The 106,159-nt window shown below is 42.4% G+C and overlaps 2 protein-coding genes across 2 annotated transcripts; one reads left to right on the forward strand and one right to left on the reverse strand.

Annotated features, from left to right (window-relative positions):
- Positions 1–3,927: 3,927 nt before the first annotated feature.
- HIP1R (huntingtin interacting protein 1 related) lies at positions 3,928–86,833 on the forward strand. Its single transcript, XM_075273090.1, has 32 exons — positions 3,928–4,118; positions 33,852–33,915; positions 39,932–40,074; positions 40,358–40,414; positions 40,665–40,745; positions 41,828–41,904; positions 42,962–43,023; positions 44,505–44,645; positions 48,758–48,815; positions 50,697–50,772; positions 60,423–60,566; positions 60,936–60,997; positions 61,074–61,146; positions 64,255–64,438; positions 66,319–66,407; positions 67,896–68,012; positions 70,118–70,219; positions 70,885–71,079; positions 71,286–71,433; positions 72,708–72,794; positions 74,132–74,239; positions 74,368–74,504; positions 77,373–77,483; positions 77,837–77,895; positions 79,260–79,290; positions 80,788–80,850; positions 81,857–81,957; positions 82,120–82,225; positions 83,347–83,470; positions 83,552–83,613; positions 84,534–84,734; positions 85,311–86,833. The coding sequence occupies exons 1-32, from the start codon at positions 4,026–4,028 to the stop codon at positions 85,356–85,358; spliced, it is 3,204 nt and encodes a 1,067-aa protein (XP_075129191.1). The 5' UTR covers positions 3,928–4,025; the 3' UTR covers positions 85,359–86,833.
- Positions 86,834–89,003: 2,170 nt separating this feature from the next.
- VPS37B (VPS37B subunit of ESCRT-I) lies at positions 89,004–105,075 on the reverse strand. Its single transcript, XM_075273102.1, has 4 exons — positions 104,842–105,075; positions 95,956–96,127; positions 94,476–94,558; positions 89,004–91,656 (listed from the first exon to the last, which is right to left on the reverse strand). Exons 1-4 carry the CDS (start codon positions 104,944–104,946, stop codon positions 91,153–91,155), a joined length of 864 nt encoding a protein of 287 aa, XP_075129203.1. The 5' UTR covers positions 104,947–105,075; the 3' UTR covers positions 89,004–91,152.
- Between the last annotated feature and the right edge of the window lie 1,084 nt (positions 105,076–106,159).

A 106,159-nucleotide genomic window follows, 5' to 3' on the forward strand; every position in this document is an offset into this window, starting at 1 on the left:
TAGCCCGATGAAGTAGAGCTGAATGTGTGTGCTAAGCACACACATTCAGCACTGCTTCATCAAGCCAATACAATGCATTAGCCAGTGCTGATTGGCCAGAGTACGGAATTCGGCCAATCAGCGCTGGCCAATGCATTCTATTAGCCCGATGAAGTAGAGCTGAATGTGTGTGCTAAGCACACACATTCAGCACTGCTTCATCAAGCCAATACAATGCATTAGCCAGTGCTGATTGGCCAGAGTACGGAATTCGGCCAATCAGCGCTGGCTCTGCTGGAGGAGGCGGAGTCTAAGATCGCTCCACACCAGTCTCCATTCAGGTCCGACCTTAGACTCCGCCTCCTCCGGCAGAGCCAGCGCTGATTGGCCGAAGGCTGGCCAATGCATTCCTATGCGAATGCAGACTTAGCAGTGCTGAGTCAGTTTTGCTCAACTACACATCTGATGCACACTCGGCACTGCTACATCAGATGTAGCAATCTGATGTAGCAGAGCCGAGGGTGCACTAGAACCCCTGTGCAAACTCAGTTCACGCTAATAGAATGCATTGGCCAGCGCTGATTGGCCAATGCATTCTATTAGCCCGATGAAGTAGAGCTGAATGTGTGTGCTAAGCACACACATTCAGCACTGCTTCATCAAGCCAATACAATGCATTAGCCAGTGCTGATTGGCCAGAGTACGGAATTCGGCCAATCAGCGCTGGCCAATGCATTCTATTAGCCCGATGAAGTAGAGCTGAATGTGTGTGCTAAGCACACACATTCAGCACTGCTTCATCAAGCCAATACAATGCATTAGCCAGTGCTGATTGGCCAGAGTACGGAATTCGGCCAATCAGCGCTGGCTCTGCCGGAGGAGGCGGAGTCTAAGGTCGGACCTGAATGGAGACTGGTGTGGAGCGATCTTAGACTCCGCCTCCTCCAGCAGAGCCAGCGCTGATTGGTCGAGTTCCGTACTCTGGCCAATCAGCGCTGGCCAATGCATTCTATTAGCCCGATGAAGTAGAGCTGAATGTGTGTGCTTAGCACACACATTCAGCTCTACTTCATCAGGCTAATAGAATACATTGGCCAATCAGCGCTGGCCAATGCATTCTATTAGCTTGATGAAGCAGAGTGTGCACAAGGGTTCAAGCGCACCCTCGGCTCTGATGTAGCAGAGCTGAGGGTGCACAAGGGTTCAAGTGCACCCTCGGCTCTCCTACATCAGAGCCGAGGGTGCGCTTGAACCCTTGTGCAGCCTCGGCTCTGCTACATCAGAGCCGAGGGTGCGCTTGAACCCTTGTGCACACTCTGCTTCATCAAGCTAATAGAATGCATTGGCCAGCACTGATTGGCCAGAGTACGGAATTCGGCCAATCAGCGCTGGCCAATGCATCCCTATGGGAAAAAGTTTATCTCACAAAAATCACAATTACACACCCGATAGAGCCCCAAAAAGTTATTTTTAATAACATTCCCCCCTAAATAAAGGTTATCCCTAGCTATCCCTGCCTGTACAGCTATCCCTGTCTCATAGTCACAAAGTTCACATTCTCATATGACCCGGATTTGAAATCCACTATTCGTCTAAAATGGAGGTCACCTGATTTCGGCAGCCAATGACTTTTTCCAATTTTTTTCAATGCCCCCAGTGTCGTAGTTCCTGTCCCACCTCCCCTGCGCTGTTATTGGTGCAAAAAAGGCGCCAGGGAAGGTGGGAGGGGAATCGAATTTTGGCGCACTTTACCACGTGGTGTTCGATTCGATTCGAACATGGCGAACACCCTGATATCCGATCGAACATGTGTTCGATAGAACACTGTTCGCTCATCTCTAGTCTCTACCAGCTTTGTGCACCTAGAGACTGAGAGTTTTGCCCATTCTTCTTTGCAAAATAGCTCAAGATCAGCCAGATTGGATGGAGAGTGTCTGTGAACAGCAATTTTTATGTCTGGCCACAGATGCTCAATGGGATTTAGGTCTGGACTTTGACTGGGCCATTCTAACACATGAATAAGCTATGATGTAAACCATTCCACTGTAGCTCTGGCTGTATGTTTAGGGTCAACATGTGGAAGAAGGTGCTCTGGTCAGATGAGATCAAAGTTGAACTTCTTTGCCTACATGCAAAGTGCCATGTGTGGTGGAAAAGTAACACTGCTAATCCCCCGTGAACACAGCATATCCACTGTGAAACATGGAGGTGGCTGCATCATGCTGTGGGGAGGATTTTCTTCAGTAGGGACAGGGAAGCTGGTCATAGTTGATGAGAAGATGAATGGAGTTAAATACAGGGCAATTCTGGAAGAAAACCTGTTGGAGGCTACAAAGACTGGAGACTGGGAAGGAGATTTATCTTCCAACAAGACAATGACCCTAAACATACAGCCAGAGCTACACTGGAATGGTTTAGATCAAACAATATTCATGTGCTAGAATGAGCCAGTCAAAGTCCAGACGTAAATCCCATTGAGCATCTGTGGCAAGACCTGAAAATTGCTGTTCACAGACGCTCACCCTCCAATATGGCTGAGCTTGAGCTCTTTTGCAAAGAAGAATGGGCAAAAATCTCAGTCCCCAAGTGGACTCCCCGAACGGAATACTGAACGCAGATGTGAACCAGGGGTAAAATCTATGCCATTTCCCTGGGTAAAGGGGAGGGAATGAAAAACAACAAAAATAGGAAAAAACTGCTCCACCTAGTAATAATGAAAGGTCGCACGGACACTTACTCCAGACTGCAGTGGAGTTACGAAGGTGCAACAATGTGAAAAATATATCCAGCAAACCAAAAATTAAAATATAACTTTTCATTTATAAAAAATAAAAAGCTATGAGTAAGGGACAACAAAAGGAGTTCTGGAACGTGTAAGCTTTGTACCATACTCTTGTATCCTGGACGCACAATGTAAGAGTGACTTTTTATTTTTTTATAAATTAAGTAAAATTTATATTTAAATTTTTGGTTTGTTGGATACATTTTTCACAAGGGAGGGAATGAAGACTGACATACTGAACACAAGTCTTAAAGAGGACCTTTCATCAGATCGGGCACATGCAGTTCTATATACTGCTGGAAAGCTTACAGTCAGTCAGGTACGTCCTTCTCCACAGCAGCGCCTATCGCGCTGTGCTGTGTGAGCGGGGAGGAACACCCCTCTCTCTGCTCACACAGCTCGTCCATAGACGAGTATTATCAGGAGGGGAGGGGGCGTTCCTCCCCGCTCACACAGTACAGCGCAATAGGCACTGCTGGGCAGAAGGGCGTCCCTGGCTAAGTGTCAGAAACGCCCTTCTGACTGTATAGAGCTACGGTACCAGGACCGATAGCGCTTTACATCGGGCACAGATCGGGAAAGCCGATAGTGCGCTGAATTCAGTGCACTGTCAGCTTTCCAGCAGTATATAGCACTGCATGTGCCCGATCTGATGAAAGGTCCTCTTTAATAAAGTCCCCCATTAAGTGCAAGTTGCAGTAGAATAATGGACAACCACAGCCATCCATAGCATGTGATAAATGGAGATGTCCAGGCAGACACTGCAGTATGGTATGCAATGTATTCCTATGGGATTGCATCACTTAGGTCGTGTCCCATTCATTTTGCGATCACATGAAACCAATTGCATAGCATCTCCTGCATTGCTATCCCGTCTCCAGTTACTGTTGCAGCAGGTGCTATATCGTATATGAGATTTCATAGGTTAGCAGTCGCAGTGAGAAGCTTGCGATCTAGCAGTTGTGGCAGTGTATACAGCCCTGCAGTGTTAGTAGCCCCTCCGCTCACTCCACTCGCCGGACCCCAGCTTAGTAAATATTTGTGCAGGTGACAGCAGACTACCTCCGCTGCGTCATGACGTCACGGCACGTCTGGCTGGAGGTTTGATAGCTCCGCCCACTGCTGCTGCTGTAGTGCTGAGAGATCTTACCCAGCATTCTGCGGGGCAGCCGCTGGTCAGGTAGTAGGGCTTGCAGTGCGGACTAGGTGAGCGGACTCTGCTGGTTGGCAGCCGCCGCGAGGACGACACGGCCAGGTCTCCGCCATGAACACTATTAAGAACGTACCTGCCCGAGTGCTGAGCCGGCGCTCCGGACACGGCTTGGAGGCTGAGAGGGAGCAGTTCGACAAGAACCAGGTGAGACTTTGTGACTGGGAGTGCAGTGACAGATGGGTGTGTGACTGAAGGAGGGACGGCTCAGCGGGCAGTGCTGTATCCGCAGCTCGGCAGGTAGTTTGGAGGACTATGCGGAGCCTTACACTGGCTGGGATACAGTGCGACTAGTTCATGTATGGAGGGGGGCGCTAGAGAGGGAGCTGCAGCAGGTCATGTGACAGTGGAGTAGGGACGTCAGCTCTGCTACATCCTAAACCCTGAATGCCCCCGGCTGTATCTGCACCATCACCAAGAGGTGTTCTATCTCTGCTACATCTGTCCCTGGAGGTGACTACCACATGTATAAGAGGAGGGTCAGGATGTAAGGACACCAGTACACTTCCAGGTTGGTGCTGGTGTCCTCTGGTCCAGGCTTCACATCTGACTAATGAGAATGTCTTCATTGACTTCATGTTCTTCCTGTGTTTGTGAGGGTTTCCTCTGAGTTCTCCAGTTTTATCTAACATGTCTTCTCCCTTGGGGATTGGTGACAATTTATGTCTGCAAGGTGGTATATGTTGTTGTTATATGTGCAAAAAACTAGTTTTCTGCCAAAAGTTCTTTACTTGTGTCTGATAGGTGGTTTTTAACCTATTAAAAAGTGTTTTCTTAAAACTGAAGCAAATACTATGCTGACTGCTATAGGTCCTCCTCTTGTAACCCCTGGGGATACGCTGTGGTCGCTGCTGCAGGTACTATAGTATCTCACAAGATATCTTGTGTATATACGGTGGACCTTCAGATCAGTGGCTTCCCATGGAATATTTTTGATGAGGTTTTAATACCAAATATCATGCTGCTGTGATTGTATGTATGTGCACAATTCCAGCAGGGTTGGGTGTCTGCTGACTGTAGTGTTACAACACAATAGAAGAGATGTAGTAGCACGACAATGCAAACTAATGTTGCACGACAAGACTCCATTTAGCCGTAGCCTTAAGTGAAACTTCTGCAGTACTGTGTCTTTTTGGTTGTCCCACTGACTAGAATTGTCCAACTTGGGAAATCCTGGAGTGGGTAAAAACAAGATGCCATTTCTTCTTTCTCAGGATCAGTTGGGTTCCCAGCAGTGGGCATTTAACCGATAGTACAAGGATAGACTTTTTAAGTGATATGCCACCACTTTATCAGATTGGAATAGCATTTTAAGGCCGCATACAGCATAAATGCAGCATGTTGGTCGCTGGTGGAGAAGCTGGCAGCTAACTTGGTGTGATATTAAGTAATTTCCATCCATACCCTGCTTAAAAACTATTATATTGCAAGACACTTTGGACCAGTAAGCAGGTAAATTTCTTGCTCTAGGTTCGATGTGGTTGAAAACTGGCGTAGCTGCAGGGGTAAGACCAGTAAAATCAGTTTTCCATGGTCACATTATTGATGGTCTTTTGGTAAGAGATGCCTTCCATATCAGATCGTGGGGGTCTGACACTTAGCACACCCGGTGATCAGCTGTTTGAAGAGTCTGTATCCATCTACCTGCATGTTCTCTACTAAGTAGCAGTGGTGCAAGGTTATTGCAGTTTCATCCTAGTCACTTAAGACTGGACTACATTGTACTGCTAAGTAGATGGCATGTATTTAGACTCTTCTTTAAACATCTGATCAGCTTGGGTGCTGAGTCAGGCTCCTGCTGATCTAATATTAATGGCCGGTCCTTAAAATAGGCCATCAGTATTGTGTGTGTTCAGTTAAGTCCTCTACAAGGCCGAACCGACTTACATTTCTCATGTATTCTATTATATTTGGTAAGAGACTTCAATGCTAATGTACTATTTGCTATTCCATCAAGATATGATTTTCAAACACAGATTGGCCTCTTGTTCAGAGCTCAAGTCAATGCATGTTTGTATGTGATTGCGGGAATTGTGTAACTATTCTTTTTATAGATTTAATATTAATATGGGTTTGACTAGTACATAGCACTTAAATAACATTGCAATGGAGGACTCCGACTGGAGGGCATGTTATTTATGTCAGCGTTGCAACAGGAATCTTGTGTGTTGACAATACATTTTGCACAAAAATGTAGAAAGGCAGCTTATGTGAACAAAGACTTACATTCCCTTTTGTAAACCGCGCATGTGGAAAAATGTTCATGTCTGTGGTCGGGTAACTCCCTTATAATTAATACCTATTGCGTGAACAGAGCCTTAAAGAGGACCTGTCATGTGTATAGGCAATGAAAACATTCTTGGTTGGCTGGCTTCATGTGGGGTTGTGGAGTGTAGATGAGAAGTGTACATGTGCTTGGCTAGAACATAATGGAGAAAAGCCAACCCAGAAGATGGCAACATAAACGGGACATAGGCTCAAAAACATACAATAAATAGCTTCCATGTTTAGATGTAAATACTGTAACAATCAAATGCCCCATTAAAGAAAGGGGGGGGGGGGGGACCCTACACCTATTTGCTAGTTATCTGACTACTTGATGCTGGTGCGTTAAACCTGTCGGGTGATGTAAAAACAAAATCTGAATCTAAAGTGTGGCAAAAATGCAGTGACTTTGAAAAGCAAGAGAAGAACTTGAAAATATCATGTCTATGGAACGCATTTTGCGCTCTACCTGTATGCCTCCATTTTTTGGTGGATTATATGGGCCAGGTACTTAGTAAGAAATTTCATAAGAATCTTCAAAAAAAAATTGTCTCGAAGACACTTGTTAACCAATACTGTCAGGAAACTGTAATACCCTTAGGCCTCGTGTATGAAGCTGTATGTTCAGACAGGAAGGATATGGGGCCCCATGTGGCATAAACATCACAGTAAAAACTGTGGCATTTTACAGTCGCTGTGTAGTGGATGGGATTCTAGCAAATCACATCCCCACAGTGCGGTGTAATATTCACAGTGGACATGCTGCGATTTCCTAAAACGTTGTGGTTTTGGAAATCACAGCATGTCAACTATATCTATGGAAACGCTGTAGTTTTCTCAACAGGTATAATTGACGCTGAAAGTCTGCAGAGGAAAACTTTCTATGAAAAGCGTTGTGGGAAAAACCGTGTTGCACTGCTGCCCCCGCTTTTTTGCAGCGAGGCGCCATGTGGGCCCTTTGGCTAAGTGTGCATTTTCAGCAGAATCTGTTATGAAACTGTAAAAACTGCACCAAATTGTACTAATTTTACTCCATGATAGTTGTGGACTTTTCCTAGATTCTACCTGGTTCATTACAAAGGGTGCAGTCTGCATGGAAAATCCACAAAAAATTCCTTTCTATACCATAGGTCCACTCCTTATGCAGTTCATGTGGACGAGGCCTAGTAAATACTGCCGTGAATTTTGCGGATTTTCTGACCTTCTAAAAATCCACAGCATATTTGTTCCATGTGCCCAAACTGTAAATGTATAGTTGTGGAACGGAGTATTGATGCAGCTTCCAATGTACTGTAGGCTTTTCACTGAATTTTACTGCCTAAATCTATATAAAAATCCTTAAATACATCTTTATAAAAGTAATAATGTATATGATTACATTTATAAATATTGGTGGAAATTAGAAACACAGTTTTGTCACACTTGTGGCGTAAAATAGTTTCTTTTCACCAATTGGCTACTATCTAATACAATTTTTGACACCCTCTCAACTTTTCCGACAGCGTGGCATGGGCTGGGCCACTGCCCTGTGCCATATTCATTATTATCTACACACCACAAAAGTGACGTAAGTGAGTTTGTGCCTGGGTGTCTTGATGAACCCCCCCCCCCCCACACACACACACACCGCCACCATTATCACTGTTAGTCAAAAGTAACCACCTAATATTTGTTCACTTGCTATTGGACATTTTTCTACAGTCGAGAAAAGTATTCCAGGCTTTGGGGTGACTAAACAAAATGTCTGCTTCAGTATGATGCAATAAAATCTAGTATGTAAGTGACGCTAGGAGTCGAGGTGACGTCTAGGCAGCGTGTATTTGTACTACTACTCCACTGGAAACTTTAGGCTACTTTCAAGATTCTTTATCACTTGGGCTATTTCCATACACAATGTATCCCTTATACATTTTCTGCCGCCAAACAGTGGGTGGAAAATCTGCAGTGCGTACAATAATGTAACTTCAGAAATCAGACCCACGTGCTGTCAAAAAAACAAACAAAAAACTTTGTGCATATATACATTTTTATTTTTTTCAAACTTCACCATATACATTTTTATTTTTTTCAAACTTCACCATGTCAATTTCTCTTTCACTGTAGATTTTGCCTTTTACAGTGGTAATAAGATAAAATTCACAGCACCTTTTCCCTAGGCTGACTAATACATGCCACAATTTTAAGTTGCAGACCAATCCATTACAAAATCCACGTGTCTTACACGGCGATTACTTTGCAAATGGTGAATTCTCTAGCAGTTCCATAGGAAATCTGCATATAAAACATGATGATTATGTAATGTTTTGTTTTCTGTGAGTAAAAATTCTGGTTATCTGTATACAAATGGCACGTGACTATCTGGCCTCAGCAGTTATTTGTGTAGAGGCCAGTGAGTACCTGCAGCCATCACCTTATAACAAATGGAACCTCATCCGGGGGTGCTGACCCTGAGCAGAGGATCTGTAAGAGGAGTTACGTTTTTATTATATTTACCCTATAGTCCGTAGGCTTCCCAATTTATAATGGAGTTGGGCAATCCCTTTAAGATCATATTTAAGATCAGGTCCACAACATCTATTTTTTCATATTACATTTTATCTGTTGAAATCAACACTGTAGAAATAGCAAAAGGGGTACACAAATGAAAAAAACAGGTGATGTAGAAGTACAAGCATAGCAAAGATCACAGTAGGGGAAAGAAACCTTCTAGATAAGCATTGGTTGAATAAATATTTGCAGCTCTACTTTCATGCTTTTTATCTACATCACTTTTTTCCTTTTGGTTTCAGGAGGTTTAACTATAGCAAGATAAACTAGTGACAGAGATTTAAGGGCTAGTTCACACAGGGTTCTGCGTGAACACATTCCGATGAGATGCCGGTGCAGTGCACTGGCAACCCATCGCAGCTTTCCAATCTGGATTAGGCCCAAATAAATGGGCCTAGTCGGTGGGAGGTGTCGTGAGGCAGACACCGCGGCTGAGTCACCTGCAGAATCCGCCTGAAGAAAGGGCAGCTTGCTGCTTTTTTCTGTGAGCGGGAACAAATCCCTCACGGAAAAAGGAAATGACCGGCTCCGATTTATTTCAATGGGAGGCAGCAGGATTTTGACGCGTATTCCAAGTCAAAATCCTGACCATTTTGCCCTGTGTGAATTAGCCCTAAGGCCTCAATAATAACAAATTGATACTATCATTTTTTTAAATTCCAGTATTCCCAAAAACCAGCATAATGATGACATCTCTGGAAAAGTAAATTTTTTGTTCTGGTTTTGTTACCCACTTGCTAAATCAGTCCTGTGTCTCCTTGCCCTTTTTTTTTTTTTTTTTTTTTTTTCTGTAAGCTTTTAGTCCGAGTTTTCTGTAGCTTCTCTGCAGTTCATTTTCCTTAGCTTTTTTTTCTGTGGCTCACAAAGGCCTCACAATGTGGAAATGCAGTGTTTTCAGTCACTGGAAAATGCAAGTTTTAAAAACGCTGTGTTTTACAGTCCGAGCAAAGTGAAAGAGATTTCATTTATTGTTAAACATAAATGACAGGAATAAACTCACTGGTTTGAGTTTTAATTAAATTATCATGCATTATATCTGTGAAAAGGCTGCATTTATTTACACAGTGCTATAAAAAAAAAGTGTTTTTTGGTATCTTGTATTTTTCCTAAAATAGTTTTCCTCTGTATTTTGGCGACATTTAGCCTTAGCCCTGACTGCACCCTCTGAATAGCATCCTCAGTTTCACATCTCTGTGCATTGGTGTAATCCAGAAATTGAGGAGACGCTGAATTATTATTGCTGGAGTTGCAGAAGTTGTATCAGAGGTGGCTCACACTACTGTTGGTGGCAGTCAGTAGTGTCCATTGCTATTGTCTTACAAGATTCTAGCAACGGACACTAGCTGAACCATCGCAAATCTGTTGAAATTTCCATTAATTTCTATGGGATTTTATCTTGTCGGTTATACATCCATTCCATCACATGTCCATTTTTTTTGTTGGCAATCCTGCATGTAGGACTTTTGTGTCTGTTAAAAGAAAAGAAGCTAATGTGTTTTTTTTTTTTTGTTTTGTTTTATGGGTTTACCCTTTATAATGGAATCCAATGGTAGTGTGAACCCTGCCTTACGCCGGGGTCCCACGGGCTGGAAACGCTGCGATTTGCCCGTGGCGGAAACATAGTGGGAAAAATCGTGGCGTTTTACACTAATTGCAAAGTGGATGGGATTCATGCAAATCCCATGCATAATTTGTGATTAAAACCTCAGTGCAGACACGCTCAGATTTAAAAAACCAATACATTTTTGGAAATTGCAGTATGTCAATTATATCTACGGAAACGGCGGTGGCTTTCCCGTAGATATAATTGTAACAGTCCGCAGAAGAAAAGTCCTCAAACTTACAGTTCAGAGCGCTGTGAGAAGAACAGTGATGCGTTCCCGCCACGGTTTTTCCCGCAGCGCTTTATAGCTGCGAATCGTCCCGTGTGGCCTTAGCCTTAGGGGGTATTTGCATATTTTATTTATTTTTTATGTAGATTGTAAGCCCCATATAGGGATCACAATGTACATTTTTTTTCCTATCAGTATGTCTTTGTAGAATGGGAGGAAATCCACGCTACACGGGGAGAACATACAAACTCCTTGCAGATGTTGTTCCTGTCAGGACTCGAACCCAGGACTCCAGTGCTGCAAGCAGTGCTAACCACTGAGTCACCATGTTGCCCCTATTTACATATTTATTTTGTGCTTTAAGCAGTTGATGTTAGATTTTATTTAGGGCGCTAGAAAACCTCTTTCAGGCTGGGGCCCCACATTGTGGTGATTAAGCATTTTTGCTGCAGCTTAAACGTATTTAAAAAAAAAAAAAAAAAAAAAAAAAATTGTTTTTTACAGTACTTACAAAGTTATCGGGTTCTGGCTAATCCCATCAACACATTGCAGAAAAAAATCGCAGCATATCAGTTATACCTATGGAAATGCTAACGTTTTTCGTATAGGTAGGGAAAAAAGTTACATTTTCGCTGCGGTCTTTTCCACAGTGTTTTATTCGCTGTGTCTATGTGGGGCTTTATCCTAAATGACACTCTCTAATATGGCCTGCAGTTCCATGTGATAGTGTTACTGCTCTTCACACTGAGACCAGTACATTTACACCCCTGCATCATTCTATACTGTGATCATTTGGCTCTCATAATGCTCAGTTGACCCTTTCACTCCCAGGTCGGTGGAAAGTTTACCAGCTCATTGTAGTGGTATTTAATCATGAATGGAGGAGTAAAGTGTATGTAGTCACATCACATGTGCAGCATAGCAGTGGAGTTTGGTAAAGTCAGTGGTTTCCAGTAAAACTTACACAACTCATCCATCTAACAACCTCCTACGGCTGGTCATACACTGATGATGTGTGTCGGAAGAGACACTTATAAGGGCTGAGAGGTGAATCCAGTATACTGCCTTTACAGAAGCTCGAAGTCTAATGTCTCAGCATGGATTGACTTGACGGGTCCACTTTACATTTACACTAGGTATTACATTTCCCCAATGTGGGACTATTAAAGGATTATCTTATCATTTCTTATTACATTAGGGTAGATTGATGTTAAAAGACAGCACATTCACAGACAAGATGACCTGTTCCCTTATTCTTGCTGTCTGCGTACCATGAATTATCTATATTTTAATCGATCACAAAAGATCTATGCAAAGCATTGCACATGATTAGTTTGAGAGAGGCTGAAGATGCTTTGTTGCCACTTGTTTTTTAGGAAAGAGGGCATCTATGCCAAAATATAGTCAGTGATGTTGTTTCTTGCTCAGTGGTTAGCATTGGGGTCCTAGGTTTGAATCTAGCCAAGGGCTACACCTGCATGGAGTGTGTCTGTTCTCCCTGTCTTTCTGTGGTTTCCTCCAGGGGTAGTGTATCTGCTTAGTTAGGTTCTGGGGACTGTAGAGTTAGTATTCTCCTTATGGTTGCTACATGGTACATGACTGGGGTTTTGGAAGTGTGACACAATATGTTTTAGTAACATGTTAAACTGTTTTCATATTATCACCCTGTGAATGATCTCCTCCATGCTTCAGGGATGCATTGATGAGTGTTGTCATGTTGTGTGGTGCTCGTATTTGAAAGGAGTCTTACACCAGGAAGCTCAGTATCAAGCCTTCCATAGTGCATTATAGGGGGCGTTGTGCTGACCACCATCTCACCTTTAGATAGGCAAGTACACGGCACCATTTGCTTGCACAGATGCAGCCACTCCACGACAGCATCTCCCCCTTAGCAGAGGAGATGGAAAGGGGAAAATTCCACTATCACATAGTGTTTAGAGAGAGAGTCCCAGTAAGTTTAAGTCCCACTGACCCTGCACCACTTGTGAATGTAAATTAGGGTTACTAACCCTAACCATTTTACGAGATTCATCCAGAGTGAATCGGAAAAGATTCTCTGCAGAGTCTGAAAAATAAGACCTACCCCAAAAATAAGCCCTAGACCTTATTGGGAAAAAAATACAAGACCCTGTCTTATTTTCAGATAAACCAAGGTATGCGCATGAGGCTCATGTGCAGTGGGGGCTCTGTCTTCTGGCCAAATATATGATATATGTGGAAACTATATAATTTTATTTTTTTTTATTTCGTACTTTGCGGAACCCTCTAAGTGTTATTGGTCTTGATTTAATAGGTTTTTCGGGTTTGTTTCTTTAGCCCTGATTTGACCCATAGAGTGACTATGCTGATTCTTCTCTTCCAATTGAGAGGTAGGACTCTAAAAGTATGGCAGATGTCAAGAGTTGCTACAGAAAAAGTCAAGTTTGAACAGATGGTTTTCTGAAACAAATCTTCCATATGTAACCTACAATATGAGAATTGTATATTTGGGTGCAGCATTTGTCAACAGTTTTTCCTATGCTTGATAGCAAGAGCTAAAATTGTCCTCAAATATGTACTTTATAGGTGTGTATTTTACTGATATTTCTGAAGACTGAGGTTTGCCTTCTAAGAAACTCAAGAGTTGAACCATCGAGAATGCAGGTTCACTGCTCCATTCATCTAGAGCAGGGGTAGGCAACCTTTTTTGTTCGGCGTGCCGATTTAAATTAAAAAATCAAAGATGAGGTCCTCGGAGTGCCGGGCAATAATTGTAAAGCTGAGGACACCTACACTAAAGTCATATAGCACAAACCACAACATAGGGGTGCTGTCATACTGCGCTCCCAGCCACATGTGCTTACCACTATTTGCCTGGATACACATGTTCTTTTCCTTTAGAAGCAATGTAAGTACATGTGTAACCCACAATTAGTGGTAATGTATGTGACTGGGAGCAGAGTGAGGTCATACCTGTACCTGTATGCTCCATCCAGTCCTTGGCCGTTAGTAACTTCAGTTTTCTGTAAGGGAGCGTTCACACTACCGTCAGTGTCCAACAGCTAGTGTCCACTGCTAATGTCCGTTCAAAATCTTGTGCGGACATTAGCAGTGGACACTAGCTGTGTCCGTGACTTTTTGCATTGATTTAAACGGACATCGGGTGCGTTCTTTTACTGTCTGTGGGTGTCCTTAACTGTCCGTTCTCAAAGATGTCCGACTTTTCAAGAGGACAGCAAAACCCGACATGTAGGTTTTTGCTATCTGCTTGAAAAGTCAGACATCTTTGGGAACGGACACTTAAGGACACCCACGAACAGTAAACGAACGCACCCGATGTCCATTTAAATCAATGCAAAATGTCACAGACAGCTAGTGTCCGATACACATATATGTGTCTGTACTTTATCCACAGTTGTAGGTAAAGAGTCTGGTCATGTGCATTGCAGGTTACAACTCAATGTGCCTCATATTAATAGCAGTTAACCCCATCATGTCCATCACATTGTGTACACCCTGTGTACTTTACATAATTGACACGGATATGTGAGCCATATGGAGGTAATAAGTGAATATCTTCATTATATAGATCCTGTATTAGTACCTCCATATGTCTCACATATCAGTAACCCTTATGTGAGCAACACAGGGGTTAATGTGAGGGACATGATGGGGTTAACTGTTATTAATATGAGGCACATGGAGTTACTGAAACTAAAGTAATAACCCCAAATAAGATTAGTTAGTAACACACACCCCTCTCTCTCTCTCTCTCTCTCTCTCTCTCTCCCTCTCTCTCTCCCTCTCTCTCTCTCCCTCTCTCTCTCTCCCTCTCTCTCTCTCCCTCTCTCTCTCTCCCTCTCTCTCTCTCCCTCTCTCTCTCTCCCTCTCTCTCTCTCCCTCTCTCTCTCTCCCTCTCTCTCTCCCCCTCTCTCTCTCCCCCTCTCTCTCTCCCCCTCTCTCTCTCCCCCTCTCTCTCTCCCCCTCTCTCTCTCCCCCTCTCTCTCTCCCCCTCTCTCTCTCCCCCTCTCTCTCTCCCCCTCTCTCTCTCCCCCTCTCTCTCTCCCCCTCTCCTCTCCCCCTCTCCTCAAGATTATAGGACCGTGGAATAAAAAAAAAAAATGCACACCCGTATCATCCACATTCTCTGTGTGCTCCAAATTTGGTTCACTTAAGTTGTGCCATATATATCTATATATCATCACTATAATATTGAGGTTAAATGCAGCCATCTGAATCTGGACTGTATCCATGTGGAATCTTGACTTTCCATTAAATGCCCAGAAAACTCCTTATATAAGGCTGCGTTCAAATAACTGATAGCTCCAGATAAAAATCCACTCGTACAGATCCACTCCCAAATCACAAATCTAGAGCTTTACAAAGGGGAAACACAGTGGCTCAGTTGTTAGCATTGCAGCCTTGCAGCGCTGGAGTCCTGGGTTCTAATCCCACCAGGAACAACATCTGCAAGGAGCTTGTTTGTTCTTCCTGTGTTTGTGTAGATTTCCTCCCATTCTACAAACACATACTGATAGGGAAAAAAAAGTACATTGTAACCCCTATAGTGTTGGCCAAAAGTATTGGCACCCCTGCAATTCTGTCAGATAATACTCATTTTCTTCCAGAAAATGATTGCAAGCACAAATTCTTTTGTATTATTTTCATTTAATTTGTCTTCAATAGAAAACCACAAAAATAATTGTCAAAGAGCCAAATTGGATATAATTCCACACCAAACATAAAAAAGGTGGACGAAAGTATTGGCACTGTTTTAAAAATCATGTGATGCTGCTTTAATTTGTGTAATTAACAGCACCTGTTACTTACCTGAGGCACCTAACAGGTGGTGGCAATAACTCAATCACACTTGCAGCCAGTTGAAATGGATGAAAGTTGACTCAACCTCTGTCCTGTGTCCTTTTGTGTACCACATTGAGCATGGAGAAGAGAAAGAAGACCAAAGAACTGTCTGAGAACTTGAGAAGCAAAAATTGTGAGGAAGCATGAGCAATCTCAAGGCTACAAGTCCATCTCCAAAGACCTGAATGTTCCTGTGTCTACCGTGCGCAGTGTCATAAAGAAGTTTAAACCCCATGGCACTGTGGCTAACCTCCCTAGATGTGGACGGAAAAGAAAAATTGACGAGAGATTTCAATGTAAGATTGTACGGATGGTGGATAAAGAACCTCAACGAACATCCAAACAAGTTCAAGCTGCCCTGCAGTCTGAGGGTACAACAGTGTCAACCCGTACTATCTGTCGGCATCTGACTGAAAAGGGACATAAAAAAGCCGGGCTGGAGTTTGCCAAAACTTACCTGAGAAAGCCAAAAACGTTTTGTTCTCTGGTCAGATGAGACAAAAGTAGAGCTTTTTGGGAAAAGGCATCAACATAGAGTTTACAGGAAAAAAAAGAGGCCTTCAAAGAAAAGAACACGGTCCCTACAGTCAAACATGGCGGAGGTTCCCTGATGTTTTGGGGTTGCTTTGCTGCCTCTGGCACTGGACTGCTTGACCATGTGCATGGCATTATGACGTCTGAAGATCACCAACAAATTTTGCAGCATAATGTAGCGCCCATTGTGAGAAAGCTGGGTCTCCCTCAGAGGTCATGGGTCTTCCAGCAGGACAATGACCCAAAACACACTTCAAAAAGCACTAGAAAATGGTTTGAGAGAAAGCACTGGAGACTTCTAAAGTGGCCAGCAATGAGTCCAGACCTGAATCCCATAAACACCTGTATGGGGAGGAGAGATCTCTTGATGGCAGTTTGGAGAAGGCCCCCTTCAAATCTCAGCGACCTGGAGCAGTTTGCCAAATAAGAATGGTCTAAAATTCCAGCAGAGCATTGTAAAACACTCATTGATGGTTACCGGAAGCAGTTGTTCGCAGTTATTTTGTCTAAAGGTTGTGCTACCAAGTATTAGGCTGAGAGTGCCAATACTTTTGTCCGGCCCATTTTTGGGGTTTTGTGTAACATGATCAATTATTTGACTTTTTTTTTCATTCTCTATTGTGTTTTTTCATTGCAAGCAAAATAAATGAAGATATTAATACCAAAGAGTTTGTGCTTGCAATCATTTTCTGGAAGAACATGAGTATTATCTGACAGAATTGCAGGGGTGCCAATACTTTTGGCCAACATTGTATATGGGGCTCACAATCTACATTAAAAAAAAAAAAAAGCTTTACAGAGGTGATCTTTTTATGGGTACGTATACCAGCCTGCAGATGCCGTGCCTCTCCTCTGGAATGGGAGCCCAGTCTCCCCCTTTAGCTGTCAGTAACATTATAAACTTCAATCTGCATCATGGTGGTTTCTAAGCAAATTTGATAAAACATGGCCGCCCCTGGTGCATTTGCAGGCTGACTTGCATATCCATAAGAAAGATGATTCTGTGCATTGCCTCAGCAGTTTGTGGCCATAGAGGATTGTTTATGTTTCAGTTAAAGGGTTGTTCACCGCACCATTACTGGTAACGGAGACATTTTGGACTTTATGGACTTCCTTTAATGTGGGACATTTTGCTTATTGACATCAATTTCCCATCTGCACAGAGTCTGAGTTTCTTGATCTTCTGTGCAGTGATTTACTGTGAAACATCATTGCACACTTCCAAGGAATACCTAGCATTATGGCTAAGTGATGTGACCTGCAGGTGCACGGCTTGTACAGTTATCAGATTTGCCATGTAACACGTTGTGCACCTGTCGCATCACATGAGCAGGACTGATTCTTCTCCACTGGAAGTGACAGCCTTTGTGTATAGGTGCAAACAGAAATCTTTGAAAAGGAAGGGATTATTACAGAAAGATAGAAGAGTGTATTTGATTTTTTTTTTTTTTTTTTTTTTGTATGTGTGTGCATTGACCTTAATGGCTATTATTGTCTGTTTAGTGTTGGGACTAGGAGATAATCCAACCTGCCTTGTGTAGCAGGACCCCTGTCTACACTAGATGCATTGGAAGCCCTTGTGTATATTATTTGATCACTAAACACCACCACAATTTAAAAAAATGTATTAAACGATCTATGACTTTGTCTTGCCAAGTCCCTCTGTCCATGGGCTGGAAACTGAATATATTATCTAGGACTATTAGGACAGTAGTCTGAATGCTGCAGGGTATCATCTGTCGTCTTCTTACTGATGTGGTAATCTTATTTTGGCAAATTGCTCTTTATAAAGCAATGACTTTCCAGTTGGTTGGGGCTTTCTTATTGTGATTGCCAAATGCTGTCCATGAACCAGGTTTGCTTTCTTTTCAGTCTCACGTTTTTCAAGGACATTAAAGGTAATAATAAAATAACTAGTATTGCGCTAGCATTGGCCTTTCTGTTCTGATCCATTGGAAGACCAGAACAACTGATGGCTGGGACAGGACAATGTATAAGGATTGAATTGTGGAGTTTTCTGGAGACCGTGAAGGTTAAGTAATTATTGCCAGCGACGATTAGGCTTTGTTTATCCTCCGGAGGTGGATTGAGGTTGGTACACTATGCACTATGTGACTTGCTGTCCTTCCAGTGACTTTTATTTGTTGATAACCTGTGCTTCTGTCTACCATGTTTAAAGCTCGCCATGTATGTAACAATCAACCAGCTTAACATGGGTTAACTATTCATTATTACATTGGGATGTTTTTTTATTTCTTACATTTTCTTGGTCTTCATAGAGACAGCGTTGCTTATAGCTTGCAGCATTTTCTCCTTCTAAGGAATGATGCACATGGCATAGACGCTACACTTGAGGTCATGTAGAGGCAGCCTTAGTTTAGACAGCTGTCAGTCAAACGCTCACCCGACATCTATCTGTCTGGCCCGATTCCCACAAACTCTCCTGGCTGAGCGGTTCGTGTGTTCTGAACTGAAAGAGCCTGCCACAGGTTATCTCCCTGAGAGAATATCCAACTACCCGATCCTTATCTTCCTCAATGTCTGCTCTTGGTGGAGGACAGAAGAGACCCAGTGGTGCACTAGTGGCATGTCGCTAGAGATGCTTCACTTCTGTGCTGGTGTCAACATGTTGATAAATTCCCCTCACGGAGTGCATACTGTATATATAGGTTGCTATATTTATACCTATAATGGAAATATTTTGGGGAGTTGTTAAAATAATTATTCACTGTTTATATGAAAAACACAAATATTTGACATCAGGTGCCGAAAAGACTTAAGCCTATTTTGAGGTCTGAATATACAGAATGTGCAGGGATTGTTTCTTGCTGTGAGAATCTAAAGAAAGCTTGTAGTATGTGAATGGTGTGACGCACATCCAACTATTCCAGCTATTTAATACCTGCTTGCCTTGCACAGCATTAACTATTTTTATAGTATTGCTGTGTTCACTTGTTCTTATACATGATGCTGATTCACACATTTGGTTCTTCCTATCAAATGTCAAGTACCCGCAATCTATAAATGTGATTAATACTGAAGGGAAACTGACAAAACTTTCTTTTCCAATTGTACCCACCACTGCTTTTACACTCAGGTTAAGATTAATGCTGCAGAAAAGTCTGTAGAGTTTTCGTCTGTGCACTTTCTGCCTCCGTTATACCTATACAGAAAACGCCAGCATTTCCGTAGGTATAACGGACACATTGAGATTTTCAAAAACGCAACAGTCTTTTAGATCACAGCATTTCTGTTGCAAATTTTTTTGTGCAATGTGTGTATGGGATTAGCCAGAATCCCATCCATTTTACAGGTAATGTAAAATGCAGTGTTTTGTGCTGCAGCTAAACGCTGCATTTTCATAACATGGGGCCCCGGCCTAAGGGTCAATGCACACTGAGTTTTTCGGTAAGGATTTTGAGAACTGAATCCATGTCAGAATCCGCCTCCAAAAAAACGTCACCATAGAGTTCTATGTATTCCGCTAGCTTTTTTCCCCCCCGATAGTGGGAAAAAAAGCGACCTTTCTTCAGGCAGTTTCCGCCTGAAAGAAACAACGGGAGTTAATGGGAGGCGGAAAAACTGCTAGCTGTTAGAGATGAGCGAATAGTATTCGATCAATTATCTTGCTCCCATAGGAATGCGTGTAAGCGGCCAAACACCAAGGGGTTAAGCACAGTGAATATTCACTGCGCTGTGTTCGGCCACTGTGTGAACTTACCCTTAGATTCTACCAGTGCACAGATTGAGGCAATAAATTCAATTTACCTACCAGCAACAGCCTCCTATTCCACCCCTTCCTTCTCCATAGAGGTCTGTGTGTTAGGCTTAATACAAAGACGGAATCTTTTATGTAGAGTAGGAGAACGGCTTGATAAGATATTGCATTCACCAGTACTAGTTATTTATAACTAGAGGAATGCTTTAAAGCAGTAATTAAGCTGGAATGATTTCCTTGCATAATTTTTTTTTTTTGTAATTTAATATATGACATGCATTGAGATAGTCAGGACCTATAAGTATCTGGGTGTGCTCCTCAATAATAAACTAGACTGGGCTGATCACATGGATGCGCTGCACAGAAAGGGTCCTCAGGCTCTACCTGCTCAGGAGGCTGAGGGCCTTCAGGGTCCAGGGGCCACTTCTTAGGGCCTTTTTCAACTCTGTGGTTTCTTCAGTCATCTTTTTTGGTGTGGCCTGCTGGGGGAGCAGTATATCAACCAGGGACAGAAATAGACTTGACAGGCTGATCAGAAGGGCCAGCTCTGTCCTGGGGAGCCCCCTGGACCCAGTACAGGTGGTGGGTGACAGAAGGATACTGTCTGTGGTGACCTCCATGCGGGAGAACAAATCCCACCCCATGTATGAGACCTTGATGGGACTTGGCAGCACTGTAAGTGACCGTCTGCTTCCCCAAGTGTGAGAAGGAGCTATCGCAGGTCCTTCCTTCCAACCGCGACCAGGCTGTATAATCTACATCAGACCAAGCGAAGATCTATCTGCACAGAGAACTAATGATTATGATTGACGTCTTCCTTCTTTCTCTTCTGTTACTTATCTGCTATGGACTCCTAGTATATCTTCTCTTCTCTTAGCATATGTGTGCCTACGTCTGTATTATATTACCGTATTTTTCAGACTATAAGACGCACTGGACTATAAGACGCACCCAGGTTTTAGAGGAGAAAAATAGGGAAAAAAAATTTTCAGGCAAAAAATGGTAAAATATTTAATATATGGGAGTTGTAGTTTTGGAACAGCTGCAAGGCCACATTGACAGGTGACCCTGCAGCTGTACGGGGATGTATAGGGCGTTTTTTTTGTGGGGCCAGGTGTACTTTTTAGATATACCATTTTGGGAAATGTTTATTGCTTAGATCACCTTTTATTTAATTCAGAGGCAAAACAGAGAGAAAAACCCAGCAGTTTAGCACTTTTGATTTTGACGTTCACTGTACATAAAAATATTAGTAGACCGGGCATTTTCAGACACAGGGATACCTAATGTGTATGTTTCACAGTAATGTTATACTTTTATATGTATTCTAGGGAAAGGAGGTGAACTTTTATTTTATTTTTTATTATATTTTTTTTTAAGTGGTTTTTTTTTTTACTATTTTAATATCCCCCGCCTAGGGGGCTTGAACCTGCAATCATTTGATTGCAAGTCCCATAGACGGCAATACAGGTGTATTGCCGTCTATGCGAGATTCTATACATTACTATCGCGGAGGGTCATAGACCAGCCGCGATAGTAATATATATCTATGACAAGCCTGGGAGCCTTCATTAGCTCCCGGCTGTCATCGGAACAGGTCGGCTCCTGCGGCCTCGCCGTGCAGGAGCCGGCCTGCATCACTAAAGGTATGGGGCCGGTGGGGGGGGCTAACTGACTGCCGGGACCTGCGGAGGAGGAGCGGATTTGCAGCATGGCCGCGCTACTGTCACCGCTGGTTTTCTTCAGCGGCAGTAGCGCGGCAATCTGCAGGCCCCGGCATCTGCTGTAATAGACCGGCGGATGCTGGGGAGTGTCTTAGCTGCCGGGGCCTGCAGATTGTCACACTCCTGCCGCTGAAGAAAACCAGCGGTGGCAGTATCGCGGCAATCTGCAGGCCCCGGCAGCTAAGACACTCCCCGGCATCCGCCGGTCTATTACAGCAGATGCCGGGGACTGTCTTAGCTGCCGGGGCCTGCAGATTGCCGCGCTACTGCCGCTGAAGAAAACCAGCGGTGACAGTAGCGCGGCCATGCTGCAAACCCACTCCACATTCAGACTATAAGACGCACCCTCATTTTCCTCCGAAATTTGGGGGAAAAAAGTGCGTCTTATAGTCCGAAAAATATGGTACTTTGTATTATACTGTATCTGTATTACTATGCTGCTGTAACATGCTGAAATTTCCCCACTGTGGGACTATTAAAGGATTGTCTTGGTGGGTGCACAGCCCCAAATTGTTGTTCAGCAGTAGTATTCATTTATCAGAAATACATTAATTCTTCTTGATAAAAAACAAAGGAACACCAGTAGTTAGTTCAAACCTAACTCACTCAAATTGGGCTAAACAAAGCTGAGTCATACGTGGCCAAGGCATGCATCAGGCATATGTCCATTTTTGGTTAATGGCTAAGTTGTCCCAAGGTCACACCAGGGGAAGGCGTCTGGTCAATAGACAAGCGTCCCAGGTGCCTTTGTGGTGGTCTCTGAGGTTCTCACACTTTGAGAGTTAATGGAGTCATTAGTTGTGTACCACTTTGTATGGCTGTCCTTGGTGCACACACAATGGTGAATGTTTCTAGTCTCAAGTTGCATACAACAAATGATTCTAGTGGGGGGTGGGATGTCACTTTTGACCTGGAATGCTAAGGGTCATTTTCATGTTATTATATCTGTCCTCCACTGCCTTGTGTCTCTGGGCCAAATTCTCAGTGTAAGCTATCTGTGGCTGATCAAATATGTTACCAGTTACACAACTGTTCCTGAGATGAATGCACGGGTTTATGGTTTTATTACTTGCTGTAACTAGATATTCCTATTCTGTTGCACAGCCGACTTGTCTGGCGTGACATCTCCAGCACTTGTTTTGCTAGTACATGAAGCTCCGTTTATGAGCGCTGTTAGCAGGTAACTTAGCCTGGCATTTGTCACACTCCAAACTAGAAGGACTAGGTGGAAATAATTAACCCAAGAACTTGGTGCCTCTTTGATCACATAAAGGGGGTATCCAGCCCTAAATCAAGTTTTCATACTCTTGACCTATCCTGTGGACTGGGTCTGGAAGCTGCTAGTTGTCAAGTAGCATGTACAACACCACTCCTATTCAACAAATAGGAGCAGCTCTGCAGTTCTTCGAAGTAGCACTATGCAGTGGACAGAGCTGCTGCACCACACTTATTATCTGAATAGGAGTTGCACTGCACACCCCATGCCCATCCACTACCCCACAGAGGGTGCTGCAGCATCTGATGGGCCCTGACAGATTACATACTTATGACATATCCTCTGTGTTGTGTTATTACTAGAAATAAAAAGTTTGTTAGAAAGCTGTAATTTATTGAAATCTCCATTAAAACAGGTTTTCCGGTCAGGGGACATTTTTGATGCTGATGACCTGTCCTTAGGATATGGTAACTGGCACTGGAACATCCCATGATAAAATGGGGAGGAACTGCTTTTTTCCGGGTTCAGTTTCTCCTCTCACGGACTTCACTGGGAGCTGAGTTGCGGTATCACTATACAGGGCATGGGACCAGCTGCTTTTGCGCACTTTATAGTACATAGACCAGACACCGCTATAAATAGCTGATCCATTGTTTAAAAAAAAAAAAAAAAAACTTTTTTTTTTTTTTAAGCAGGCTGCTGCTATCATCTATGGGTACATTTATAGGGGCTTATGCTAGGTCAGTACTTGATGCTGGAAGGCAGTAGAGTAGATGGAGCAAACAATCAACTCTCAGTAAAGCGCTGCAGGAATAATTGTGATTCATTTCCGCTGTGGTTTTTCCTGCAGCTTTTTTCACTATGGCACGCTACGTGGGACCTTAACTTCAGGGAGCCCTTTAACAAAGAAGCAGTATGCCCTTTTATCTACATTCATATTTATTTTTTGTACACTAATATGATTCAAACATCATGTCATGAGCTGTTTATAGGGGCTCTATCATTGGGAAAAGTCATTTCTAAGTAAACATATACTTGTATAGCCTTTAGAAAGACTATACCACACATACCTTTTGTATGTTAATCCCCTCAGTGGTTTTTAAATGAGCCCGCTTTTATTCACATGTTAATTAGAGTCCAGCATGCACTGGAAGTCTCAGTGAGCACTGTCTATGTGCGTGAGAGCAGGGAAGGCTGATGAGTGACCAGCAGCAGCCTGTGCTGTACACATAGCAGACAGTGCTTGCTGAGAATTCCAGGTGTACACTGGAAGCTAATTAGCCTATGAATAAAAGCGGGCTCATTCAAAAACTACTGAGGGGATTAACATACAAAAGGTATGTGTGGAATAGCTTTTCTAAAGGCTATGCAAGTGTATGTTTACTTAAAAATAACTTTTCCCAATGATAGAGCCATTTTAAGTTGCGTATGGATTTATACCTGGACATGTTATATGATTTGTGCGCACAAAGTTCTGCTCCTTTGGAAAGAACAATTGATTCTTATCTTACTCCTATGTTACTCTTGCCTCACTTTATTCCCTTTCCTAGAGCAGGATTACAGCTGGAGGATAAGAGCGACCTCTGTGTGGGGAGTCTGCATCGTGCCATTGAATCAACATTCTCATCCCCATGGCCACATTCCTCTTTCCTGAGCTATGTTTGCACCTCTGTGTTTAGTTAGATCATGAACCATATTGTTAGTGCCAGCTGTAAACTACAAGGAACTGTAATGAGAAATTGCAAACTTTATTTTTGAGACAAGCCTAAATATTTCAACACACTTCTAATTTTGCTTGTGGTATTGGTACATTGGTGAGGGAATGTTTTCTTAGAAGCTGTGAAATGGCTTTACTTTAAGCAAATCCTGGTCACACAAAGGAAAGCTAAACTGTGTACAGACTTGGCTTTTTAGAAGTAGCTATAACCAGAGTTCTAGTTGTTTAGGACTCTAAGCTGAGAATGTAAATGAATAAAACACAAGCTAGGATGAATCTTTTCACAAAACAGATAGCTATAGATAGATCTACCATACTCCTTTATAAACATAATGCCTGCAGATTTAGCGTTTTCATCATGGCAGATTATTCATTTAAACAATGTATCAATAGTGTGTCAGGATTTTCTTTTTTGGAAGGTTATTTTTCAGGTTTACGTCAACTAAGTGTAAAGCATTTGTATATTGTCACAAACTCTTCCTGTGTACATATTTTGGCAAACCCCCAACCCACCAGGTGCACACCGTAATACAATCTATTGTGGTCTCTGAGGGAAGCCGAAAATAAGTTCCTGATGAGAGAGGATTGCCTAAACTGGATATACTTGTATCTATCTCCTAGATCCTACAGTTGAATAAACCATATATTGGGAGCAAGATGACAAGTGGCCAACAACTCCAAATTTGCTAGGATTGTTTGACATATTTCCAACCAATTTGTCCCAATGTTTTACTTATTTTTTTTTTTTTTTTTTTTTAAAGATTTAAGCAAAATGTCAATGAACTGAAAAGGCCAAACAAATATGGAGGCCGCTAACCAGCTCTGAAAGTGCAGTCATGACACTGTTTATTACTAGAGAATATACTCAATTGAATACCACATAGCTCCCAGCACCAGGGAAGGTGGGCGGGGCAGTAAAAATTTGAAGCCCCGGAAGTGTTTTTGCACCGGGAGCTATGTGGCCGAGGTATTTGATCAAGTATATTCGCTCATCTCTATTTATTACTTTATAAACTGAATCTGTCAAAGCAAAATAGCATATAAAGAAAGACACAGTAGGTTACAGGACTTATGGTAGGTTCTTCGTCCACATATGGGCGAATCACAAATATGGATGTGATCATCTATACAGCTGGGTGCTGACAGCTCAGAAATGTATGCACCTGGAAAACCGCTTGAGGAAAACTGTTTAATATTAGAAGTTGTCCGTAAAATACATTTTTCAGGAAATATTTATAATTTATATCCATGTCCCACATGGGGAGAAGATATATATTGCCTTCTTGGTCTAATGAACTCTGGACTGTCTTGCAAATTTTCTAGCTAGATCATTTTGTCCAGCACTTGCTTATTTTTACACTTTATAATTAAAATATATCTTTTGTGGGTATAAAGTAATAACCTATACTTTAAGACCATTTGTGGAATTGGTGGCCTGACCAGCAGGCTTGGCCACCTATATATACTCCGCTCAGCTAGCTCCTTTGTTACTTGATTCTGTTTCTGCTTTTTTTTCTTCAAGAAATGTTTCTAGGAAATCAACCTCAACAACCATTGTGATGTGTGTTTTTTTTTTTTTTTTTTTGTGTAACTCAAGGATAGTAAGTAATACAAACTGTAAAGCGCTGCAGAATATGGATAATGTAGTACATCTGCGCTATAGATGTACAGATTAATGAATAAATATATACCCTGCAAAGCGATTCATGAGCTGCTTTTGTTCTGAAACTGGTGCTTCTTCTAGTAAGTGGTAATAACAGTCCTTTATGGTGAAAAAGGCAGGGCTGTGGTCACTGTAGCCCAAACCGCAGTTTAGGGATCCTCTGTTATTCCACAGCTTGACTCCATCGTAAATGGTTGACCACCATGGTCAGATTGAAGTGGTACAGCTTCTCTAATTCAGGAATTAAAAAAAGTGGCCTAAGAAATTAAATGGGCAGCAAACTATGCATCTAGTTATACATTATTGATAATTGTATAATTTTCCACAGCCCTGGTAAAAAAAGACTCTCTATGCTGTGGTGGAAATCCATTGTGATTTTTCCCGCAGTGCTTTATACAGAAAGTCCGAAGAGATTTCTTACACAGATAAATTACATTTCCATAGATATGATTGACATGTTACAATTTCAAAGTCAATCATGTTTTTGTCAATTGTAACATGTCTGCTATGGATATTTTTCTGCAATGTATGGATCAGATTAACCAGAATCCCATCCACTTGGCAGGTACTACAAAGTTGTGGTATTTTATGCTATGTGGGGCCCTGCCCTTAGGCTTAAAGGGATATTCCCACGTCGCATACTCGCCAGTCTTCACTGCTGTAAAATCTTCTTTCTTCCTGGTTTCTTGCGTCATTTGGTGGGCGGGATTTCATGTGCAACCTGCCATTTAGGTCCGTCCCCAAATTAGCGGCAGCTCCGCCCTCCGCATAGCGTGATACTATGGGGCGGCTGAAGGGCCTGTGATGTCATCAAAGGTCCTCAAACAACACTATATGCACAATATTGGACTGTGAAGTACAGGCAGGAGCAACTCCATTCTGTGTTACATACAGAGACTGCCTGTCTCTGCCATAATGAACACAATTGAATTAGCTAGCCTGATAACTGGGAGAACAGAAGACGAGTTCAGAAATGAAAGCAGCTCCTCTCCCCTATCTGAGTGCAGAAAGGTCATGTGGTGCAGATACAGGAATAGCTAGAAACACAGGCTCGCTCCTGTGCACTTAGCCCCTCCTCCCTCCCCCCTGAGAGCAAGCAGATTCATCACTTGACTTTTGATCAAATTTTACTAATTCCTAATGGACACAAGTCTGGAGGGATCTGTAAATTTGGCCTGTGAAACAGTTTGTTCTATATATTTTTTTTTTTTTTTCCATTGGGTCGTTCACATGGACCATTAAAACAGTTGTGTGGTTAGGTCCATGTCCTGGGTGTTAATACAATAGTTGGCACTCAGCGGTTGAACCTTGTTATGTGAATAAGCCCTAAAGCATTCTCCACAATACAGTGTATAACTATAGGGCTCCAATGTACTGAGTGTTGGCCAGTAGTGTTGTATATCTGGAATCTCGATCTGCTCCATGGAAGGGATGTATGAACATGCATACACTGAGCGCACTGGATGCCTAATGATTTTAGTCAGCGCCGAGTCATTTTTTGGGAAAGTGGCTCCACGTGAGCTAATTTATTTTAGAGGATGGGGTGTTGGGAATGGCTTGTCCCTGGAGGATATGTGTGGTGAAATGAGGGTGTCCAAACCTGATAACCCTTTAAATCTTTGAGAAGGTCTTGAATGATTGTACTTATAATGTACGGTATATAAATCGGCACTATGATCAGTTTAACATGCAAGTTTTTATTTAATAAAAAAAGAAAAGTTTTTATTAATCAAAAACCTCTCTTGTACTCGGTCTCAGCTGTCTGGCGGAATAGCGTGCCTGCATGGCAAAATATTCGTTGCTTTTCAGCAGGTTACACGCAGGCAATGACAGTATTATGCCCAGTACAACACCACCTCTGTTCTGCTGTGCATTTGGCTGCACTGGGAGTCTCTGAACAAGCTCATTGAGATCCTGCACTGTAAATGTATACTACTGTTTGGTGACACTACTATTCTCTGTGTACTTTGACCTTTACAGAATGGATTCCCTTGATAATTCACTCTGCACACAAGCCCCAGTATTTCTCAGACAGATGTGGGCATTGTGCACTCTGCCTGCAGTCTTCAGGTGTCCTTTACTCCTGTCTATGTGCGTATACACCATATGAAAAACCTTTCTCAGATTTACTCAACCCTTGTTTTCAAAGTGTTACAAACTAAACAGATTTGTCATTCATTCATGGCCTAGGCAAGTCAGGTTTTCTCTGTATAATTCTATTTTATGTAAGGGCATATAAAAGCTAAATTGAGCAAAATTTGATTTATGGATTCCCCCCCCCCCCCCCTTTCACTTACAGATCTATATATAGTAATGTTGGTGTGCTTATGTCAGGCATATAGGTCTTCCCACATCCTATATGTAGTAATGTTCCAGGTGTCCATTGACTCAAACATGGCAGCCCCTGTCAACACACATTTTCTTTGTATATGTTTTGGGGCTATTTTTTTGTCTATTTTTATTTTGCTTACTTTTATATCGCAATCACATTCTGCAACATTGTACTGATATTGTAAGTAGGGATCACAAATTACATTGCTTATCAGCATGTCTTTAAAGTGTGGGGGGATTCAAGCAAGCATGGAGAGAATATACAGACTCCTTGCTGATGATGTCCCTGTCCCTAGCCTTGTTGGCTGCTCACTCAGTGAACCTTTCATCCGGTCTTTGATCATTCAATGCATTATGGGATTTGTCTGTCTGACTCTTGTTTTGTATGTGAGAACTACTGTTTTTTCCATATGTGTGATCTCCACCTATCAGACACGTGTGGGAAAAATAATTTAATATTCACTATATAGGACTTTCAGCAGTATCCTAGCTTGTTCCCAAGATGTGAATGTTTTCCTATTAAGGACATAGGTTATGGGGTGGGGGGATAAATATCTGATTGCTGAAGTGAGAGCGTTCAACTGCTGGGACCAAAAGCAACCATGAGACTTGGGGCCCACAACTTCGGAGTACACCATGTGCCTGGGACTGGTGAGACAGAAATCTCCATCAGTCCCATAGAAGTGAATAGATCAGTAGATAGGTGTGTGAATGCAATATACTCCGTCCCACATCAGATGCTGTCATCTTCAATGTTGTGGCTAAGGGAATACGTGCCACATTAAGTAAAGCCCTTAATTCACACCGTTCCCATCTGCACTGTTCACTTCTGATCCACTGTGTTGTCTCTGTTCCATTTCACTTGTCTGCTCTTGTGATGTCACCATGTTTTGTTTGTGCATCATTCAACCTCTTTAATGTAGCTATTCGTGTGGCAAAAGTCAGTAAAAACAGATTATGCTTTGAAAACCAGAAATACGGTAATTCAGGACATGGAATTGAAGGAAGCCAAAAAACTAGTTAAATAGTTTTTTTTTGGTTTTTTTGGGTTTTTTTTTTTTTTTTGCGAAATTCAGCTCTAAGCAAATAGTTTTTATTTCTGTATATATAATTTCCAGACTATTTCCAAGGCTGCTTGTAGTAGTCATCGGATACAGACACACCAGTACAGTACTGTGCCTTGTAACAAACCTGCATGTACGTCACATGAGCAGAATAAGATGGTCTGTTGGATTACAATAGCAAGTAAGCGTAAATTCACACTGAATTTTTATTTATTATGCTTGCTTGTATAGTGCCATTATATCTGCAGTATTTTACAGATATTGACAGTCACTGTCCCGTATAGGGCTCACAATCTACATTCCCTATCAGTGTGTCTTTGGAATGTGAGAGGAAACCGAATTACCTGTAGGAAACCCATGCAAACACAGGGAGAACATGTTCGCAGAATTTGTCCTTGGCAGGATTCGAACCCAGGACTCCAGCGCTGCAAGGCTGCAGTGCTAACCACTGAGCCACCCTGATGTAGACACTGTTTCCTCTTCATTTCAGTGGAAGGCAGATTCTTCTTTTTCTGCTAACTGGAAAAAATTAGTGGATGAAAAATTGTCCTTTTTGAGCTTCAGGTGGTTTCCACCAGAACATCCCATTGAAGAAAATGGGAGTAAGAAATCTTTGTCAATAGTAACACTTTCTGCAGCAGATTTTGCATGGTGGGCCTTGCCACAAAATCCACTATGTGAACCTTCCCTTACATGAGCATATCCTTCTCAAGAAGTGGTGGCGTATCTCCAGGACATGTCATCCCTTTTATGATTGGAAGAGGTCCTCTCACAATCTAAAAAATGAAGGGGCTGCTCTACTGCTTTGGCACATCACCTCCTTCACTGGCTTTCACTGTGCAGGGGAGCTCCCGTATACCTTCGTTCAAGTGAATGGTACTGTTCTGTGCACCGCTGGGTGGCTGGAGGCTTGGCGGCGCAGTGAGGCTGCGATTGTGGCCCCTTTATTTGCAGCATCAATTGGGGTTAAACAGGTTGGACTCCCCCCCCCCCCCCTCCCCCCACACACACTGTTCATAAAGTGATGGCATAACTTAGCAATATGATTTCACTTTATGTGATGAGAATACATAACCAGCCAGAAGAAGGACAATTTTCAAGGGTTAAGGATCTTTTCATTTTAGCTGAACGGTATTTTTGTTCCCTGAATTTTAATGAGTGGATGTTACAAAAGCTGTCTGTATGAAATGAGGTCAGGCCTGCTGTATCTGGCCACATCCTTTGTGTTCAGTAAGTTGTCAGTATTAAAAAGAAATATGGTTATTTAATGATCTCAAATGTTAAAGGAGGAAGAAAAGCAAATCCTAGCTGCTGGGAGAGTTACTGGCTGTCCTTGGGGAACAGATTAGGTGCCAACATGGGATTTTGTTGTGATGATATGCTACCTTTAAAGAGTGTGACACTAATATTCTCTTTAGTTCTTAATGTACGGTCAAAGTGTAGGTTCACTTCTTAGTAGGAACATTTCTATTCATCAGTAGAGCTGGGAAGCTGTAATGGAGTCTGCTGGTGGCTATATTGTCAGCCACGCCATAGGGCAGAAGACTGGATGCTGTACAAGGAGCTGGCAGTATTGTCCTGATGGCAGGGATATCTATTACCATCTTGTGGCATTGCTCCTGCCAATGAATGTAGTGAATACAATAATAGTACCCATTAGGTGCTGCTTGTATATTTAGTTTCCTCTTTCATATGTTATCTAAACTGTATTAATGTTGAGAAAATGTCTGCAACTAATGATTGGATTGTGGTGTAAATTGCATATTACGTAGTAAAGTCTATGCAAGCAAACCAGTTTTACTCTGCCTGGATTCAGCATTAGGTGTGGCTTCTACTGGTAATACTCACAATATATCCAATAATATATCCAATAATACTCACAATACTCTACAATTATGAAATACCCAAGAAAACAAGACGGATTGACCATCAGATGTGACTGTCATTCTTCTATCAGATGGATAAATACTGAATGTATGAGATCTTGGGCACAGACTCTCATTATTAATCATGCTACTCAGTTTTTGGATATTTTTAGATTATGTAAATCTTTTAATCACTTTAAGATTACTTACCTATGCAAATCTAAATCGACTTAACAGTTTGCTTTAAAGTAAAACAACATTCAAACAACTTTTAGATTTTTTTTTTTTTTTTTTTTTTAGCTTCACTTGTCATTAAAGGGGCTCTATCATTGGGAAAGTCATTTTTAAATAAGCACATAGCATAGAAAGGCTATTCCACACCTACCTTTTGTATGTAAATCTCCTCAGTAGTTTTTGAATGAGAATGGGTTTATTCATATGCTAATTAGGCTCCATCGAGCACAGGAAGTTGTCAGCCAGCTCTCCCCTCTCATGTGTGCTGTGTATGAGAGCAGGGAGAAGAGTCATCAGCAGGCAGTGCTCAATGACACTTCCGGAGTGCATGGTGGAGGCTAATTAGCATATTAATAAAAAAAAAAGTCTCATTCAAAAACCACTGAGGCGATTTACATATTAAAGGTAGGCGTGGAATAGCCTTCTAAAGACTATGTAAGGATGTGATTAGTTAAAAATGACTTTTCCCAATGGTAGAGCCCCTTTAATAAATTGATACATTACTACATTGTATAATGCCTGAGATATAACTGAAGTGATCCTCTTCTCCTCTTCCCTCATTTTCTCTATTACATACACAAGCCCATACATCTTACATTGTGAGAGAGTGTACAGCCCTCAATGGATAAAATAAAGAAATGCAGGATTTCACAGAAAGGAGATACACTTTAATATTTTGTGTAATATGCTTTAATAATGAGACAAATGCTGCAAGAATAAAAGTTGCTTGTAAGTTTAGTTATACTACCGTATAATGGTGGTAGTGTGCGCTATTCATGGCTGATGTAAAGGTGTTCATATATCTGCATGTTCTATGGTGTGTGAGGGCTTGAATTTTACATATGGGGGGACTTGTTTCATCTAAGGTAAAATTAAAAAGATAAATCTTTCTCTTTGATGTCCTGGAACATCTTTGCCTTGAGCTGTTTATCTTGGTATCTTGTTAATTGGAAGGTGTGTCGGCAACTCAGTCTTGCTGTAGCCTTTTAACAATAACAACATTTCTAAGTAATTGCTGTCCAAGTTCTCATTTGATGATAAAGGGAGTCTGTCAGCAGTAAATTGGTGATAAACTTAGTCACAGTTTCCAAACATACCTCTGTTATTTAGCTTTAGTCCCCATTTTCATGTAAATCGATGTTCTATTGATGTGTAAATCAGGTTAGAAGTGCTTTCTCTAGTTTGCCTGGGCTCTGGTCTCTGCTCTCTGCTCTAGATTCACTTGCATATGAATAAAGCATCCCTTTATATGAAAGTGAGGCTTCATAGCTGACAGAGGTACATTGGAAACTGTAAAATAACCTCTGGGATTAGGTTTATAACCAATTTATTGCCCTATAAAGTGCAACTAAATTTTCTGACAACTTCCTATTTTCTGGCAGTATTTGTGTGAAACACAAATTTTTTTAATATACTTTAACACATCTTGGCTCCTTTCTTTGAAATCCTGCATCACTTTATTCATCACCTTCTGTATTGAGATCTGTTCCTTCCTCCAACTGAATGTTAGAGTACGGGCTGTGTAAACGGAAAGAAAATGAGGGTGGGGGAGGGTCACCTCAAATATCTCGTACATGATATAACCAATAAACTTGATTTTGAGGTCATATTTTTTTCATACGACCCCCACCCTCATTTCCAGATAAATCTCTGGTTGAAAGCACAGGCGGGATTAGAATATTTATATCATATAGTAGCTGCGTATCAATATCCTAATCCCGACTGTGTTTTCAACCAGTGATATATCTATTAATAACACAAATATTGTCAGAAAATCTAAAAGGTATCCAAAAGTTTACCGTAGTTACATTTCAAGTGTTTTTTTGTTTTTTTTTCCTGCTATAATACATATTACATGTTTGCTCCCTGCGCTTATTATCCCCACAGAACATCTGTAGATTAATTACAGTGTCTATTAATTATGGCAATTAGTTGAAAAGGGCTTTATGGAGATGTAATTGAAAAAAAAGGCGTTTCTGCAAAGGGGGGGGGCTTCGGCCTGAAAGTGGTTTTGGTGGTGGTAGACTCACTTTGATATATCCATCTCTGACCTTTTATGCTATATGCATCTTACACAAATGTGTGTCATTCGCAGTGTAGTCACATGCAGCATTTAATACTCCCATTTCCACATATTTTGGATATGATCTAATCAATAGGACATTAATCTGGGATCTTCTGCTTTTTTTTTTTTTCCTTTTTTTTTTTTTTTTGGAGAAACCCTATAGACCTAGAAAGCTGCTGATTTGTTTCCCTTAGTAAGCGCTGACTAAGGTTTTGTGTAGTAAGTATTTTGGTATTAACGTTTCATGTTTGACCCTTTTACAGGCCATCAGCATCAGCAAGGCTATCAATGCACAGGAAGCTCCCGTGAAAGAGAAGCATGCTCGTCGTATCCTTTTCAGACAATGCTTTAGCCGTACACAATACCCCAAATCAGATGTGAGAGCCTGTGTTGTTTCCGACATGAATCAGCACATTAACCCAACCTTTCCATATTCATGTAACACAGACTCCAGGGATTAGCTGATTCAGCTGCACACTCGGATCACGCAACAAGATGACTGTTGTCTCCGCTCTTATTGTGCTACACTATGTCGAGCTCTATAAATGTGTGAAACGGTCAGCATACGTTCTGATCATTTACGACAAATAAAGAAAATAATTTCATGATGTATAAATCTAAATGTATTTTGGAGTGTTTAGATTCAATACTATATACAGACTTGGCCTACAATTGTGGTGTAGTATTGTGAAAGTAAGTGAAATCTGTGTTATGTGTTAGACTGATCGAGTTTCAAGTATCTAGACTAAAAGTTGATGGCTGGATATATTTTGAGTATTGCAACATGCCCAATATTGTAGTTTTTGTGGAGGTAAGCTATTGCCAGAGGGGTCATCCACTTTCCTTTTTTTTATAACTCAAATTTTTATTGAAATTTTTTTTTAAACAATAAGAAAAGAAAAAACAATTACAAGTTACAAGGCGAACACCCGCCCTGCGAACAGAAAAAGCACACAGTGCAACACAAAATACAATCATAGAAGAATTAAAAAAAAAATTAAAGACAAAGAAAGCAACATAGAAAAAAAAGAAAAAGGAAAGAGGGGGGGGGGGGAGGAGGAGGGAGGGGTTAGTGGGACAGAGGAGTGGGGGAGAGGACTAAATGTGGGGGGTGAAAGGGTAGGTAGGGGTGAGTGAGAGCAGTCAGGAAACCAGTGAGAGCGCTCGTCAGGTCATCCATACCACAGCCAGTTGGGAAGGGCTCGGGAGCAACCACTGGTCAAATATCTGAGACGAACAACAAGAGTATCAATCAGAGGAGGGGTCAGAGCCCAGAAGCGTCCGGTACTCTGCAGACTGTTGAAACCTGAACCAGTAGAACCAGGTTTTGATGTACGCCTCAGTCGTGCCATGCAGGAAAGACGTGAGATTTTCCATGCGCATTATCTCGTTGACCTTCGAAATCCAGAGGGAGAGAGGAGGAGGATCCACTCGTTTCCAAAAAAGGGGGATACAAGCCCGGGCAGCGAGGATCAGGAATCTAAGTAGGGAACACTTAAAGACCTTTACAGAAGACTCACAATGATTAAGGAGGAACAGGACAGGGCCCAAATGGTGAGAAGTTTCAGTAAGCTGGAGGGTTAACCGCTTGACCCCCTCCCAGAAGGACGAAAGGGCAGGACAGGACCAAAAAATGTGTAGCAGCGTGCCTTCCTCGTCGCCACAGCGCCAACATAATGGGGAGACCTGAGGAAACATAGCATGGAGTCTCGTAGGAACCCTATACCATCGGGACAAGATTTTGTAGCTGGCCTCCTGGTGGCGAGAGCTGATGGAAGCAGTATGAGAAAGGCGAAAAATGCGCCTACGCTGCTCCTGAGAGAGGGAAAGGGATAAGTCAGATTCCCATTTCAACAAGAACGGTGGAACAAAGTCCTCCGGAGGTTCAACCAGGATCCGGTAAGTGAGCGAGAGGGAGTGGCGAAGGGGGCCAGCACCAACACAAATCTTCTCCAAGGGGGTAGGTTCGACACGGAACTCTGCAGGAGCAGGGAGAGAATGTAAAAAGTGACGAAGTTGCATCCTCCGCCAAGCATCCAAAGGGGGCAGCTCAGGAGGGGCCTGGGAATTCAGAAGTGTAGTCCATCCCCCAGCGTCCTGGAAGTGACAGGCACGGAAAATCCCATGACGGCGCCAATTACGAAAAACTTGGTCAAACATTCCAGGTGGAAAGGCAGGATTGCCCAGCACTGGGAAAAGAGCGGAATCCTTAGGGAGGAGAGTGGAGCGAACAAGGCCCCTGGAGCAAATCCGAAGCGTGGGACCAAGGGTAGGGTGAGAAAAGAGAGATGACAATGAGGAGGAGTCCAGCCATGGGGCAACCTGCAAAGGGATCGGAGAGAATGCCTGTTCGATGTAGACCCAAGGTTTAGAAACGGCATGCCTACACCAGTCCACGACACGAGTCAGGTGGGTAGCCAAGTAATAGGACTTCAGGTCCGGAAGCGATAAACCACCGCAACTCTTGGGATGAAAAAGCCTTGCTCACTCGGGCGGGTCTGCCCGACCAGATGAACTTCAGTTGGACGGAAGTGAGGGATCTAAGAAAAGACAGAGGGATGTGAATGGGAAGCGCCTGCATCAAGTAGAGAAGACGAGGGAGAATGTTCATTTTAAAAATCGCGCATCTCCCGAACCAAGTAAAGGCTCCAGCGGACCATCGAGTACAATCAGCCCTGATAGACGCCAGAAGTGGGGGGAAGTTGCAACGAAAGAGATCTTTCAGGTCCGGAGTAAGATAAACCCCCAAATATTTGAGAGAAGTGGGGGCCCAACGAAAAGGGAAAGATTGACTCAAGGAGGTGGCCGCCGAGGAGGAAAGGGTCACATTAAGGGCTTACGACTTCGAAAAGTTGATTTTAAAATTCGAAAGGGTCGAGTAAACCTGAAAGGCAGACATCAGAGCTGGAAGAGAAACATGAGGGGAGGAGAGAAAAAATAGCAAGTCGTCTGCATAAGCCGCCACTTTGTATAAACAGGAAGAATGAGAAGCGCCTGAGATGTTCGGGTCGGCTCGAACCTGGCGGAGGAAGGGTTCAAGAGTCAGGACGAAAATGAGAGGTGAGAGGGGGCATCCTTGCCTAGTGCCATTTCGGATAGGGAAGGACTGGGACAATAAACCGTTCACCCTAACCATCGCTGTAGGGAGAGAGTATAGAGCCATGATCCAACTCATCATGCGATTTCCAAGACCAATATGTAACAGGGTGTCTTCCATGAACCGCCAGTTGACCCTGTCGAAGGCTTTCTCAGCGTCAGTTGAAAGAAGCATGAGAGGAGAGCCCGATTGTTTAGCCCCATACATGAGGTTGATAGCTTTGGTAGTATTATCTCGAGCCTCACGGCCGGGTAAAAATCCAGCTTGATCCGGGTGAACAATATTTCCTAACAAGGGCGATAAACGTGTCGCAAGGATCTTGGCTAAAATTTTTAGGTCAACATTGATTAGCAAAATGGGGCGGTAGTTAGAGCACAGAAGAGGGTCCTTTCCGGGTTTGGGGATAACCGCTATGTGAGCACACAGGGAGTCACGACAAAGGGCCGAGCCATCGGTGAGAGAATTGAAAACTTTCAACAGTCTGGGGCGGAGTTCAGGGCCAAGTTTCTTATAGTATACCAAGGTAAGGCCGTCTGGGCCTGGGGCCTTACCCGTTGCCATACTGGAGATAGCTAAAGAAATTTCCTCTTCAACAATAGGAGATTCCAAGGCCGTCAATTCCTCTAGAGACAACGACGGGAGACCAGAGGAGGAGAGATAAGAACGAATGCGATCTCGGAACTCCGCTTCAGGGAGAGGAGAAGGGCCAGAGTTTACAGAATACAAAGAGGCATAGTAGTCCCGAAAGGCAGCTGCAATATCAAGGGGCATGTGTAATCGAGTACCCTGGGCGGAACTGATGCATGGAACGTAGGTGGAGGACTGCTGAACCCGAAGGGCCCTAGCTAGGGAACGCCCGCTCTTATTTCCGAACTCATAAAAATGACGTCTGCATTTAGCTAGAGTACCCTTCACCCTATCAGTGACGAGCATACGCAATTCTTCTCGGGCGCTGGCAAGCTGGGAATAAACATCAGGAGTGATTTGGCGTTTATGAAGAAGTTCCAATGAGCGGATCTGCTGCAGCAGAGATTCAATACAAGCCCGGCATTCCTTGTTTAAGCGGGAACCATGTTGCAACAGGATACCCCGGATAAAACATTTGTGAGCCTCCCACACCATTGGAGGAGCAATCCCCGACAATTCCTCCCTCTCAAAGTATTCCCCCAAACGGGTCTTAATGTCATCCAGGATGGTTACGTCATCAAGAAGTGATGCGTTAAGTTTCCACTGACGCTGGAAGGGAATAGGAGAGGACAAGGAAACAGACAAAGTAACCAAAGCATGGTCGGAGAAAGTAATGTTATCGACTTCCGCAGCCAACAAAGAGTGGAGATGTTGGTGACGGATAAAGAGGTAGTCGATACGAGAGTATCGGTGATGGACCGGAGAGTAATAGGAGTAATCCCTATCTAATGGGTGGAGTAACCTCCAGGAGTCCACAAGCTGGTGGGAATGAAGGTCCCTCTTAATCCTCCTGATGAGCGAGTAAGGGTGCATGCACACTACGTAACGCCGGGCGTGTATGAGAGCCGTACACGCCGGCGTTACAGCAGGGCTGCCGAGCACTTCCCATTCACTTCAATGGGAGCGCTCGTAAACGCCGCTGTTACGTATTGTGCATGCACCCTAAGGGTGAGAAGAGACGCCAGCAGAAGAGTCCAATGAAGGGTCTAGGACCAGATTAAGATCACCCCCCGCCACCAGGAAGCCCTCCACAAAGCCGTCCAACAGCCCTAAGTAAGAACTAAGGGCACGACCCTGTCCCGAGTTAGGTAAATACAAAGAGGCAAAAGTAAAAAGCTGAGAGGAGATACGACCCTTGACCATAACAAGTCTCCCCTCAGAATCAGTGCGAGTCTCCAAATGTTCCCAAGGCAGGGAGCGAGAAATCAAGATACTAGTCCCTCTGGATTTCGGGTCAGGAGAAGAGCTATGATATGCATGAGGAAACCAAGCATTAGTCAACTTGTATGGCTTGGTAGAGCAATGGTGAGTTTCCTGCAAAAACACAACATGAAGGCGCTTACCTTTAAGCAGATTGAAGAGTACGGAGCGCTTCTCTGGACTATGAAGGCCTCTCACATTGAGGGAGCCCACGGCGATGGAGGAAAGGCGATCAAGCGGAGGCATGGAAGGAGACGGGCCTGCCCAGCTCACACCCTAGGAGCAGAGAGAGGAAAAAAAAAAAAAAAAGGGGGGGGGGAGGAAGGGGAGAGGGCAAAGAATTGAAGAGGGTAAAGGGGAGGGAAAGAAAAAAAAAAAAGAGAGAAAAGTAACAGAGTAGAGGAAGGAGAGCAGTAAAGAATGAGGGGGGGGGGGGGGAGAAAGGAAAGGGAAAAAAGAACCAAGAGTAGAACAAATCTAACTACCCCTAGACAAATGGGCCAGGGGCACAACAACAAACAGGAAGGAGTGAGGGAGTAAGAAAAGATGGGGGGAGAAGTGGGCCCGCAAGCACCATGAGTGTACCTGGTAAGGAAGACCCTATGCCCCCACCCCCAACAAAATGTACAGGGATAGGAAGCACAGGGCTACAAAGTGACTCTAAGGTCCAAATAACAACATTGTATAAAAACACAGCAATATCAACAACAAGGGCCATCTATAAAGCCCAGCAGGAACAGGATCAAGAGGAACAGAGTAGTCACAGAACAAAATAAACATAGTGAAAATGTCCACCAACCGCGAATCCACTTTCCTTATTTAGAACCGCGCTCAGACTGATCCACTGGTAAACAGGACATTTAGGTGCAGAGTCAGGTCAACCAGTATTCTTCCTCCATTGGCCCAATCTTCTCGATCACTACATGCCCGGCTCTCGGAATGGAGAGGGCCTTTGTTCAATGCAAGAGGCAGGCAGCAGACTACTGACAGGACCCTCAGGATGGAAGCTTTCAGAGGCAAGAGCCAGGCAGCAAGCTACTGATTAAAAATACATTTATAGTATGTTATTAAAATTTTAGGAAGTTGTGAACAAGCGAAGGGTAATATTCATGGTGCTGTACAGTTGGCCCCAGAATTAATTTTACTGGTGGACCCTAGGCACCCCAGTCCGACGCTGTTCTTGACACAAATGCACTCCTCCAAGCCAGTTGTGCGATATTGTATTCATTACTTCATTATTCTAAATTTTGCAGCATCATTTTTTTAAGCCAGTATGGTCCTTTTGGGCCTTCGATTCTCTAAATTTCTTTGTATGAAATTATAATCTGTTTTAAGATTATTTCCTTAACAAGATGTTAGGAATAATAATGGGTACTCATCATGAAAAAGGAGCCTTCACTTTCTGGTCTTATGCTATTGGCCTGCCTTTAGCCAGCAGCTCGATTCTTAGCTGGAAGTTCTGTCATGTCCTTCATAAAGTCCTTCGAGATGGTCACCAAAATGTAAGCAGATATGTTACATGATGGAGTGTTTTGGGATTATTTTTTTTATGGGGTTTTTTTAGAACTTTTTTTTTTTACTGTCAGACAAAGTAATGTGATGTGTAAAAGAGTTAGTTTGCACGTATAAGGCATGTGTCTTCTATGCCATATTGACTATACTTGGATGCCTATACATAACTTGTCTTGAACAGCTTTACTGGAATTGTGGGCAAGAATTGCTGGCAACTGTACCTGGAAATTAGTTTTATTTATTTTTTTCCCTACTTGTAATATTTTGATCTAGGTTCTTTCAGACTGTCAACGATACCGCAGCAATATCCGTGAAATTGGAGACTTGTGGGTGAGTGGGGAAAAATTTCATTTTAGTATTGGTCATTTACTATTATGGGAAGAGGAAATCCTCCTGCTATGCAATGACAATGGTGCTGGAAAGTCATCAGATATTTTGCTTCATCAGAGTATTTCCACTTTCATAAATAATATCATAGGAATACATCTGTTTGGTGTTTTTTTTGTATGCTTAAATGTTGACTATTCCATTAAAAAAAAAACCTAAAGCGCAATCATTTTACATATTTGACTTCTTCTAGGGACATATGCACGATCGATATGGACAACTTGTGGCTATTTATGCAAAACTGCTGCTCTATAAGATAAGCTTCCACACAAAGGTATGAAAACATTTCAAGAGGTTTTGTGTGCAAAAAAAGTCTTAAAAAAAAAAAAAATGTAAAAAAATGAGTGCTATTAAAGGGTTAAGAAAGTGCACCTAAATACCTTTAGCAGTGTTTTGAGTGACTTCTGGGTTTCTCTGGGAGCTCCTGGCATCTTCTGCATTTCTTTACATGGTGTAACTTCCTGCTGTATAAAGCCTTTTTCACATCTGCATTCGGTAATCCGTTCGGGGAGTCCGCATGGGGACCCCCTGAACAGAATATTGAATGCATTGGCAAGCGGTGAGCAATGAAAGCACACGGACCCCCTTAGACTATAATGGGGTCTGTGTGTTTTCCGTGTGGTCTCCACACGAGTCATGCGGACAGGTAAGTAGATCGGGAAGCACATTTCTGTCCTCATGTTCCGTGCGGAAAGCACACGGACCCCATTCTAGTCTATGGGGTCTGTGTGCTTTAATAAGCTCTTTGCTTGCCAATCTGTTTGGTAGTCCATTCAGGGGGGTCCCCATGCAGACTCAACGAAAAGATTACTGAACGCAGATGTGAACCAGGCCTTAGCTTATGAAATGCATCATGATAGTTGTAGGCTGACTCACACTACCTCCTTCTCACCCCCACCCTCTCTCACACCCCCTCTCCCTGTTTCCCTAGTTACCCCACCCAATTCTAGACCTTCCCAACTAACTCAGCCCCCCCAAATATTATACCTACCTGACTTCCTTCTACGAGACGGCTCCTCCTCTTCCTTGACTCTGCTGGCACGTGCGCAATAGTCCCAGCGCTATGCTGTAGGCTTGGGAGACTCCTCTACCCTGTGCACACATCAGCAGACGTCACAGAAGTGGAGGAGCTGTCGCCCATCTTCCTTCTGCGGAAGTATGATAGGGTGGAGGGAGGAAGGGGAGTATTGGTGGCCTTCTGTTCACATGAATGCCCCAGGTATATAGATAGATATAGATTTTTGCTGAATTATGTAATTTAGAAAGTAGGCGGGGAGAGGGTGTTTTCTAATTCCATTTTATCCTGGACAACCCCTATAAACACTGAATGCTAACTCAGTTTTTATTTCCTTACAGCATCCACAGTTTCCTCCAAATTTGGAAGTAACTGATGACGTTCTAGAAAAGGCAGCCGGCACAGATGTCAACAACATGTAAGCTGCTTATATTCATAAAAAGACAAATGTATTGATATGTACTTTTAAGAGGGTTAAAGACAAAGACTATCTCTGCCATTGTTAGAAAATCCCGATTTGCCATTTTTTTCCCATTAGAAGCTGTTGCTTGTAAAATATTATTTCATTTTTTTGATGAGTCAGTATATGATGGTTCACACCTGGCGTTGAACTCTGAAGGGCATTATTAGCAAAATTTACAGTACAATTGATCTGAGTGGTCAGACCCCACTGAAGTGTAAGTTATCCCTGTCCTACTTGCTTTTGCGGAAAAACCCATTTAATAAACGTTAGGTATCATTAAGTAGTATATCTATAAACACGGTGTTAACTACTACAGTGCATATTATGCTATCATCTATATACCTGGTTTTACTAGTACACAAGTATATCTGTATCTGCCAATAGCTATGGAGCCATGTACATAAAACCTGGAGCTACTTGTGGGGAAACTCTACCTTAGAGATAATCTGCTAGATTAGTGTTTGGAGGCTCTGTTACACTTTAGATCATTGCCAGCTTTGCTTGAGTTTTGCCTAATGTGTATGTGCTCATTGAACGTGCATCGCAACAGGTCCTAAATCTTTCTGACTTGCCACAATGTGTTGAAACTTGCTGTTTTAGGCCGAGCACGCAAAGTTGTTGAGTGTGTTTTGGTTTTGCTTTTTTTTTTAATTTAATTTATCTCCTCTGCATGTTGCAATTACATTCAGGTTTTCTCTCCAAAAAACTCTGCATTATTTGGTCCCTTTAGAGATTTCTATTAGCTGCCATATCAGCTGTTATCTAATAAGTATATATTCTAGAGTACTGTGGTGTATAAAGTGCACATATTGTATAACACACATCTCAGGAAATACACATCGGTTAAATTTTGCTTTATTGAACTTTGATCTTTTGATGTGTTTTTTTTTTTTTGTTTTTTTTTTCTACTCCCTTTTAACATAGAGATTTGGTAAAAACCTGATTTGTTAAATTCTGTGTTAGGCTTGGTGCAATACTTGTTGCTGGTGTTAATCTACTTTTGTGTTGTTAGATTCCAGCTAACCGTGGAAATGTTTGATTATATGGACTGTGAACTGAAAGTCGCAGAGACTGGTAAGAAAAGTAAAAAGTCTCACGTTTCTTAGAAATAGTTACATGAATCAAATGAAGCTTACTACATTCTGCAGGAAGGTTACATGAACATGTGATCAATTTTAGAACTATGAAATTCTGTGCACCCTATAGTCTTCCACTAAGCAGTGGTTGTTATCCATTTGAGTGTTAAAGGATATCTGAATTCTTGGCAGAAGTTGAAATATGTGCAGGGTCTTTCTGGGCTGTCTGTTTATAAGTCTGTTTTTCTGCTACGAATAACCACATTATGGCTGTATCACATTTTGCTTTTCTGCCTAAGGCAGGGGTTGTGCAGAATAAGGGGCAGTCTGCCCCTCATCCATTAGAACTACTCTCAGTGGCCAAAAGTCACGGGAAGGCATGTCTCAGTGAAGGTTGTGTCGGATATGACGAACAAACAATGTGACGCGATGCAGCTTATGGCGCTAGTGTCGCCATTATATCTGAGCAGTCTGATGCAGACAGTTGTCTCTTGAACATGGCAGCACATCCTGAGTTAAGCGACTTTGAACGTGGGATGATAATCTGTGCAAGACACATGGGGCGTAGCATTTTGGAGATTACCTGGGAATTTTTAGTTTCCGAGGTCAACAGTGTTTCGGGTGGACCTGCAATATTGCAGAGACAACATTGGCAGCCACGTAAACCGGTGCACCGGTCGACCATGAGTGTTTGATGAACAGACGTCATGTCACCTCCGCAGAGTCGTACAGGGTTCTCGACGGTCTACTGTGGGTCAAATTGTGGCGGATTTGAATGTGGGGTGACTTTTGGCCACTGAGTGTAGTACTGGTAATAACTGGTTTCTTTACATATAATTCTGCTTGAAGTAACTATACAATAGTAAACGTATAGCTGAGAAAAGTGACGAAAATGTGGGTGATCCAGAGACACTGTACTGCAAATCCAGCATATGTTGTAGCTGAAAAGATCCCAAACACAAAAAAAGACCAAACTGCTCACAATAGGGAAAGCTGCATGCTGTCTAATATCTCATCTGTAATGACAGGAGTATCTATTTAGAAATAATTTTACTCACTTTGACCTGAGAGAAACTTCTGTGGAGGCAGAATCTGTGGGAATCCTCCCCATTGACTATGTGAAGAAAGCCCAACCCCTCCCTCCTCCACTCACTGTGAACACGTCTTGCTTTTGTAATTAGCTAGAAGGGAGACACCTAGTGGTAGGAACCTTAGGTGTTTGGGGTTTTTTTAGACTGAAAGTTGGTGCATTTAAAGTTCATTACATTTTAGCCCAGAATAACATGTTCTATTAAATGACTAAGTTGTTATATTCAAAATCACATCCATTGCCATCTTTACTTCATTGGGGGAAGACATGGGACGAAATCTAAATGTGGCAACAGAGATTTTGTACAACAAAGCAACATGTATTACTTTTATGTTTATCTTTGACTCTTTTCAGCAATAAATTTACTCAGTTGTTTTTTTTCCGTTCAGTTATTAGGCAGCTAAACAGTGCCATTGCCGTGTCCCAGATGGCTGCAGGACAGTGTAAACTTGCGCCACTTATTCAGGTCATTCAGGACTGCAGCCATCTTTATCATTACACTGTAAAGTTGATGTTTAAGCTACATTCCTGTAAGTATACTGTATTTTGTTACTATTAGTTTTTTTAAATATTCCTTAGGTTTGTAAAGATAGAAAATTCCCCTAGACTTGAGTAACTTGTGTTCACAATTTTGCTTTTACCTTGACTGTAAGCTGCTTTGCGTAACACTTTTGTCTAAAATATTCTACTAATTGTATTCCCTGTATCTTTACTCATTATGTCCTATACATCTTGACACCATGGGACAGATTTACTATTGTGGCAGAATTTGGACACAATTTTGCCCAAAAACTGGTGAACATGCTTTGCACTACCTTTATTAGCTGTTTCTACTCCCTTCTGCATGGGTGACTGATATCATTTTTAGTTTATTACATGGGATGATTTTTCATGGTCTGGTTTGTGGGTTGTACTTTCGTCTTCTATACAGGGGCCTAATGCTTAGGTATAAGATTTTGGTCAGCAAAATTTGAAATGTATGTGTATTTAGACAACTGTGTGCCTTTATATTTTATATGAAACATATTTTTAGTTTATTTTAATGTACCATGCTATATTTTAAAAAAGTATTATATACTGCAATTTTAACTCTGTCTGCTAAGACTAATAAGACCCATACTTGCCAATTCTCCAGGGATTTTTATTGCTATAGTTAATACTTGATTTAAAGAGGACCTTTCACCATTTTTCCCAAAGGCAGTTCTATATACTGCCGGAAAGCTGACGGTGCGCTGAGTTCAGCACACTGTCGGCTTTCCCGATCTGTGCCCGGTGTGAAGAGCTTACGGTCCGGTACCGTAGCTCTTCTATGGTCAGAAGGGCGTTTCTGACAGCCAGGGACGTCCTTCTGCCCAGCAGCGCCTATCGCGCTGTGCTGTGGAGCGGGGAGGAACGCCCCCTCCCTCTGCTCACACAGCTCGTCTGTAGACGAGTATTATCAGGGAGGGAGGGGGCGTTCCTCCCCGCTCCACAGCACAGCGCGATAGGCGCTGCTGGGCAGAAGGACGTCCCTGGCTAACTGTCAGAAACGCCCTTCTGACCATAGAAGAGCTACAGTACCGGACCGTAAGCTCTTCACACCGGGCACAGATCGGGAAAGCTGACAGTGCGCTGAACTCAGCGCACCGTCAGCTTTCCGGCAGTATATAGAACTGCCTGTGGGAAAAATGGTGAAAGGTCCTCTTTAAATCACAAACCAGACGGACAGGATCACATAAGATAACACCTTACAGATAATACCCATAATGACCCATCATTACATCCAATACTGACAGCCGATGATGTCACAACATGTCTATTTCCCCTCCCTTCACAAATCATGCCTGGAATAATCTCCAGTAGACCTCAGTGAGGCACTACAGACAGTCTCTCCCTGTGGCCATGACTGTGCTTTAAGGCATGTCACTAAATGTTTTTAACAAAGCAAAGAAGTTCAGACAAAATGGCCACCCCTATCATCATGTACAGATAATAGAATTAAAAAAAATCTACAATCTGAAAATAAAAAATGTCACTAACTTATAAACACTACTGTACATACACACAATAGAGTCACACGGTTGTGCTGCACATACAGTACAGCCACACATGAAGCTCAGCTTCACACACACACAGCCTGTTGCACATTCTACAGGCGCACACACATATGCATGTAAAATACATCAAAGGCATGACCTGAAGTTCCTGGACCACAATGTAAAATCTACAATTGAGTCTGTGCTTACTTCTTGCAATTTACAATAGTGGTATATTTTTTATGCATTGTGGGGGTCACCTCAAAATCCAGAGCCTAAATGTGACTACTACAACTATACACACAGTATATTTAAGCATCTCTCTACAGCTCTTTTGCACATACTCTGTTAGAAACAGGGGCCTTTGTGGTCACCTGTTCAGTAAATGTGAGTAACTATAGCTGGCCAAATTCGAAGACTAAGTGCTAGCAATAGTAAGGTTCCACACCACACAAGAAGAGATGGTAGAAGAACTTCTCTCTTAGCCTCAGCAGAGCAGTGCACAAAGAGAGAGCTTACACATGCAGGTTTTTATACCCACTTACAGGAAGTAAACAAACAACAAGCTCTATCATGAGTCTGATTGGTTGGTCGAGGTATCCTCCTCCTGTGATGTCGCTTCTTGTGATGTCACTTTCTGTGGGAGTGCCAGGTCCTCCCATGCTCTCATGGGAAACCCTGTATAATCTCCCTGTGTCCACATGTTTAGACCTACACCTGAGCACAGTATAGAGGCCATCTTGTCATAATGTCTGGTACATTGTCAAAAGCCCATAACACACAAGAATGTCTTTGCAGCCTCAATCTTCACAATCCCATGCGTGCATTACAGTATATACATATAGCCTAGTATACAGCTTTGGTATAGCTCTGAACTCCATCCACCCCCTAGCCGCTAAGTGTGTAAGGGCTGGGGGTTAATTGAATTTTATCTGTTCATACTTTGACAGCCTAGCTGGTTTTTCCACTTAGAGATGTCCTCCTGAATTGTCTATTCATTGGTCCATTGTCTCCAGCCAAAAGGAGACAACAATGGATTACAAGTTGCCAGCATGGATATGATTTTAGTTTCAACCTGGGAAAAAAAGGCATATTATAGCTATATCCAGATATTGCTGGCGTCATCTTGTCACATAATATCATACTCAGTTTGAAACTTAACTAGTTATACTGAATTTAGTTTTAAGGATTACAATGTTTTTGTGATCATATATTTACAACCTTCACAACTCCACATATGCACCTGCAGCCATGATATACATTTATACACTACTTGCTGCAGACAGTATATTTGAACTCCATGCTCCCTTACAGTGCAGTGAATTATACTACCTTTTATACCTGGACATGGTGACTAAAGCCCTGCCTGTTCTTCTTCCCATGCATGTGAATAAGCACATTCTCATGTGAGTAATATAAAGTAAGGTCCTTGACCTTTACCTGAGCAGATCTGACTCTTCCAGGTGCCCTTGACTTCACACTATAGGACAGACTCCTTTTATAGCAAGTTTTGCTAAAAAGCGCATCTTATTGTGAGAAAAGTATGCTATAACTGAAACATTGGCAGCACCAGCTCTGATTTTGGCTATAGCCACATCCAGAACATCCTGTGTCAGCAGCTTCAGTAAATCTTCACCATTTTGTCCTGTATTTCTTCATTTGCTGTGATGTCATGATAGATATATATATATATATATATATATATATATATATATATATATATATATATATATAGTTACATAGTTGATGAGGTTGGATAAAGACATTAGTCCATCAAGTCCATCCTATAACCCTACAAACTCTACAGTGTTGATCCAGGGGAAGGCAAAAAACCCCATGAGGCTCATGCCAACTGCCCTATTTCAGGGGGAAAAAAAATCCTTCACGACTCCAAATCTGGCAGTAAGTATGTCCAGTTATTAATTTATTTAGCTTAGGGCGGGTTCACACCAGCACCCGGTCTCCGCTTTGTGGGTTTCCGTCTTCTGCCGACAGGAGACGGAAACCCGGCAGTCAGTGGCCGTGAGAGTCTTCTGGTCTCTGTGGTGAAACCATTTTTTTTTTTTTTTTTTTTAACCATATACACAGGCCTGCATGTCTGACTTTGTGTCCTGTTAAAAAAAAAAAAAAAAAAATCGAATTCGCCGCGGAGACCAGAAGACTCTCACAGGCAGACACTTTGCAAACCCATTCAATTGAATGGGTTTGAAATCTGACTGCCGGTTTCAGTCTCCTGTCCAGTTTCTTGGGCAGGAAACCGAAACCCTCAAAGTGGAGACCAGGCGCCGGTGTGAACCCTCCCTTAGTTGTGTAACTCCATCATATTCCTCAGCGCTTTACATACATTGTCAGTAACTGTCCCATTAGGGCTCACAATCTACATTTCCTATCCGTATTGGTGTGTGGTAGGAAAACTATGCAGACACGGGGAGAACATACAAGCTCCTTGCAGATGTCTATGGATCATTATTTTTGTGTTATTAATGATTATTTTTATTGACCATTTTCTTCAGTTTTACATGAAGTCAAAGGTTTAGGAGGATACGTATTGCATAACTGCCTGCTTTCCATGTGACACAATCATTTGTCTAAATGTTTACATAAAACCATTGTGTGCTTTGTTTTAGGTCTGCCTCCTGATACACTACAAGGACATAGAGACAGATTTCATGAACAGTTCCACAGGTGATACTGACATTCCAGCGCACACTTGCTACACACTGCATCTTTCTATCATGTTAGGCCTTGTGCTTGTTTCCTCGGCATAGGCACTCCTTTCCATGTCTTTTCTTAATATCTTTTAAAGAGAATGTGTTGGCAGAAAATGATCTTTGTAATCAATTTTTAAACCTATTTTAAGGGATTTTTGGTTTATTTATTTTTAAAGAGGACCTTTCACCCCTGGGGCACAATCGTTTTAATACACCGCAAGAAAGCCAACGGCTTTCCCGTTCTGTGCCCCTGGTGAAGAGCTATCGGTGCTGGTACTGTAGCTCTTCACTGTCTGAAGGGCGTTTCTGACAGTCAGTCAGGAACGCCCTTCTTCACAGCAGCGTCTATAGTGCTGTACTGTGATAGCGGTGAGGAACACCTCCCTCCCCTCTTGACAGTACTCGTCCATAGACGAGTACTAGGGGGGGCGTTCGTCACTGCTTGGCGGTAAGCAACGACCGCTCTCTCAGTACACCGCTACAGACTCTACTGTGAGGAAGGGCGTTCCTGACTGTCAGAAATGCTCTTTTGACAGTGAAGAGCTATGGTACCGGCACCGATAGCTCTTCACTGGGGGAACAGAACAGGAAAGCAGATAGTGTGCTGAATTCAGCGCACTGTCTGCTTTCTAGTGGTGTATTAAACCGCATGTGCCTCAGATGGTGAAAGGTCCTCTTTAAAAATTTCCATGTTAATATTTAGTACACTGACAGCTATCATGTATATGTAGATCTAAATCAGAGAATCCACCAGTCACAATAGGTTATTTAATACCTTATGTACTCCCTTTTCTGCACAATGACCTCTGCGCAGGTCACACAGCATGCCTTGAAAGCTCTCCCACAGAAGTCAACAAGGTCTGCTCCAGACCATTGTATCTCAGGATAGAGGAAGTTACTAATTATTTTGGGCCTGGTGGTATCATTTTGATATGGCAAAGTTTTTAGGATTTTTTTTTTTTTTTTTTTTAATCTAGGCGATAACATGGAAAATTAAAAGAATTATCACCAAAAAAAAATCTTAATGTGTTTAATAGAAAACATTATTGAAAGAATAGGTAATTTCCTGTTGACACTTTCCATGTAAATCATTTTATATCCCTGTGGACAGTCAGCAGGTGCAGTTAGTCTCTATGTGAAGCTCAACCACTCCAGAGCAATGTTCATTCTGTGACTTGAAATAGATACGTCTTATAGCCATGTTTTTGGCTCCTGTCCAGCTCCTGGAAGTGGGAAGCTTCTAGCTGACCTTATCGGATCAATCCAGTACAGTGCTTTGGCTGGGTGCGGTTCACACTATAATAAATTGTAGTAAATTTTTATCTAGCACTAAAATTAAACTGTGTAACAGGTTCGTGCAGTCGGTTTTAAACCAATGTTAACTGGGGCACATATCCTAGTAGTGTAATCTGTAAAGTGGACATGAGTGAACAGAGATTGGTTGGGATAGACATCTTCCTTCTCTGTTGCATTGACACAGTCTAGAAGCATTTTAGTAGTAAGCTATTTTGTTCTGATATGCAATCTTATACTTAGTCAGCCACTTGGCATTTTGCGAGCTGAAATACTTATTGTAACAGATCTGTGTTTCCTTTAATTGGAGGAAAGGATGTAACAACAACAAACTTTTCTAATGTGCTTTTCTCACAATAGACTCAAAGCGCACTGAGATATTCCATTTTTGCTTATAAGTAGATTTTTTTTTGTTATGAGCATTGTTATGTTTAGTGCTGAGACGTTTGGGAGATGTGGATTATGTTACTTATTGTGTTCCCTGCTTTATGCTACACTTAAAATATTTCTTTAAATATTTCACAGTGATTTACTGCCTTTATGTATTTCTATCCTATCATAGCCTTAAAAATTTCTTCAAGCGTGCATCTGACATGCTGTACTTCAAGCGGCTTATTCAGATCCCTCGTCTTCCTGATGTAAGTATGGTGTATATTACACTTTATCTTCAATTACTATTTATTTCTTTTAAGCACTCCAGTAAAAATGTTTTCCTCTTTGTTTGAAAGCAAGCCTAGTATGTAGTACAGCTTTACCTCATAAATATACTCAAAACTGTAATGTGAAGTTATGTGGACCACTTCAGAGCACTGAGCTTCTCTGATCTTCTGATGCACACATTGGGGGAAATTCATCATTGCCTCTACTCTAGTTTTCTGGCATAGAGGGATGATATTGAGGTGCACGTTTGGTGCTTGACCCTTTTTTGCTTTCAATGTGTGTCACAAGCCCCAATCTGTGCCTCGCTGGACCCCATTGTGCACATGTGAATGGAGCAAGCCGAGGCAGGGATACGTCGACCTGACTGTCTGCTTTATCATAACTGGTGTGAGTTAGAATGAAAATGTATGCCAGTTCCTACTTTGTATAGATTACCGTTCTGCTGCCAGTCATCTGACAGATATATAAAGAATAGAGATGAGCGAACAGTGTTCTATCGAACTCATGTTCGATCGGATATTAGGCTGTTCGGCATGTTCGAATCGAATCGAACACCGCGTGGTAAAGTGCGCCATTACTCGATTCCCCTCCCACCTTCCCTGGCGCCTTTTTTGCTCCAATAACAGCGCAGGGTAGGTGGGACAGGAACTACGACACCGGTGACGTTGAGAAAAGTAGGCAAAACCCATTGGCTGCCGAAAACATGTGACCTCTAATTTAAAAGAACAGCGCCGCCCAGGTTCGCGTCATTCTGAGCTTGCAATTCACCGAGGACGGAGGTTTCCGTCCAGTTAGCTAGGGGTTAGATTCTGGGTAGGCAGGGACAGGCTAGGATAGGAAGGAGAAGACAACCACAACAGCTCTTGTAAGAGCTAAATTCCAGGGAGAAGCTTGTCAGTGTAACGTGGCACTGACGGGCTCAATCGCCGCAACCCAGCTTTCCCAGGATCCTGAATGGAATACACTGTCAGTGTATTCCCGTATACCCGATATATACCCCCGATACCCGTTCCAACGGTGTGCCCCCCCACCTTCACCCCAGAAATACCCTGCAAGTCCCCTAGCAATAGAATTGGGGCTATATACACCCACTATTTTTGCTACTGCCATATAGTGCCATTGTCTCACTGGGAATTCAAAGAATATATTGGGCTTACATATAACTTCAATTCCAGGGAGAAGCTTGTCAGTGTAACGTGGCGCTGACGGGCTCAATCGCCGCAACCCAGCTTTCCCAGGATCCTGAATGGAACACACTGACAGTGTATTCCCGTATACCCCATATATACACCCCAAATCACCGTTCCAACGGTGTGCCCCCCCACCTTCACCTCAGAAATACCCTGCAAGTCCCCTAGCAATAGAATTGGGGCTATATACACCCACAATTTTTGCTACTGGTATATAGTGCCTTTGTCTGACTGGGAATTCAAAGAATATATTGGGGTTACGTGCACCCACAATTTTTACTACTGGTATACAGTGCCAGTTTCTGACTGGGAATTCAAAGAATATATTGGGGTTACAAATACCCTCATTTCTTGCTACTGCCATATAGTGCCAGTTTCTGACTGGTAATTCAAAGAATATATTGGGGTTACGTGCACCCACAATTTTTACTACTGGTATACAGTGCCATTGTCTGACTGGGAATTCAAAGAATATATTGGGGTTATAAATACCCTCATTTCTTGCTACTGCCATATAGTGCCAGTTTCTGACTGGGAATTCAAAGAATATATTGGGGTTACGTGCACCCACAATTTTTACTACTGGTATACAGTGCCAGTTTCTGACTGGGAATTCAAAGAATATATTGGGGTTACAAATACCCTCATTTCTTGCTACTGCCATATAGTGCCAGTTTCTGACTGGTAATTCAAAGAATATATTGGGGTTACGTGCACCCACAATTTTTACTACTGGTATACAGTGCCATTGTCTGACTGGGAATTCAAAGAATATATTGGGGTTATAAATACCCTCATTTCTTGCTACTGCCATATAGTGCCAGTTTCTGACTGGGAATTCAAAGAATATATTGGGGTTACGTGCACCCACAATTTTTACTACTGGTATACAGTGCCAGTTTCTGACTGGGAATTCAAAGAATATATTGGGGTTACAAATACCCTCATTTCTTGCTACTGCCATATAGTGCCAGTTTCTGACTGGTAATTCAAAGAATATATTGGGGTTACGTGCACCCACAATTTTGACTACTGGTATACAGTGCCAGTTTCTGACTGGGAATTCAAAGAATATATTGGGGTTACAAATACCCTCATTTCTTGCTACTGCCATATAGTGCCAGTTTCTGACTGGTAATTCAAAGAATATATTGGGGTTACGTGCACCCACAATTTTTACTACTGGTATACAGTGCCATTGTCTGACTGGGAATTCAAAGAATATATTGGGGTTATAAATACCCTCATTTCTTGCTACTGGTATATAGTGCCATTGTCTGACTGGGAATTCAAAGAATATATTGGGGTTACGTGCACCCACAATTTTTACTACTGGTATACAGTGCCATTGTCTGACTGGGAATTCAAAGAATATATTGGGGTTACGTGCACCCACAATTTTTACTACTGGTATATAGTGCCATTGTCTGACTGGGAATTCAAAGAATATATTGGGGTTACGTGCACCCACAATTTTTACTACTGGTATACAGTGCCAGTTTCTGACTGGGAATTCAAAGAATATATTGGGGTTACAAATACCCTCATTTCTTGCTACTGCCATATAGTGCCAGTTTCTGACTGGTAATTCAAAGAATATATTGAGGTTACGTGCACCCACAATTTTTACTACTGGTATACAGTGCCATTGTCTGACTGGGAATTCAAAGAATATATTGGGGTTATAAATACCCTCATTTCTTGCTACTGCCATATAGTGCCAGTTTCTGACTGGTAATTCAAAGAATATATTGGGGTTACGTGCACCCACAATTTTTACTACTGGTATACAGTGCCATTGTCTGACTGGGAATTCAAAGAATATATTGGGGTTACGTGCACCCACAATTTTTACTACTGGTATATAGTGCCAATTTCTAACTGGGAATTCAAAATGCGCAAGGCTCCCGGAAAGGGACGTGGACGAGGCCGTGGGCGAGGTCGGGGGAATGGTTCTGGGGAGCAAGGTAGCAGTGAAGCCACAGGGCGTCCCGTGCCTACTCCTGTGGGGCAGCAAGCATTGCGCCACTCCACAGTGCCAGGGTTGCTTGCCACATTAACTAAACTGCAGGGTACAAACCTTAGTAGGCCCGAGAACCAGGAACAGGTCTTGCAATGGCTGTCAGAGAACGCTTACAGCACATTGTCCAGCAGCCAGTCAGACACTGCCTCCTCTCCTCCTATTACCCAACAGTCTTGTCCTCCTTCCTCCCAAAATTCCCAAGCTTCACAGAACAATAACCCCAACTGTCCCTGCTCCCCAGAGCTGTTCTCCGCTCCTTTCATTGTCCCTCAACCTGCCTCTCCACGTCACGATTCCACGAACCTAACAGAGGAGCATCTGTGTCCAGATGCTCAAACACTAGAGTCTCCTCCATCTCCGTTCGATTTGGTGGTGGATGACCAGCAACCCACCCTCATCGACGATGATGTGACGCAGTTGCCGTCAGGGCATCCAGTTGACCGGCGCATTGTGCGGGAGGAGGAGATGAGACAGGAGTTGGAAGAGGAAGTGGTGGATGATGAGGACACTGACCCGACCTGGACAGGGGGGATGTCAAGCGGGGAAAGTAGTGTGGATGTTGAGGCAAGTGCAGCACCAAAAAGGGTAGCTAGAGGCAGAGGCAGAGGTCAGCAGCTTAGGCGAAGCCAGGCCACACCCGGAATCTCCCAAGATGTTCCAGTTCGTACCCAGCCCCGAAAAACTCCCACCTCGAGGGCACGTTTCTCGAAGGTGTGGAGTTTTTTCAAGGAATGCGCCGAGGACAGATATAGTGTTGTCTGCACAATTTGCCTCTCGAAATTGATTAGGGGCTCTGAGAAGAGCAACCTGTCCACCACTTCAATGCGCCGTCATTTGGAATCCAAGCACTGGAATCAGTGACAGGCAGCAACGGCAGGACAAAGGCCGCCTGCCGTTCACGCCACTGCCACTGCCTCTGCCACTGCCTCTGCCTCTGCCACTGCCACTGCTGACTGTGCTGGCGATGCACTCCAGAGGACGAGCCAGGACACCACTTCATCTGCCTCCGCCACTTTGTTGACTTCTCCCTCATCCTCCCCTGTTCCTGTCTTATCTCCTTCTCCTGCACCATCAAAGGCACCATCAGGCGCTTCTTTACAACAACCCACCATCTCTCAGACATTGGAACGGCGGCAGAAATACACTGCTAACCACCCACACGCGCAAGCCTTGAACGCCAACATCGCTAAACTGCTGGCCCAGGAGATGTTGGCGTTCCGGCTTGTTGAAACTCCCGCCTTCCTGGACCTGATGGCAACTGCGGCACCTCGCTATGCCGTCCCTAGCCGTCACTACTTCTCCCGGTGTGCCGTCCCCGCCTTGCACCAGCACGTGTCACTCAACATCAGGCGGGCCCTTAGTTCCGCGCTTTGCACAAAGGTCCACTTGACCACCGACGCGTGGACAAGTGCATGCGGACAGGGACGCTACATTTCACTGACGGCACACTGGGTGAATGTAGTTGAGGCTGGGACTGCTTCCCAAACTGGCCCAGTGTACCTCGTCTCCCCGCCTAACATTCCTGGCAGGGACACGAGAAGAACACTCCCCTCCTCCTCCTCCTCTACCGCCTCCTCCTCCGCCTCCTCCTCCGCCACCGCCTCCTCCTCCACTGTTAGATTGACCCCAGCTACGAGTTGGAAACGTTGCAGCACTGGCGTTGGTAGACGTCAGCAGGCTGTGCTGAAGCTGATCAGCTTGGGGGACAGACAGCACACTGCCTCCGAGGTGAGGGATGCCCTCCTCGATGAGACGGCAATATGGTTTGAGCCGCTGCACCTGGGCCCAGGCATGGTCGTTTGTGATAACGGCCGGAACCTGGTAGCAGCTCTGGAGCTTGCCGGACTCCAACATGTTCCATGCCTGGCCCACGTCTTCAACCTAGTGGTGCAACGTTTCCTAAAGAGCTACCCCAATGTTCCAGAGCTACTGGTGAAAGTGCGGCGCATGTGCGCCCACTTTCGCAAGTCGACAGTAGCCGCTGCTAGCTTAAAATCTCTCCAGCAACGCCTGCATGTGCCACAACACCGGCTTTTGTGCGACGTCCCCACACGCTGGAACTCAACGTTTCAGATGTTGAATAGAGTGGTTGAGCAGCAGAGACCTTTGATGGAATACCAGCTACAAAACCCTAGGGTGCCACAAAGTCAGCTGCCTCAGTTTCTCATCCATGAGTGGCCATGGATGAGAGACCTTTGTGACATCCTACGGGTGTTTGAGGAGTCCACAAGGAGGGTGAGCTCTGAGGATGCGATGGTGAGCCTTACAATCCCGCTCTTGTGTGTTCTGAGAGAATCCCTGATTGACATCAGGGATAACTCAGATCACACAGAGGAGTTAGGGATAGCATCCGATCCGTCACAGCTGGAGAGTAGGTCCACACATCTGTCCGCTTCACTGCGTTTAATGGAGGAGGAGGAGGAGGAGGAGGAAGAAGAGTTGTCCGATGATGTGATGGTGATACAGGAGGCTTCCGGGCAACTTCGAATCGTCCCATTGTTGCAGCGCGGATGGGTAGACATGGAGGATGAGGAGGAAATGGAGATTGAACTTTCCGGTGGGGCCAGAGGAGTCATGCCAACTAACACTGTGGCAGACATGGCTGAGTTCATGTTGGGGTGCTTTACAACCGACAAGTGTATTGTCAAAATCATGGAGGACAACCAGTACTGGATCTTTGCTATCCTTGACCCCCGGTATAAAAACAACATCTCGTCTTTTATTCCGGTAGAGGGGAGGGCCAATCGCATCAATGCTTGCCACAGGCAATTGGTGCAGAATATGATGGAGATGTTTCCAGCATGTGACGTTGGCGGCAGGGAGGGCAGTTCCTCCAGTAGGCAACCAAGTTCTCACCGGTCCACACAAACGAGGGGCACACTGTCTAAGGTCTGGGACACCTTGATGGCACCCCCTCGCCAAAGTGCCGCCACGGAGGGTCCTAGTGTCACCAGGCGTGAGAAGTATTGGCGCATGTTGCGGGAATACCTTTCCGACCACAGCCCTGTCCTCTCCGACCCCTCTGCGCCCTACACGTATTGGGTGTCGAAGTTGGACCTGTGGCTTGAACTTGCCCTATATGCCTTGGAGGTGCTGTCCTGTCCTGCCGCCAGCGTCCTATCTGAGAGGGTGTTCAGTGCAGCCGGTGGCATCATCACTGACAAGCGCACCCGTCTGTCAGCTGAGAGTGCCGACCGGCTCACTTTGATAAAAATGAACCACCACTGGATAGAGCCTTCATTTTTGGGCCCACCTGTGTAAAGCACCCCAACATGAAACTCCATGTCTGTACTCAACCTCTCCAATTCCTCCTCATACTCATCCACCATAAGCGTTGCACAATTCTGCTAATACTAGGCTCCCTCCACCCTGATTTCCCCCAACTCTGCTGGTTAGAGGCTCCCTCCACCCTGCTTTCCCACAACTCTGCTGGTTAGAGGCTCCCTCCACCCTGATTTCCACCAACTCTGCTGGTTAGAGGCTCCCTCCACCATGAATTGGTCCAAACTGGGCTGTTTAGCGGCTCCCTCCACCATGAATTGGTCCAAACTGGGGTTTTTAGAGGCTCCCTCCACCATGAATTGGTCCAAACTGGGCTGTTTAGAGGCTCCCTCCACCATGATTTGGTCCAAACTGGGGTTTTTAGAGGCTCCCTCCACCATGAATTGGTCCAAACTGGGCTGTTTAGAGGCTCCCTCCACCATGAATTTGCCCAAACTGGCCTGTTTAGAGGCTCCCTCCACCATGAATTGGTCCAAACTGGGGTTTTTAGAGGCTCCCTCCACCATGAATTGGTCCAAACTGGGGTTTTTAGAGGCTCCCTCCACCATGAATTGGTCCAAACTGGGGTTTTTAGAGGCTCCCTCCACCATGAATTGGTCCAAACTGGGCTGTTTAGAGGCTCCCTCCACCATGAATTGGTCCAAACTGGGGTTTTTAGAGGCTCCCTCCACCATGAATTGGTCCAAACTGGGGTTTTTAGAGGCTCCCTCCACCATGAATTTGCCCAAACTGGGCTGTTTAGAGGCTCCCTCCACCATGAATTTGCCCAAACTGGGCTGTTTAGAGGCTCCCTCCACCATGAATTGGTCCAAACTGGGGTTTTTAGAGGCTCCCTCCACCATGAATTGGTCCAAACTGGGGGTTTTTAGAGGCTCCCTCCACCATGAATTTGCCCAAACTGGGCTGTTTAGAGGCTCCCTCCACCATGAATTGGTCCAAACTGGGGTTTTTAGAGGCTCCCTCCACCATGAATTGGTCCAAACTGGGGGTTTTTAGAGGCTCCCTCCACCATGAATTTGCCCAAACTGGGCTGTTTAGAGGCTCCCTCCACCATGAATTGGTCCAAACTGGGGTTTTTAGAGGCTCCCTCCACCATGAATTGGTCCAAACTGGGGGTTTTTAGAGGCTCCCTCCACCATGAATTGGTCCAAACTGGGGGGTTTTAGAGGCTCCCTCCACCATGAATTTGCCCAAACTGGGCTGTTTAGAGGCTCCCTCCACCATGAATTGGTCCAAACTGGGGTTTTTAGAGGCTCCCTCCACCATGAATTGGTCCAAACTGGGGGTTTTTAGAGGCTCCCTCCACCATGAATTTGCCCAAACTGGGCTGTTTAGAGGCTCCCTCCACCATGAATTGGTCCAAACGGGTTTTTAGAGGCTCCCTCCACCATGAATTGGTCCAAACTGGGGTTTTTAGAGGCTCCCTCCACCATGAATTGGTCCAAACTGGGGTTTTTAGAGGCTCCCTCCACCATGAATTTGCCCAAACTGAGCTGTTTAGAGGCTCCCTCCACCATGAATTGGTCCAAACTGGGGTTTTTAGAGGCTCCCTCCACCATGAATTGGTCCAAACTGGGGGTTTTTAGAGGCTCCCTCCACCATGAATTTGCCCAAACTGGGCTGTTTAGAGGCTTCCTCCATCATGAATTGGTCCAAACTGGGGTTTTTAGAGGCTCCCTCCACCATGAATTGGTCCAAACTGGGGTTTTTAGAGGCTCCCTCCACCATGAATTTGCCCAAACTGAGCTGTTTAGAGGCTCCCTCCACCATGAATTGGTCCAAACTGGGGTTTTTAGAGGCTCCCTCCACCATGAATTGGTCCAAACTGGGGGTTTTTAGAGGCTCCCTCCACCATGAATTTGCCCAAACTGGGCTGTTTAGAGGCTCCCTCCATCATGAATTGGTCCAAACTGGGGTTTTTAGAGGCTCCCTCCACCATGAATTGGTCCAAACTGGGGTTTTTAGAGGCTCCCTCCACCATGAATTGGTCCAAACTGGGCTGTTTAGAGGCTCCCTCCACCATGAATTGGTCCAAACTGGGGTTTTTAGAGGCTCCCTCCACCATGAATTGGTCCAAACTGGGGTTTTTAGAGGCTCCCTCCACCATGAATTTGCCCAAACTCTGCTGGTTAGAGGCTCAATCCACCCTGATTTTCAAAACAAATGTTGGTGCCAACCTCAACTTACTACAAGGGCCAAATTCACTGCTGGTGACAAGCTCTCCTCACTGCAAGTGCCAAATACACATGTTTCAAGGTGTTTTCCTACTGTCAGAGGTGGTATTGAGTATGTAAAGTGTGTAGTTGTTAGGCTGTGATGTTGGGGTAATAGAGGGTCTTTGGTGTGTTAGATGCCCCCAGACATGCTTCCCCTGCTGTCCCAGTGTCATTCCAGAGGTGTTGGCATCATTTCCTGGGGTGTCATAGTGGACTTGGTGACCCTCCAGACACGGATTTGGGTTTCCCCCTTAACGAGTATCTGTTCCCCATAGACTATAATGGGGTTCGAAACCCGTTCGAACACACGAACATTGAGCGGCTGTTCGAATCGAATTTCGAACCTCGAACATTTTAGTGTTCGCTCATCTCTAATAAAGAAGCCACAGCCTCTTTATGAATCTCCAGTTTATTCAGACTGTCAAGCAAGATGCTAATGTTAATAAATTTGCCCCAGTGTTTCCTGTATGAACAGCAGGCCACACTCCCAATGCAAGTCTATTAGAGCCCCAGTCTGTCTCCCATAGGCCTGCACTGTATGAGTTTTTGTTCAGTGGTCTTGGAGGGTAACACATAACTTGCTGACAGCTTTGGTTGTGCAGTTAAGTAACATTACATTGTGCAAAGGCTCAACCAGAGAGGTCGATAAGAATTTACTGGAGTGCTGCTTTTAATCCTATCAATGTGTATTACACACGGTATTTTGGTGGTGATTTGATGTTAGACTTTAAGATTAAGAGCATAGGATATGACCAAAATGGATCTAGTATGTAAAGGTTACAACAACTGTGTTCTTTATAAAGAAGGAAATGCCTGTTACTAACTTGTAATGTAGTTGTTTGTCTTTATATCAAAAGCCTTTCCAGTTGGTATACAATTTATTTATTTTTTAATCTCTTCATATACATTTTTAACAGAATCCACCTAACTTTTTAAGAGCATCGGCCTTAGATGAGCATGTTAAACCTGTGGTGGTGATGGCAAATGAGACACCAGAAGAAGAGGAGCCTCAAACAGAGTCTCTTATTGAAATCAACAATGCCCAACCAGTGGAGCAACCGGTGAATACCATTCTTTTATGTTCTGGTTTTAGAGTCGCCATGTTGTGGATTTGCTGGGGTTTTCAAAAAATTGATTCATAACCGCAAAATCTTTGTGAATGCCACATTGTTTTGGCCAATTTTCTTCTGTTGGAAGCAGGTGCATACTGTGCAAATGTAAAACTGAATACTTTTTAAGTACAAATTTTAATTTGGGGGGGGGGGGGGGGAATAAAAAATGTGAAATGTGGTGTGCAAGGAGCCTTACAAGTTTTTTAAAGGCGTTTTCCCACCTCATCAACATATCTCCTATCCACGGAGGGGGATAAATTGCAGTGGTGGTAGTTGCCAAATATCTCATGTTGAACCAAGATATTCACTGTTTTTCAGGTTGTAGAAGATATCTTCCAGCAAACATTTGGTCCTCCGAATGGTGTTATGATTGATGACAGGTAGCTATTGGTCCGTTACGCCCCGTACTATAGTATCAAGACAGCTGAACTGACTTGTGTCATTGATTATTTTAAGGGATCTTCAAATTGAAAATCTGAAAAAAGAAGTTGAGATGCTCCGATCAGAATTAGAGAAGATAAAGCTAGAGGTTTGTATTTGGAGATCAATAGCTGTAAATGTAAAAATGAGTTTAGAAAATATGATATACCGTATTTTTCGGACTATAAGACGCACTTTTTTTCCCCCAAATTTCGGAGGAAAATGAGGGTGCGTCTTATAGTCTGAATGTGGGTTTGCAGCATGGCCGCGCTACTGCCACCGCTGGTTTTCTTCAGCGGCAGGAGTGTGACAATACTGCAGGCCCCGGCAGCTAAGACACTCCCCGGCATCCGCCGGTCTATTACAGCAGATGCCGGGGACTGTCTTAGCTGCCGGGGCCGCGCTACTGCCACTGAAGAAAACCAGCGGTGGCAGTAGCACGGCCATGCTGCAAACCCACTGCTCCTCCGCAGGTCCCGACAGTTAGTTAGCCCCCCCCTCCCCCGGCCCCATACCTTTAGTGATGCAGGCCGGCTCCTGCACGGCGAGGCCGCAGGAGCCGGCCTGTTCCTATGACAGCCGGGAGCCTAATGAAGGCTCCCAGGCCTGTCATAGATATATATTACTATCGCGGCTGGTCTATGACCCTCCGCGATAGTAATGTATAGAATCTCCCATAGACGGCAATACACTTGTATTGCCGTCTATGGGACTTGCAATCAAATGATTGCAGGTTCAAGCCCCCTAGGCGGGGGATATTAAAATAGTAAAAAAAAAAAAACACTTAAAAGAAATATAATAAAAAATAAAATAAATAAAAGTTCACCTCCTTTCCCTAGAATACATATAAAAGTATAACATTACTGTGAAACATATACATTAGGTATCCCTGTGTCTGAAAATGCCCGGTCTACACCTGGCCCCACAAAAAAAACGCCCTATACATCCCCGTACAGCTGCAGGGTCACCTGTCAATGTGGCCTTGCAGCTGTTCCAAAACTACAACTCCCATATATTAAATATTTTACCATTTTTTGCCTGAAATTTTTTTTTCCCTATTTTTCTCCTCTAAAACCTGGGTGCGTCTTATAGTCCGAAAAATACGGTATATGCTGTTATGGATATTTCAAAAGTTTTGAAATACCAACAGCAAAATAAGCTAAGCTATACAAAATAAATGAAAAATTAGGTGAGGGAGAAAATCCTAGAGGAAAAAAAGCATGATAATTCACCAAGCAAAAACGGTCTGAACAAGGACAAATGGAATATGAAACGCGACACACACAAGGTTGGGAAACGAGAGGGAAGGAAGGTGAGATCAAAGACCATGAGAGTGCAGTGTGTATCTCATGGGGAACAGATCGCCTGAAAGACATACATTGTGTTGCGGAGCGTAGCAGTGAAATACTCCAGGCTGTGCACACCTTTGACATGGGCAGGACCAGTAGGAGGGTGCATGCTTTTCCAATGGAGAGCCACGAGCGTTTTAGCAGCAGTGCAAAGATATAAGAAGAGTATAGAGGTCTTTTTGCCAAGGTGTCTGGGAGGTCGATTATGTAAACAAACCAGAGGGTCTAGTGGGACACCCTGGTGAAAAGAGCAAACCGAGGGAATGCTGAGGTTTAGGGTGTGTAAGAGGCTGTTATGGGCTTTTAAAGGATATGTAGAATATAATAATAATATTTTTATTTATTATGCCACATATTCTGCAGCAATTTACAAATCCGTATAGATCCATCAATATAATTTGAGGGGGGCGAGGTTATTAAACCCTTCACTCACTCGCTGCATAGAATTATGCTTTTTTTTTTTTTTTTTTTTTTTTTTTTGTTAAAGTAGCAAAGCAGGATTTTGCAATTTTTTTCAACTCATTTGTGCCAAAATGTTACGACTATTTGATTTCTGCACCTATTACTCAACTTTTCAAAAGTGGATGGAAAGGTGGCTGTGGTTACCCTGTCTTGCTGTCTGTACTCCAGATTTGTCAACTACTTTGATGTCAAAAGTGGAGTAACTTTTCAGGATAGACATATCAGACATACCAAGTATGATGTCTCACAACCTGTTTGGGTATAGACGTGAATATACTCAGAGATAAGCACGGTACTGCCATACCTAGAAGAGATAAGGTACAGGTAACTGGGCTGAATAGTGTGGAGATGTATCTGGGAAATGTGTCACAGTATATCCTTACCATGTGTTAAAAGGTTTGTGATCTCGTCCTGTGTGCTGGTAATCTGTATATTAGTGCATGGATGCTCTGTCCGTGGGTTTATGTCGGCTGTGTGAGTCCAAAAGAATGAAAAAGGTTACTGGGATTATCACATCTGTCCACTAAATAGGTAACTTATTGTGAGTCTGCGGGTAGTCCATAATTACCTCATGGGGAAGTATACTTCCCTATCGTCCTTTGTATTTCTTACCTTCAATTATTTGCCTTAGTCATCATTTTCCGAGATCACCATAGACAGGTGGATGAGAACTTACTATGGATCACCATATGTATACTTGCCTTTGTCTGAAGCACTGGATGTTGATACTTATCTCGTAGACCTCTCATTCTTTCTTGCCATGGATCGGGACCAAGGATTTTCATGATGTTGCACAGGAAAGTTTTTTCTGTGTTACTGTGGACTAGTCAGTAAGGACCTCCATGATATTAACAACCTTTGTGTCAATTTAGCGTCTTTGAACTGCCAAAAATTGTGACTGTATTGAACATAACTGTATATAGGATTTTGCTTGGTATCACTGTATATGTACACATGTTATGTGATGTAAACTCAGTGTTTTTTCATGTTCTTGTATATATCTTGTAGAGTCTGAGGAAGGCAGATTTAGGCCGAAAAAGTTTACGCTTACACCATACATTGTGTGTTTTCCACCTTTAATTAAACGCACCTTAAATCAGACTACCCAGTCTCAGTGGGATCCTTCTTGACAAGTACAAGACTGAATCGTGTTCTGTGAAATCAGGAAAGCCATTTCCTGTGCCACTTTCATACACTTTTCAGTAATTTAAGAACCATCATTGTTTGTCTCCACTAACTCAAAATCTTTGTGATCAAGTGATGGCCACAGGTTTACAGTCTGAAGGCTCTAAGACACATACTATAGCAGTAATGATTCTTCTACATGTATACCCATCACTTGATCATGGATGAAAGTCTTGGCAATTGTGACCTGTAGTAAAATGTTTTGTATATCCTTGTACTAGGCTCAGAAGTACATCATGCAGCTGAAGGGTCAGATTAACACTTTAGAAGCAGAGGTGGAAGAACAGCGCAAACAGAAGCAGAAAGCCCTAGTGGACAATGAGCAACTGCGAGATGAGCTGGAGAGTCTACGGAAACAAAAGTTGGACAGTGAAAAAAAGGAAGGAGTCCTTGCAGAGGTGGAAAGTAGGTGGTGGTAGATTTCACAGTGCTCTGTATGGCAAAAATAAATGTTAGTTTGTTCTGAGAGCTGCTTGTGACGCCTAGCCAGTTCCTGAAAAGCACATAGAACTAAATAAAAACCTTAATTATACCAAAGGGATTTACTAACATCTGTCAGGAGGATGAACTTGGCGAGAAGACACGTTAGTTATTATAAGGCTTGAAACTAGTTATTAAAGTGCCGTCTCCTTGATGAGAATGAATGCAGAGCTTTTGTGTTATTTTCCATTTCATTGATATATCAATGTGAAAACTCCACTTTTTGTATTTAATGAGTCAAAGCAGGAAGAGGAATGTAGAGGCTATAACTGCAAAATTAGAATCTAGGAAGCCTCAATTCCCTTTGCTTTTTGTATGATCTAGTAAATGATTTTTATCATTCTTCTCCAGTAACCTCACTCAATTACTATGTTTTTCAGTCAATTGTTTAGAGTTTTTTCTTCTAGCTAATAAATCTATTAGGACATTATATTCCTAGACTCTTGCAGTGTACTTATGTGGTTAGATTGCTGATGTTCAGCACTGTAGTAACTTATGTTTAATATACATTGGTATTTCATGAAATTATGTTAACGTGTAAGCTACATAGTACCAAAAAGTCCTATGGATATCCACCTCACTTCCATCCATCGCACATTAGCTTCAGGAGCTTCTGTACATATGGAGGATCCGGTTTCGGAATTTAGGCTATATGGTAGTGTCCATAAGAAAGTGTGGCTCCTGTGAACCCCTTTCATTATTCTGCTACATTTCAGACTTTTTTTTTTCCCCTCTCCACCCCCTCTCTTTGACTTCCTCTATCATCCTGACGGCCCCCCTTCCCTCTCCCTTCTTTGCCTCTTCTTCTTTCCTCTTCAGTTCTTTGACACTCTGCATTATTTTGCTCCTCCCCACCAGATGCTGGTTTACAGTTCTCTGTTGGGATAACAGTTTTTGGTTTTCCCTTTAGTGATTGGAGTGGTGCATGACCACCACACCATTCAAACAGATCACATGGGATGTCAGTCCTCTTGATTGTCTGATATCCTAGCAGTTGGGTCACCAGCTTCAAGAGGACCTATGGACGAGTACTGTCAGAAAGGCTTTACTCATAGCCCAGCTAGACTGTCAGGAACGCCCTTCTGACAGTGGGTAGAGATCGGTGCCGCTGTAATGGCACCAATATATCTCCAGCCCCAGGAGAGAAAATGGGAAAGCAGACAGTGCACTGAATGTCAGCTTTCTAGTGGTATATAAAACCGCATGTGCCTGAGGACATGAAAGGTCTGCTTTCAATACGGGTTTTTATGGTTAATTGATACTGCTGTCTAAGTTAATGTAGTATCGAGATAGTAAATATGGTCCTTTAAAAATGCTAGTTAACAAGGTGCTCTGTACACTATAGCTTCTTCACAACAGTCAATGATAAATCTATGGCAAGTTACTTGATATGTTGACAATCTGATGTCCCCTTCTCTGACATCACTTCCTGCTTTGCAACCATTGGCTAAGCATTTTCCACACAGACTTCCTGCTGTACCACCCTCTCATTCACTTTTCAGTATACAGAGCCCAGGAATCTTTCCTTAATCTCCTTTTCTCTACATTCTTTTCAGAAAGCAGAAGGAAACAGATCACTTAATTCCAAAACAACTGGATTTAAGTAATTGTTTTGGCATTTTTACCAATTGGCATTAGAGTTTACAGAAAACTATAATCAGAAACTTTACCCACTCATATGAGAATGAAACAGGACTTAAATGCAGGGCAGATGTTTCTAGAGTATGTATGTTGCTGTGGTAAAAATATTGTGGTGCTGAGATAATCTTCATTATCCTACTTCCCCCTCCCCCCTTTGCTTTCAGAAAAAGTTCAGGCAACAGAGTTGCGATACAACAAACTGAAGGAGAAACACAATGAGCTCATCAATGTCCATGCTGGACTTCTGAGAAAGGTAATATAATGTATCATTCACATGGATCATTTCGGGCCTATCAGCCTCACATTCTTCACTAGTACAGCTGCTAAAATCCAAACCACATAGGGTGTATCTCCTGGCAGATTTGTTTTACTTGCAAGATGTGAGAGGCCACAAGAATTTCTTTGACTTCTCGTTAAGCAATTACATTTTTGTTTTCCAAATGTATATGGACGCATTTCTAAAGGGGTTGTTCTGTTCCAATAAATGACACTGAGTATCATGTGTGATTCCTTCTATAATAATGGGAAGATACTCGCCAGGGGTCACATGCTAGTTTTAGCATCTTGACTTCCAAGTGTGCAGTCTGTGTCCTTTAATTGACTTTTGTTCCTCTTGATGACAACCAACTTAAAATGACTCATTGTCTTTTCATTGTTAGTGCAGATAATCATAAAGTAATAAGGATTAACTTCTTATGAGAGATAAGATCAAAAGTATTGTGGTTAAAGGCACGTTTCTCACAGTCCTTTTACATGGGCAAGGATGAGCACTGATAGCACAAGTTGATTTAGTCTGTGTAAAATTCTATAGTGTAATGACAGATAATGTAATTCATTAAACAGTGAAAAGCAGTCTTGAGATTAATTTGGTATTTTATTTTATTTTTGGGAGGGGGGGGGGACAAAAGTTGGCTAAACTGATAGGCTCTTTGCCTGTTTTGACTGACACATGAACTGTAGAAATTAATGGATCTGGTTTTAAGGGATATAAATGGATTATTGTCAGTTGTGCAGTGAAAACCATATTATCTAATAATCTGCTTTTTAGTGGAAGCAGATAGTCAGATCTTGTGCTATTCTATGTAAGTACAGCTGAGCGCCTGAGAGTCCTGTGTCTTCCCCTCCACAGTAACTGACTGTTTTCCCTGTAGACAAAATTCATATTTTTTTCTTTCTAATTCCAGGGCTGGTCAATACAAAAAGTTCCGATCGGCGCTCATTCTGCGTCAACCTAGTACACAGACCTATTACACAGGCGGATGCCAAAGACATGCTGTAGGATTGATCACTAAAACGATTGTTCTACGGCAACGTGCTGTCATTGTTTGCCCGCAGCACAATCCTTATTAGGTAGTTGATGTGCTCCTGGCGAACAATAATTTTCTGTCCTGCCAAAAGCAAGCTATCACCTGATGAATGAGCAAATGCTTGGTCATCAGGTGATCGGCGGCACCAGTAGACAGCGTGATTATGGGGAACGGCTGCTTATATGAAGGTTCATTTCTGATAATTGTCTGGCAAGAACCTATTAGACTGAACAATTTTACAGTCTGCAGGTTTTGCAAACGTTATCTTCCCCTCTATCCTTATGTTGCCCTTAGGATTGCACATGAAAAAAGTCAGCTGAACTTTAACATATTCATAAGTGAGAGTTGTATGGCTTCGGGGGTGATGCAGCATTATCTATTGCTGGGAATCAGTTTTATTGATCTTGGTTGTATCCTCTTTCTGTTTTGTACAGAATGCTGACACTGCCAAGCAGCTCACAGTGTCTCAGCAGAACCAGGAGGAAGTGGCACGCATCAAGGAACAGCTGGAGTTTCAGATGGATCAAGTGAAGCGCGAGTCAGAAATAAAGGTTAATTGAAACATGTGAATATTTAAAGACTTGAGGCATTTTCTACCACACAAATGTGCTAACTAGTATTCATTGCTAGTCTGCAACCTGCTGTTTGAATGTGTTTTTGTTTTTTTTAACATTGTGCCTTGGCACTGTATCGCTGTGCTTTTATACCTACAGTATATGCTACGTCTTGCTTTTTAGATGTTTATCTGGATATGTTTTATTTTCTTGCTTTCCCAGAGATGAAGTGGCCAGTATTCAGTAATACAAGAAAATGGTGTAAGACCATAAAGAATAACTTTAAGGAAAACAGCACAGTAATAAATGCACTGAATTACAATTAAGCATGATTTATAGTGCACATTCCTATGTACAATACAACCTAAAATTATTACTAATATATTATAATTTACATTGTGCTCTCTATGTATTTAACAGTCACAATTGTGCATTTAGCTATGAGAGATGCTAAAATGTTTAGGTTACATGATGGTCATGAAGATATGTTCTGTCGGTAATGTTAGGTCTTTGCTCAGTTCTATAAGGCTGTTTCTTGTAGAAGATCTAAGATACCTCTAACATACCTGGACCACTGATTCCTACATGTGAGATATATATATATATATATATATATATATATATATATATATATATATATATATATATATATCTATCTATTTTAAATACATAGCAAGCATTTAGACAATTGAGTATATAGACTAGGCTAAGAATTCATGGTCATGCTGAGAGGTATTCTCAATGACAATCCTTGCTTAGCTGATAGCACCCTCCTCTGACATCCATATTTCTTTTAAGAAGATATTGGATGAATTTGTCCTGAGGACAAACTTTTTTAGGCTAAGGCTCCACTTGTGGAAACACAGCTTTTTTTTTTTTTTTTTTTGCAGATTTTTCTGTGTTTTTTGAGCCATTGCCAAGAATAGCTACAAAAGGAATGGGTAATATATAGGGGCTAATTATATTTCTATCTTCTGCTCAATCCACTCCTAGTTTTGGCTCAAAAGAGGTGCCAAATCTATTTGACTGAGGCGCTCGTGGCCTTCATGCCTGAGATCAATGCTGGCACTGATCATGGGCATCAGCCCCTGGTCTCTTCTGTATAATACTATACCAGGGATAGGCAACCTTCGGCACTCCAGCTGTTGTGAAACTACAACTCCCCACATGCATACTTGCCCTGCTGTTCTTGGAACTCCCAAGGAAGTGAAATGAGCACATTGGGAATTAGAGTTTTACAGCAGCTGGAGTGCCGAAAGTTGCTGACCCCTGTACTATACCATGTTTAAATACCTGACATCCACTATTCTATTATGGCGATTGTTGACAAGGGGTTAAAGACAGTGTGTGATGTTTATTCAGAAAGCTGCAACTAAATGTAATTTGCAGATTGCATTAGAATCAGAATCTTTAACGTTGCACATGCAGACTGATCTGCAGGGCATAGATGGAGCAGAGCGGAGTAGATTGATTTGTACACTTGTGGAAAAGATTCAGTATAAATTCACTTTTTTTTTTTTTTTTCTGCTCATTCTGGGCTAACTAGTTACAGGAGCGGTTCGATCGATTATTGACTGCTATCTCTGTATCCCCATTCCTCCAATGGATTTATAAGCAAACAGAGTGCAGGAAGTTTAAATGACCAAACTAGAAATTATACTGAATAATTTAACACAAACTATACATAATTCTGCTCTATAACATGCTTCCTGCAAGGTCAGACGCCATGTTCAATGTGATTGCCTCTTTTTAATGACATATACAAAATTATAGTTATAATATGAGCCAAATCTAAGGTGTGTGCCATTTTGGCATTAATATTGGTGTGCAGTAGCCATGAAGTGACATAGGAAGGTTAAGTGTGTACGTTTTGTTGAGCTGATCATTGGGGAAATGTCGCCATGCATGCTGGTATACCGCTTTATTTAAGACTTTAATTTTGTGAATATAACCTAAACTATATTAGATAGTTGTAGAAGTTTACATTTAAATAGTGATTTATTAAACTAAAATTACGTTATACATAAACTCTGCATAAGTTTTTTTGATTGCTTTCTCTTGCCATTTTTTGTGTGATTTTGATACACCATTAATATTTCTAGTTGGAAGAGCACACTTTTCAGATAGAACAGTTAAAAACCGAAGTTGAATCTAAAAGAGAAGAATTGAATCGGTTGCAGCAGTCTTTATCCAATACTGAACAGGTCTGTACTGCGCACTGTCATGAGTTTTATTGTTATACTGCTATGCCACATAAACGGAGCACAAAGTCTGAGCTAAATAGCAATAATGCTACCTGGGCAACCCCAGTTGTCAGTCTGTACTGTGCTGGCTTGAGGTAACTGCTTGTTACATGCTACCGGCACTCCTGAAGATCACTTCATTAGTTATGTAGCCAAAGCCACTGCCTTTATTCTGTACACAGGTTAGCAGTTTTTAGGACCCAGGACAGAAATATGGGGGGGGAGGGAGGAGGAGCAAATAATACTGTCATGGGCACATGGACATTGGGCAATATAGGGAAACATTCCACCAGTTGCAGCAAAACAGAATACAATAGTCCTGGGTACACTATTTTGTGGCCAGAAATGCCATAGCACACATTGATCATTGAGCATCCACAATGTTGAAATTCTACACCTTATCAAGATGAGATTGTACTCAATAAACAGGCCGCATAATTTGTGTTTGTCTGAGATTTGTTACAAAATATCTATAAAACACTTGTTTAAAGCAAAGCAGCACAACAGTCATTGCTGGCTGTGCCTGAAAAAAATAGTATTTGGGGACTCACTTGTAAATTTTATGAAACCTTTTGTTTCCATCGTACGGTAAAGTTTTCTAAGTAATAGTATTTTTTCCTTTTAAGTCGGCATCTGCGCTATCTTCAAAGCTGGCAGCGCTAGAAGCTGAGAAGGACTCGCTGCAGAGCCTGTTAACCTCTAAAGAATCGGAGCTGCTATCAGTGAAAAACGTAGCTCAAGAGACAGAGTCTTTATTCAACCAAGAGCAAGATAAGAGAGCCACTGAGATACGGGACTTGAATGAGAAACTTGACAAAAAGGTACCAAGAATGTTAACCTGATGTGTAGTATATCAGGACATATTTGTTTAATTTTTTTCACTAAATTTGATCATTGGGTGGCTAGTGCATGTTATGCCGTGTGGGATTGTCCTTTCATCTGTATCTATATATGATATAGGTATGTATTTATCTTGGGAGCAGGTCGTTTGGCTATAGCCATCTTAACTAACTGTGTGCGCTTTTAGTCTGCAGACGAGCAGAAGCTTTATCAGAAGATGTTGGAGGATCAGTTCAACATAATTCAGGGAACAGTGAGGGAAGCAGAAAATATCATCCAGGATGCAGTTGCTAAACTTGATGATCCTCTACATATCCGCTGCACCAGTTCACCAGGTAAGGTTTTTCCCAAACCACACTCCTCTGTTGTAGTCTGTTTCTTACTGAATGACTTGGTTTTATAAATAGAGATGAGCGAGTACTATTCGAAACAGCTGTTTCGAATGGATGCAGGGGGTTAAGCGGCCTGCTGCCGGCAAAGTCTGCGTGCTGGCCGCTACCATTCATTCCTATGGGTGCGTGCTATTCGAAACGGCCGTGTCGAATAGTACTCGCTAGAGATGAGTGAGTAGTATTCGTTCGAATATCGAATCCTATTATAGTCTATGGGGAATGTTGTTCCGGTTTCCATGGAAACCAAAGTTTGACACCTTAGATCCTCCAAGTTCCGGAAGTAGCAGGACGAGGAGCACGAGGAGGTTTTTGCTTTGAATTCAATGGAATTTTCCCGAGTGTTATTCGACCGATACGAGTATTCGATCGAATAGTAGTATTCGATCGAATAGTACTCGCTCATCTCTATTTATAAGCAGATACAGAAGAGTAAATAGGTTGTCTGCTGACTTCATTATCGAGAGATTCCAGTCCCCAGACAATCTGTATATTTCTGCAAATTCTGGGTACCAAACCTAAATTGAGAACTACAATTCCCAGCACACTGTACAGTACTGTACAAACTACTACACCCTAGCTGAAATCCAAGGCATAGGACTAGCATAGGTATAGCGGGAAAAATATTAAACTGCTAAATGCATGAGTTACAAATTAGCAGCAGTCCCAGACATCCTCTGATGGTCCCTTGTCTGTTCCTTTTTGTCTATTTTATTTGGTCCTTGGTACTTAGTTATTTGGCAAGACCAGTTCAAAGTTAGTATTATCACTATAGATGTATGATGGCTTGAACAGGGAAAACCAGCCCCTACACGTTTAGGGAAATGCGTTTTCCTTTCTCAGAGCAAGAGTTACTCTGTGCTATTGCAAGTAAATAGACCTGAGCAACCAGGCTGCAATACGTTTGGACTGGAGATGTATAATGCTGTAAGTTGTCTCACTTTTTAACACTTGGGGTAATTGTATTAAAAAAAAAATCCATTATCAAGTCTGTGTGTTTGCTTAACTTTTTCTCATAAAAGCAACTTTTTTTTCCCCTACAGTATAAAGGGAGACATTATAGATTTCTTTTAATCTCTATGGCACATCTGGAGATAGCTGAGCCCACCCCAGATATAGTCTAGAGGTTGACAGACCTTACTGTGTGGTGGATTACCAACATAAAACTGAATCCAGTTACTACTTGTACTATGATTTTAATGTCATTATTATTTTTACAGATTACCTGGTAAACCGAGCAAAAGTTGCTATAGACTCATTGACTTCCCTCTCAAATGGGCATTCCAAATATATGCAGAATATGACAGGTGAGTGCAATCTTATTTTCGTCAGTTTAGTGTTCTGCACTGTTTGTAGACATTAGTTCTTGTTTACTAATCTGGAGTAGAATTCACATTGCACGTTATCGCATACTACATCTTTGTAGTACGTGGTAATTTGCTATAGATTCCACTTGGAATCTGCCTCCCATTGTTTTCAATGGGGGCAGGGACCGCAGCAGAACTTGGAAAAAAAAAAGTGTGTCCTGCTCAATCTTGCTGTTGATCACTATTTACAGTACATGCCTTGCATCAACATCCCATTCCTGCTGAACCGTGAGTGAATATATAGTGATGGAAAATGAAACGGAATACTTCTTCATTTTCCATCGTGTGAACATACCCTAACTTGATTTTAGTTTCTTTTTCTTTTTGATACGCTGCCCCTTTTCATAGTCCTTTTTTTGAACCAATTTGTTAAACTCCATATTAGTTTCCTGCAGGTATTATCACAGTATTGACGCTCCTTTGTCCAGGGTAATCTTTCTCTCTGCGTATTGCAGTGTACAGTAACCTTTCACCCTTTACATCATTGTTTTGTTTTCTAGCTAGGTGATGACTTTAATAAAGACTTGTTTCACACTGAGTCTTGAACATGAGCCAGATTTACTGGCCTGAACACTATGCTGGGTGACGGACTATTAGCATTGTAGTTATTTATGATGCCAGGAAGTCCCTGCCTCTTAGTTACTTACTGTCTCATACTATAATCACTACTGGAAACTATGTATTGGAAAGTCAGGGAATCCAAGCATCATAGATCACTAATTTTAGTCCATCTCCTGGCATAGTGTACACTTCTCGAAAATCTGACTCCGTCTCACGTCCAAACGTATTGTTAGTGTGAAACCAGCTTAAGTAAGGCTCCCACCACAGCATGAGTTAGAATAAGGCAGAAGATTTCAGGGACACTATTGCTAAATCCACACTACAGGCTGATTTTTTTTTTTTCCCCAGATTTCATCTGTAGCTAAATATAAAGAATTTTGCACTTATTTATTTTTTTGTCTTTGCTGGCAAATGTAGATTGGGTTTTTAAAACCCCTTTTTACATGCCCTAGTTCAGTGCAAAATCTGCTCCCTAAATATGCATCTCATCTGGATTTTCCAAATGTCATTCAGTGGGATTCTGGAACTAGCCAAGTGCTGTACTCTGTTCTGTGGCGCTGACAGGATCTGCAGCGTACAGTGACCACTGTTTGTTTCACATAAGGTTAAAAGAGGCCTCCATCTCCTCATTGGTGGGGCACCAGCGACTGGACTTCTAAATGTTGTAATTTGACAGTCAGTACATTTTAGTTATTGGAATATTGTTGTCTCCTCAGATGCTTCTGATTTAGTTGGAGCACTGGCACAGTTTGCACACTTAACAGCAGATACAATTGTAAATGGCAGTGCAACGTCTCACTTGGCACCACCAGACCAGGGAGATCGTAAGTATAGTGTTGTCGTCGTTTGTTTTGGGGTTGTTTTTATTTTTTATTTTTTTTCCCCTTTATGCGGTTTTTGAAGCAAGTTGTCTCTCTACATCCATTAATGTTCATGGTCTCTGATGTTACAGGTCTTGTAGACAACTGCAGGGAATGTGGAAGCCAGAGTTTACAGTATCTGAACGAGCTGAAGGATAAGGAGTCTTTGATGGATGCTGACCTGACAAATGTTAGAAGAACACTGCAGAATATCCTAGGACTGGGAGAGGTACAATAACAATCTTATCACTGACTTAGGACATTACAGGAGTTTTCCCATGAACATAACCATATTTAAAATGGTAGACAATTAAGTTGAACATTTTTGCAAACATGAATAATTAAAATGTTTACAGAGTTTAAGATTTTCTCTAATCCTTTTTGTGGGGACATTCTGTTGTCTTGATTGGTTGCCAATGGATATGCCCAAGAACTTTGTGTACTCTAAAATCTAGCTATGTTTTCCTTATTGTGGCAAGGCTGTCTCCTCATACATGCACTGTCCCAACCTGATAACCTGCTTTGTCCAGCCTTATAACCCAGTAACAGTAAGGAAATCATGGCTGGGTTTCAGGCAGGTGCTAGACTGTAGAGAGCTCCTACATTCATGGTCACCTACATTGGCATCCAATCAAGACTGTCATCACTAAGATGATTAGTGAAAATCTAGATTTATTGCAGTTTATAGACATCCTATCACGCATATTTGACCAGATTCTTTATAGAATGTAAACAAGTATAAACCCCAGAGGGATGGACGCCAGTGGCAAAAAGGTTCCCTGAGCTAGTAGAGAGGGAATAACAAAATGTCCCCTGAAGGTGGAGGGGTATATGGCAGGTTAGAAAAGGTAGAGAAAAGAGGAAAATGGGGGAAAAAAGGAGGATGTTAAGAGGAGCTTCCACTTTTGGGCCACCACGACACACTTATGCAACATTCTGGGTTTCTACTCTAACTCTTCGTATAAAACTAGGTCTGTGTGATTTGTAACTTAAAATTAAAATCAGGATTAATCAGGCATTTTACCTCTATTACAAGTAATGGTGACTATTTAGGTCATGCCCCTTTTAAACGATGCCCCCTTGACAGTTTGACTGTGTTGGATGAACCTCTCGAGAACCAGCCAGCCGTTTTAGACAGAACACGCCTGAACCAAAACAATTATACTCTGGGATTTCTTCTAACCCCAGAGTGTAATAAACGGAAGCCCAGGGGGGAGGTTGAACGTTATATATAAAAAAAAAAAAAAAAAAACCCTTTCCATAAGAAAACAAAACAGTGTTCCTCACCTCTTCTGGGCTGTGGCCTGTTCACTTCAGTGAGTCTGCCTGATGTAAGGAACTGCTGAGGCCTGTGATTGGGTCTCAGCGTCATGTGACACTGTGACACATAGACGAAAACCTTGTGACGCCATGTGATTCACGAGAGTACTGTGGCCCATCACAGGCCTCACCAGTCCCTAACATCAGGCCAAAACTGCAGGTAGAACCTCACAAATGTTGTAATACCTGAACCAAAATGAACAAAATCACATCAGTTATCCTGGCTAATTTTCATTTAATTTTCGATTACCGTATATACTCGAGTATAAGCCGACCCGAATATAAGCCGACCCCCCTAATTTTACCACAAAAAACTGGGAAAACTTATTGACTCGAGTATAAGCCTAGGGGGGGAAATGCAGTAGCTACTGGAAAATTTCAAAAATTAAAATGGTCAGAGTTTTTGGGTGCAGTAGATGCTGGGGAAGGGTGTTTTGGTTGTCTGTCTGCCCCTTCCCTGAGCTTGAGGACTGGGTTTTTTCTTCCCCCCACTTGGAATTCAGCCTGGCTGAATATAGGGTATCTGCGGTGCTTCTATTAACCCCTTCCCGACGGAACAGGAGCACTGCAGATACCCTATATTCAGTAGACCGGGCACTTTCAGACACAGGGATACCTAATGTGTATGTGTTTCACAGTCATTTTCTACTTTTGTATGTATTCTAGGAAAAGGAGTGTTTTAGAACTTTTATGTTTTTAAAATCTTTATTTTTTTTCTTTTGCACTATTTTATGGGAGATTCTATACATTAATATTGTGGCTGGTCATAGACCCTCCCTCCTAAAAAAAAAAAAAAAAAAAAAAAAAAAAATTTTTGCTGACTCGAGTATAAGCCGAGGGGGGCTTTTTCAGCTCAAAAACTGGGCTGAAAAATTCGGCTTATACTCGAGTATATACGGATCGCCCAGCCCTAAATGTGATGTAGTATGTTTATACTGTGAATCGTATTGTCCCTTGCCTCTCGATCAGATTTTAGAGAGATGGAGAATAATTTGATTGATATTTAACAGGGAAATGGGTAATAGCAAATTAGGCAAGACTTTACCCTTAGGGATGACTGAAAGCTGAGCACAAAGGGTGTTGGCAGGCAGTTCACACCCCCAATAAAACGCATTAAATGAAGCTAATAAATGAGCTTAATGGATCGGAAGGTATTTCTTCTAATGTGTCAAGGGAAGTCCGTCAGGGTCCTGTGCCCTACCTGGCTGAGATTGTTTTATCGCCAGTTGCAGTTTCAGATCTTATAAGAACGCTTCTATTCTCTCCAGTGTTGTCAGTGAGGTGTGTAAGGCCCGAACTGGTCAGGTATTTGTCAGACTGTTACCTCTGATGTGCCAGAGGTGGTAATATTTATAGAGCGGTAGAGTAAAATGAGTGGGATGCCTGTGTGATCTATGATGTTGGGGAGAGTTTCTGACCGAAGTGGAGAGGATCATACAGAGAACCTTCTCCAAATTTGCAATCTGTGTGATCAGAGATTTCATTCACACTTCTCAGTGAATCTATGTACCTCCCAGATAGCAGACATGGAGATTTCCATTATTAGTTAAGAAATAACCAGAGAGATCCTTCTGGATCTCCTCCAATACTGCCGGGAGTTGATGCAGACTCTTAGGTGACACTGTCACTCCCTACCTTGAGGTAGGTGGACATGGAAGATTGAGATGTATTTGATACATGAATAGGAATTATGTGGATTCAAAAAGTTATTGCTGTGTCGAAAAGGGGTTGCAGGTTATCTTTCATTTTTGGATTATTTTTTTTTTTTGTGTTTCAGGAGTTAAGGCCAAAGAGTTTGGATATCAAGCAGGAAGAGCTAGGAGACATGGTGGATAAAGAGATGGCATCTACATCTGCTGCCATAGAAGATGCAGTGCGAAGGATTGAGGTATGGATCTGTAATGAGCTTTATATGCAACATAAGGGTATTGTTTCTTTTTGTGACATTTGACATATATAACGGACTACAGGAAGTGTAAAAATATATGGTTATTCTTTCTGCGAAACCCTTGGCTAGTTATCCTGTCTGCTTTTATAAGCAAGTTTTAATCTACAATACTACTCAAAATGCTGATTTCCTAAGAAAAGGCTATATGGCTATATTTACTCTAACTGTGATCCTCAGTTGTCACTTTCTGGCACTCTTATAAACAAAAAACACTAAGTGTGTACAAAGACTAAGCTTGCTTTTTTTTTTTTTTTTTTTAAATAATAATATATCTTTGTCCTGTTATTTGATAGGAAATGATGAACCTGGCTCGGAAAGATAGTTCTGGAGTAAAGCTGGAAGTAAATGAGAGGTGTGTGAAATTCTAAGGTCTATATAAATATAATGTAACCTCATAGTATTGCTGGATTACAAAATGTTGTACATTCATTGTACATTCCCAGTTACAAGTAATGTAGATTTACAAGGCTCTTTTGAGAATTACAGTCTTCCATGCTGTCTAGTTTTTTCTTTTCTTGTGTATTCTTGTAGGTTGCTTATGTTTATGGATTATTTTTCCATGTTATAAGCATCTGTTTACACCTGAGAAAGCTATAGGTCCTTTGTTTGGTATAAATCAGTGATGCCTTCCAGAAGACATCTACTCACCATCAACATAGGCTGGCACAATAGGAAATCCCTGCTGTGATCTTCACGTTATTCTAATTTTCATACAGCACTAGTTTCTTAAGGCTAAGGCCCCACATTGCGGAATAGCAGCTTTTTTTGTTGCAGATGTTGCCGCTGTTTTTTGAGCCAAATCCAAGAATGGCCACAAAAGGAATGGGTACTCTTTAAAAAAAAAAAAAATATATATATATATATATATATATATATATATATATATATATATATATATATATATATATATAATTTTTTTTTTTTTTTTTTTTTTTTCCCTTCTACTTGATCCACTCCTGGCTTTGGCTCAAAAAACTGCAACAAAGTCTGCAACAAAAAAAGCTGTGTTTCCACAACTTGGGGCCTTAGCCTAAAGGTGCTTGTGTGTCTTTGTCATAAATCACAAGATGTTCCTTATTTGTAGACAGTGGGCTCCACACACATGATTTTTTTTTTGTCTTCCCTGTTGCTACATTTTACTTTGACCATTTTTAATTTTGTAAGCTTCTGTTTGTGTAAATCAGTTCTTATTTTGAGGTGGGGGGGAGGACTACTGTGGTTGTAGAAAAATACAAAAATCACTTTTATGGTTGTTGAAACTCACTTGACAGGCTGATCAGAAGGGCCAGCTCTGTCCTGGGGAGCCCCCTGGACCCAGTACAGGTGGTGGGTGACAGAAGGATACTGTCTGTGGTGACCTCCATGCTGGAGAACAAATCCCACCCCATGTATGAGATCGTGATAGCCCTGGGCAGTACTGTCAGTGACCAACTGCTTCACCCCAAGTGTGAGAAGGAGCGATCAGGCTACATAATCTACATCTGACCAAGCAAAGAGAGAGATCTAAATGATCCTGAAGTCGTCTTTATTTCTTTTCTTCCATTAGCTGCTATTGATCCCTAGTATTCTTCTCAGCTTATGTGTGTCTCCTTCTGTAATATTACTGTGTATTACCCTGTATCTGTATTACCATGCTGCTGTAATACTGAAATTTCCTCACAGTGGGACTATTAAAGGATTATCTTATCTTATGTATTTGTTTTGTCTTTTCAATAGGATTTTGAATTCTTGCACAGACCTCATGAAGGTAAGCCGTGGAAGAACTATTGCATTAAAGGGGTTGTCCCGTCACAAGGATCCTATCTATACTGCTTGTTAATGTGAATGTCAGACTTTTCCTAAATACACTGCTTCAGCAAAACTGCTTTGTTTGTCCACTATATCACTTTATTCATTTTTTTGTGGCCACAGCCCTGACCTAGCTGCTCCTGAGTCAAGTGATGTGTCTGCCTGCTCTCAGGGGGAGGGAGGAGGGGCTAAGTGCACGGGAGCGAGCCTGGTGGGAGGAGAGGTGGGGGTAGTTTACCCTTTGGGGGAAGGGGCCGCCATTGCAGGGTTAGACGCTGGCACAGGTGAAGCCAGCAACATCGCTACGCTTCTGCCCTGCATGAAGCAAGCAGCGGCAGAAGCGATGCTGCTATTCCGGGGCGGAGGAGCGGAATAACAGCATCGCTTCTGCCGCTGCTGGCTTCATGCAGGGCAGAAGCGTAGCGATGTTGCTGGCTTCACCTGTGCCGGCATCACTCCCCAGCATCCGCTGTAATAGAGAGGCGGATGCCGGGGACAGACGCCGGCACAGGTGAAGCCAGCAACATCGCTATGCTTCTGCCCTGCATGAAGCCAGCAGCGGAAGAAGCGATGCTGTTATTCCGCTCCGGGGTCACATATGCAAGGCCAAGCGGCGAGATGCTGCCGGCCCTGCGTGCACGCTCATACACCAGTCTAGCCTTCACAATGCGAATACAGACCGACACCCTGTCGGGTCTGTATTTGCATTGTGAAGGCTAGACTGGTGTATGAGCGCGCACGCAGGGCCGGCGGCATCTCACCGCTTGGCTTTGCATATGTGACCCCACCCACCAATGACGAGACAAAGCCGGAAGACTGAAGATTTCACAGAAACGAAGACTGTTAAGTATGCGACGTGGGACAACCCCTTTAAGTTAAAGCTTCATTTTATCTAGCATATCATCAGTTTATGCCATTGTTTTCTGTAAGTATAACAGTGCTCTTTATAGCAACTGTGCAGACAACTACTTATAAATGGTCTATTGAGATTTACAGAAAATGGCAGCGTACTTTTTTTTTTCTTTTTCTCCCCCCCCCCCCACCCCTTCCTTATAACCACATGCTTATAAGTTCTCATTCACACACAGTTCAGGTAAGGCTAGATTCACACCAGTGTTTGATCTCCATTGGGGGGTTTTCATCCTCAAACTTGCTTTAAAAAAAAAAAATGGAGAAAAGTCTTGCAGGTTGCTTTCTGTTTTTCGGCTCGCCAAGTGGGTGGAACTGAAGAACTGAAAGCTGAACGCTAATGTGAACCTAGCATGTATGGCATACTTATTTCAATAGTGATTTCATAGCGACTTCCTTAACATAAGAAAATCTCTTTTTGCCAGTTCACAACAATGGAAAGAAATCTACAAAACACAGAAATTGCAGATGGCAACACAAACGTCATTCATAATATTGAGATAATTCTATAATAATTACTTTTTTTTTTTTTTCTTTTCTTTTACAGGCCATTAGACAGCTGGTCATAACCTCCACAGACTTACAGAAGGAGATTGTAGAGAGTGGAAGAGTATGTTTCATGCTTGTTACTTTATCGATGTTTTTGTTTCCATCATGGCATTATCAGTCCAGTGAATTCACAAAAATTGATGTTTCTGCTCTTCGATGGGGCGTCACACAAGACCTTCTTTATGAATGTGTGGTAGAATGATAAAATAGTATCTTGGTGGGACATAAAAGTCTTTACTGTGGATTCTGTATAATTAACCGTAACAATAGTGGAAAAAGATGTGGAAGGTGTATGAAGAACTATAAATGATATATGGTAGCCATGATTTTATAGTCAGTAGTTTAGTCTCCTCTACTATCCACTAATAGGAAGGTAAGGGGCGATTGCAGTAACTGTGGTGAAGCTTTGCTTTATATTTAGGCCCTGTCTAGCCAGTGCTGCTTCATATATTCAGGCCACAGCACTGGATTTCTGCTTTAATGTAGTGATCCCATTTTTATCTGGAGAACTGCTCATGTGTAATACTTCCTTAGAATACATCCTGAGAGTCACTTCTTGGCACTGGTGGTACTTCCATGATGAATGGGCCGTTACCATTGGTTTACTCTAGTAGGTAACAACCTATATTCACTTAACCCTTTCCTTCTCCTGCCCATGTCATCGTCCTATTTACCTTCAGCCCCAATGCTGAACAGAGGCTGGAGTCGAAGGAGAGGGGATGGGTGTATGACTATTGGGCGTTACCTGCTGGAGTCATCAAGTTGGTTGCTGCCTAAAGTAATTCTGGGGAGGGCCATATATTGTGTGGGGGTCTGACCCACAACCTCGCTGTGTGTGGGCTCAGAAAAGAGGGCGTTGTACTCTGTGGAAGACAGAAAATATGGTGTGGTGTACTATGTGGGAGCAGTCAAAAATTGCCATTGATCCTGTCTTTTCTAGTTACTCCACCGCTAGTTTTGTTTTTTCCATTTCAACAAAATCAGTTTGACATATAAAGTATCTGTATTTGTTTGACTACTTTTGACTTAAATCCGCTAAAATATTTTTTACGGTTCCTGCTTTATAGGGAGCAGCCACCACACAAGAATTCTATGCCAAGAACTCCCGCTGGACAGAAGGCCTGATCTCCGCATCTAAGGCTGTGGGATGGGGAGCCACCCAACTTGTGTAATCTCTCCTTCTTTATATTACTATATACTGAATGGAGTTGCTTTCTTTCTACATGCAAACTGGTCCTCCGGTATTAGTAATTGCTGGCCAGATTGTAAGTTAAAGGTAATATTTATAAAGTACTATGTTTAACATATACTGTCACTTGTCATCTTGCAGGGAGTCTGCAGATAAAGTTGTGCTACATAAAGGGAAATATGAAGAGTTGATTGTCGGATCTCATGAGATTGCTGCCAGTACAGCACAACTGGTTGCCGCATCCAAGGTAATGCACATAGTGCGAGAAGCTGAGTACTGTCATACAGGCAAAATGTGTGTGGTAGTAGTAAAGGTTTATTATATGATTTATTATATTATGACTTATTATATGCTGATGCTTTCACTTGTTCACACAGACAAAAACACACAGTGGCCCCATTGAATGCATAGGCTTGGGTTCCTGTTGCAATTTCTTTTCCAATAGTTATATTTTGATGTGTGAACATACCCTAATACTTTAGCTGGATTACTGTAGAGTCTCTGGTGTAATGATACTCAGCTTTCTGCAGTTATTGCGTAGTGGATGCTTGGAGATTTTGGCTCTGAAGCATGTAGAATTGCTGGTGTGGCTTTGGAGTTTAACACCAGCTGTAACTCTGGACCTATGAAAGATAAGCAGTCCATTTACTAAGTTACTTAATAACTTCCTCCATGTAGACGTGTTATGTAAACTGTAATGAGAATTTTATGCAAACACCGTATAAAGGTAGATTGGCATTAGTCAGTAGTATTTGTCTACATTTTCCATGTATATGTAGAGAGACTGTATTCCCTTCCTCCCTGTAAAGTTTCATTGCAGCCTATAAATGTTATATGAGGGGTTGGGTGAGGAGGAAGAAGCTGCAGCTTCCTCATTGTGTGTGGGGTGTTTTAGATTGTTTTTTGTTTTTTTGTTTAAAAAAAAAAAATCTATATATGTTTATATATATATATATATATATATATATATATATATATATATATATATATATATATATATAATCTTTATATCTTATTCTGAGTAAGGAGGCTCATGACATGATACATTCGCACTGCTTCAGGGAGGAGCAGGGGAGACATCTACAAGTTACAGATGGTGTCATCGGCGTTGTGGATGAGAAAATCTCACACCAGGGTTGATGGCGAAATCTTCTCTTGGGGTGGCAGGGAAGCAAGATATATATGAAGGAAATGATGATCTTATCATACATACTGAAATATTGCATGGTTTCACATGTTCCTGGTTCTCTTTATTGGGAAGCTCTGCCCCTTACCATAATAAGAGTTTTGAGCTGATACCACATTACTGCACAACTAACAAAATAACAGGGAAAAGTGTCCTAATGTATACTTATTATATATCCTCAGGTGAAAGCTGATAAAGATAGCAAGAATTTAGGGAAACTGCAGCAGTGCTCCCGTTATGTGAATGAGATGGCCGCAAATGTGGTGGCTTCTACGAGATCTGGTCAAGAACAAATTGAAGAAAAAGGTATTTTTGTTAGCATGTCACCTTGTATAGGAATGTTAGACATGGAGGTCTAGGATATTGCTGATGGCTTTTCCTTTCTAGATACCATGGACTTCTCTGGAATGTCTCTGATCAAACTAAAGAAGGAAGAAATGGAAAGCCAGGTAATATACTGTACAGAAGATTATTGACAATTATAATCTACAATATATATATATATATATATATATATATATATATATATATATATATATATATATATTTTTTTTATAATACTACATGTAGTCCGTATGAACATCCTGTTTAGGAAAGTCGTGTAGGAAATCTTGGACAGTACTACTTTCCAGTAGTTCATGAAGGCAAGAAAATGTTCAAAAGTGGTCAATAATATTAGATTGGTGGTCTGACTCTTGGTACTCCCACCAAGTAGCTCAGTGGAACGGACTAAGCACAACCTGTATATTTAAGTCAAGCTATGAGTAAGGGGCTGTACATGCCCTGAAACGCGTAGGCTACTTACCTGGGTCCTTTTTCATGGATCCATGCTTTTGGATTTTTAATGAATTTTATTTCATGATGTGGAATAAAAGTTTAATTTTATTCCTTTGATGCTGGAATTTTACTTCACTTTTCTCTAAGTGGTGCTTTTTAGTTACATTCATGTGAATCAGATGTCACAAAGCACAACTTCTACTGAAAGTACAGAGCGGTGCATAGCAGACAATGAAAGGACATGTGGTACTCGCCATCTGATGGCAAAGACATTTGTATCTCCACCAATCTAATATTAGTGGTCTCCCCTAAGGGAGGGGCCACTGTTTTGTATAATCTGATAACCGCCCTGTAAAGTTCTCCAGGCTGGAGTTAATACGTGCATGTCTATTCTGTGTCCTAGAGGGGACAGACAGACAGATGGTATGGAGTGATGTGACTAAACTGTGCAGGCACCAGTAGTCATGGGTTCGTCTTTTGCATAACAATTTGGCCTTTTATGAAGAAGTAAATCCTAGAAACTCCTAAAGGTTCAACGACCAATAACACTGGATAAGTCTGCATTATTCTTAACTCTTCATATTTTATTAAGGTTAAAGTCCTTGAACTGGAGAGCTTACTGCAAAATGAAAGAATGCGTCTTGGAGAGCTTCGTAAGAAGCATTATGCACTGGCGGGAGTGTATGATGACACTGAAGAAACTGTAAAACCAGCACCACCTCAGAAACCTGGAATTCTGAAGAAGCCACAGCTGGCACAGAAACCCAACATTCCACCCAAGATCGATCACAAGGTGTGTATTAACTGCTTAAGTGATTTTCCCTCTGTTCTGTGAAGTCATGCATCATATTAAGGCTGAGGCACCATGTCGCAGAAACGCAGCTTTTCTTTTTTTTTTTTTTTTTTTTTGCTGCCTTTTTGAGACAAAAAAGCTCAGCAAAATCTGTAGAAATAAAAGCTGCGTTTCTGCAATGTGGGGCTTTAGCCTAAAGCAGTTTTCAGGGATTTGTGTATCCTTGTAGGTCATTGTTTGAAGTGGCTGCAGTATTTGGGTGAGCGCCGCTGCCACTTCACAATCCAGTGATTTTACATTGGCTTGTTTGCAGATCAAACTTCATAGTATTATTTAGTATTAAATATAACATTTTACGCTTTGACAGAGTTGCCACGAATTCACAAGAAGTTGACACTTCGTATAGAACTTGTAAAGCTTTTATTTCAAGGTCCCTAGTAAAGCAGTGCATATAGTCATTGACCTCCATAGAAAGAACTTGTAAAAGCTAAAATCTTGAGTTTGAGCTCCATGCTGCCTTCATGTAGACTGAGTCTTAATCTCTTCCCATGTTTCTACTGCAATCTTCTTTTCCAGATTGATAAAGATGATGGCGTCTATCAAGCTCAGTTCATCAACTTCTAGCCTGTGATGCCACGTCAGTATGGCGGTGCACAGCTACGTGTTCCAGGGGGTGCAGGATATACTGTATTGCTGGCACTTTTGCACCATTACATCTGTGTTCTATACAGATAGTTGCTCTTCTGATACCTTTTGGGTGGTCAATTTTAGCCTTTCCCACTCTGCTGCTTATTTATACTAGTGTAAGAATCTACAAATGGCAACTTTTTATTTAGGTTTATTTTATTGTAATATTTTATTTTGCCTTTATAAGAGGTGCACAAGAATTGCACACACTTCCTCTCTCACTGTAAGTTATATACACAGCTGAAGACACTTCCTTCTAAAGATGTCAACCCCAATTACTTGGTGGTGGGGGACAGGGTAAAGTGTCTTTTGCCGCAGCATTAGCTGAGGTGCATATTGAAGGTTTTGTCCTCGCGTCACCATCTAGAATGTAAAATGAACTTGAAATATTAATCTTGTCTAAATCCAGCTTGGCCTAGTTATGCTTCATAGAGGTTCTCCATTACATAGCCTGTCTTAAAGACCACCATTACTGTTCAGGTTCCTGCAATCGCTACACGGATGTCTGTTAGAAGGAAATGTCTTCTGTGACAAATGTGTCTCTATAAATGTAATTGTAATACTTTTAAATGGTTTTAATTTGGAGTGTATTCTGTTCGCTGTAGAATATTACTATATTTCTATTTTTTTCATTGCACCTGAGCTGTGGGGGGAGAACTGAGCAATGTCATAGTTTGGAGGTGGAAACTGCACTTAACATAGAAAGCTTGTCAATGCCGACAGCCTTTTTCACCTGGCAGAAGACGCTCTCCTATACTTGTCAATGGATGTGTTAAATGAACTGGTGGCATTAAACATTAAACCAGTACGGATGGCCGGAGTACCAAATAGAAGAAAGTCTGAGACAGAAGTCTGTGCCAAGTGTCGGGTTGTGTTAAATGGGCCGTATTTAGTCTTCCACTGGTTAGTAATGCATTGTCACCTTGGATGTGTAACATCTAACTGTTATTGTTGACCTATGTGATCTCACTTTGTCTATCTGAACCCTTTTAACTTTTTTACTTCCTGTTTCTCTGGCAGCTTTTCATACACCATTAAGGGGGCAGGACGCCATGTGAAGCTTTTATTTATTTGTTAGGAACCAATGTTCATTTGTTGCCACTTTATTTCTAGCACAATGACTGAAGGTGGTGAACGTCTTGAATGCTGGGTGTCTTTTATGTTGCGTGTGAAGGGGCATATGATGTTCACTAGTGATCTGTCTGCCATGTTTATTCATGTGCACTATATTGCAGAACATCTATTTTAGGAAAGTTCTTGAGCTAATAAAACCTTTTTATATGCCCTCTGGCTACAGGGTTGTCAGTCTTAAGCAGTAGTCTTTTCATACTTTTGTCCTTCTTTTAGGCTGAATGCATTTTCAGTTTTGTATCTTTGTAAATGTGAAATAAGCAATAAAACTATGTAAATCAAAGTCACATGTGACTGCTTTATTTCTGACTTAGTTACTGTGTGACAAATTTATTTCCTGGCCCATACCTTTACAATATGGGTGTGTTCTGAGTTCCATTTTGGTATATCACAGGTTCTAAATCATACTAATACTCAAAGTAATGTAAATTCTTATTTCCACTGATCAGTTCCTCTCCTGCCTGCTAAACTGTACAGTTTGCTACTGGAGCTGGCTGCAGTTCATAGAGGTCTATAGAGATGAGGGCGTTGCTGACACAGTAATATACCTATCTCACCAGATCTGTATTTGCATCTTACTGCTTAAAGCTGCTGAACATGTTCTGTTTCCTACATGAGGATGACTGTGTAGGTTACTCACTTTCTGGTCTCTTACCCACTCCTTTTAGATTTCTTTGTAACCTGATCCGTTATGACTGTATTCAGTGAAGACAATCCTGGCAGTGAATTGAGCCATTTAGCAGGCAGGACATGAGCTGATAACACAACATGGAAGCATTTTCTTCTTGGTTATGGATACGTCTCATATTCACCTAGTATATTCATGAATAACTTTAAAATTAGTTTCTCCTTAAGGTGGCCGGCTGGGATATATTCTTTTTCAGGATGTCATGTAAAGTTAGAGCGGGGTTTGCAGAGTTACTAACTGCATAGTGGTGATATCCACATAAAACTGTGCAGCGGGGGAGCTTTATGGCATTACCTTGCCATGCCGTTGCATTAAAGCTTTAAATCACCAAGCACCATATGGAGTTGTATAGAGCACAATGGAAACTTGTTCTGTGGATTGATGAATAAGGCTTCTCTATCTGGCACATAACATTCTCTTGGCATTTGCCAGACTGTGTTGTACTAACTGTAACATTTGAGGAAGGGCTGACGATATAGGGTTGTTTTTCAGTGGTTGGCCCAGGCTCCTTTGACTCCCTTTAAGATTCCTCTTCACTGGAGCTGTGAACAGTAAATGTGTTACACTTACAAACATAATAGAGGTGACTATACAGTGTTCAAAAAGCCCTCTGTTCAGTTTTGGAGCCCAATTTGATGTAAAAAGTCATGTATATGCAAATTAAGGGAATTTTCTGCTTGGCAAAAATATGCAAATCTAGTCTCCACATTATGATTAAAAGACTTTATAACTGAGTCGTTCATGATGTTAAGGATGCTGCCCTCTATAGGGTGGTGTACAGAGTGCACTCTGTTCTCCTAATTCCATCCAGGAGACTAGATTTGCATATTTTTTTACCCATAATCCCTAGCGGAGCAGGAATGACTTGTAAGTCTACGTACTGCCTATGTAGGCGAACACCCTTCACAAGTCACAGCATATCAATTGTAGCTGCGGAAATGCTGGAGTTTTCCGTATAGGTATAATAGAGGTAGAAGAGAACTTTACAGACTTTGACAAATGCTTCAGAAAAACAGGGAGTGCTTTTCATCAGTGGCTTTTTCTGCTGCATCTTGCTGTGTGGGGACTTTAGAAAGTGAATTTTTTTTTTAGACCTATGGAAATGAGGATTAAGTGCAATTGGAATGTGCCAAAACCTCCAAGGATTCTGTCCCTGGGTCTGAATTGCTTTCCCTGGTACACTAGAGTGACAGTCTCCTCCTATCCTACAGCTATGATGATGCTCAGGGTAAAATCCCTTTCAGACAATGCAAGAAGCCTGAAAGAAAAGTTGCTGTATAGCAGTGAAAGGAGCACTGGTCACAGGGAGGACCTTTATCCTGATAACTATAATGGGGCATCTTCCCTAATAATAATAATGGCAGGTTCCTGAAGTCAAGGTGGCTAATGCTACGGCCGTGTGCCCACTGTCATTCTTATAGGGCACAGAACACTCGTGTTAGACAATTTACAAATAGCTCCAACATGCACATAGTAGATTCCCTGCATAATTCATGCGTTCCTATAACAAAACAGGGCAATGTACTTCAACACCAAAGAGTTCTGGAACTTTTTCTTTGAAACCAAAAAAAGGAAGAAAAAATGTCTTATCACTTGGAAACGTCTGCAAGGAGAAGATCAACCAAAAGCAGAGGGGCCCTACAAACACTGCATTTTATCCATTTGTTTATGGCTGGCTACTGTTTTGAGCAAAAACAAGCTCAAGCCTATAAGCCAAGTATCACATGAGATAGCAAGAAATACATCAAAAGGCTTTAGGAATGTAAAATCAAATCTGGAGCTTGTAATTTATTGAAAATATTCAGGTAAATTAACAACTGCAGTTAAACATAATCCTTTACATTATTTTTACACTATAAAACATGTACTAGTGTAGTGTCTGCATGGAGGGATTAAAGAGTCAACGAAAAACACAAAGGGAGCCTGCACACGGAGGTTACGCTCGCTCTTTCTGAATGTAAACTCGTTCAGAGTGAGTGGCGTAAAAAACACATCCCATTGACTTGAATGAGTGCTGGAATACACGCGCTCCCCACTGAAATCAATGGGAGTTTTTGGGTTTTTTTTTATACCTATTGGTTTCAATGTGATGCATACGTATGCTGGCACCCATTCAAGTCAATGGGATCTGTTTTTTATGCCGCTCACTCTGAACGAGTTTACTTTCAGAATGAGCGGAGTGTAAACTGTGTGTGAAGGCAGCCAAGCTCTAGCCATCTTCTGGTGTGAACACCACAAACCCTTCTGGTCTTCAGTGCTGAAGTGGTGTAAAGGAAGGGTCGAAAGCATCTGGTGTTTGGAGGATACTACTAAATAAACGTTGTGTGATCAGCAGCAGCTAAGAAATAGGTCTGGGTATTTGCATTACAATTTCTGCTTTCTATATTCCAAGATCTTTTGAAAAGTTATAGAATAAGAATATGAAAAGTCATAAATGTATATTAAGAACAGATTGTAGATAAGACAACACGTACAGTTACAAAGGCTGGATAATAGACCATGAATTGTAAAAAGAGCTGTGCTCTAGTAGTAGTGCAACGTAACAGCAACACAATCCAGTGCACACTGGTTCTTCAAATGCTTCAATCCTATGGCTTTACCCTACAATGCCTCAACATGCATGAAAACCTTCACCATGCATGGCTTATCTGTACTCCACAGCTGCATTCACAATTCTGCTGGTCAGGGAGCTAAAACGTTTCAGTATTCCTTCCCTTCTGCTTGGTTTATATGGCCAAATGCAATAACACACAGGGCAAAGCAGTTTGTGCCAAGCCTGTCAGCCAGCAGAATTGTGATTGCAGCTCTGGATTATTAATACAGGAAGGCATTGAGAGTATTTAAGTAACGCAATGTATTAAACTTCTTATGGTGATTGTATCCAGACATAAATGGTGTTAAGGGGGTGAACCTATTCCTGCTGCTGCCGCCAATAAAGAGGACTATAAAACGGGAGCTTAAAAATCTGAAGGCCAAGCCTTTGACAATTTGCATAAATAAAATAGTTTAACCTCTTTTTTTTTTTTTTTAAACCATTAAAGGGAAGAATAAAACTCTACACTCATCGCCTGTAATGGGAGAACCGCTGCAGATAATGCAAACTGGACTTTAATAATAAAAGCAGCCCTTCCTAGCAGTCAGAGCCAAGCGCTGAGCAGTTCAGATAAGATATGCGGCCTCTTGGTTTCTCAGAGTCCAGGAGTGCGCAGTTAGTCTAAGGCACATCAAAGCCACGTGCATAATTTACAAAATGCATCGCCGTCCGACAAAGAAAACAATTGCATCCACAGTCTACAGATTTAGTAACATTCTAATCCCTGAATGATCCTGTTAATGTCCTAGGTGTGTTACGGTAACATTTCTATGATTTCTTTTATTAGGTTATTGTTAGACACATTGGATACAAGATATGCAGTGCAAACCTCACTGTTCAGCTTTTCACACAGGCCTCTTCGTAGGAGGGTACAGGAAACCTGAGGATTTTGGCAATGGACCAGTGCATTGTGCCTTATTTTATCTCCTACACTGGCAGTCGATTTTAATGTTACCAATGGCTGTGACAATTCCAATGCAGCATTCACGAGTATAATTCAGCATGGATAAAAAAAGCAACACAGTGGCACAGGAAGTAGAAATCCTTTTTATGAAAGTGATCTCTGTTCTGTCTGCACATTTGTTTTAAACCTAAACCTACAAAACCTGTCTCCATCCACCCAACACAAAAATAATTAGTTTACAAGCCAAATTGTCTGTAGGTAGAAGTGGCCAGTCATGTAAAAGAACAGTAGTCCTGTGGCTTGCTGTATATACCAATATGTATACATTTTCATACAGATCCAGCTCACAGAACAATAGAACTGGTGTGAAGTTGGGAGCACCAATGTTTGACTGAGGCAAATTCATGCGGTCTCACTACAAAATGAAGCCAGGATTTGGAGGCAGCCGTTGAGATGGTCTTTGAGGAAGAGCTGGAGGATACTGAGCTGCGTATGGAACAGGGTATCCAGGCTGCGGCATCTGACCTGTAGGCTGATATCCTATCCGTGAGGGAACAGGAGGACAAGGAGAGGCTGCATACGGGAGCCCAGGAGGAGCCTGCTGTGTGGCCATTGCAAAAGGAGTTGGATACATTCCAGCTTGCGCAGGTGGTGGTGGCGGCGGGACAGCTCTTCTAGGCATGACGGCAGGAGGGTTATTGAAAGCTGCTGGGTATGAGGACGAAGGGGGCTGGACAACTTCAGGTGGTCTGGCTTGTGACTGCATAGAAACCTGAGGGAGTCTTTGTCCCTTCAAGACCATCTCTTGAAGTTTCTCAATTTTCACACGCCGTAAATGTGCCAATTTGCGCTTTGATAAATATTCATCAGTAAAGGATTCCATTTGGACACCGCCATCAAGAAAGCTTTCAGCCATATTCTACAAAAAAAAAGTTTATAAGAGTTTAGCATTGGTCAGAAACTGAACAGAATACAAACAACAAAACGTTCGAACTTAGATCACATTTATTTGTGTCATGAATCTAAATCTGCCTTTACCGTATTCTAAAACCTGTCGGCAGTAAATTCTACATCTAGTCACAGCACTTTGTAGAGGCGATTCTGCAGTTTCCACATATGCCTCTTGTTCAGCTTTAGAGCCCTGTTTTCATATAGACTGTTTCTTCATATACAAATGAGGAAGCAGGAGCTAGTGCTTTACCTATATTGCCAATATGGGGATGGAGTAATGGTCATGCTTTTTGCTGCTCCTTGAAAGGTCTAGGAGATTGCAGTCCTCTGCTTTCTCAATCTCATTACCTGAGCGGTTTGCACTGTGTGACCATCATATGCGTATCCTTGCGAAATGTAACTTTTCTCTGCTAGGTTCATCACAGAGAAACGTGGGTGGAGGAAGGGGCCTATGCAAGTTATTGCGGTCATGAAATATATAGAGGTATCTGACTATTGCTAAGAGGCTCCTGTGAAGGTGCGGCTCCTCAGTGTCATCCATGATAAGCGTCTTTAGTGACGTGTAGCATTTAAATACATTAATATACTGTGATGATTAAACATCAGAAAATGTCACGCCATCATCTAGTTAATCCAGTCTGGCCACAGCAGCGACACTGCACCAATCTTGGAGTTAAGTAAAGTCTCATCTTCTGAGGAATTGGTTATCGTGTGCCAATTCACATAGATATTTTGCCTTTAAATAAATTCTTTACATGGTTTACTGTATAAATTAAAAAAGTTGTTTTTTTTAAATTCTCCCCATTCCAATACTGGCAACTTGTTCCCCAATGTTTTCAGTCCTTGCAAGAGCTGACGCAATGACGTCTTGTTCATCATGTGACCTATCAACTGGAACTTGTGGTCGTGTGACAGACCTATCATCAGCATCACCCGGATTCATTGCTGCTGCCCCTGCAAAAACCAGAAATTGCCAGGATTCAGCTGCCAGTGCTGGAAGGGAAGCCATACAAACACAACTCACCTTTGTAGATTTGTTAGTTTATACATTACTACTTAAGGGAGCATTAAGTTGGAAGTGGGCAACAATTTCATTTGTATGGGGGTGTCCTGATTCTTCCACCATACCAAATCCATTGCTAACAAGAGGTGAGCCACCAGCAGAAGGGTCTATAAGCTGCTTACCTCCCCCCTCCCCATAAAGCACACAGGCACATATAGCAGCACATGCATGTGGGGGATAGATGGAATAGCTGGTGAGCGTTTGCCTTGTTACACTCCATAATTAAAGGCTATGGACACTGTCAACATTTTTGTCTATTACATATATGTTAATAATTATCCATTTTAAAATTGGTTTGTATAAGTTTCCTATAGTTTGTCTTCTGTCATGTTCTCAGAGGGATCCTTCCCTTCTCCTCTGCTAGGCATGCTCTGCTGTGTGTAGCCACCACTGTGCAGAGACACAGCCATTTGTTCTCAGTAGAGATCGGCCTGTATTCAGACATCTGCACAAAGGGGTCTTAAAATGGCAAAACAGTAATAAGGGAAGGAGATGGAGAAATGCCAGTGAGAATGTGTAGAGAGTAGGTGGGTAGTGGGTAGGTGAGCAAACCTAAAAAACGGTGGTACTCGTCTGTCCCAAGTGCCGATTCGGCTCCCAGTTCTCTTGGGCACTTCTGCCTGACGTCAGGGACTGCTGAGGCCTGTGGCATCATGAGGCATAGATTCAAGCATCACAATCCTGTGTGACCCATATGATCACTGAGGTCCAATCACAAAACACCCAAAGACAGCAGGGAGTCATGCCGGAGCTCAGGAGAGGTGAGCAACACTTCAGCATATTATATGCCACAGTCTGAAGAGACCACAGCGTATAATAATAGCAATTCCAATTCAGACATGTTTAGTACAAATAAAACCAAGCAGAACCTCACAAATATTGTAATAACCGAACCAAAAGAACTGACGAACAAAATCATGGTGATTATTTCTTGATTAATTGCCCAGCCCTAGTTCTGGTGTTGTTTTAAAGTGGACAATCCCTGCAAAACCACCACAGACTCACAGTTCTATGTTCTTCAAAAGGAGTTGTCTGGCACTATGATACTCCCCTTTATCTTCTCAGACTGCAGCTCAGGCCCATTCAAATGAGTAGGGCTGACCTGCAATGCCAGGCACAGCCACAATAGAATATATGGTGCTGCACTTTGTAAGTAGAAAAGAAGCCACAGCAATATCATAGTCCTAACCAACTTATTTAACTACTTGCATCTCCTCTCTATAGCATATAGAAGCACAAACCTGATACAACTTTAGAGCTAAGATTCTGCAGATTAAACCATTATCATGGTTCTAGGTGCTACAGAGCCCGACATATTGACATGTGAAGGCCAGGGTGACTCTTCTCAGCTAATCTGTACACAGACTTTGAGGTGATCAGTATTGGTAAAGGTGTGATTTTTTTTAAAATTACAAAGGCAAGGCTAAAGACATTTTATTCTAACCAACTTAGGTTTAGTGGTGCAAATCCTGGTAACAGGTTCTCTTTCATGACAGTAAATCAACAGCTCAATATCACCAGTCACCCATCGGCTGTTCTTGCTAATAGTCTCAGTAAAAGTAACTGTTTAATGGGCACAACACAGGTCATCTGTACAGGGGCCAATGACGAGTAACCATTCTCCTGCCCAATAGGATGTGTCCAACACCATGACCACCAATGGTACAGTAAAGTAATATTGATATAATCTGCCATTCTGCCAGAGATTGGATGAGAGAAGTTACCTCGGTCTCTTCTTCGATCTTTGCTCCTTCAGCCTGCAGAAGTGCTAATAAGGTTTCCAGTGATGCATTAACAGATTGCTGATCTGAAAAGAAAGTATAGTAGGAGAGAATCAGGAACTGTAGAATAAATGGTATAAAGAACAATCACAGAAAGATCATTTCAATGTTACTTCCAGATCTGCAGCAAGTGCTTGCATTAACTTTGCCAAACGCTACAGGTCTATACAGCATTGCCAGTGGAAACTACTTTATTTTAGCAACTGGCGAAATTAATTGACAGGAGACTAATAAATAGGACTTGGCAATTATCACCTTAATCAAAATTGCGATTAATCAGTCATTTTACCTCGATTACGATTAATGGCGATTTAACAACAACACTTTTAAACCACCGCCATTTTACAGTACGATAAGTTTTGGGCAGACCGTGCAAGATTTGTCTTCAGACACCAGAGTATAATAAGAGCAGGTCTAGCGGTTACTCGCCTCTCCTAGCCTCCGGCACGACTCCCTGTTGTCTCCAATACTTCTGACCGAGGGACCACTAAGGCCTGTGATTGGGCCTCAGTGTCACATGGCATTGTGACGCATAGACGCAAGTGTCAAATGTGACCGCTGAGGTTCCAATTACAGACGAAAGGCAGAAGCAAAAGAGAGAACAGAGTAGTGTCGGAGCTCAGAAGAGGTGAGTAACACTGTTTAGATTTGCTCACCTTCCCTGCATCCCCAGATATTATACTCCAGTGTTCTAAGAGACACCACAGTATAATAAAAGCAGTTCCCATCCAGGCATGTTTGATCCGAATGAAGCTGCATATATTGTAATAAATGAACAGAAATAAGCCCTACGTGAACAAAATCTGTTACCCTGCTTGATGTTCAGCTTCGGTTATTTGATTAATCGTCCAGCCCTAATTAATGTTATATTTTGTGCTGATAGACTCCCTTTAAGTATGACACAAAAATGTTCACCAAACATGCCCTAACACAATGGCACAAAAAAAAATACAAACACGAAAACCAGCAGATACAGAACATAAATAACCTGTTTGGTAATTCTTTAAAATGTTTTAGCAATTTTTTGTGGGGGTGGACACACTGCAAGCATATACTTCCAACAATATTGTTGCTAGACAGTCCAGCAAGGAGCGTTTGCTTTATATGTACGGTGTTATTGTACCTTATCTTGGCTTACAACAGTACCAAAGACTGTCATCACATTCTTTACCGTATAAAGAGATGACTTTGGTTATCGTGTTCCAGCCTGTACAGTAAATCTGACTAGCAAGCTATAAATAGCAAGAAATAACAGCTTACGCTAGGTTCACACTAGTGCCCAGAGTCCGTTCTCAACTGCAACTGCTGTGGTAGCCAAGGTAAAAACTTGGAATGATGAGGTTTGGATAAAACATCAGTTGCTCATGTATCACTACCTGTACAGCAGGTAAAAGGAAATACAAAAACTAATAGGACATTTTACCCAGCTTTGTCTTCTTTAGCTGATGCGATTCCATGAGTGTCTGCAGTTCTTGGTATTTCTGGGTGAGAGTGGCTTTTAGGTTGTCCAGCTTAGGCTGGTAAAGCAGGTTTGCTTCTGCTAAACTCCTGTTCCCAGCGAGTGTCATTTCCTTGTTCAGCTGCACACTCTGAACCTACAGAAAGAAACAGTGACAATATAAGGCAGGGCCACTTACATACAACCATTAGCCCACTCCCTGGAAAGACCTGCAGCTTTATAGCAACTAGATAGTCACAGGTTAAAGGCGGTACAGTGTTGTACAGGGTCTAAACATCAAATCTGGATTTCCAGACATTAAGTAGTGCTCCATTTATAGCAGAACACAACTGGCTATATACTTAAGTCAGCAAAGCAAAGTACAACATTCTGAAGGTGGTTGTCTGGGATAAAAACAAAATTAGGCTGGGGAAGGTGGGAAAAAAACAAAACAAAAACAAAGAATCACTTGTCCTCAGGGTTCTGCAAAAAACACGGGATGTCACTACCTGTGAAGTCCAGGGTTCGTTTCCTATGGCCACTCAGCAGCTTAAAGGGGTTGGCTACTTTCACACCAATATTGACAAACAAATGTACAATAAAAAGATATACAATTTCCCAATATACTTTCTGTATCAATTCCTGATTACCAGGCAGATGTCTGAATAATGTGCTGTGATTATAACAAGCAGCACCAGTGTGCTAATCACATGACCACAGACCGTAAATCACATGACCATGGTCAGAGTTTTATTCTCTAGAAGTAACAGAATGAATGACAGCAAGCTGAAATCTAGAAAACCGAGAGGAATTGATACAGAAAGTATATTGGAAAATTGTATATCTTTTTATTGTACGTTTGTTTGTCAATATTGGTCTGAAAGTGGCCAACCCCTTTAAGGAAAGGGACCTAGGACGTCACAGTACACTGGAGCGGCAGGACCGCGCTGGGAGACACCAAAGCATCAGAGACAGGAGAGTTTTTAAAAAAAATAAAAAAAAAAAAAAATTGGACAACTTCTTTAAAGTGTAACTAAACTTTGGGATAACTTGATTTTCTGGCAGTATTTGTGCCGTTAATACATTTTGTAATCTACTTTATTAACAAATTGTATCTCCTTTCCGTGAAATCCCGCATCCCTTTATTCTCTCCCTTATTTCTGTATTGAGAGCTGTTCTTGCCTCTCACTGAATGTTACTGTGTATGGAGTAGGGGGCTGTGTAGTAGAGAACATGAGGGGAGGTCACTTCATACAGTTATCAATATATTCATTAATTTCTAGGAGGAATCAGAAGAGGAATTGGATGCCCCAGGACTGATATATCATGGGGAATACAATTATTTATAAGACAGACATGACAGGAGAGTTCACACGTCTAACTACAATAACTAAAACATGTGAATCTAGGCAGAAGCCTTACAGAATAGGTAAGATCAGCAGCACAATGGAGAATTTGTTCTCAAGTACTTGCAGATTTTCTATGCTTTGTGTGATTCAGGTATTCTAAACATCATTCATGCGTATTGTATTACAGGTTCAGTGTGAACAAGCCCTAAGTCATTAAGCTGTATAAGTAATGGCTGCACAGGACATGACGTACTACAAGTCAACTATAATGGCTGCACCTACATCTAGCAGTAAGCTATGGAAAGCTACGTGAACCTTGATAGCTTACAGATAATAAGCAATGAAACACAAGACAGTAACACGTAAGCACGGAAAGAACTATGCAGGCAGTGACTAAGCTGCCTGACAAACTGCACCCGCTCCATGGGGCCAGGACATTACACAGAAACACAAACCTCATGGTTTATGGAAAAAAAAAAAAAAAGTTTTACAACTTTGCAAATAGTATTTCATGTCATCATTCTCTTCCACTCATGTCAGTCTCTGCTGGCACAATTCTGTGGGTTGTTCTTGGAGACAGTGGTTTATCTACTCTGCAACCGAAAAGCGTAGCGCCTTGTCATCTGACCTGTCACAAGGAACCGCTGCATGGCAACAGGAAACCAGAAGAACGCAGAGTAGGACTTTAGGCTATTCTGACACATTTATCTATGGCAAATATGACATCTATTTACAAGAGAAACCCAAGGCTGACATGGTCATTGGAGAGAGCCCATAAGCAGTTTTGTGTGGAAATCTCCATTTCCTGCAGAATATAAATACTTCACTCACTTGGGTGCCAAATATCGAGGTGTAAAATCCAGACCGTAAAGGCTCTGTAACATTTCTAATACTGATCAATCCACAAAATAGGTCATCATCAGTATTAGCCAGACAGTATACAACAGATGGCAGCAGAGGGTGCCATCTGGTCCGCAGTGCTGCAGTACTCTGGCACCGCCACTATACAGCTAATGGCGCTTTCTGCTTCTTGCTTTGTCTCCTATATGTCAATCAGTGCAGAGGCTAGCCTGTACAGATGACCAGTGCAGGGGCCCGGTAAGAGACCTCCATTATTGTGATACAGGCAAGTTATAATATAATCAGCGTCAGAAACGCTACAGACCCTGGATAAGCCCTTCAATCTGCATCAAATCCTAAAAGTGTGAACGTGCCACAGGCCGAAAGAGAAAGAAAAAACACAGCGACCTCAAAAATTGCTGCAAAATATAGAACGCCTAGTATTTACAAGTTATTAGAAAGCCACCTGAAGATGGAAATATTGTGTATCAGAAGTTGGTCCAAAATAGAAGGAAGAAATAACTTGCTCAGTTTATGGACCAAGTTATCATACCACTGCAGACTTGTATGAGGTCTTCTTTATGTGCCACGTTAATTATACGCAACGAGAGATATAAAACTAACGAAAAATACATCCAGTACACTATAGAGAAAACCACACATTTCCCAATTTATAAAGTTTCTCCTTTACAGATTATTTCACATTCCATATTCCCTAAAACCACAATATAGCATACAAGCAGCCAAGACGGGGCTCACTGACTAGTGCATAGGTTGCTTGATCCTAAATGGTGTTTTTTGTGACATAAAACACTGATGACCTAGGTGATTAATATCGGACTGGTGGGGGTCTGACACCTATCGAGCAGCTGTTCACAGCAGGTCATACACAGAACAGAGCAGTAAGCAGACAGCGCCGTTCTCTGGTTAGTGGCTGAAATCAGTTACTACAGGATAGCTCTTGTAAGTGAATTGGTGCTTATAAACAGGAATTAGGAATGAAAGCCCCAATCTACATGGGGAATCCATGGTTTAATTCAGTCTAACCTATCTGTAGGGCTGTGCTGATATACTGGATTCTGGTGCCATCAAGCAATATGCCTATACTACTAATCTGTAAACCAACACATAGGAGATGGGATTTGTCTAGAGTCCAGATTACTTGGAGGAATTTTCCAAACAAGGTGATGGTACAATCTCTTTCTTGCCATCACCTTCTAAACGTTGGGGATCCTTACAGAACCTAAGAATAGGGCTGCATCACTGCTGGTCAGTAACTTAATACATTTACCTATGTTCTATCGCTACCAGCCCATTTTCTCTGATGATAAAGCAGGAGCATAAAAACTCTTATTGTCCAAGGTGAACTGGCGCACATGTTGTCCTGGTGTCACCCATGGTACTAGATCACATATTTTCCCTTGTAACAAGGATAATAACGTAATACAAATTCCAACTGTATACTTTTTTTTTCCTTGCTGGATTTATAGAGAATCCAATAATAAGAAAAAAAAAACCCTTAGTACATCTGAAACACACATTACGGGGGCATTCACACTTGCGCCGCTGTTCGCCTTTTGGATTTCGCCGAAACTCCAGGAAAAACAGCTTGGGGCGGCTTGCCGTTGGTCAGTTTAAAAACACATTCATTTCAATGGGTTTTTAAAGCAAACTGTTGACGTCCATATGCAGCATCTAGCATGAATTTTCTGTACTTTACCTAAAGCCCCTTCTGATAATACTGACTGTAGCGCTGTACTGTCAGAGGGGGCATCCATTACTGCCCAGCGATGACGCTGAGGAATGTCTCCCAGTACAAGTCTATGGACAAGTACTATCAGGAGAAGAAGGGGGGGGGGGCATTTCTCACCACTCAGTGTCATCTCTGGATGGTAAAGAACGCCCCCTCTGACAGTACAGAGCTATGGACAGTATGTGTCAGGAGGCGCGTACCTCACAGCCCGGCTAGACTGTCAGGAACGCCCTTCTGACAGTGAAGAGTTATCGGTAACTGCACAGATATCTCTTTCCCCGGGACACATAACGGGAAAGCCGACAATGCCTGAATTCAGCGCATGGTCAGCTTTCTAGTGGTATATAAAACCTCACATGCCCGAGGACATGAAAGGTCCTCTTTAACTCTTGCCAAGTATGATGGTTTAGTCTGAACGCAAGCTTTGGGTAAAGCACAGAAAATTCCCGCTTGTGCCAACCCTCTAAATAACATATTGGTCACTAAGAAACAAACCACATGAACACTGTGGTCCAAGGCCAGTACAGGAGTCCCAAAAAGCCTTAGTACTAAGAAATAAAAGCCTCAGCCATAAAGAAATCAATTGTCAGAGCTTTGGGAAGGAACAATCTCCAATGAATACAGTAATACAAGTTGTAAGCGCCAAAAGGGAACCAATAGTCTACGACTTGTCCTGTCTAATAACTAGTAGAATATCCAAAAACACTACTTCATATGTATCTGGAGAAATGGCGCTTTAGGACACGCAAACATCTGCTGCGTTTGTTAGGTTTACTGTTCCTGTCGCACGCAGTAAATGTATACGGCACCGTCACCAAGGAACTCCGCGTAAACACAGAAGTTAATAAAGACAGGACCGGCAACGTAAAGGTGTTGAAGAGCAAAGACCAGTAGTTGTGTTATCCCAGGTCATGAAATATTAAAAGAGAAAAAAAACTGTGCGCCACAGCAAAAGCAGATTATAATGAAAGTTCATTAGATAGAGTGGCTGCCAAGCCTGTAGCAGCAGCTGCCTCTGAGCGAGCGGGACATCATGTGATCTCTGTATGATTAAGGACTATCAGTATTAGTAGGCGGAAGTGCTGCCACTTGTGTAGGTACCTGACCACCTCAGACACGCCTGGCAGAAGGGAGGTGGCAGCATGAGAAGAATGAGCCCTATTCAACTAAAGTGCACATCAAGACATTCTCTACAATGTCACTTGTTTCTAAAGAGCTGTGGGGTAGCAAAGATGCATACTATGAGGAGATCAAACTAAGGTCTCTTTTCAGCCTATTCTATGGACCAGGACAAGAGACTGAGATCAGAAAAGTAATGACACTGTTGTTAAAGGGATTCTCCAGGATTTGAGCATTTATGGCTATCCTTAGGATAAGAGTATGGCAACCCTACTGATAAATACAAATGAAAATTTAGAGAGGTGCAAAGACTCATCTCATACAGACAAACAAGCTCAATACCAGACATAACTGCCCCTGTAGATGAGCCTTGGGGCAAAGGACTAAAGGTCAGGATCCAATCCTAAACATAGCCCTTAATGTTACGTAGCGGAGAGCCCAATGTAAAAGGCTATGCTGCTTGTTTAATGTTATAAACCATAGCATTATTTTATGTATGGCTATGCACTACCACTAAACAGAAGTGTATACAGTGCAACAAATGTAGCTGAAAGTATCAAAGAGATGGCAAGACCCAGACCCACTTTCAGAAAGATAGAAGCACACAAAGACACCAGGAACAATGGCAACAGTCTGGTTAGGAAAGCAAAGCAAATGGGTTATTGCCAGAATGACAGCATCGCTTACTAGTCACCAGTAAGTCTGCTAATAATAATACATTTTATTTATATAGCACCAACATATTCCGCAGCACTGTACAATTAGGATGCCGTAACCCTCTGCAGCTGATCTCCTCTCAGTATCCCAACTGGTGGAAAAATAGTCACATTTCACAAAGTTTTAGAAAAATGAAGCTTGTGCCAATATTTGCAGCTGAAACTAGAATAAAACCTTTTATAAATTCCGTAGATCAAGGGTGTGAGGTTCATTAACTGGATGTAGTGAAGTTATTACAAAGAATCCGGCGTCATGCTCTATGGTCTAGGTAGGAGAGCACATGGAGACAAGTCTGGTGGAATAGAAACCCAAATATCAGACGTAGAGTACACTGCATTCAGGAGTACAGAACACGTCAGACGTAGAGTACACTGCATTCAGGAGTACAGAACACGTCAGACGTAGAGTACACTGTATTCAGGAGTACAGAACACATCAGACGTACAGTACACTGTATTCAGGAGTACAGAACACATCAGACGTAGAGTACACTGTATTCAGGGGTACAGAACACGTCAGACGTAGAGTACAATGTATTCAGGGGTACAGAACACGTCAGACGTAGAGTACACTGTATTCAGGAGTACAGAACACGTCAGACGTAGAGTACACTGTATTCAGGAGTACAGAACACATCAGACGTACAGTACACTGTATTCAGGAGTACAGAACACATCAGACGTAGAGTACACTGTATTCAGGGGTACAGAACACGTCAGACGTAGAGTACAATGTATTCAGGGGTACAGAACACGTCAGACGTAGAGTACACTGCATTCAGGAGTACAGAACACGTCAGACGTAGAGTACACTGCATTCAGGAGTACAGAACACGTCAGACGTAGAGTACACTGTATTCAGGAGTACAGAACACATCAGACGTACAGTACACTGTATTCAGGAGTACAGAACACATCAGACGTACAGTACACTGTATTCAGGAGTACAGAACACATCAGACGTAGAGTACACTGTATTCAGGGGTACAGAACACGTCAGACGTAGAGTACAATGTATTCAGGGGTACAGAACACGTCAGACGTAGAGTACACTGTATTCAGGAGTACAGAACACGTCAGACGTAGAGTACACTGTATTCAGGAGTACAGAACACGTCAGACGTAGAGTACACTGTATTCAGGAGTACAGAACACGTCAGACGTAGAGTACACTGTATTCAGGAGTACAGAACACGTCAGACGTAGAGTACACTGTATTCAGGAGTACAGAACACATCAGACGTAGAGTACACTGTATTCAGGAGTACAGAACACATCAGACGTAGAGTACACTGTATTCAGGAGTACAGAACACATCAGACGTAGAGTACACTGTATTCAGGAGTACAGAACACATCAGACGTAGAGTACACTGTATTCAGGAGTACAGAACACATCAGACGTAGAGTACACTGTATTCAGGGGTACAGAACACGTCAGACGTAGAGTACAATGTATTCAGGGGTACAGAACACGTCAGACGTAGAGTACACTGTATTCAGGAGTACAGAACACGTCAGACGTAGAGTACACTGTATTCAGGAGTACAGAACACGTCAGACGTAGAGTACACTGTATTCAGGAGTACAGAACACATCAGACGTACAGTACACTGTATTCAGGAGTACAGAACACATCAGACGTACAGTACACTGTATTCAGGAGTACAGAACACATCAGACGTAGAGTACACTGTATTCAGGGGTACAGAACACGTCAGACGTAGAGTACAATGTATTCAGGGGTACAGAACACGTCAGACGTAGAGTACACTGTATTCAGGAGTACAGAACACGTCAGACGTAGAGTACACTGTATTCAGGAGTACAGAACACGTCAGACGTAGAGTACACTGTATTCAGGAGTACAGAACACGTCAGACGTAGAGTACACTGTATTCAGGAGTACAGAACACATCAGACGTAGAGTACACTGTATTCAGGAGTACAGAACACATCAGACGTAGAGTACGCTGTATTCAGGAGTACAGAACACGTCAGACGTAGAGTACACTGTATTCAGGAGTACAGAACACATCAGACGTAGAGTACACTGTATTCAGGAGTACAGAACATCAGATATAGAGTACACTGTATTCAGGAGTGGAGGGACTCTACCTGCCCTTCTCACCCCTCTATGTGACTGACAGATAACCAGAATGGCCCCCATGGGATCAGCTGATCGCCTACTGAGGTCGCCGGCAGCCAGGCATTGCTGCCATAGGGGATCTGTAGTATTACATTACATATGAGTGGCCGTCTGTGTAAGAACAGGAGCCGGTTATAGAGAGTGTCTTTCCATTCCTACTTAGAAGTAAGTGACCCCTCTAAGACTTTCATGTACCCTAAGACAGGATAATACATGGACAGGGTTGTCTCCATGAAGCTTCTTTATCAGTCTATAAAGGAACCAACAATTTTTACTAAAACAAGAACCAGACACCATTAGAGAAAAGCAGGAACAATGCCAAAGGGAAACTTTCCATACAAAGATAGACAGTTCCTGCTGTGAGTGAACTACAGGTACAAGGACAAGTGAATCAGTGTCACCTCACAAATGGGGGCAGGCGGTGACTATACAGAGTGAGGACAGGGACAGTCACCGGCCGCAATAGTTTTACAACAATCCGCAATAGAACGTTCATCCATGGTAACCAGCGGCGCTGACATAACCCCACGCCAGTGTTACATACATCTGTCCTATCAGTAAGGGAGGAGGACACATAGCAGGGGCTGAAGCTTCCTAATGGGCACCACACTATGGGAATGGGCAGCTTTCAGGGGTAATGGCGGAATATCACATGGCACCATATGCTGCAGTGCCAAGTACAGAACATATACTACATGTGATACTACATGTGTCTACCGTGTCATATACCCCTGACATGTAATGACTGGGAACTCCCATAGTCATACACAGTCCCAGAGAGACAACCTATGTTATACATGGGAATGTACAGATAACATGTATGTAACACACATGTACACTTCTACCAATAGCAGTGCCATAACAATGAGAAGACAGTCTCTCCCCGGGGGGCACAGTAATCCCCACCCCTACAGAACTCCACAGTTGCCAGGCTCCAACCACCCACCTCGTCCATCTCCTGGGCCATCTGCCCCAGCTTGGCGTCATCTTCCAACAGCTCATTGAGCTGACTAAGGGACAGCTGGTTGAACTTGCTGCTATCGACAGCCATTGTTCCCCGCCCCGGAGCGACTCCTGGGCAAGCTGTGCTTTGGCGGCGGCCTGGCTGTCCCCGGTCCCGTCACTCAGCGTCGGCCGCCTAGTATGGCGACGTTTCCAGCAGCCCTCCCCTAGTCCCGCCCACAGCAGGAAAGGGCGTGGGCAAAACTGGCAGCTGTCACCTGAAGGGCGTGGCCTCCTAGCGAATCACATGTTGTGTGCGTCACCCTACATAGAGATGGAAATAGTTCGTCCAGGGATAGTTGTCGTCTGCGACGGCGGCGTCATGACGTCATCCACAGCGCACGTGATACGGTTTTTTTTTTTTAATGTCAAACAGGAAGTGACTCTGCTAAATAGTACAGAGGGTTCTGAAAACAGAAAGCAGCAACAGCAACAACCACCACCACCACCTCTGTAATAGCTGGCAGGTCTGCTGTTGCCACCATCCCTTTTTAATGTGACCAGTTTTTATAATTGTCTTGGGGAGGGGGCAGGGAGTTGGGTTCATTGTTTACACTAGGTTCACTCTAGTGTTGGGGTTTTTGGAAACCCAATACACGTAAAAAGTTGTTACCCGTGGACCACGTGGATTATGATGGGGTCCACCAGGTTTCCCTCTGAAATCAGTGGAGAAAAGTCTCCACGTATTTCAAGCAGAATTGGGGACGGAATCCCCAAACAGGTGTGACTGAAGCCTTAGTCGTATTAATGTAAGGGTCATGCTCCACGCACAGGACCGTGTACAGTGTACGGGACAGATGACGCATGGACTGGTATCCAAGTGTGATGTTCTCGGGCTGGACCACATAAAATTGGTTACGCACAGAGTTCAGCAAACTCCATTGACTATAATGGGGTCCGTCGTTTTAAAACTGAAACCAGTGAAGGAAAAAGTCCTCTGTGTAGTATTTTTAGGCGACAGAGTTGCAAATATGGACAGATGTAGGACCTGCTCCTTATAGCGTTGCTCCTTTTTACATCCCTAAACACTTAAGGTGTGTATGTGCGCCATAGAAATGACTGGGGGTGTACTTTTATTTGCAATTGCAGATAAAAACTATGGTTGTGTGGATGGGGCATAAGACTGTCATATCTGACCTTATACTTAGGCCTCATTCACACCTCTGTGTTATTCACAGACTGCATGCACACATCCATTCGAGCTCTGGTTTTCGGACCTTGACCTTCCTCACGTGATAATTACACAAAACATACAAATACCA

The sequence above is a fragment of the Leptodactylus fuscus genome, chromosome 1, assembly GCF_031893055.1.
Source record: "Leptodactylus fuscus isolate aLepFus1 chromosome 1, aLepFus1.hap2, whole genome shotgun sequence".
In the NCBI taxonomy this organism is placed as follows: Eukaryota; Metazoa; Chordata; class Amphibia; order Anura; family Leptodactylidae; genus Leptodactylus; species Leptodactylus fuscus.

Bases quoted from the DNA above. Each gene is read 5' to 3' on its own strand.
- HIP1R (XM_075273090.1), top strand. From the start codon at position 4,026: ATGAACACTATTAAGAACGTACCTGCCCGAGTGCTGAGCCGGCGCTCC. The intron at 66,408-67,895 runs GTAATATAATGT...TGTTTTGTACAG, and splicing joins ATGCTGGACTTCTGAGAAAG to AATGCTGACACTGCCAAGCA. The intron at 79,291-80,787 runs GTAAGCCGTGGA...TTTCTTTTACAG, and splicing joins CTTGCACAGACCTCATGAAG to GCCATTAGACAGCTGGTCAT.
- VPS37B (XM_075273102.1), bottom strand. From the start codon at position 104,946: ATGGCTGTCGATAGCAGCAAGTTCAACCAGCTGTCCCTTAGTCAGCTC. The intron at 94,559-95,955 runs GTAAAATGTCCT...CTTTCTTTTCAG, and splicing joins GCTAAAGAAGACAAAGCTGG to ATCAGCAATCTGTTAATGCA. The intron at 91,657-94,475 runs GTAACTTCTCTC...TTTTTTTTGTAG, and splicing joins AGATCGAAGAAGAGACCGAG to AATATGGCTGAAAGCTTTCT.